The sequence below is a fragment of the Oryza sativa genome, chromosome 12 (assembly GCF_034140825.1).
Source record: "Oryza sativa Japonica Group chromosome 12, ASM3414082v1".
NCBI lineage: Eukaryota > Viridiplantae > Streptophyta > Magnoliopsida > Poales > Poaceae > Oryza > Oryza sativa.
This window is the reverse complement of record NC_089046.1, coordinates 11,840,263-11,976,731: the sequence shown is the minus strand read 5'-3', so window position 1 is coordinate 11,976,731 and position 136,469 is coordinate 11,840,263. Positions and strand designations below refer to the sequence as shown.

The window sequence follows — 136,469 nt, the reverse complement described above, 5'->3', positions numbered from 1 at the left end:
TATGGAGGAATGGAGGTCCTGATTGGTACCGTGAGTACACACTATGGGTTCTTGAAGAGGAAAATTCTTGGACTAAAGTTGGTAGAAAATCAAAACCCATCTCAAATGGTGTCATTCGACCTGGGGTCTCGTTTGCTAATGTGTTTTCCTCTGAACCTACTCGGTCTAGAGCAGCTGTACTGATTAAAAAAGTTTTTGACACCATCAAGGATTCCATTCTTGATCCTAATCGGCCTTCCGTTCTTCCTGTGAGGAAATTAGTTTTTGACTGTCTGGATTTTCCTAGACGAAATGTTGTTCAAGTTTCTGGCAGTAATTTGCTTCACGATGGATCTTCGTCCAAGGCGGGATCTTTGGGCTCTTTCAAATGTTCAAAGTGTCTTGCTACCGGTCATTCTAGGTCTGATTGTCACTTCCGTGTTTGTTTCAAAGCCTGCTTTGCTTATGGGCATAAGGCCCGTTACTGTTTGGCCCAGAGTAAGAAGAAGGCCTTGACGAAGTGGGTAGTTAAGGGGAGCACCGGGAATAAAACAAGTCACTTCCGTCGTTTCATCTCTTGCTCCATCTCTACCACAAGCAAAGCGACCTCTCCTTATCCAATCTGCAAAACCCACTTCGCCGAAGGGCCGCATTGATCAGAGTTCCGCTCCCATGGCAGATGTGCAGTTCAACCTGGCACGCTTTACTCCTCTAGGTCTGCATCTCCAGGAAGGTAGCCCTTTCCGTCTGCCTAGAGCGGACTTGTCGGTCAAACCCCCTACTAGGCGACATGAATGCTATAAGCTAGCAGAGGTTGAGCCAGCGATTCATGAGGATATTTTCGATGTCCATAGGATTCAGATTAGAAATCATCTTTAGAATGAGTTGGGCATTGTTGTTGGTCATTGTTCTCCCCATCTGTTGGCAGTGGGCTTGTTTGCAGTTCGTTCTCCTCTGGTTAGGGATACCTTGGTCGAGGCTTTTGGTTTCCAATACAGTAAGTTCCACACTGTTCACTTCCGCCATCATGGTAGGGGTTCTAACTGGCGGGCGGCTCATACAAACCGAAGAGGTTGGGTGATGTTTTTGGGTTATCCGCTTGATTTCCGTAATCAGCATTACATCAATAAAGAGGTGAGCCTTTTTGGTCGATTGGTGGATTGGCAGGAGAGGGATCCCATTCCAGGTAGTGTTATGCTCAGAGCTGTGTTTGATGACATTGACGCAGTACCGAGAGTATTTTTGCTCAAGGAGTTGCCCCTGAGAGGTGGCCTAGGACAGTCATGGACCTTTGGGGTCTTTGTTCTCAACACTGAATTTGCTGACATTCATCTTGGTGATGAAGACCTCCCTCCTTTGATGGTTCACCTTCAAGAACCTACGCAACAGCATAACGATCACATGGATATGCAGCCAGATGCTCCACCACAACATGATCAGCCCTGGGGGAATTGGGATCAGCAAGGGGAGAATAACCCTGAAAATACTGGAAACTCAGGAATAAGTGCTGGCCCCAACCAAAATTTGGCCATGTCTATTTTGGAGAATGAAGCTTCCCCTGTGTTCTTTGTGCTAGATTCTGTTCAGGGCAAAATCCAAGAAGTAGTCCTTAGGAATCAGGTTCTAAGGCAACTGTCAAATTGAATTCAGGGGCCTCCAACTGTTCTGTTGGTTCATGCCCCTTTCATTAGCTTGGTGCTCCCAAGAAGAAATGTTGCTTTTGATTCTTTGCCGCTAGTTTATCACTCTTCACAGTTGCCCCTGGTGGTCGTTCAACCTTTGGGCCATGATGAGGATATGGACCATGACATGGGCTCTCCCCTGGGCCATGATGAGATCTTTGATGTTCAACCCTTGGCAATTTCAGAGCCACTAGACCAGGCCCAGCCCAAGAGCCCACCAAGAATCGGACCAGTGCCTCTCCTGTTAGAACCCCCAAGAGCATCAGTTAAGAAGAGAGATGGCAAGACTGTCATGTTTGATCCTGACAGGAGGCAGAGTTCTCGGTTGAGATCTTCAAGTCAAGAGCTCACTCAACCTGACCCTAGAATGGGCATAGGGAAGCCGAGGGGAAAGTCTGCCAAAAAACTGAAAGAGCTGGTAGGTATCTCAAACATTTTAACTGGCAATAGTTCTTTATCGGCTTCTGATTTTCATTCTGATTTAGATGAAGAATGTTTCTCTACATCTGATTCCTCTCCTTCTGACTGTTCAATATCTTTACTCGTGTCATTAGTACCATTTCCCTGGATCAAGTAGTCTGGTACTCACGATTACATTGCTGAAATATCAAGTGCGCATACAAAGATTGTCTAGCACGAATTATTACATCATAGGCCCGCAGGCATAGTCTAGAACATAGGACCGAACGGTCCGGAATACATTCAAAAGCAGAAATAGATAAGGCAGCGGAATTTAGGCAGCGGCCACACCATTGCCACAAGCAATGACCGTAACTAAGACCTACGGAGCGTTGTCATCCTCCGCATCCTCCTGAAGATAAGCATAGGGATCCTCCTCGACTTCATTGCCATCCACTGATTAAATTTTGTAACAGCAAGAGTGAGTACCAACCGTACCCAGCAAGCCACCACAACAACAATGCATATGATAGAGGTATTCAAAGTATGGCTATTGGTTTATTTGCGTAAAGCTAATTTCTCAATCCTTTTCACAAGTCTAAGACCTAGCATTGACTAGTCAAGTTTTAATTCCAGTATTTATTACACAGCAACGGTTCTGTTCACCATCCATTGTCTTCCGAAAGATGGCTTCCCGCTACTGGCCGTCATGGTTTTCTGGGTTTTATCCCTTCTCGCCTCTCGAGAAGTTGCTCCACCAGTATAAAATCATCATGCATCATCTCACCCAATCAGTTTAAGAATTTAGAGTCTAGCCAAGTGTAGTACATGTCCCGGTGCTCAATAACCGCGAGCACGGCTATTCTAATAGATTTGGTTTACTCACACTAAGTGGATGTACACTTTATCCATACTTCGTGACTTGCCCAACACATGAGCCGAAGTCCCAACGAATGAGACGCGTCACGGCAAAGCATTTCAATAACCTCACTTTGGCAGTACCCACTCCATGAACTTTAGTCCTTATTCACTCTAGGCGTCCAAAGTTTCAAGCAGTGAGAGGAGTTCTGGCGCTCCCGAGGGGGAAGGACTCACACATTCATTAAGTTATAGTTAAGTTTAGATTTGCACATGGCAGTCCTACCGATGGCGACACCACTGTAGGCCCCCGCCCCTCGTGGTCCTACCAATGGCTGCCTCACCGTAGGCCCCTGCCTCCTATACACATCAAGAACTCCACTACAGCTTGGGTACCGCCTCCGCTCGGTTATTTACTCCGCTAGGTCTATACCCAAACGAGAAGTACAGTTGTACTTGGGTCGTTTCATGCTTAACTTCATGGCACTAGCCTTTATCGGACTCCACCCAAGTCATCCAGCCGCCCTAGTCGAAAACATTTATTCATTATAATTTTTCTTTCACAAATCATTTCATCCATGTCATGGTAATGTGGCGCGCATGTCTCCACATACCGAATCTCAACTACCTTCCCTAAGGTAGTTGCCCAAGCATATAACATTTGATAAATATGAGAATGCATGATTCTGATTTAGCATGACTAAGCATTTGTCAAATATTGACTAAAGACACACGATAGCATGGTTTACAATGGTCATACAATTATTCAATATCAAGGCATGGCATATAGCAAATAGGACATTCTTATTCATACATAGCATGCAAATTTTATTATTTAAATCAACATAATTTTCGCAATAGGTTCAACATGCTCAAAGATTAGTGATGACTTGCCTGGATCACAGTCTTGTTGTCCCTGCTCCTCAATCGACTCAACACAATTCCCTCGGAATCTAAATTTACGTGCGAAAGATCGGATTTGAATTCAATTAGAATTCAAATAAAATCAACAAAAATTCAAACAGTACAAAGTAAATTGAGAAAGTGGTCCCATCAGATAGATCTTGATTTTAGATGAATTTAGGTTCAAGTTTCATTCAAATCCGAGTTAAAATGAGTGAGTTATGAGGGTTTAAAGATTCAAATTTGAATTAATTCAAGAAATTATGAAAAGTTACTGTTCCTAATTCATTTATTTTTATTCTAACTCAAATCAATAAGCCACAGAGGCTGACACGTAGGCCATTCACCAATTTCTTTGCTCGGTTTTATTTTCCTAAAGAAAATGCGGTGTCACTGATAGGAGGGTCCGACCCCTTGTAAACAAAGGTGTAGCCCTGCCCTTTAATCACCGGTGTGACCCGCATGTCATTGAGACAATCACTAAAAACTCCATTTAATTAGATTTCTAAGCATCCGGGCCCACATGTCATTGATTCATAATAATACCATTAGTTAGGGATTACTGTGCACTAATGAAGTGGGTTCCACATGTCATAATCTCTCTGTCTCGTTCTTTCTCCCTCCCCCATCGTCTTCTTCCTCTCGCTCGCGACGGAGCAGAGGAGCGGCGCCCGTGCTGCGCGACGGCCCGAGCCGGGACGACTCGGCACGCGGTGGGCGAGCGGCGACGCACCACCGGATACCCGCTTGCGGCGGCGCACCACCGGATACCCGCTTGCGGCGGCGGCGAAGCGCGGCGATCGCCCGACACGCGACACGATGGCGCGCGGCGGCGCCAAGATCCCAAAAATGGCGGCGGCACAATGGGGACCGATTCGAGCGCTGGCGACCTCGATTTAACCATCTAGGGGTCACATGGAGTATATAAAAGCAAAATTCTAGCCTATGCTACATTGGAACGAGGTCCCTCCATGGCGAGCTCGATCATGGCGCGATGGCGGCCGGAGTCGGCACGGCTATGACGGCGAGGGCTTACCACGGAGTGGCGGGATGGCGAAGTTCGATGGCGCGCGGCGCGGTGTGGCCGAAACAGGGGCAGCCGGCGGTTGGTGACTGTCGCAGGTGTTCAACTCCCGGTCTTCCTTGTTCAGCGGCTCCCGGCTCCCACCAACAGCAGCAACGGCAATGCGAGCACCTCCTCTGCACACCCCGCCACCCACACCGGCCGAGAGGCCCCGCGGCGGCGGCGCAGCCCCGCCCACCAGGTGTTTGACACCCGGCAGCGACGCGATTTCGTTTCTCTGAGATGGAGCAAGAGTTTTAGGGGAGAGGGAAGCAAATGGGAGATTGGTTTTGGATGAGGATGAGCTAGGGGTGAGCTTATAACAGCGGGAGGGAGGGCGATTCCTTAATGGATAAGGATAATCGATCACGTAGCTTTGTTTCGATCTCTTCCAGGTTTCGGTTCAATGCACTGGCGCGGCCTGATTACCTATTCGGTAGGGTCGCAGGAGAGGGGGGAAGCTAACTGTGGGATATGGCGCCACATTACCCAGTAGTCTCATCCGGGGGTGACAGAATGGCAACGCAACAGTGATACGATGGCGACAAGAGCGACGGCGACGGCCAGTGGTAACGGCCGCGGTAGGGAGGCGCAGGGCTACGCCTTATGGTGACGCGGGGGTGTCGTGGCGGCCGTTAACCCTCAATTCCCGATGGCGACTCGCGAGGAGACGTTATGACGCGGGCGTTCGTGGCGGCGCAGCCTTGGCGCGAGTTTTCAGCGGCTCGGTCGGCGGCGGGCCCACGCGGCGTGGCGCGACGCGGTGCGGCACACGGGCACGACCAGTGCAGTGCACGAGTCGGAAAGGCAGGTGCGCGGCATGGCAGTGGTTGGAGAGGGCGACGTCGGGTGTTCGGTCGGGTTAGGCCCAGATCGAGCACCTGGCGCGCAATGAACAGTGTCGACCCAAGAAAAATCAAAATTAGGGCTTTCCTTAGACTTTTTGTGTGATTAATTTTTAGATGATTCAATCTGTATACTTCTTTTGGGTATTTACCTTATTTCAACACTTCCAATTTTGTGATTTATTGCATCCTATGTTAATAATTAATATTCTAATTTCAACATATGTTTCTTTTGTCCCGCATTTTCTAGGTTTTAGTATTTGTCTTTCCATATCAACATATTTTTTCTTCTCATATTCATCAATGGAAACAATATGTTTTGCAACAGAGAAACGAATAACACCAGCATGATGCAAAAGTTTTAAAATGTTCGAAATTTTAGTGATTTTTATTATCAGAGATTTTCAGGATGTTACACTGGTCTCTTTTGTTCAATCCAGGTTTAAATGGAGAATAGTTATATTTTATAGTAAAAAGTACGAATTACCCCGCTGATCTATTGTGTGAGTATGAATTACCCCCCTAAACCCGAAAACCAGTTATTTTGCACCCTCAACTATCGATACCGTATGAAAAACCCCCCCCGAACAGCTTTGCAAGCGGTTTTGGTGTACGTGGCAGTCCAGTCAGCAAGTTTTTATTAAAAAAATATAGGGCCCACCTGTCAGATATCGAAGTAGCCGATAAATGATATGTTCTTCAATCTTGTGGAAAGTTGAATCCTTGTATGGTTGTATGAAATGATCGATTTTTGATGCCCAGTGCACAATCAATTTGATGTAATTATTTTCCGTTAAAGAAAAGTTAGTAGTTTGCTGTAACAGAGTGTCACCGTCACCGCCTCTGCCGACTTCGCCGCCGCCACCGCTACCGCCATTGCCGACTTTGCCGCCGCTACTGCCGCCATCGCCGACTCCGCTAGCGCCGCCACTGCTGCGACCATAGCCACACGATATAAGCAATTATGTGGACATCGATGTCGAAACAAGATTTCGGCAATTCTAAAAAGGGGTGGCTATCAAGCTGGAAAAGTGGATGGGTTTGGAGACAAGAAATTTTTATACAGGTTCAGGCCTTCTTATTCAAGAAGTAATACCCTACTCCTGTCCGGGGATGATTCCGCCGAGTGTATTATTGATCGTATGATCTGGGAGAAAATCGTGTCCCAAGAAAGACCCGGACCCCTCCTTATATAGGGGAAGGGGTCCGTATTACAAAATACAGTCCATATCCCTAACAGAATACGGGATTACAGATAAAATACAATCGTAACCGACTAAGACCCCGGGTACTTTCTTGACGTACAAGTTAAGAAACAAACCCGAGTTCCCATAAAGATATTCTATCTATATTCGATACCTTGTATCCTACCTAACTATAACTGTCATGTAGATATGGGGTATCCATAATCTCCACAGTAGCCCCCGAGACCTTTGCAGTCGACGAAATTGTCTTCTTAAAGCAAAAAACAATAATCCGAGTGTTTTAATTCTTCCTGCTCCAGCCTGCCGAGTTTTAAAATCAAAGACTGTAAAGGGCGAAAATAAAACATGGTGCATCGAATAGATGCACCTAATTAGGTGTAGCCCCCGACTATGTGGTTAGTTAAAAAACTAAACATGTAGTCAAGAACCAAGTGGTTTCACAACCAAACATCATATAGCAAAGCATACGCGGCGTTCAATAAAATATCCAGCCGACTGCTTTTTAGCTTTAATATATCAAGAATGATAATATGAAAAAGCCCGAGTGATAAACACTCAAAAGGTTCATGAATAAACATATTTGACGAGAATCCGAGTAAAAACGCTTAAGATCATCCATCAAATATGATAAGAATCATGGCAGTTAACAAGTCTAATAGCCTAGGCTATGACCCTCACCATAAAAATGAGCATATAACATGCCAAGAGAATGACCATTAGAAAACTAGTCATCTCGAATCAACCCAAACAGCTTTTGCAGCTTAAAAAAGCTTACAAAAATAGTATAACACTTTTCTGTCGGGTGCCTTTTTATTTGCATCGTAGTAATTCCAAAGAATTAAAAGGATTTTAACAGCATCGGGTCACTCCATTGTGAGCACAAATTGCCAAAGCAATAATGCCCAAGTCCCTAGGGATCACAACGGGCCACGCTGATAATAATATTGGGCTGAAGTACTATGTAGGCCCAGGCCCATTAGCACTCCCGATACCCTAGCGAAATAAACGCCGAAGTCAAAGCGTCGTTTCGTCTTCCCCGCCGAGACCCTCGCCACTTTCCCCATTTCTTGCTACAGTGCAGAACTTCACCGGCGAAACTAGGGTTCACCAATCCGCTTCAATCCATCCTCAAAAACTCCACGAAATCCTTCTACGCAACCACCACACCGATTCCCCACCCCCTTCCAGCCATATCCCGAACTAAATTAAGCCATCCAGTTCATATCCATGGCGGAAGAGAGAGAAAGCTTCGAGAGCCAATGGGCGCCTTCCGATGTAACGGAGGAAAATCTGATGGAGATGGTGGCGCACGGCGTTCTTCCAGCAAAAGAGATCATTGGGTGGCGACCGGCATTTGGCGAAGCATTCCCGACCCCCAACACGCATGAAGTCGTGGTATTTTCTCATTTCTTCTATGGCGGATTTTCTCTTCCAACCTCAAGATTCTTTCGGGGAATTCTGAATTTCTATGGGATTAGCCTGCATCACTTGAACCCAAACTCCATAGTCGACATTGCCAACTTTATTCATGCATGTGAAGCTTTTTTGGGCATTAGACCACATTTTGCCTTGTTCCGCCGCATCTTCTTACTCAAGCCCCAACCGAACAAGAGTAAACCATGTGTTGTTGGGGGCGCCGGTTTCCAACTCAGGGGAACTTTGAGCCAAAAATACTTTTCCATGCCCTTCAAGACTTCAAACAAAGGCTGGCATGCAAATTGGTTCTATGTTCAAAATCCTGAGCCTGCACTCCCCGAGTACTCCTGTCTTCCTTCGGTCTACCAGGACACATGGAATTCATTGCCTATGGGAGATGAAGCTGCTCAGGCCGTGGAACTGATGGAACGTATGCTGAAGCTCAAGGAGCAAGGTTTGCAGGGTGAACAGATCACTCGACACTTCATCAAAAGTCGGTTAGCTCCAATCAAAGAGAGATCCCGCACGGCTTATGAGTTTGATGGCAAACATGATCCAAATCGCGAAGATCCGGACTCCCTGGACTTTAAGGTCATGAAAGAAAGGATGTACAAGATCTTCTCAAATGCCATCGTCGTCAGTTATTCACATCTACTGCCAGTTGTGCCATATAATGCATTCAACCCTCCTCCACCGGTATGTGTTAAAATTCTTCAACTTTCCTCAAAATATAATTTTGTCTTCTTGTTGAATCAGTTAACAGTTGAAGATATTACGTCTAGGAATTCGCTTTGATGAAGTCAGACCCGCCAATCGTCCAGCGCCGATCACCTCACCGTCAAACTGTTCAGGGGAGCGGGGGACCAAAGATCTGGTCCGAATCCCAGCCCAACACTTCTAATCTAGCTGGCCAGTCAGATTCCCGCAAGAGGAAGCTAGTGCTGAGTGACGACGAAGGCGACGACGGCAAAAAATCTGGAGATAAAGAAACACCCAGAAAACTGCCGAAGCAGGCTATTCCGAAGAAGAAAACATCCAGTCGCCCTATGCCAAAGATCAGAAAATCTTCCAGGTACAAATCATATAACAATCTCCCCTGTTTTGATGCGCTCCCAGTATGGAAATAATACTGATAACAAAAACTTGTAGGAAACCGTCTGATATAGATCCATCTGGAAAGGACTCTGATCCGGCTAACATGGAAATGAGTTCTTCCAAAGAAACCGGGCCGACTGCCAAAGGTCATCCGAGTGACAGCCAGCCGGCAACCGACAATGTAGACTCTGGTGATCAACCTCCGACTGGAAACCAGTCAGCTGAAGCTGAAACCGGAGCCAGTCAGGAGCCCCCGACTGGAAACCAGTCGGAAACAGGGCCAAGCCAAGAGATTCCAGAGGTTGATGCCAGCCCTCGCAGACAAGATGCCAGCAATGACTCGAAGCCTGGATCTCCGGCTAAAGCACAAGGATCGACTCGCCCTCGCCCGGGAATCATCACAGGTAAACACCTTGCCTGAGATCATGTTGATCCAAATGTCCTTAATTGATTGGCTGATCTTTATCCATGGATGCATCAGGACCAATGATTGGTGACAAAGAAGAAATTCTCTGGATACGAGCGGCTGAAAACTCACGCCCTCCCATTCTGGTCAAATGGTGGGACGATGACTTGCAACCTCAGGGCATTGTAATAAACCGACAAAAGGAGGACGAAGAGGTGTGCCAACTGAAAAAGGCACTCGGTCAAGCAACTCGTATCGTAAACGTAAGTTATTTGACTCAGGACCTCTGCTATCTTGTTCGCTTCTTAGTGTGAGCGCTAATAAAGCCATTATGTAGAGGATCCATCTTAGGAACGAGGCGAAGACCGCAACCCTGGAGAAGCTAGTTCCTCATCTTGGAACCCTTGAAGCTGTCAGGGATCAACTGTACGAGGCGAAAGAACACGCCAAGAAAACCGAGCACGATCTAAGAGATCGGATCGCCCAGCTCCAGGAATCTAACTTCGAACTGAGTGGCTCGTCAAAAGGTAAATACAAAGTCTGTCCAACTAACTGGTGCAGTCATCTCCGTAATCTTCAATTAACCGGAGTCAATATAGTGCAAGCCGCCAAGATGTCTCAATTGGAGAAACAAATTCAAACTCTGGAGAGCGATAAAGCAGAGCTGGCAAGACAGAGGGACTCGGCCTTGAAGGACGTTGAAGGTACCATCAATTGACTCATTTGAGCTATTTAAGCTATCCCCTTAAATGTTTGCGTGTTCCAATGGAGAAAGCAGATCCTGAACGTATAGAGCTTCAAGAAGTTTAACCTATGTCGAGAAGCCAGTCAGAATCTTGGAAGTGAGCGAGAGGAATACAGGAAATCACGTTATACGGTTCTGTAAGGTTCAGTGGAGCAATCATTCAGAAGAAGAAGCCACTTGGGAGCGAGAAGATGAATTGAAGTCAGCTCATCCTCATCTCTTCGCCAGTTCTTCTGAATCTCGAGGACGAGATTCCGTTTAAGGGGGGTAGGTTTGTCACGCCCTAAAAATCGCCTAAATTAAAAATGCATATTTTAAATCATTTTTAGAAATTATTTTAAAAGCCTACAAGTTAAACTCTAATAATCTAGGAAAATTTTCAACATAAAATCGAGCTAGATAAAATTTTATTAAATACTTTGCTTGTTCCTCTATTTTCTAGATTTTTCTGGGAATTATTTGAGCAAGGGAAATATTTTTAATAAATGAAACAACATTTCACAAATTATTTTAATTGAAAAAGTATAAAAAAACCCTCCCTTAGGTTGTTGGGCCGAATTCGGCCCAACATCTTCTCTCTCCGCGTGGGCGAGCCGGCCCAAGCCGGCCCAGCCGACGCCGCCCGCCCCGTCCTCCTCCAGTCGCTGACAGGTGGGGCCCACCTGTCGGGCCCTTCTTCAACCTCCGGCCGAGCCGGCCGAGCTCGTCCGAGCCGCCGCCTTCCTCCACCAATTCCGCCCCAATTCGGTCTCCCCGTGTCCGATTGATTGAGGGGTTTTGATCCCCTCATTCTCCTCTATCTTTACCCCCAAGATTCGGAGCAAATCGTTGTGTATTTTAACCGAATCGAATTCGTTTTCAAGTTTATCCCCAAAACCAACCCTAGTTTTTCCCGGCTCGATTCCTCGCGGTAGGAGTCCAATCTCTCCAATTCAAGGCTATAAATAGCATCCCCTAGTCGCCCTCTTTCGTTTGCCCCCTTTCCCGAGCTCTCTAGTGCTCCATAGAGTCGCCGCCGCGCCGCCCTAGCCGCCGCCGTCGCCGGCCGACCACCAGCCGCGCCGTGCCGTCGCCTTAGCCGTCGCCGCTGCCTCCTCGCGCCGCCGTCGGGTGCGCGAGACTGAGGGGAAGCCCAGCCGCCCCTTCGCCGTCGTCGCCGATCGCCGTAGCGCCATCGCCGCCGTCAACCGATCCACCGCCGCCGCACAAGCTCGCCGCCGGCTGTCATCCGTCGTCGTTTGTCGCTTCGGTGAGCACCGTTGAGATCGCATCGTTGCCCTCTACGCGTAGGTACCCTGCAAAGGCCTGGCCGAGCCTCCTAGCGCCGGCGAGGTCGTCGCCTTTGCCAAGGCCGGCATAGATGACGTCAGCATGACGTCATAACCTTTTCTTTTTAGTTTTTTTTAATAGATGAAATAGATTAAAACTTCGGAAAATCATAACTAATTCAGTAGCTCCGATTCGAGTGGTTCAAGTTGCTAAATTTTTCTAAAATTGAGATCTATATGTTAAAAATATCCACATGTACTGTTTATGCTTGTTTTTTATTGTTCTGTTGATTTTGTCTTTTTGCTCTAGTTTCCGATGTTCCGGAGGAGAGCGTTTCCATTGAGGAAGGTTCGGAAGTTTTTGTGGAAGCTCAAGGCAAGTCACACAAATCCTAAACAACCCTGAGCATGTTGAACCTGTTTAAAGCTATTGTCTTATTTCAACTTATGCATTATTTTTTAATGTCATCGGGTGGTGAACCTTTCCTAGTTAATTAATGGCCGAAGATGACTTTATAAACCTATGGGTTATAATTTGATTAGCTTGGGCCTTATATATTGGATTGGTTCAGCTAAATGCCATATGTATGTTTGCTTAGTCATGCCTAGAAACATTAGCTAATTAATGGTGACGGAGCGTGGGGCTCCTCACCGGGAGACCGCGCAGGCCCCCCTTTGCCGGTTCGGCCGGGGGCGCTAAGTGAGGTTCTTCACCCTCGATCTGTGGGATGTTCGCGAGAGAGCAAATGCACAAGACACGGGCGATGTAGACAGGTTCGGGCCGCTGAGAAGCGTAATACCCTACTCCTGTGTTCTGGTGGATCTGTGTATGAAGCAGTTACAAAGAAACGGAGAGCAAGAGAGTTTAAACTCTAGAACCCCTCTCCTCTCGTTTTGGATGCCCTACCAGTTCAGGTATCCTCTATTCTCTGAGTTCTCTCCTCATTTCTTTCGGTGGGCAAGGTCCTCCTTTTATATCTCAAGGGGATCCTACATGCACCACTTCTACCTAATCTTCTTTTGGGTGGGGACCCACCCTATCTTGACCAAAACTTGGCTCGCGCCTTCGCCTGGAAACTAAATCACAGCTTGTCCTTGAGTGAGGCCCAGCGCCGACACTCGCCTGACACAGGGGATCACTCTGTCATTCCTTCATTAATGGGCGGAGATTTGCAATGGCTGCTGTCCGAATGACCCTTCGATGGGATGGGTCATACCTACCTCCACTCCGCCGGATGCAGACGCAACGTGGGAGCACAGTTTGTCTGCCGATGACGTGACCGGCGTCAGACCAGTCATAGACCGGTCATTCTTGTCCACCACGTGTCAGTTTAGCATGCCGCACGTCTGCCCTTCTTCATACAGTTACTTCCTTGTAATGGTTGCGATGAAGCCTAGCATGAATCTAGCCGGGACTGACGTGCTAACTCCAGGAGTTACCACGCCGGCCCCGGCTAGGGACGAGTGCCAACAGGCTCTCATCATTCCGACGGGACGGGGCGAGGCGTGCGACAGGCCGCCTGTCGCCCCCTAACCCGCGATCTGACCGGCCTGTGACCAGTCACACACTGCGACCGGTCACGGACCGGATAAGCCTGCGCTGCGCTGCATTAAATGCGGCGCGGCGCACTCCTCCAACCCGCAATAAATGCGGTTAGGTGAGCCCCGCTGTGCTCACCTAACCCATACAAGTGGCACCAAATCACAAGGGGTCAGGGCACCCCAGCCCTCGGGGCCAAAACGGGAGCGGCCCGACCCCTCGGGGAGACAGAGGGAGGGGTGGCCACGTCACCCTCGGGCCCGACCCCCCCGAGGGGGTCAGGCCACGTGGGTGACCGCGGCTGCCCAAACCTCTAGTCACGATACCCCCGGTCCCATGTCACCGACAAATGGGATTATACATAAAACTATATTATATTATTATTAATTATGGTTATATTTAATGGTAGCTCACGATGGTTAATCGTGTTATGTTATGTTAATTAATTAATAATTAAAACCTGCATAAGGTGGGTTGTGAGCATATGGTTTTGATGGTTGTGCTCATGACAATTAAGGACCGGTTCGCGAGCTACTGTTGTGAAACATTTACCGTGCCAACCACAAGCCAGCGTGGGCAACGGCTTTATCTTTTGTATAGCATGACTCATTATAGTGTGCTAGACTGTGAAGCGGTGAGAAGTCCATTGGGGTCGCTGGGGAGTCCATTGCCTCTGGTTTTGAGGGGGAGATTATAATCCAGGAACGGTGCACTGTGGTGAGTTGTGTTGTGCGAGGGGTATTGTCACAGTTCCTTTCCAAGGTACCGTGGTGGTACTGAGGCGCATGGTGACATGTTGTGGGATTGTGTCTTGTGGGTACAGTGGTACACCTCTGATTAGAGTAAAACTATTCGAATAGCTGTGCCCGCGGTTATGGGTGAGTTGAGCAATGTTTTTTGTGATTAGTCCCACATTATTCATTAATGGTAATTGTGCTAATCAATTTGACTCCTGGTTTGGAATGGTATATTCCTGGTATGGAGGTTGGATTAGTACAACCGGGGTTGGTTGTTCAGATGAGGTTGGGCCTATGCAACACGGGTGTGTTGTATGGTGTTTATCTAATACTGATTAATTATTCAACTGTTGAACTATTCTCTTAAATATTTATTAAATGCTGTTTACACAAATGAGCTTTATTATGCCATCCTTTGTTATTCTGTGCACTTGCATATTTGCTGTGTGGCTTGTTAAATATGTCATATGCTCATTCTTGCAATATTCATTCATCAGAAGAGGAGTTCTTCAGTGAAGGTGATGATCTGGAGGACTAGGCTTGGTCCGGGTTAAGTTGCCTGTGGAGTGGAATCGCCATAGCTGTTCCGTAGTTTGCTTTAGTTTATTTTTCCGCTGCGTAGAATGTTATTGTTTGAGAGGAACTATCTACCTCTGTAATGATTTATTAATTGCGAATATTAAATAGTTGTTTATTTGTACTCTATTATCAATTTGTTATTGTGTGCCTCGGCTGATTCCTGGACGAGGGTTTAACACACATGTAAGCGTTTGGAATTTTGGATAGAAATTCCGGGCGTGACAATTCTGTTGATGTAGACCGCAAGATCAAATCACAAGCTCTGTTCGACGTCCTGGTCGGCAAAATCAAAATGCTTGAAGGGGCCAGGGACGAAGTTGCCAACGCCGCTACTCCACTCGTCCAAGCAATGTTCTTTAATAACAACGGTCCGAGTAGATTCGACGCTTCCGAGATCTTCGACAAGCTAAGAGTCGCTCCGGATACATACTTCAAGAACATCAAGGAAGCCGGGAGTATGTGAGCAAGTCTGGCGCTGGCGATGACCAAATCCCTGTACCCAAAGATCGATATTGACGCCATTGATGGCTTTGCAGACGGGACGAGCAAAGAAGCCACTCTCGATCTCATCAACGATGCGCAGAAAGCCGCTGACAAAATAGCAGTTGATGTAGTAGAGAGATTCCAGGACACCGATCTTCGACCGACTGGTCCTGACAGTTCTGATGATGAAAAGACTGACACTGATTGATGTATCAATGATTTTGATGATGAGTGATGGAGGCACAATTTGTACAATACTGATAAATTTATGCCGTGCTCAGTGTTTCATACTTAGCTTCTGATTTCTTAAAAGCCTTTGTCAAGCCTTATTGAGCCTAAAACCCACAAAAGCTATTAAAAACTTTCAGTCCTCATGGACTAAGTCAAAAAATCAAGCAAGGCAATAATAAACCAAATAAGCAAATTGAATTGATAAAAATCACACTCCATTATTATTATAGTAGCCCCCGACTGATAACTTCAAGGGGAAGCTTGATGTTGTCAGTAAACAAACTTAAGCATAAAAACAACGAAGATGTTCGATATTCCAAGAGTTGTCGATAGGTGTACCGTCTTCGCGCTTGAGCCGATAGGAACCTGGCCGAGTGACTTCAGATATTATAAATGGCCCTTCCCATAAAGGGGATAATTTGTGCCGATCCCGTGTAGTTCGAATTTTCCTCAAAACCAGGTCGCCGACTAAGAAAGCTCGCGATCGGACGTTACGATTATGACAACGACGCAACCCTTGCAAGTATCGGGCCGACTGAATTAAGGCTGCTTCGCGGGTCTCTTCCAGTCGGTGTAGGTCATCCACTCGGTCTTCTCCGTAGCGCTCTTCACGAAAATTGCGAAAACGCAAAGATTCAAACTCTACCTCACTAGGCAACATTGCTTCTGCTCCATAAACTAGGAAGAATGGCGATTGGCCCGTAGCCCGACTGGGGGTGGTGCGCAAGGACCAAAGTACGGATGGAAGCTGTTCCACCCATTTGCCGGCATAGGGATTTAGTCGGTCAAAAACTCGTGCCTTTATTCCTTGGAGTACCATGCCGTTGGCTTGTTCAACTTGCCCATTGCTCGTGGGATGCGCTACGGAGGCATAGCAGATTTTGATACCGAAGTCTTCACAAAAATCTTTAAATACTCCGTCGGTGAGTTGAGTGCCATTATCAGTGATGATCTGATTAGGTACCCCAAACCGATGCACAATATTGATGAAAAAGTCTCTGGCTTTATCTGCCGTGATTGTGATGACCGGTTTAGCTTCAATCCACTTGGAGAATTTGTCGATAGCCACAAAGAGGTGTGTGTAACCGCCGACTGCCTTTTTGAACGGGCCGACCATGTCAAGCCCCCAAACCGCGAACGGCCAGGACAACGGGATGGTTTGTAACTCTTGGGCTGGTAGATGAGTTTGTCTGGCGAAAAATTGACAACCTTCGCATGTCCGCACGATCTTGTCGGCATCGGACACAGCAGTGGGCCAGAAAAAACCTTGCCGGTAAGCCTTGCCACCAATGGTGCGTGTGGCAGCGTGGTTGCCACAGATACCAGAATGTATGTCTTTCAGTAATTGTCTCCCTTCCTCTAGGGATACTGTTGACAGAAAACACGAGGCCTGGGAGATCTGCTTAACTCCAGTGCAGGTCCAAAACTCACCTTCGGATGTGTGAGCGTGCCAGTTGATTTGATCCTGTAATCATCAAGAAATAAAGACAAAGGAACCGTGGTTAAATCTATAAATGATAGCCGATCGGCCAGATGCCGATGACATATCATTTATATTCGAGCCGATGTCATCTGTGTATCGATCGGCAATCGTAGATAAGTAAGGAAAAACTAAATTTACTTGATCGGCTGTAAATATTAACGGTATATAATCCTTATATTGATGTTTACTTAAATCAAGTGATTGGGATAGATCGGTTATCACACCGAGACAGTATAAATCACTTAGATCGAAATATACATCCATAACAGGACTATATATGTTTATAGCATAGCCGATCAGATAGATCTAGCATGTATCGGCTAATACTCCGATACTACTTTGTATTAAGACGTTGCAACAATAATGATATGTTGAACAATAGTTTAACACATTTGAATATAGCAATAAAGGGCATATTTAACATATCAGCGAAGCAAATAGAATAAGTATGGTTAAATCAGATACGATCGGCTGAAACTCCGATGCTATTCTAATTGACAACTAGATGGCAGGCTAGAGATCAATATTCTAAGCACGACTTAATAGATCAAACTCAATTGATGCAGCATTAAGTATGAAAAGAAGAACAATATCTAGACAATCAAGCCGCTAGAAGATTCATAGAATGGTACATATCTTATATAATCTAAATCAACGTCGAGATCTAACCTAATCAGCTGTCTTTTGCATACAAATATTAGCCGATAATAGATTAGATAAAGATATTGTTGAAGATTATGTAAGATATATGATAACTCAGCGAATTATATAAACGAGATTAGAGTGTCATGAAGATGTAAGCACTAATCCCTAAGAACATAATTCGTCATAACGAATTTTACCTCTTGTTGAAGATTGAAACCGATGCAGCTCAACCCGAAAGCAAGAACTCGTCGAAATAAAACAAAAGCAAAAGGTGGCGATGCGCCGGAATTGTATTGAATGTGTGTCTTAAAATTACATAGGGCTCGGGGTCTATTTATACTCGAGGATTACAAGATATGCCCATACCGGACATAACCATTATCTCTAACAAACTCTAAAATATCACAAGTCTCTGCGGCAGACTTTTGCCCATACTTATCTATAAGGAATTTACATAAATCATCCTAATTAATAGATACAATTGCCTTCCCAGGACTCTATCCATGCGTGGCAATCATCTTGAAGCACATCAACCTGAGCCCGACGTCGCGCACAAGTTGTATTGTCAGAATCAGCTATATCAGCTTATTTAGCTTAACTCAACCTTAGCCGATCCTAGCCGTAGCCGATCCTAGCCGTAGCCGATCCTAACTATAGCCGATCTAGACTCCAGCCGATTCTTGCTCTGTTCCAGAACTCGATCTCCGCCTCCAACTCTTCTTTGACCAAATCCCCTTTCCTGATACGAATACTTACCAAATTCGGTTGTTAACAGATACGCAGCGTTGCAGAATTCTTGATGGACTTTTCTTGTACAAATTGGCCTCATGAATGATGTAAAGCCTGCTGCGCCTGGAAATCCGCTCAGCTTCGTCTTTATCTTGAGGGAGTTCTTGGGAGGTCTGAAACCGTATGAGGGGCTCTCTCCAGTCAGCTTCGACCATAGCTATGTCTTGAGTGTCCGCGGCTTCAGCTGTTTCTCTCTTGGGTACGGTTGGCTCATAAAGATGTTCGACGAATACATCAGAAGGGGCCGCTTCGTGTTTGGATCCAAAATTCGCTAGTCTGTCGGTTGCTTCGTTATTGTGCCGAAAAACATGGGTGAGTTCGAGTCCATCGAATTTGTCCTCCAATTTGCGTACCTCTTGTCGATAAGCCATCATGTTGTCATCGAGGCAGGACCACTCTTTCATAACTTGGTTAACAAACTAACTGTGAATCTCCGCGAACTATCAGACGTCTGATGCCCAAAGAGATTGCGATCCGTAGCCCGTGGAGGAGCGCCTCGTACTCCGCGACATTGTGAGATGCAGAAAAATGTATCCATAGCACATAGCTCAATCTTTCTCCAGTTGGGGAAATTAAAACAACTCCGGCCCCAGTGCCCGAAAGTCTCTTTGACCCGTCAAAATGCATAGTCCAGTACTCCATCTTTTCCTCGGGGGTGTCCTCTTGGCACTCGGTCCACTTGGCAACAAAGTCGGCTAAAGCTTGGGACTTCATCGAAGTTCGTGGCTTGAACGATATGTCCAAGGACATCAGTTCTAAGGCCCATTTTGCAATCCGTCCGTTTGCTTCGCGGTTGATAAAATTCTTATTGATTATTATATATATATTGTACGCACTATATTTGAGATAATACATCAATTTATAATTTAACAAATTATATTTAGGACACGAGCGAAAATCCGTGTAAACAAATGCCCCTTCGAGCTGCGGTTGCCAAAATTTTGCTTTTGCATCCGGAGCTCGAAGCATAATTTTGGATCTGCAGGGACGTGGTGTGAGCTTTATGCTCACAACTATGTGCCCGCTATTTGAAAGATTGTTGAGAAAATTAAGGAGCATCTCCCCGATTATTTGGTCACGTTCCCTATCACCAGGAGCAGTGAGGCAGTTCGTTTGCTCTTTTAATCACTAACCCATCCACTACTCCAGTCTCCAGAGGCTAGACTCCTTCCTCTTCCTCTTCTTCTGTGTGAAGGCTTTGAGGAAAGACATCACCGGTGGCAGAATCAAGGGTAAGACCCTGCTTTGATCTTGTGAACTGAACTGGCGACCCCTTTTTCTTACTATTTTTTTTATTTTTCTTATTGGCTTTCGTCCCTCTGTTCTATTTAGGTTTGTGCTATGCACACACACCTGAAGATCCTCGAGTTGATTTCATTGGGTGCTTGGTGATTCAGGTGTGGCAAGTGAAAGGTACGCATGAATCTTCTTACCATCCTTCAATCCATTCATTTTTTTAATAGATATGTCGATCTCTCTGCACAACGTTCATATTTGATACGCCTCTGCCAATATAACTTCCTTTAACCACATTGTATTGAATTAGTTGTTCGTATGATCGGGGTTCCCGGACATTTTGTAATGTTACACAGCCAATCCACGTTGTTAGATTTGCATGTACTCCTTCCCATCACGATTATTTGATCCAAAGTACTGAAGTATCCCGCGCCAAATAATATGACTCGGGGGGCAACAAATGAAACATGCACAACAGTTCAGGACCTTGAGCATAGAAGAAATAAATGATACAACCTATGTCACTTATTATCTACAACACATTGACCTCTGTAATAACAGAATGACATTATCACCATAGATGGTGAAACTTCCTTGAAAACAAGAATTAATCGTTATATCTATTCAGGCAATTTTAAGCATTACGAATTCTCATCAGATCTACAACGGTGCATAACAAAAATAAATGCTACATTATTCCACTGTATGTAAACAAATTAGTGAAATGAGTGAAATAACAGGGGGCAGATCCAACTTGGGACATGGGGGTTCAGTTGAACCCCCCCAAACTTTTGGGGGAACAACAAACAAACTCAAACTGTTACTTTTATTAAGGTTAAAGGCTCTGGAACTAAGAGAAGAGCTTCCTCCAGATCTACAAGAGAAGCTAGGGTTTAGGCAAGCAAATTCCAAGACAGAAGCATCCCCGGTGAGAGAGAGAGAGAGAGAGATGAATCATCAGAAAGAGGATGCGGATGCTCACCAGGATCCCCTTGCTCGCCGGATGGAGATCGGCGACCCTCCCCCTCCCCTCCCCTGTTCAGCCGCGAATGGCGCAAGAAGCGGATGAGACGACGAGACGGGAGATTTTTTTTCTCTTTTACGCGAAGGGAAGGGGGAAGAGATACTCGAGTACTCCACCTTTAGCTCAGATTTACTATGTTACCCATTATGAGTAGCAGGCCAAATGGGCGGCCCGGCCCAGCATAGCTCGGACCCGCTGATGGCACGGCAACTGTAATGGGCCGGGCCGTGCCGTGCCAGGTCTTGGGCAGAACGGCCCAAGGAAGTGTTGGGCCGTGTCGGGCCGGCACGGCTACTGTTGCATGGACCGGTGGCCCACCCACCTGCAAGAGAACGTTATTCGTGTGAAACTACAGTCGCAAGTTTTCTATAGTAGGTAACACAATTAGGCAAAATTGTGTTTATATGGGTATTTTTCATTGTCAATATTGTGCTATTATAGCCGTGTTAAAAATTTCCATAATTTCCTTTGGCACAACTAAGAGAGGTTTAACCTTACGTCCCGACCCAAGCATTCGTTGTAGATATCCTGAAACACGAGGTTCGGACTTCGGACCTGTTTTAAACTTTTCGACCGTTAGACACATTTTAAACTTATCGGCCATTAGTTATAAATATATGGTCTTATATCACGTTACTCCCTCAAATATTGAAAATATGTTGATTTGGATACATTTTAAACTTCTCAACCTTTGGACACATTTTGAACTTCTCGACCGTTAGTTATAAATATCTGGTATGTACGAGAGCAATGGTTTTAATTTTTAAAACACACCGTTTTGCACAAGTTCCAAACTCCCAAACGGCCTATCAAAGTGCTCCATCTGGTCTTAAAAACAAAGGTCATGTTTCCTGCACAAAAATGTTACACCCTATCACATCGAACGTTTGAAGTATTAAATATAAGCTAAAAAAATAACTAATTACACAGATTGCGACTAATTTGCGAGACGAATCTTTTAAGCCTAATTGCTCCATGATTTTGACAATGTGGTGCTATAATAAACATCTGTTAATGACGGATTAATTAGGTTTAATAAATTAGTCTCGCGGTTTACTGACGGATACTACAATTAGTTTTTTTATTAGTGCCCGAACACCCCATGCGACACCCTATATAATACCCGATGTGAAACGCAAAAACTTTACACTCCTGGATCTAAACACCCCCAAAGTTATTTTGGATACTACATTCCAAGTTCAAATATAAAAATCTAATAGCATGTACAATAATAGACTATAAGTCGGCTACAAGCTTATGTGGTGAACATAAAGAGAGGAGATAGAAAAGAAGCAGGCTGCAGATTTGTAGCTAGCTGTAGCACGGACTCCTAAATGCTACGTGTGTATGACAAGTGGGAGCAGTAATTAATGATGTACTATATATTTGTAGTTAACTATTGTATAATTTGGCTATTAGATTATCTATAAATAATTTGGAGCTAGTAGTTGGCTATATACTATTAAAATTCCTCTAAGCGGCAAAGGCCGTGTTCGATTATTAGTGTTAGAAACTAACCCTTTGAGCACGTAAAACGAAACGGTTCATTAATGCATAATTAATTAAGTATTAGTTATTTCTTAAAAATGAGTTAACATGATTATTCAAATAACTTTCATACATACATACGTTTTAAAAAAAAACGCACCGTTTAACCGTTTGAAAAGCACACATGTGAAAAATGAGATAGATAAGTAGGAAAATACGATAAAGAATACTTCCTCCATATCAAAATATAAGCCTTTTTTTTTTGTTTTTGACTTCGACACGGTTTTAAAGATGCTACATTGATAAACGATATTCATAAAAGTAAAATATTTTAAATAAAAAGAGTTACATACTGTGATAGTTTGTTTAATGCTAAATCTAGTAATATCATTTTTTTTAGATTGATCTTTTTTAATTTATTTTTTCTTATTAATAATCAAAGGACTTGACACTATACTTAAAAAATACTTATATTTTTTATATTTTAGTACGGAGGGAATACAAAGTTAAAATCCGTCATCTTCTATGACAGAAGTAGTAACACGAAATTAATTTAGCTCTACATCCGTTCTGTTTATGAATAACGGTCGAAAACGTAATAACCCAACCACGACGACATGAAAAAAAGAAAGACAGATAAAACGGTCGAATAACTAAAACAAGTTGCTACTACTATTTGAAATTTGAACAACTGTAACGGCCCAAAAACTGGGGAGTGGATTCTAATCCCTCGAGGGATATCCCCTCGTATACCTTTTTCTTCCAAATTCGATACAAATAGTTATGAAAAATTCTGAAAAAAATTAACAATGTAGAGTATAATGATACCTACTAGTCCACCAAAATTCATGTTCAAATTCGATCTACACATCGAGAAACAAAAGAAGACAAATTTAGATATAAACAGTACGCTACTATTCATACGCTGAATTTGTCTTTTTATATCTCGACGTGTGAGTTGAGTTTGGAATTAAGATTTTGTAGAGTTGTATATATGTGTTGTATGAATGTTGTCAAATTTTTTCAGTATTTTTCATAACCGTTTAGATGGTTTTTGAGCAAACGAGGGAACATCCTCGAGGGATTAGAATAGTTTCCCCAAAAACTGGAAATAATCGAAAGAGTCGTCGCCATTTTCTCTCTTCTCCTCCTCCGCTCCTCTGAGTCCTCTCCTCTCCGGCTCTCCCCTCCTCTGTCGGGAAGGGAAGGATCCAAGCCCTCGCCCTGCTCCGCCTCTGATCCCCGCCGGCCGCCGCCGCCCTCGCAACCCTCGCAGCAGCAGCAGGAGGAGGAGGGTTCAGGTGGTGGTTGCCGTCGGCCGATGTCGAGCAGCCTAGCCTCCCGCCGCTCGTCGTCGTCGTCGGCGGCGAAGCGGCCCGCGGCGGGGGAGGGAGGAGGGAAGGCGGCCGCGGGCGCCGCGGCGGCCAAGAAGCGCGTCGCGCTCGGTAACATCACCAACGTTGCCGCCGCCGCCAACAATGCGGTACGTGAAGGATCGCTTGCTGCTGCTTCTTCTTCTTCTTTTTTCCTTTTTTTTTCTCTCCAAGATTTGTTCTTTGCTTTGCGCGGTTTGGGTGGAGATCTTTTGGTGTGTGAGGTGGTTGGAATGGTTTGGGGGTGGCTTTTTTTTTTTTTTTTTTTGCTTCTTGGTTCCTCTTGGGGCACAAGTGAGTCGCTGTTGATGCGGAAATGGCCGAAGCGATCTGTGTATGATTTTTTTCTTTTTTGGTTTTTTTCCATCTTGTTTGTGGAGGACATACGCCTCGATCTGTTGGTTTCAAGCAAATATAAATAGTGTTTCTTGAATTCGTCTTCTTGAGTTCTTTCTTTCAGCCAACAACAAGATTTTCATTTCTTCAATTTCTCCTTGGTTAGCCTACAAACGATTCTCCTCTTCCAATCCCCAATATATTCTTGCCTTTTGGTTTTTCAGTGCTCTTCACATTCAAATTTGGACCTCTGCCACATTCTTCCTTGCTGATTTTGAGGATTCTCCTATTCCAATCCACAAGATTTTTCTTGCTGATTTTCTGGTTTCTTTTCATGGTTAATTGATTGATTGATTTCTTGGGGAGCATCCAGGTCAACAGGCTAAATTCACTTGAGGGTTTATTGGCACCTTCAGAAGTTCAAAATAAAAGCTTTCTTGGTATTCGCTAAGTGTTTTGTATGTTTGCTTGCTTTGGAATCTTCTATTGGTAATATGATACTTGCGTGCTGCTAATGTTTCTAATAAATATTTGTTCCTTTTCATGCTTGTGGTCTGGAATCCCAAATGAACAGATTGAAATATAAGTTCTAAATTGATTTCTTGTCTTCAATCCTCCTGCAGAAATTTAATTCAGCTACCTGGGCTGCACCTGTGAAGAAGGGATCTTTGGCCAGTGGCCGCAATGTGGGCACGAATCGGGTCTCGGCGGTGAAATCAGCTTCCACCAAGCCAGCTTCGGCCATATCCCGCCATGAGAGCGCCCCACAGAAGGAGTCAGTTCTTCCTCCTAAAGTGCTTAGAATTGTTCCAACTGCTGCACCTGCACCTGTCACTGTACCCTGCAGCAGCTTCGTCTCCCCTATGCATTCAGGAGATTCAGGTGGTGTTTACTTCCAGGGACTTAACTTAAGTCCCTGTCTTTAGACACTAATTTAGAGTATTAAATATAGACTACTTACAAAACTAATTACATAAATAAAAGCTAATTCACGAGACAAATTTTTTAAGCCTAATTAATCTATAATTAGAGAATGTTTACTGTAGCATCACATAGGCTAATCATGGATTAATTAGGCTCATTAGATTCGTCTCGCAAATTAGTCCAAGATTATGGATGGGTTTTATTAATAGTCTACGTTTAATATTTATAATTAATTTTCAAACATCCGATGTGATAGGGACTTAAAAGTTTTAGTCCCATCTAAACAGGGCCTCAGTTTCGGTTGATGAGACGATGTCGACGTGCGACTCAATGAAAAGCCCAGACTTTGAGTATATTGATAATGGGGATTCCTCCTCAGTTCTAGGTTCCTTGCAGCGAAGAGCAAACGAGAACCTGCGTATCTCAGAGGATAGAGATGTTGAAGGTGTGTTTTGGTTGCTGAAATGCACAGTTATAGCTAGAAAAATTTGTGCTATATGGTGCATTCTATTGGAATGGTTGATTGATCTTTTCCCTTGTTTGTTTCGCAGAAACTAAGTGGAAGAAGGATGCTCCTTCCCCAATGGAAATCGACCAAATTTGTGATGTTGACAATAACTACGAGGATCCGCAGTTGTGTGCTACTCTTGCTTCTGATATCTACATGCACTTGCGCGAGGCCGAGGTAATACATTCTTGACTAAACCTTATTTCTCTGAAAACATTTCCCTTGAGCACCTTATTGTAGTATGTTTTCATAGGAAGGCTTTGTTTTGCTTCCTCATGATTTGAGACTTGATTGCATCCATATGAAACACAAGTAAAAAAAGTTTACTTTGATGAGACCATAAATTAAGAAGAGAATAAGTGCACATCACTGATATAAGGCATTATTCCAATGTAATTTATCAGGATATTTTTCACATTTCACCACAATCCGTTCTTTTCTGCTTTTCGCTTTGTTGGTGCACCTTATCATCTACCAGACATGCTTTGTGACCATCAATTTTCAGTAGTTTTGTTCTGCATATTATGTAAACACCTTACATAAAACATTCTTGAATACTTTTTTTTTTCTGAATAGTGGGTTCCATTTAATGGCCATCATATTGAAATTCCCTATAGAACCAGTAGAAGCACAGTATAATATGGAGAAATTGTAATGGAGTTATCTTCTTAAAGCATTGACTGAACCGATGAATTGATACATTTCAATTGTTGTAATCAATGCTCTTGAAGTATTTTTCAATTGCTCATTATTTTTGCTGTGACATGGACTGCACTACTGCAGTCAGTTTGATCAAATGACAATTAATCTGACCTGAGCACAGTGGTTTCAAATCTAGGTTGAATTTCATATTTACATTGTGATTTTCTATTTGACTTGAAGCAGACCAGGAAACATCCATCAACCGATTTTATGGAAACACTCCAAAAGGATGTAAACCCAAGCATGAGAGCGATCCTGATAGACTGGCTTGTGGAAGTAAGCTTTTATACCGAACAAATTTTTTTAGTTGATTGGAGCCTAAAGACCACAATCGTTACTTACCACTCTATTTGTGCTTTTCCTTTGTGCAGGTCGCTGAAGAATATCGTCTTGTTCCTGATACATTATACCTGACAGTTAACTACATTGACCGTTATCTTTCTGGCAATGAGATCAATCGTCAAAGACTGCAATTACTTGGAGTTGCTTGTATGCTTATTGCTGCGTAAGATCTGATTAGCAATTTTTTTAAATGTGTTTCTCAGTTTGCATCTGAGTTTTGTGTACTGATTTTGGCTTGTTCCTATATCAGAAAATACAAGGAGATATGTGCACCTCAAGTAGAAGAATTCTGCTATATAACTGACAACACATACTTCAGAGATGAGGTTTGTTTTGCATATCTGTGAACATTTCTATGTTTATCTCCATGACTAACACATAGATTGTCAGGTTTTGGAAATGGAAGCTTCTGTCCTGAATTACCTGAAGTTTGAAATGACTGCACCTACAGCAAAATGCTTTTTGAGGTTCTATTCTCTTTCATCTCATCGATGTCTATAATGCTGGAATGAATCGAACTCTAATAACTATCTTCTTGCCTACAACAGGAGATTTGTCCGTGTTGCACAAGTATCTGATGAGGTGCTGCTCTCTTAATCATCTCCTGCTTGCTGCAATTTCATACTATTTATATGCTGCATTGCATTAACAGCTTTTCATCGTGCAGGATCCAGCATTGCATCTTGAGTTCCTAGCCAATTATGTTGCTGAGCTATCACTGCTGGAGTACAATCTACTTTCTTACCCTCCTTCACTAGTAGCGGCATCAGCTATTTTCCTGGCCAAATTCATACTGCAGCCAGCAAAGCACCCTTGGGTACGTGGTGGCATCATCATATTGAACTTTCCATACATCTTTTATATCAACATTCAAATAAAAAAATTACAAGAGCTAACATATGCTTCTCATTGTAAATTGGAAGCAGAATTCCACCCTTGCTCACTACACACAATACAAGTCGTCAGAGTTAAGCGACTGCGTTAAGGCATTGCACCGCCTTTTCTGTGTTGGTCCTGGGAGTAACCTTCCTGCAATCAGGGAGAAGTATACCCAACATAAGGTATAAACTGCATATCCTCCCCATTTCTTCAGTTATCTGTACTGTTCCTAATGCTGCCTCCTGTACCTTTGTTTCTGCAGTACAAATTTGTGGCGAAGAAGCCCTGCCCACCCTCAATACCGACCGAATTCTTTCGCGACTCAACATGCTGAACTAGAAAAATAAACCAAGGATTAGTTACAGTTGCTGACTGAATTCTTCCTCCAGAGGCACCTATGCCAGGTTGTGCCGTAGACCGTTCAGATAAGCTTGATGCAAGGCATGCTGCTTGCCCCCCCTGTTCTTTCAGGTGGTTTGGCTGAGTGTAGATAGATCGATGCTTCTGCTGTGTGTGGTAACTTTTATGGTACTGATGTGCTTTCTTCTATCTTCTTTTCCCTGTACCTAGATGATCCATGGTTTTCAGTACTTTGTACATCGGAGTCCTGCAGCAAAGCTTTAAACATCTTGTTTGATATTAGCTGCCAACCTGGGCGTCTCCTAGGTTGATGTATGATAGAGTCTCTGTTCGTGTTGCTCTTGTGAAATTCTCAATAAGAGCACCACATTTTCAACAGTGCTCATTCTGAATAAGTGCTACTAGTGTTCTTGATGTTTCTAGTAAAAAATACTCTCTCCGATTCTAAATATTTGACGCTGTTGACTTTTTTAAATATGTTTGACCGTTCGTCTTATTCAAAAAATTTAAGTAATTATTAGTTTTTTTCATTCATTGTTAAATATACTTATATGTATATATATAGTTTTAAATATTTCATAAAAGTTTTTGAATAAGACGAACGGTCAAACATATGCTAAAACGTTAACGGTGTCAAATATTTAGAAACGGAGGTAGTATCAACTTCAGCTTTTTTTTTTTCAACCTGTTCTGTTCTTCTGTTGACAGATATATGCAGCTGATGTGATCGACTTAAACATGATGATTCAGCGAGATTCTTAGATAAAAGCTTCTGACATCTTTTCCACGAAAGATGTTTTCATGGACAAATGCATTTAAGATTCTGAAAATGAAAAATACTACGTCCATCCTAAAGTGTCCAATGTTTGACCGTCCGTTTTATTTGAAAAATTTATGAATTATTTTTTAAAAGTAGTCACACATAAAGTACTATTCATGTTTTATCATCTAATAACAATAAAAATAGTAATCATAATTTTTTTTAAATAAGACGAAAAATCAAACATAATCAAACATTGAAGATAAATAGTGCAAAACTGCACTTATTTTGGGACGGAGGGAGTATTTGTCAATGCAACCTGTTGAAGAAGTGATGCTCAAGCTATTTCCATACTTGAAGCTAAGCACAGCTGTTTAGACATGCATGCCTGCGTGTTGCATCATCATATTGTACTTAGAGCTAATTAATCACCTATACTAATATAAAAAGCATTACTTGTAGTCTTTGCTAGCTACACTAAAAAAAAGTGTACACAAATTAACCTCAGGCACCCTGCAATCTAATTGTTGAGATTACAAGTTCCAGCTTGTCTTGCAATGCAACAGGTGAACTCACAGATTCAACTCCACCTTGGCCCTGGCAAACGCGGCGGTGTGCTAGCAACTACACGTTCCAAAATATAAAAACCTATAATCGGATGAGACATTTTTTTCTGGTACTAAGAATCGGCCAATCCAGATTCTCGTCTCGCTGGAGTCTCATCCTCGTCTCACTGGAGTCTGGAATCTATAGCAACGTTGTTTACAGTAGAGTTAACAGAAATTATCACCGTCTAATTAACTTGCTACTGCTTTACAAAACGGGAGACAATCAGACAACGCCGGGGTGGGTTGAAAAGGAAGAAAATGCAAGCACAGGCAAATGCCGACGATAAGATGACTAGATGAGCAAGGCTACTCCCTGGGGAAAAGGCTTTGCTTGCCATGGATTGCAACACAAGATTAAAAAAAAATTACAATACAGAAAGAATGATTCGAAGCATGAGTCTAGCAAGGTTAAATCATCACTGAGCTAGGCCTACAACATGTCGAGTTAGAAGTCCTCTTCGTCGTCCAGATCTGGATCATTTGATGGCCGTATTCTCTTGCCGTCTCTCCCTCCAGGGCGACCTCCCTTCTTTGGTTTTCCTCTGTCCAAACACACGAGGGGTCAGAACTAGGCAATTCTACTAAGGGTGTGTTTAGTTCACGCTAAAATTGGAAGTTTGGTTGAAATTGGAACAATGTGACGGAAAAGTTGGAAGTTTGTGCGTGTAGGAAAGTTTTGATGTGATGGAAAAGTTGGAAGTTTGAAGAAAAAGTTTGGAACTAAACAAGGGCTAAAAGGGTTGTTCCTAGAAACACTGTTTTTTTTAATATAAAGAAGTGTTAGACAAACACTGCCCCTTGCAAGGATGTATGTAAAGCTGATAAGGATAGCACATTTTTTGCCACAAAGGTAATCTGAGCACTTACTGCCCGTTTGCAGGAGTGGTTGCACCTTTCGAACGACCTGATCCATATTCTCTTCCATCTGCCAGGATGCAGCTAGTATTGAGCCCAGAGTCTCAATTGTTCCTGGTTTCAGCTTAATGAAAACAAGAAAGAGAACTTACCATCTCGTCCAGCCATATGTTCATCGACCTGGAATGAATAGAAAATAATGGTATGTATTAGCAAACTCACAAATATCAGTATAGCACAGGGGGAATAACAATCATCAATCAAAGCAAACCAAAAGATTAAAAAAGGGGCACGGGCTTTTCAGTGCATTAGGATTTAGGATCATTAGTCATACCGCTGGAGATGTAACCGATGACAGGGAGAACAGCCTCTCATCAGCCTGGAACTTCCTGGAGCGCTTGAGACTGAAAATAATAAGATAGAAACTGTCATAACTAATTCTGTGTGATCTATTAGCAGAACAGAAATGATAAAACATTTGCTTGTGCAGAATAATGAACACGCAACATTATGCCAATGGTAATCATAAATCCAACCCTCCCTTGGTGATGCTAGATAGTGCATATAGAGCACCCCTGCAATTGGCCAATAAACTGACATAACACTATCATAGCATATTTTGGGTTATGAATCTGTTGTATAATACCTGCCACTGCCACTATAGTGATCAGAGGATCTTTTGTTCATCTGATCATTAGTAAATTATATGTGATCAGAGGATCTTTTGTTCAACATCATTCATCTGATCATTAGTAAATTATATGTGATCAGAGGATCTTTTGTTCAATATCTATAACTATAAATTATTCATCCGAATATTAGCTAAATTATATGTGATCAGAGGCTGGTAGAAAGTTCAAGGGAAGGACAGTAGGTCATTCAATCAACAGTTGAAAGTAAGCAAAGAATGTGGCATGAATTCTGAAGGTTTCGAACTGGTAAGTATACAGTGGGATGTCAAAAGAAAATGAATGAAGACCTCCAAATAGTAAAGGGCGTAGCAGTCTAAGAAAATAAAGATTTCTTACTTGGAAGTGTTCTTTGACGATGATAAGAATGATTCAAAACCCTTTAGCACACTTCCGAATTGATTAGACTCTTGTAGGTAGGTTGTCTCCATTTCATAAACCTGCAACATATGGACATAAACATCATTTGCAGGTTGTATAAGAACAATTCTGTTAAAAGCATGAATAGATATTTTGTTAAATTATGAGTGTTTAATATCATATACAAAACTTCCCCTTAAAGTCAAGCAAAGATGGTTGACATTATAGATCATGTGTTGTTCCTGGTATTAAAGAGCGACTGTTTTGTTCTTTCTAAAAAAAACACACATATCAGTGCCATTAAAATACTTGATATGAGAGCAATAGCACTTTCCTCCCTTTTTAGGATTATGGTTTCTACTAAACCAAACGCTCCTCTTATTTAATGATTTTGGATGACACACCAAGATTCACCATCACAAACATATATTGGAATTTGGACCACATAGTGTAACTTTGAAATACTATGAATAGAAGTAGCTCATTTGATACTTGCTGCGAATAATTTCTGACTAAGACACAGTAGAAACTCCACATTTTAACTCGAGGATAGAAGAACAGATGGAATTTTCAGGTTGTAGCTAACTGATTTTCTTTTTTACCTTAGAATAACAAAGTGTTCTCAGGCACAAAGAACAACATACAAGAAATAGAATGGTCATATTCGACAAGAATATCAAATTGATACTTTCTTCCCTTCCTCCTAATTCTATCCAAATTGTTCGTCACAACTGATCCTCTCTGTGAAATGACAATCAGTGGTCACTGGTCCAGCATATTGGTTCCAAATAGGTTCATATTTCTATCATTCCCAAGGCATTAAGAAAGATTGAACAATAAATTCAGGCTACTACAGGTATCCACAACTCCAATTTTACAACCATCCGCAGCAATGTAAATTCGCACCACTCATTCGCATGTTGAGCAATGGCAAGCCCTTGCCATCTGAACATATATGCAACAAATCCATGGTCTCCTATACAAAACCCTAATTCCAAGAGAGAGAGAGAGAGAGGCGCAAAAGAGACAGGGAACAGTGTGTAAGACCTAACCTGGCGCTCTATGGAGCGGAGCTCCTCCTGGAGCTTGGCGCGCTTGCTCATCAGGGCGGAGAGCATCGCCGTGGGGTTCGCGGCCGCCGCCCCCGAGGGTGCGGAGCCCGACGCTGCCTTGTGCGATGCCCCTCCTCCGCCTCCCGAGTCCATGGTCAGGGTTTCTAGGGTTCGAGTTCGTGGTTTGCCTGTTTGGGCGTTCGTTCTGTTTTGGCTCGGAGACAGTTCACTGTTGTGGAGACGACTTAGCCCCTCCTCTCCAATAGTCCGATCGGTCCTCTTAGCCAAGGTAACCAGTATCAAGATACTATGTAGGATCCTTTCTCTTCTTGGTTTGATCCTTCTCGATCGGTTTGATTCCTTCTAATGGAGAAAGCTTCCTGTTTGCTGCCACCTGAGCTGTCAAATGCACATGTGAAAATGTTTAGCAATCAATGCATACATACCCATGAGTATCACACAGAAAAGGTTAATAGAGTATTTAGCAGAAATTTGTGTTTCACAATTTTTTTCTGTTGAGGGATGAATTTCACTCCAAATAACATTATTGGAATACATTTCTGCCTATAATCTAAGATGCACATGTTTTATGAGCGATTTGATCATGACCACAAACATGAGATAATGTCCATACCCTAGTTAGGTGCCCGTGCATTACAATGGGAAAAGAGCATTTGGCTATGTACTCCTTCCCATCACGATTATTTGATCCAAAGTACTGAAGTATCCCGCGCCAAATAATATGACTCGGGGGGCAACAAATGAAACATGCACAACAGTTCAGGACCTTGAGCATAGAAGAAATAAATGATACAACCTATGTCACTTATTATCTACAACACATTGACCTCTGTAATAACAGAATGACATTATCACCATAGATGGTGAAACTTCCTTGAAAACAAGAATTAATCGTTATATCTATTCAGGCAATTTTAAGCATTACGAATTCTCATCAGATCTACAACGGTGCATAACAAAAATAAATGCTACATTATTCCACTGTATGTAAACAAATTAGTGAAATGAGTGAAATAACAGGGGGCAGATCCAACTTGGGACATGGGGGTTCAGTTGAACCCCCCAAACTTTTGGGGGAACAACAAACAAACTCAAACTGTTACTTGTATTAAGGTTAAAGGCTCTGGAACTAAGAGAAGAGCTTCTTCCAGATCTACAAGAGAAGCTAGGGTTTAGGCAAGCAAATTCCAAGACAGAAGCATCCACTCTAGTGTTGTAGTCATTCCAATCGGCAGAGTCTATAGGCATTTTAACACCCTTCGAAGACATATTTTGAGCCATGCCTGTCATCCACTCACTCACACCAATACTTTTTTCAATGCCAACATATATCATAGGTTGAAAATTTGAGATGCTTCATTTTGACTAGAGTTTACAAGCTTGACATTTATATGTACAGAAACTAACTACTTCCACCCAGCCATAGCGAACCATGCTTGTGCTACTAGTGATACACAGGGACTTATATAATAATGACTAGTTTTTACAAAGCAAATGCGAAACATACAGCCTGTTGGAAGGGAATGTGTCATGAGAACATTTACATCTGCAGTAAACTATATCTAAAGAACAATAATACAGTGAGAATATGGTTTGCTCAAGTACAGAGAGAACATACAAGTAGTTTGCTCAATTTCACTGACCAATTTTTTCTAGAAATCTAAGTACAGTGAGAATATGGTTGAAATATATACACTAAAAATCAAGCAATAATAGACACACAGATCGGGAGAAATTTTAACCAACATCTAGGCAATCAATCCCCAAAAAATGAACCAGATTTGAGGGAGAAAGTCTAGGGTTTGAGGGAGAGAGTCTAGGGTTTAGGGTTACCTTCCTCCTTGCACCAGATCTGCTATGCCGCCGCCGTTGTCTAGCTCCTGCCGTGCGCCTCCTCGCCGTGGGGAGCCGCTCCCGCCGCCAACTGCCGCCGTGAGCTCTCAGCGGCTAAGCTCAACCACCGTGCGCCGCCCAAACTTCTGCCCAGCGCCGCCCAAACCTCAGCCCGACGCCCTAGCCGCGAGAGAGGAGGCAGTCGCCGCCGCCGTGCGCCGTCACCGGCACCGCCTCCTCCTCCTCAGTCCTCCCTCCGACCCTCCCCTTCTATCTTCGCCCCCTCTCTCTTCGCGGAGGAGAGCGATGCGAGACCCGACTCGGGGATGCGCGATTCGCCTCGGTGCGGATGGGGGAACGAAGGGGTAGGGCGGTGGCATTCTGATTGTAATTTCTTCGAAAAGTAATGGGTAGCGCTGTAATTAAGATGGGAGTGGAGCTGTGGAGTGGCATTTTCCTCGCTCCACCGCGCTAGTACATTTTCGTGGAGCGATTCACCCCGCTCCGCTCCAAGTTTTGGTGAATCTGGACCGTTTGGCACAACTCTAGCTCTAGGTAAGTTGGAGTTGGGAGCTGGAGCTGTGCCAAACGGGACCTATGTAGGATCCTTTCTCTTCTTGGTTTGATCCTTCTCGATCGGTTTGATTCCTTCTAATGGAGAAAGCTTCCTGTTTGCTGCCACCTGAGCTGTCAAATGCACATGTGAAAATGTTTAGCAATCAATGCATACATACCCATGAGTATCACACAGAAAAGGTTAATAGAGTATTTAGCAGAAATTTGTGTTTCACAATTTTTTTATGTTGAGGGATGAATTTCACTCCAAATAACATTATTGGAATACATTTCTGCCTATAATCTAAGATGCACATGTTTTATGAGCGATTTGATCATGACCACAAACATGAGATAATGTCCATACCCTAGTTAGGTGCCCGTGCATTACAATGGGAAAAGAGCATTTGGCTATGTACTCCTTCCCATCACGATTATTTGATCCAAAGTACTAAAGTATCCCGCGCCAAATAATATGACTCGGGGGGCAACAAATGAAACATGCACAACAGTTCAGGACCTTGAGCATAGAAGAAATAAATGATACAACCTATGTCACTTATTATCTAAAACACATTGACCTCTGTAATAACATAATGACATTATCACCATAGATGGTGAAACTTCCTTGAAAACAAGAATTAATCGTTATATCTATTCAGGCAATTTTAAGCATTACGAATTCTCATCAGATCTACAACGGTGCATAACAAAAATAAATGCTACATTATTCCACTGTATGTAAACAAATTAGTGAAATGAGTGAAATAACAGGGGGCAGATCCAACTTGGGACATGGGGGTTCAGTTGAACCCCCCAAACTTTTGGGGGAACAACAAACAAACTCAAACTGTTACTTGTATTAAGGTTAAAGGCTCTGGAACTAAGAGAAGAGCTTCTTCCAGATCTACAAGAGAAGCTAGGGTTTAGGCAAGCAAATTCCAAGACAGAAGCATCCCCGGTGAGAGAGAGAGATGAATCATCAGAAAGAGGATGCGGATGCTCACCAGGATCCCCTTGCTCGCCGGATGGAGATCGGCGACCCTCCCCCTCCCCTCCCCAGTTCAGCCGCAAATGGCGCAAGAAGCGGATGAGACGACGAGACGGGAGATTTTTTTTTTCTCTTTTACGCGAAGGGAAGGGGGAAGAGATACTCGAGTACTCCACCTTTAGCTCAGATTTACTATGTTACCCATTATGAGTAGCAGGCCAAATGGGCGGCCCGGCCCAGCATAGCTCGGGCCCGCTGATGGCACGGCAACTGTAATGGGCCGGGCCGTGCCGGTCTTGGGCAGAACGGCCCAAGGAAGTGTTGGGCCGTGTCGGGCCGGCACGGCTACTGTTGCATGGACCGGTGGCCCACCCACCTGCACGAGAACGTTATTCGTGTGAAACTACAGTCGCAAGTTTTCTATAGTAGGTAACACAATTAGGCAAAATTGTGTTTATATGGGTATTTTTCATTGTCAATATTGTGCCATTATAGCCGTGTTAAAAATTTCCATAATTTCCTTTGGCACAACTAAGAGAGGTTTAACCTTACGTCCCGACCCAAGCATTCGTTGTAGATATCCTGAAACACGAGGTTCGGACTTCGGACCTGTTTTAAACTTTTCGACCGTTGGACACATTTTAAACTTATCGGCCATTAGTTATAAATATATGGTCTTATATCACGTTACTCCCTCAAATATTGAAAATATGTTGATTTGGATACATTTTAAACTTCTCAACCTTTGGACACATTTTGAACTTCTCGACCGTTAGTTATAAATATCTGGTATGTACGAGAGCAATGGTTTTAATTTTTAAAACACACCGTTTTGCACAAGTTCCAAACTCCCAAACGGCCTATCAAAGTGCTCCATCCGGTCTTAAAAACAAAGGTCATGTTTCCTGCACAAAAATGTTACACCCTATCACATCGAACGTTTGAAGTATTAAATATAAGCTAAAAAAATAACTAATTACACAGATTGCGACTAATTTGCGAGACGAATCTTTTAAGCCTAATTGCTCCATGATTTTGACAATGTGGTGATATAATAAACATCTGTTAATGACGGATTAATTAGGTTTAATAAATTAGTCTCGCGGTTTACTGACGGATACTACAATTAGTTTTTTTATTAGTGCCCGAACACCCCATGCGACACCCTATATAATACCCGATGTGAAACGCAAAAACTTTACACTCCTGGATCTAAACACCCCCAAAGTTATTTTGGATACTACATTCCAAGTTCAAATATAAAAATCTAATAGCATGTACAATAATAGACTATAAGTCGGCTACAAGCTTATGTGGTGAACATAAAGAGAGGAGATAGAAAAGAAGCAGGCTGCAGATTTGTAGCTAGCTGTAGCACGGACTCCTAAATGCTACGTGTGTATGACAAGTGGGAGCAGTAATTAATGATGTAGTATATATTTGTAGTTAACTATTGTATAATTTGGCTATTAGATTATCTATAAATAATTTGGAGCTAGTAGTTGGCTATATACTATTAAAATTCCTCTAAGCGGCAAAGGCCGTGTTCGATTATTAGTGTTAGAAACTAACCCTTTGAGCACGTAAAACGAAACGGTTCATTAATGCATAATTAATTAAGTATTAGTTATTTCTTAAAAATGAGTTAACATGATTATTCAAATAACTTTCATACATACATACGTTTTAAAAAAAACGCACCGTTTAACCGTTTGAAAAGCACACATGTGAAAAATGAGATAGATAAGTAGGAAAATACGATAAAGAATACTTCCTCCATATCAAAATATAAGCCTTTTTTTTTGTTTTTGACTTCGACACGGTTTTAAAGATGCTACATTGATAAACAATATTCATAAAAGTAAAATATTTTAAATAAAAAGAGTTACGTACTGTGATAGTTTGTTTAATGCTAAATCTAGTAATATCATTTTTTTTAGATTGATCTTTTTTAATTTATTTTTTCTTATTAATAATCAAAGGACTTGACACTATACTTAAAAAATACTTATATTTTTTATATTTTAGTACGGAGGGAATACAAAGTTAAAATCCGTCATCTTCTATGACAGAAGTAGTAACACGAAATTAATTTAGCTCTACATCCGTTCTGTTTATGAATAACGGTCGAAAACGTAATAACCCAACCACGACGACATGAAAAAAAGAAAGACAGATAAAACGGTCGAATAACTAAAACAACTTGTTACTACTATTTGAAATTTGAACAACTGTAACGGCCCAAAAACTGGGGAGTGGATTCTAATCCCTCGAGGGATATCCCCTCGTATACCTTTTTCTTCCAAATTCGATACAAATAGTTATGAAAAATTCTGAAAAAAATTAACAATGTAGAGTATAATGATACCTACTAGTCCACCAAAATTCATGTTCAAATTCGATCTACACATCGAGAAACAAAAGAAGACAAATTTAGATATAAACAGTACGCTACTATTCATACGCTGAATTTGTCTTTTTATATCTCGACGTGTGAGTTGAGTTTGGAATTAAGATTTTGTAGAGTTGTATATATGTGTTGTATGAATGTTGTCAAATTTTTTCAGTATTTTTCATAACCGTTTAGATGGTTTTTGAGCAAACGAGGGAACATCCTCGAGGGATTAGAATATTTTCCCCAAAAACTGGAAATAATCGAAAGAGTCGTCGCCATTTTCTCTCTTCTCCTCCTCCGCTCCTCTGAGTCCTCTCCTCTCCGGCTCTCCCCTCCTCTGTCGGGAAGGGAAGGATCCAAGCCCTCGCCCTGCTCCGCCTCTGATCCCCGCCGGCCGCCGCCGCCCTCGCAACCCTCGCAGCAGCAGCAGGAGGAGGAGGGTTCAGGTGGTGGTTGCCGTCGGCCGATGTCGAGCAGCCTAGCCTCCCGCCGCTCGTCGTCGTCGTCGGCGGCGAAGCGGCCCGCGGCGGGGGAGGGAGGAGGGAAGGCGGCCGCGGGCGCCGCGGCGGCCAAGAAGCGCGTCGCGCTCGGTAACATCACCAACGTTGCCGCCGCCGCCAACAATGCGGTACGTGAAGGATCGCTTGCTGCTGCTTCTTCTTCTTCTTTTTTCCTTTTTTTTTCTCTCCAAGATTTGTTCTTTGCTTTGCGCGGTTTGGGTGGAGATCTTTTGGTGTGTGAGGTGGTTGGAATGGTTTGGGGGTGGCTTTTTTTTTTTTTTTTTTTGCTTCTTGGTTCCTCTTGGGGCACAAGTGAGTCGCTGTTGATGCGGAAATGGCCGAAGCGATCTGTGTATGATTTTTTTCTTTTTTGGTTTTTTTCCATCTTGTTTGTGGAGGACATACGCCTCGATCTGTTGGTTTCAAGCAAATATAAATAGTGTTTCTTGAATTCGTCTTCTTGAGTTCTTTCTTTCAGCCAACAACAAGATTTTCATTTCTTCAATTTCTCCTTGGTTAGCCTACAAACGATTCTCCTCTTCCAATCCCCAATATATTCTTGCCTTTTGGTTTTTCAGTGCTCTTCACATTCAAATTTGGACCTCTGCCACATTCTTCCTTGCTGATTTTGAGGATTCTCCTATTCCAATCCACAAGATTTTTCTTGCTGATTTTCTGGTTTCTTTTCATGGTTAATTGATTGATTGATTTCTTGGGGAGCATCCAGGTCAACAGGCTAAATTCACTTGAGGGTTTATTGGCACCTTCAGAAGTTCAAAATAAAAGCTTTCTTGGTATTCGCTAAGTGTTTTGTATGTTTGCTTGCTTTGGAATCTTCTATTGGTAATATGATACTTGCGTGCTGCTAATGTTTCTAATAAATATTTGTTCCTTTTCATGCTTGTGGTCTGGAATCCCAAATGAACAGATTGAAATATAAGTTCTAAATTGATTTCTTGTCTTCAATCCTCCTGCAGAAATTTAATTCAGCTACCTGGGCTGCACCTGTGAAGAAGGGATCTTTGGCCAGTGGCCGCAATGTGGGCACGAATCGGGTCTCGGCGGTGAAATCAGCTTCCACCAAGCCAGCTTCGGCCATATCCCGCCATGAGAGCGCCCCACAGAAGGAGTCAGTTCTTCCTCCTAAAGTGCTTAGAATTGTTCCAACTGCTGCACCTGCACCTGTCACTGTACCCTGCAGCAGCTTCGTCTCCCCTATGCATTCAGGAGATTCAGGTGGTGTTTACTTCCAGGGACTTAACTTAAGTCCCTGTCTTTAGACACTAATTTAGAGTATTAAATATAGACTACTTACAAAACTAATTACATAAATAAAAGCTAATTCACGAGACAAATTTTTTAAGCCTAATTAATCTATAATTAGAGAATGTTTACTGTAGCATCACATAGGCTAATCATGGATTAATTAGGCTCATTAGATTCGTCTCGCAAATTAGTCCAAGATTATGGATGGGTTTTATTAATAGTCTACGTTTAATATTTATAATTAATTTTCAAACATCCGATGTGATAGGGACTTAAAAGTTTTAGTCCCATCTAAACAGGGCCTCAGTTTCGGTTGATGAGACGATGTCGACGTGCGACTCAATGAAAAGCCCAGACTTTGAGTATATTGATAATGGGGATTCCTCCTCAGTTCTAGGTTCCTTGCAGCGAAGAGCAAACGAGAACCTGCGTATCTCAGAGGATAGAGATGTTGAAGGTGTGTTTTGGTTGCTGAAATGCACAGTTATAGCTAGAAAAATTTGTGCTATATGGTGCATTCTATTGGAATGGTTGATTGATCTTTTCCCTTGTTTGTTTCGCAGAAACTAAGTGGAAGAAGGATGCTCCTTCCCCAATGGAAATCGACCAAATTTGTGATGTTGACAATAACTACGAGGATCCGCAGTTGTGTGCTACTCTTGCTTCTGATATCTACATGCACTTGCGCGAGGCCGAGGTAATACATTCTTGACTAAACCTTATTTCTCTGAAAACATTTCCCTTGAGCACCTTATTGTAGTATGTTTTCATAGGAAGGCTTTGTTTTGCTTCCTCATGATTTGAGACTTGATTGCATCCATATGAAACACAAGTAAAAAAAGTTTACTTTGATGAGACCATAAATTAAGAAGAGAATAAGTGCACATCACTGATATAAGGCATTATTCCAATGTAATTTATCAGGATATTTTTCACATTTCACCACAATCCGTTCTTTTCTGCTTTTCGCTTTGTTGGTGCACCTTATCATCTACCAGACATGCTTTGTGACCATCAATTTTCAGTAGTTTTGTTCTGCATATTATGTAAACACCTTACATAAAACATTCTTGAATACTTTTTTTTTTCTGAATAGTGGGTTCCATTTAATGGCCATCATATTGAAATTCCCTATAGAACCAGTAGAAGCACAGTATAATATGGAGAAATTGTAATGGAGTTATCTTCTTAAAGCATTGACTGAACCGATGAATTGATACATTTCAATTGTTGTAATCAATGCTCTTGAAGTATTTTTCAATTGCTCATTATTTTTGCTGTGACATGGACTGCACTACTGCAGTCAGTTTGATCAAATGACAATTAATCTGACCTGAGCACAGTGGTTTCAAATCTAGGTTGAATTTCATATTTACATTGTGATTTTCTATTTGACTTGAAGCAGACCAGGAAACATCCATCAACCGATTTTATGGAAACACTCCAAAAGGATGTAAACCCAAGCATGAGAGCGATCCTGATAGACTGGCTTGTGGAAGTAAGCTTTTATACCGAACAAATTTTTTTAGTTGATTGGAGCCTAAAGACCACAATCGTTACTTACCACTCTATTTGTGCTTTTCCTTTGTGCAGGTCGCTGAAGAATATCGTCTTGTTCCTGATACATTATACCTGACAGTTAACTACATTGACCGTTATCTTTCTGGCAATGAGATCAATCGTCAAAGACTGCAATTACTTGGAGTTGCTTGTATGCTTATTGCTGCGTAAGATCTGATTAGCAATTTTTTTAAATGTGTTTCTCAGTTTGCATCTGAGTTTTGTGTACTGATTTTGGCTTGTTCCTATATCAGAAAATACAAGGAGATATGTGCACCTCAAGTAGAAGAATTCTGCTATATAACTGACAACACATACTTCAGAGATGAGGTTTGTTTTGCATATCTGTGAACATTTCTATGTTTATCTCCATGACTAACACATAGATTGTCAGGTTTTGGAAATGGAAGCTTCTGTCCTGAATTACCTGAAGTTTGAAATGACTGCACCTACAGCAAAATGCTTTTTGAGGTTCTATTCTCTTTCATCTCATCGATGTCTATAATGCTGGAATGAATCGAACTCTAATAACTATCTTCTTGCCTACAACAGGAGATTTGTCCGTGTTGCACAAGTATCTGATGAGGTGCTGCTCTCTTAATCATCTCCTGCTTGCTGCAATTTCATACTATTTATATGCTGCATTGCATTAACAGCTTTTCATCGTGCAGGATCCAGCATTGCATCTTGAGTTCCTAGCCAATTATGTTGCTGAGCTATCACTGCTGGAGTACAATCTACTTTCTTACCCTCCTTCACTAGTAGCGGCATCAGCTATTTTCCTGGCCAAATTCATACTGCAGCCAGCAAAGCACCCTTGGGTACGTGGTGGCATCATCATATTGAACTTTCCATACATCTTTTATATCAACATTCAAATAAAAAAATTACAAGAGCTAACATATGCTTCTCATTGTAAATTGGAAGCAGAATTCCACCCTTGCTCACTACACACAATACAAGTCGTCAGAGTTAAGCGACTGCGTTAAGGCATTGCACCGCCTTTTCTGTGTTGGTCCTGGGAGTAACCTTCCTGCAATCAGGGAGAAGTATACCCAACATAAGGTATAAACTGCATATCCTCCCCATTTCTTCAGTTATCTGTACTGTTCCTAATGCTGCCTCCTGTACCTTTGTTTCTGCAGTACAAATTTGTGGCGAAGAAGCCCTGCCCACCCTCAATACCGACCGAATTCTTTCGCGACTCAACATGCTGAACTAGAAAAATAAACCAAGGATTAGTTACAGTTGCTGACTGAATTCTTCCTCCAGAGGCACCTATGCCAGGTTGTGCCGTAGACCGTTCAGATAAGCTTGATGCAAGGCATGCTGCTTGCCCCCCCTGTTCTTTCAGGTGGTTTGGCTGAGTGTAGATAGATCGATGCTTCTGCTGTGTGTGGTAACTTTTATGGTACTGATGTGCTTTCTTCTATCTTCTTTTCCCTGTACCTAGATGATCCATGGTTTTCAGTACTTTGTACATCGGAGTCCTGCAGCAAAGCTTTAAACATCTTGTTTGATATTAGCTGCCAACCTGGGCGTCTCCTAGGTTGATGTATGATAGAGTCTCTGTTCGTGTTGCTCTTGTGAAATTCTCAATAAGAGCACCACATTTTCAACAGTGCTCATTCTGAATAAGTGCTACTAGTGTTCTTGATGTTTCTAGTAAAAAATACTCTCTCCGATTCTAAATATTTGACGCTGTTGACTTTTTTAAATATGTTTGACCGTTCGTCTTATTCAAAAAATTTAAGTAATTATTAGTTTTTTTCATTCATTGTTAAATATACTTATATGTATATATATAGTTTTAAATATTTCATAAAAGTTTTTGAATAAGACGAACGGTCAAACATATGCTAAAACGTTAACGGTGTCAAATATTTAGAAACGGAGGTAGTATCAACTTCAGCTTTTTTTTTTTCAACCTGTTCTGTTCTTCTGTTGACAGATATATGCAGCTGATGTGATCGACTTAAACATGATGATTCAGCGAGATTCTTAGATAAAAGCTTCTGACATCTTTTCCACGAAAGATGTTTTCATGGACAAATGCATTTAAGATTCTGAAAATGAAAAATACTACGTCCATCCTAAAGTGTCCAATGTTTGACCGTCCGTTTTATTTGAAAAATTTATGAATTATTTTTTAAAAGTAGTCACACATAAAGTACTATTCATGTTTTATCATCTAATAACAATAAAAATAGTAATCATAATTTTTTTTAAATAAGACGAAAAATCAAACATAATCAAACATTGAAGATAAATAGTGCAAAACTGCACTTATTTTGGGACGGAGGGAGTATTTGTCAATGCAACCTGTTGAAGAAGTGATGCTCAAGCTATTTCCATACTTGAAGCTAAGCACAGCTGTTTAGACATGCATGCCTGCGTGTTGCATCATCATATTGTACTTAGAGCTAATTAATCACCTATACTAATATAAAAAGCATTACTTGTAGTCTTTGCTAGCTACACTAAAAAAAAGTGTACACAAATTAACCTCAGGCACCCTGCAATCTAATTGTTGAGATTACAAGTTCCAGCTTGTCTTGCAATGCAACAGGTGAACTCACAGATTCAACTCCACCTTGGCCCTGGCAAACGCGGCGGTGTGCTAGCAACTACACGTTCCAAAATATAAAAACCTATAATCGGATGAGACATTTTTTTCTGGTACTAAGAATCGGCCAATCCAGATTCTCGTCTCGCTGGAGTCTCATCCTCGTCTCACTGGAGTCTGGAATCTATAGCAACGTTGTTTACAGTAGAGTTAACAGAAATTATCACCGTCTAATTAACTTGCTACTGCTTTACAAAACGGGAGACAATCAGACAACGCCGGGGTGGGTTGAAAAGGAAGAAAATGCAAGCACAGGCAAATGCCGACGATAAGATGACTAGATGAGCAAGGCTACTCCCTGGGGAAAAGGCTTTGCTTGCCATGGATTGCAACACAAGATTAAAAAAAAATTACAATACAGAAAGAATGATTCGAAGCATGAGTCTAGCAAGGTTAAATCATCACTGAGCTAGGCCTACAACATGTCGAGTTAGAAGTCCTCTTCGTCGTCCAGATCTGGATCATTTGATGGCCGTATTCTCTTGCCGTCTCTCCCTCCAGGGCGACCTCCCTTCTTTGGTTTTCCTCTGTCCAAACACACGAGGGGTCAGAACTAGGCAATTCTACTAAGGGTGTGTTTAGTTCACGCTAAAATTGGAAGTTTGGTTGAAATTGGAACAATGTGACGGAAAAGTTGGAAGTTTGTGCGTGTAGGAAAGTTTTGATGTGATGGAAAAGTTGGAAGTTTGAAGAAAAAGTTTGGAACTAAACAAGGGCTAAAAGGGTTGTTCCTAGAAACACTGTTTTTTTTAATATAAAGAAGTGTTAGACAAACACTGCCCCTTGCAAGGATGTATGTAAAGCTGATAAGGATAGCACATTTTTTGCCACAAAGGTAATCTGAGCACTTACTGCCCGTTTGCAGGAGTGGTTGCACCTTTCGAACGACCTGATCCATATTCTCTTCCATCTGCCAGGATGCAGCTAGTATTGAGCCCAGAGTCTCAATTGTTCCTGGTTTCAGCTTAATGAAAACAAGAAAGAGAACTTACCATCTCGTCCAGCCATATGTTCATCGACCTGGAATGAATAGAAAATAATGGTATGTATTAGCAAACTCACAAATATCAGTATAGCACAGGGGGAATAACAATCATCAATCAAAGCAAACCAAAAGATTAAAAAAGGGGCACGGGCTTTTCAGTGCATTAGGATTTAGGATCATTAGTCATACCGCTGGAGATGTAACCGATGACAGGGAGAACAGCCTCTCATCAGCCTGGAACTTCCTGGAGCGCTTGAGACTGAAAATAATAAGATAGAAACTGTCATAACTAATTCTGTGTGATCTATTAGCAGAACAGAAATGATAAAACATTTGCTTGTGCAGAATAATGAACACGCAACATTATGCCAATGGTAATCATAAATCCAACCCTCCCTTGGTGATGCTAGATAGTGCATATAGAGCACCCCTGCAATTGGCCAATAAACTGACATAACACTATCATAGCATATTTTGGGTTATGAATCTGTTGTATAATACCTGCCACTGCCACTATAGTGATCAGAGGATCTTTTGTTCATCTGATCATTAGTAAATTATATGTGATCAGAGGATCTTTTGTTCAACATCATTCATCTGATCATTAGTAAATTATATGTGATCAGAGGATCTTTTGTTCAATATCTATAACTATAAATTATTCATCCGAATATTAGCTAAATTATATGTGATCAGAGGCTGGTAGAAAGTTCAAGGGAAGGACAGTAGGTCATTCAATCAACAGTTGAAAGTAAGCAAAGAATGTGGCATGAATTCTGAAGGTTTCGAACTGGTAAGTATACAGTGGGATGTCAAAAGAAAATGAATGAAGACCTCCAAATAGTAAAGGGCGTAGCAGTCTAAGAAAATAAAGATTTCTTACTTGGAAGTGTTCTTTGACGATGATAAGAATGATTCAAAACCCTTTAGCACACTTCCGAATTGATTAGACTCTTGTAGGTAGGTTGTCTCCATTTCATAAACCTGCAACATATGGACATAAACATCATTTGCAGGTTGTATAAGAACAATTCTGTTAAAAGCATGAATAGATATTTTGTTAAATTATGAGTGTTTAATATCATATACAAAACTTCCCCTTAAAGTCAAGCAAAGATGGTTGACATTATAGATCATGTGTTGTTCCTGGTATTAAAGAGCGACTGTTTTGTTCTTTCTAAAAAAAACACACATATCAGTGCCATTAAAATACTTGATATGAGAGCAATAGCACTTTCCTCCCTTTTTAGGATTATGGTTTCTACTAAACCAAACGCTCCTCTTATTTAATGATTTTGGATGACACACCAAGATTCACCATCACAAACATATATTGGAATTTGGACCACATAGTGTAACTTTGAAATACTATGAATAGAAGTAGCTCATTTGATACTTGCTGCGAATAATTTCTGACTAAGACACAGTAGAAACTCCACATTTTAACTCGAGGATAGAAGAACAGATGGAATTTTCAGGTTGTAGCTAACTGATTTTCTTTTTTACCTTAGAATAACAAAGTGTTCTCAGGCACAAAGAACAACATACAAGAAATAGAATGGTCATATTCGACAAGAATATCAAATTGATACTTTCTTCCCTTCCTCCTAATTCTATCCAAATTGTTCGTCACAACTGATCCTCTCTGTGAAATGACAATCAGTGGTCACTGGTCCAGCATATTGGTTCCAAATAGGTTCATATTTCTATCATTCCCAAGGCATTAAGAAAGATTGAACAATAAATTCAGGCTACTACAGGTATCCACAACTCCAATTTTACAACCATCCGCAGCAATGTAAATTCGCACCACTCATTCGCATGTTGAGCAATGGCAAGCCCTTGCCATCTGAACATATATGCAACAAATCCATGGTCTCCTATACAAAACCCTAATTCCAAGAGAGAGAGAGAGAGAGGCGCAAAAGAGACAGGGAACAGTGTGTAAGACCTAACCTGGCGCTCTATGGAGCGGAGCTCCTCCTGGAGCTTGGCGCGCTTGCTCATCAGGGCGGAGAGCATCGCCGTGGGGTTCGCGGCCGCCGCCCCCGAGGGTGCAGAGCCCGACGCTGCCTTGTGCGATGCCCCTCCTCCGCCTCCCGAGTCCATGGTCAGGGTTTCTAGGGTTCGAGTTCGTGGTTTGCCTGTTTGGGCGTTCGTTCTGTTTTGGCTCGGAGACAGTTCACTGTTGTGGAGACGACTTAGCCCCTCCTCTCCAATAGTACGATCGGTCCTCTTAGCCAAGGTAACCAGTATCAAGATACTATGTAGGATCCTTTCTCTTCTTGGTTTGATCCTTCTCGATCGGTTTGATTCCTTCTAATGGAGAAAGCTTCCTGTTTGCTGCCACCTGAGCTGTCAAATGCACATGTGAAAATGTTTAGCAATCAATGCATACATACCCATGAGTATCACACAGAAAAGGTTAATAGAGTATTTAGCAGAATTTTTTTCTGTTGAGGGATGAATTTCACTCCAAATAACATTATTGGAATACATTTCTGCCTATAATCTAAGATGCACATGTTTTATGAGCGATTTGATCATGACCACAAACATGAGATAATGTCCATACCCTAGTTAGTTGCCCGTGCATTACAATGGGAAAAGAGCATTTGGCTATGTACTCCTTCCCATCACGATTATTTGATCCAAAGTACTGAAGTATCCCGCGCCAAATAATATGACTCGGGGGGCAACAAATGAAACATGCACAACAGTTCAGGACCTTGAGCATAGAAGAAATAAATGATACAACCTATGTCACTTATTATCTACAACACATTGACCTCTGTAATAACAGAATGACATTATCACCATAGATGGTGAAACTTCCTTGAAAACAAGAATTAATCGTTATATCTATTCAGGCAATTTTAAGCATTAGGAATTCTCATCAGATCTACAACGGTGCATAACAAAAATAAATGCTACATTATTCCACTGTATGTAAACAAATTAGTGAAATGAGTGAAATAACAGGGGGCGGATCCAACTTGGGACATGGGGGTTCAGTTGAACCCCCCAAACTTTTGGGGGAACAACAAACAAACTCAAACTGTTACTTGTATTAAGGTTAAAGGCTCTGGAACTAAGAGAAGAGCTTCTTCCAGATCTACAAGAGAAGCTAGGGTTTACGCAAGCAAATTCCAAGACAGAAGCATCCCCGGTGAGAGAGAGAGAGATGAATCATCAGAAAGAGGATGCGGATGCTCACCAGGATCCCCTTGCTCGCCGGATGGAGATCGGCGACCCTCCCCCTCCCCTCCCCTGTTCAGCCGCGAATGGCGAAAGAAGCGGATGAGACGACGAGACGGGAGATTTTTTTTTCTCTTTTACGCGAAGGGAAGGGGGAAGAGATACTCGAGTACTCCACCTTTAGCTCAGATTTACTATGTTACCCATTATGTGTAGCAGGCCAAATGGGCGGCCCGGCCCAGCATAGCTCGGGCCCGCTGATGGCACGGCAACTGTAATGGGCCGGGCCGTGCCGTGCCAGGTCTTGGGCAGAACGGCCCAAGGAAGTGTTGGGCCGTGTCGGGCCGGCACGGCTACTGTTGCATGGACCGGTGGCCCACCCACCTGCACGAGAACGTTATTCGTGTGAAACTACAGTCGCAAGTTTTCTATAGTAGGTAACACAATTAGGCAAAATTGTGTTTATATGGGTATTTTTCATTGTCAATATTGTGCCATTATAGCCGTGTTAAAAATTTCCATAATTTCCTTTGGCACAACTAAGAGAGGTTTAGGGGCTGTTTGGTTGATGCCCTGAGAAGAACTTGCCTGAGTGAAGACAAGCCTGAGGTTAGTTTGAACCTTGTTTTGGTTGCTATCCTGAGATCAACTACCCCTTGCCTGGCCTGATTCCTTCTGACTTGCGGTTAGCCTGAGCCAGGTGACCCATTTTGGTCGCCAGAACTCCAGGCCGCAACAGCCACCGATAATTAGCGCTGCTAATCCATCCTGCTGGCCTGCGCAGCCGAGTAGCCGACACCCCAGATGCCGCACCAACCCCTTGCCCAATCCTCCGTTCAATTGTTGCTGCTCGAAGCTTCAATGTCAACTAGATGCAAGCGATACTTGTGATCATCGTGCAATTAGATGGACTGCTAGTGTATATAGATGAGAGATTACTTTTGTAAAATGAATACGTATTATATTTTTACGCTTTGTTCACATAATAAACGTCATTCAATGGTTGTGTTTTCAGCTCAGGCACGCTTGACCTCAGACCTGCAACCAAACAGAGTAATCTCAGGCTTGCCTGATCAGGCCGAACACATCAAGATCTCAGGGAGATTTCAAGCAGCACTTTTTCTTCAGGCATGCAGCTGAGGGCACCAACCAAACAAGCCCTTAACCTTACGTCCCGACCCAAGCATTCGTTGTAGATATCCTGAAACACGAGGTTCGGACTTCGGACCTGTTTTAAACTTTTCGACCGTTGGACACATTTTAAACTTATCGGCCATTAGTTATAAATATATGGTCTTATATCACGTTACTCCCTCAAATATTGAAAATATGTTGATTTGGATACATTTTAAACTTCTCAACCTTTGGACACATTTTGAACTTCTCGACCGTTAGTTATAAATATCTGGTATGTACGAGAGCAATGGTTTTAATTTTTAAAACACACCGTTTTGCACAAGTTCCAAACTCCCAAACCGCCTAACAAAGTGCTCCATCCGGTCTTAAAAACAAAGGTCATGTTTCCTGCACAAAAATGTTACACCCTATCACATCTGTCGGAGATATAGGCCCGGGGGTATGTGGAGTAAAGGAGAGCTACTTCCCTTTCCAGCCACACGGCTCCGCGAGCTGGTCCCACCCACATACCTCGTGAGTCACTAAGGCGAAGGGGAGAGCCTCGGGGGTCGACGACATCCCCTCGGGGGTGACGTCACCCCCTCGGGCTCTCCCGTCGTTTTACCCCGAGGCCCTCTCTCGGGGGGAAGTGTGAGAGGGGAGTCCAGGCTGGGCGGCCATAAATGTGCAGCGCCCCAACCGTCCCTCGCTGCATTCAATGCGGCGGGGGCAGACGTGCGGTGCGCCCGACCGACCCCTGTCAGTCGGATGCGACCGGTCTGTGACCAGTCTATTGCCGGTCACGGCCGATTGGACGGGCGGTCGTGCCCCCACGTCGCCTCTGTCTCCGCGGAGTGGCGGTAGGTACGCCCCATCACATCCGGACGGCGTTTGATGCAGGGCTGCCGCAAGTCTTCCCTCGTTTATGAGGGAATGACAGGGCTGCCCCCCGTGTCAGGCGGGAGACGGCGCTGGGCCCCACTCAAGGACCGACCGATGCTTAGCTTCCAACAAAAGGCACGGGTTGAAACCCGGTCGCAGTAGGGAGAAGGGCCCCCTCCCCTCCCTCCGATGGAGGGGGAGGGTAGAGACGGCGCATATGGTATCCCCTTAAGCTATAAAAGGAGGACCTTGCCCACCAAAAAGAGGGGGAGCGAGGGAAACCTTTTAAAATTCACTGATAATCCCAAACGTAGGAGTAGGGTATTACGCTCCAGAGCGGCCTGAACCTAGGTAATCCATTTGTGTGCTAGCTAATCGGGGATCGGAGGGACGAACACGCGACTTCGGAGAGACGAGTCTCTGCCCCCGGCCGAACTCACGAAAGGGGGGTCACGCGACTCCCCGCGATCGGGGGTCTTCCCTCGACAGCTGGCACGCCAAGTAGGGGGCAGTTGCGCGTTTGAGAAGAAGTCGCTTCCTTCCGTCCCAGGTCGGACCAGGCCCTAGACCGCCATGGTCGAGGTCCTGGAAGCAGAGGAAGCGGTGGCGCCTACCCCCACCCCGTCTGGGAGTGGGGATTCGGGCGAAAACCGTGACCCTCGTCACCATCGCCATGGCTCTCAAAGTCCTCCCCGCCGCGAGCCTTCGCGGAGGGAGGATCCAACCCGTTCAAGCGGTACGGCCCTCTCCCCGCCCCCAGGAGGAGGGAGGTCGCGACGCGTCGGAGCACGTCGCCGTCTCGACTACGGAGACGGTGGTTCGCCCCAAGGCGCGCTTCAGGTGGTGGGCGCCCTTCTGCGGCATCCCCAGGTGAACCCGGAGCCGGAGACCCCCGTGCGGCGCTGGCTGGACGACGTGGCCAACTTGGTCACCGCTGCCCAGCGGCAGTTGGCCACGGGTGGCCAATCCACCGCCACAGGTACATCGAGTACCCCGGCTACCCTTTCCTCGTCGGCGAGGAGAAGGGCCCGTCGATCGGCCACAACCTTGAGGCGATCCACGGCTCCAACGACATCGGAGGTCTCGGGAAGGCGGAGGCGTCATGATGACCTCTACGGGGCGCAGGATGCTCGGGTCAACATCGAGCGACGCCTGGACGAGCGCCGGGCTACCCGCATGGGGGAAGGTGCCTCCTCATCTGGAGTGCCGCGCTCTTCTTCGCGAGGCGGCCCTCCCCCCACGCTCACCCCTGGGAGGGGCAGGTTGTAGGGCTTTCGTTGCGAGTCTCCAGAATGTCTGGTGGCCCCCGAAGTTTCGCCCCAATCTCACGGAGAAGTATGATGGCAGCATCAACCCCTCCGAGTTCCTCCAAATCTACACCACGATCATCGTGGCGGCAGGGGGTGACGACCGGGTTATGGCGAACTACTTTCCCATGGCCCTTAAGGGTCAGGCGCGTGGCTGGTTGATGGCCCAGCTCCCCGACTCCATTCACTCCTGGGAGGATCTATGCCAGCAGTTCGTCACAAACCTCTAGGGGACATATCCCTGCCCGGGGGAAGAAGCGGACCTGCATGCTGTGCGGCGGAAGGACGACGAGTCCCTCCGTTCGTATATACAGCGCTTCTGCCAGGTCCGCCACACCATACCGTGCATTCCAGCCCACGCAGTAGTGTATGCATTCCGGAACGGCGTGCGGCATAACCGCATGCTGGAGAAGATCGCCTCCAAGGAGCCCAAGACCACCGCCGAGCTCTTCGAGCTGGCGGACAAGGTGGCCCGGAAGGAGGAGGCGTGGGCCTGGAACTCTCCTGGCACCGGTGCGGCGGCTGCGGCTGCCCCCGAGTCTGCCCCTCGCTCTAAGCGGCGAGATAGGAGAGGCAAGAGGAAACCGGCCCGTTCCGATGACGAGGGCCATGTCCTTGCGGCAGAGGGCCCACGTGGGCCCCGCGCAAAGGAAAGATTACCGGCGATAAGCCGAGCTCCACCACCCCCTCCGGCGGAGGCCGGTCGGCGGACAAGTGGTGTTCGGGGCACAACACTTACCGCCACAGTCTCACCGACTGCCGCTCGTCAAGAACTTGGCCGAGTGGTTCCGAAAGGCCGATGAGGAAAAGCGGCAGGGTCGACGGGAGGGCAAGGCTCCCATGACCTCAACCAGTGACCAGCGAGAGGAGGCCAAGAACAAGGCCCCCGCTGACGATGGCGGAGGTGGTGAGGATCTGGATTTCTAGATACCCCAAGGGACCGTCGCCACATTCGATGGGGGGGCTTGCGCTCGCACTTCTCGTCGAGGGTTCAAGGCTATGAGGCGGGAACTTCTGGCCGCTGTTCCCACCCATGAGGCGATCCGGAAGGCGTGCTGGTCGGAGGTAAAGCTCACCTTTGACCAGAGCGACCATCCGACGGTACTCGCTCGGGGAGGGAAGTTGGCCCTGGTGGTCTCCCCGACTATCCACAACGTCAAGATGAAGCGTGTGCTGGTGGACGGCGGGGCCAGTCTGAACATCATCTCCCCGGCTGCCTTTGACGCGCTCAAGGCCCCGGGGATGAAGCTCCAACCGTCGCTGCCAATCATTGGCGTTACTCCGGGACACACGTGGCCGCTTGGTCACGTCGAGCTCCTAGTAACCTTCGGCGACTCCACCAATTTCCGCACCGAGCGGATCGACTTCGATGTGGCGGATCTCAATCTGCCCTACAACGCGGTCCTGGGCAGACCCGCGTTGGTAAAGTTCATGGCCGCCACCCATTACGCCTACCTCCAGATGAAGATGCCGGGTCCTGCCGGTCCCATCACCATCTTTAGTGATGTCAAAGTCGCCCTCGCCTGTGCAGAACAGCGCGCGGACAACCTGGCGGCGGCCACGGGGCCGCAGGCCCCGGAGGCCCCCGCGTCCCGCGCCCCCAAGAAGCGCCTCACCTTGGCCGACGAGGTGCCCGTCAAGGAGATTCCCCTTGGCGACGATCCGTCCAAAACCGCTAAGATTGGCGAAACCTTGGACGCCAAATAGGAAGGCGCGCTCATCTCCTTCCTGCGGGCGAATTCTGACGTTTTCGCATGGAAGCCGTCGGATATGCCCGGGGTCCCTAGGGAGGTGATTGAGCACCGCCTTGCCGTGCGACCGGATGCGCGACCTGTCCGGCAAAAAGTGCGGCGTCAAGCCCCGGAGCGACAAACCTTCATCAGGGAGGAGGTGGCGCGGCTCCTGGAGGCTGATTTCATCCGCGAGGTGATTCATCCGGAGTGGCTGGCGAACCCGGTGGTCGTCCCGAAGGCCAACAGCAAGCTGCGGATGTGCATCGACTACACAGACCTCAATAAGGTATGCCCTAAAGATCCCTTCCCTCTACCACGTATAGATCAGATAGTCGACTCCACTGCGGGGTGCGACCTTTTGTGTTTCCTAGATGCATACTCTGGGTACCATCAGATTCGCATGGCTAGGGAAGATGAAGAAAAAACTGCCTTCATTACTCCTGTAGGCACCTTTTGTTATACAACTATGCCTTTTGGGTTAAAAAATGCCGGCCCTACCTTTCAGCGCATGACTCGAATTACTTTAAGTAATCAGATAGGGCGCAATGTAGAGGCGTATGTCGATGACCTAGTGGTAAAAACGCGCCGCCAGGACACGTTGCTGCAACACCTGGCCGAGACTTTCGATAGTCTTAGGTCCACACGTGTAAAGCTGAACCCCGATAAGTGTGTGTTCGGCGTGCCGGCGGGCAAGCTTCTCGGTTTTCTAGTCTCTTCCCGAGGCATAGAAGCAAATCCCGAGAAAATACGCGTGATAGAGAGGATGCGCCCCCCAGCAAGCTCAGGGATGTGCAATGTGTCGCTGGATGCATGGCCGCCCTGAGTCGATTTATATCAAGATTGGGCGAGAGAGCGCTGCCCCTATTCAAGCTCCTCAAGCGCCCCAGGCCGTTTGTATGGACGGAGGAAGCTGAGCAAGCCCTCAATCAGCTGAAAGCTTACCTCACTTCTCCCCCTATCCTGGTGGCCCCGGGGCCGGAGGAGCCATTGCTACTCTACTTGGCTGCGACCCCCCACGTGGTGAGTGCCACCCTAGTAGTTGAACGCGAGGAGACCGAGCAGGAGGTCCCTCCGGCTCGTGATGGCCCCTCGTCCCCCAAAGCCCCCAGCCCCCGGGAGGACCCCGAGGCCCCCGGAGGAGAAGGCGAGGCTTTGGCAGGAGGCCCCGAGCCCTGTGATCCCAAGATAATCCGGAATCCCCCGGGGGCCCCCGAGCAGGCGCGCTCCGGATCATCCGCCCCTGACAACACGAACCGGCCCGCCCGAACGGTGCAGCGGCCCATCTACTTTGTCAGCGAGGCGCTTCGGGATGTGAAAACCCGGTACCCGCAGGCCCAGAAAATGCTTTACGCCGTATTGATGGCCTCGAGGAAGTTGCGCCATTACTTCCAAGCACATCGGGTTTCCGTGGTAACATCGTACCCTCTCGGCCAAATCTTGCACAACCGAGAGGGCACCGGACGGGTGGTAAAATGGGCCATCGAGCTGGCTGAGTTCGACCTGCACTTCGAACCGCGGCACGCGATCAAAAGTCAAGTCCTGGCTGACTTCATCGCGGAATGGGCCCCAGTGGACGACCCTGTTCCGTCCGAACCCCCTCCCTCCCCCGAAGAGAAAGAGGACCCAAACGCCGACATTCGTGGCGGACACTGGATTATGCATCTCGACGGCTCCCTCACCCTTCAAGGCGCGGGTGCTGGAGTCACACTAACCTCGCCAAGCGGAGACGTCCTCAAATACGTCGTTCGGCTCGACTTCCGAGCCACGAACAACATGGCAGAATACGAAGGGCTCCTCGCAGGATTGAGGGCGGCAGCCGGAATGGGCATCCGCCGTCTCCTGGTCCTAGGTGACTCCCAGCTGGTCGTAAATCAAGTATCCAAAGAGTACCAATGCACCGACCCTCAAATGGATGCATATGTCCGCGAAGTACGGCGCATGGAACGCCACTTCGACGGAATCGAGCTCCGGCACGTGCCCCGGCGCGACAACACACTCGCTGATGAGCTGCCGCGTGTTGCGTCGGCGCGAGCCCCACTTCCCCCGGGGACCTTTGAAGAAAGGCTTGTCCAACCATCAGCACGACCGAACCCCTCGAGGGGCTCCAACGACATGCCCTCCGCCCCGATTCCTTCCAACTCGCGCCCCTTGGAGCCCGAGGGGGTCGACCCCGACCCCCCTCCGCGCCCCCGGGGCCCGAGGGGGTCGACCCCGACCCCCCTCGCCAAGTCGCATGGATGACTAATGTCCGGGCGTATCTCGACGACAATACTCTTCCTGAGGACCGCGCAGAAGCTGAAAAGCTTGCGCGCATCTCTAAGCGGTACGTCCTCGTAGAAGGGACCCTCTACCGGCGTGCCGCCAACGGGATACTCTTGAAGTGTGTTTCTCGAGAGCAGGGCATCGAGCTCATAGCCGACACCCATCAGGGCGAGTGCGGGGCCCATTCGGCCTCGCGAACTTTAGTCGGGAAAGCCTTTCGGCAAGGCTTTTATTGGCCGACTGCATTACAAGATGCCCAAGAATGGGTCCGGCGGTGTAAAGCGTGCCAGTTCCACGCCAAGCAGAACCACCAGCCGGCCCAAGCCTTGCAGGTCATCCCCCTCTCTTGGCCTTTTGCGGTCTGGGGGCTAGACATCCTTGGACCTTTCAAAGCGGCTCGAGGCGGGTATCAGCACCTGTACGTCGCCATCGACAAGTTCACCAAGTGGCCCGAGGCTTACCCTGTCGTCAAGATCGACAAGCATTCTGCCCTCAAATTCATCAGGGGCATCACCTCTCGGTTCGGAGTGCCCAACCGCATTATCACAGACAACGGCACCCAGTTCACCAGTGAGCTGTTCGGCGATTACTGTGACGACATGGGCATCAAGTTATGCTTTGCCTCGCCCGCCCACCCCAAGAGCAACGGCCAAGTCGAGCGAGCCAATGCCGAAATCCTCAAAGGCCTAAAAACCAAGACATACAACGTCTTGAAGAGGCACGGGGACTCATGGCTCGAGGAGTTGCCCGCCGTGTTGTGGGCAAATCGGACCACCCCAAGCCGCGCCACCGGGGAAACGCCGTTTTTTCTGGTGTACGGCGCCGAAGCGGTCCTACCCTCCGAGCTCTCCCTGGGGTCGCCTCGCGTCACACTGTACAGCGAGACCAACCAGGATGACCTTCGCCGCGATGATCTCGATTATCTCGAAGAACGGAGAAGGCGAGCGGCCTTGCGTGCCGCCCGCTACCAGCAGAGCCTGCGACGCTACCATCAGCGCCACGTCCGGGCCCGATCACTGCAAGTTGGCGACCTCGTCCTACGCCGCGTTCAGTCGCGCCTAGGGCTGAGCAAGCTCTCGCCAACGTGGGAAGGACCATACAAAGTGATCTGCGTGCCCCGGCCAGGCTCCGTTCGGTTAACCATGGAGGACGGCACAGAATTGCCTAACCCCTGGAATATCGAACACCTCCGTCGCTTCTATCCATAATATCGAGACTTTTTTGCTTTCTTGGAGCTCGGGCCAGCCCCCGCACAACCCCTCGGTTTGTGCGCGCCTGGCCGGGGGCTACCACTGTGTATCCTTTTTTCCTCTTACAAGCAATGAATTCTTGTGTACTTTTACCCAAAGACCGTTTTTTTCCCTTCCTCTGGCTTGTCCTGGTTTAAGGGGTAATCTGCGTTTGCTCTGAATCCTAAGTGCTGTGAGGCGGCCTGGAAACCCCGAAAGGGAGCACGAACGCGGGCCATGCCCCGGGTTGCGTCGAACCCCGGAGGATCGGAAGGGCCTACACACGGCCGTCCCCGACCCCCGGTCGACGCGGCCTCGGTCTGGCCAGTCCCGCTAGGCGGCTCCCTCGGAGCAGTGGGTTTGCCCATCACCACTTAGGTGCCCTGGACCAAACGCGGATTCACCATCTCGCTAGAACAAGCCCGAGGGGGGGATGGGGTCAAAGCGGCATCTCGATCACGGACTGATTATCCCGTTTTCCCCTGGTTTTTTGTTCTCTCTGTTTCAAAGACATTCAGTGGAAGGAGCAATGAATAGAAGAAGCGAAAGGGGAAAAGGAGCTAAGGAAGTTTCAATTGCAAAACAAGGCAGGATGGCGCGACGGCTTAAATACAAGAAGTGCCCGCTACGGGCGCACAACAAGAGGGAATTGAAGGCGCGGATAGTCACGGGGTGCCCGGCCCTCCGAGGCCGGCGCCGCTGACGATGTTGTCCCAGTCTTCATCGCTATCGTCACCCCCGCTCCCGCTTTCTTCGTCCAAGGCCTTGCGTTCAGCCTCGAGTGCCGCAGTCCGGGCCGGCAACGAGGCGTCGGCCTCCGCTGCTCGCCGCTCGTGGGCAGCGGCTGCGTCGAGGGTGCCACGTGCATTCCTGACCCTCTCCGCCAGGTCCTCGACATGGGCCTCGTACTGAAGGCGGATATCGCCCAGCGCTTCGTCCAGGGCGCTCGAGGCGATCAGCGCCGCATGCCGCTCCTCCTCCGTCTCCCGCATGACAGAGTCCAGCACCTCCTCGCGCGCCTGGATTTTGGCTAGGTGGGCTTGGTGCTTTTTGCGCCCCACCCTCACCATGTCCTCCACGGCACGGCACCCCTCATCGACTCGCGCGCGGTCCGCCACAAGCTGAGCCCATTCGGCATCCAGGGCCGTCCGTTCTTCCGCCAGGGCTTGAACTTGGGTATTGAGCCCCTCCCGGACAGTGGAGTCGGTGGCGGCGAGCACCTGCAGAAGTGGCTCCATGCTCACCAGGGATGGGGAAGAAAAGCCCGCGGTTCGCCCCCGGGACGACGGAGTGCTGCTGGACCCCCCGCGAGACGGGGGGCTGCTCTCGGCCCCCCTTCTGCGAGGCCAGCCCCGAGGGCGCCCCAAACGCAAGGGGGAGCGGCTGTTCTTTTCGTCCCCCGCTTCCAGTCCTCGGGTGGATTCGGCCTCGGCCTCGAGCTCAGGACCGCCCCCAGCCTCGACCTCAACCTCGGGCTCGCGACCGTCCGCACCAACCGATCCTGGGCGGCGCTCCGCACGGACCCCAGTCTCGGAGCTGCCCCCGGGAGGGGCGTCGACGCCACCGCCACCCACGGTAGGTCGAGTCCCGGCTAAGGGTCGCTCGGGATCAGGCCCGGTACGTGTCCTGTGGACCCCACCGCGAGGTTGCGAAGACCCCGCGGCCTTGGATTGGCCAGGCCCGGACTGCTCCGGTTGTGCGGATTTCGTCCTCCGCGAGGGGTCCGACCCCGAGGTCCCCTGAGAAGGAATATCGCTACAAGGGAACCCAGATCGCGTTAACAAAAGAAAAAGAAAGGGAGGGAACAAGAGGCCGAGCTAGGTAAGAGCACCGAAGTGGGCGCCAGCGTTTGTACCTGCGGGGAGGACGGTTGAAGGTCCACTTCGGGGGCTCGATGTAGCTCCCTCGGCACGGCTCCGTTTGCCCTATCTTCCGGAGCCGTTTCTTCTTCCGACCGGCCTCGGGCCCGGCAGGTCGCTTGTGACCCGCCGGTGGAAGGTCTGTCGCGCGCTCGGCGCCTCCTCCACGCGGGGGAGAGGGCGGCCAAGATTCGGCCGCCTTCCGCTTCCCCTTCGGGTCACTTGCCGGGTCGTCTCCGGGTTTGCGGCCCGAGCCGGGCGCCCGTGAGTCGCCACCACCGCTAGCGCCCCCTCGGCCAGGCCGGCCCCTGCCGGCGCCGACGACCGACATTACGGCCAAGATGCTCTCCCGGTCGCGGTCGCAGCAGAGGGGGAGGATCCCATCCGGGATCAGTGTTTGCTCGGCGGAGTCCAGGCCCAGCACCCGCCGAATCACCATCTTGGCGTCCTCCTCGCCCCAGTCCCAGCGCTCGCCCGCATGCGTGCGCATGGGGTCGTTGGGGCCGGTGTACTCCCACGCGCCACGGGATCGTTCCTGGAGAGGGGCGATACGGCGGCGAAAGTAGTCGCCGAAGACCATTGCCCCTGTGAGGCCCCAGCTTCGCAGGCCCCTGAGACGATCCCACACCGCGTCATATTCCTCGCCCAGCTCCGAAGCCGCCAGCCATGCGGCGGATCTCTCGGGAGGACCGGCGGGAACTCGAAGTCGTGGGTGATCCGGCAGCGCGGTGTAGAACCAGTCTTTCTTCCAGTCCTCCCATTTCTTGCGGAGGTGGCTCTCGATGTACTGCCCCGCCGTGCCTGGTCGGGGCTGGAAGTAACATCCCCCCACCACCGCACCCTGTAGCAGCTGCGGGACGAAGAAGGCCTGGAACAACCGCATTGTCGATCGCACCCCGATGAACATCTCGCACAGGTGCGCAAAGATGCTCAGTGTCATCACGGCGTTGGGCGCGAGATGCAAGGCATGGATTTCGTAGAAATCCAGAACCTCGTGGAAAAATCGGGAGAAAGGCGGAATCAATCCCGCCATGGCGAAGGACAAGAGGTGCACGGACCGCTCCGGATATCGCGGCCGCGGCCATGACTCCCCCGCCCTCACGACGGCGCCGTCCGGCATGATTTTGCGGGGGAGGCTAAGGTGTCTGTCTGCCGAGATGCGGGAAGAAGGCAGCACTGTGTCGCTTTTGTCTTGAGCCATGGTGGCCGGCGGGGCAGTGGCGGAAGGCGTGGCGCGCAAAGCTGCGTGGAGTGGCGAGAGTGTTAGGGTTCGAGAAGCGAGAGGACGAGTCGGCGGTTGGCGAAAGGAAGGAGGAGAGGTCCCTGCCTCCACTCCCTTTTAATCCTCGCCTCATCCGCGCTCGCCTCCTCGTTTCGTGCCCTCAAAATTGCCCCCACGTCCGCAGTTGTCTCTCCGTTTCCCGCGCCCGTTCACCATGTCGCCCGTCGTGTCCGCGTCCCACCTTTAGTGCGCCTATCAGCAGCGCACTCGAGGTGGAATGCGCAACGGTTATGAGCACAAGCTGAGTGAACCGTCACCACAACCGCCGTAGGAATAGCGGGCGAAGTAATCGAGGCGTGGTCTAACCAATTCCCCGATTATCGCGTCCCAAGCATCCTCGTCTTTAGCGCGATCAAAGGCGACCGAACCGCCGCTATGGCTAGCCCGCCAATCTGGCCGCTCGGCAATACTCCTTTAAACTCCCCGCCGGGTCCACAATCCCAGCTGGGGAGGTCGTGAGGCACCATGTCAGACCGGTCCCAGGAAGCCCGCGTCTGACATGGCGCCGGGGGCTACTGTCGGAGATATGGGCCTGGGGGTATGTGGAGTAAAGGAGAGCTACTTCCCTTTCCAGCCACGCGGCTCTGCGAGCTGGTCCCACCCACATACCTCGTGAGTCACTAGGGCGAAGGGGAGAGCCTCGGGGGTCGACGACATCCCCTCCGGGGTGACGTCACCCCCTCGGGCTCTCCCGTCGTTTTACCCCGAGGCCCTCCCTCGGGGGGAAGTGTGAGAGGGGAGTCCAGGCTGGGCGGCCATAAATGTGCAGCGCCCCAACCGTCCCTCGCTGCATTCAATGCGGCGGGGGCAGACGTGCGGCGCGCCCGACCGACCCCTATCAGTCGGATGCGACCGGTCTGTGACCAGTCTATTGCCGGTCACGGCCGATTGGACGGGCGGTCGTGCCCCCACGTCGCCTCTGTCTCCGCGGAGTGGCGGTAGGTACGCCCCATCACATCCGGACGGCGTTCGATGCAGGGCTGCCGCAAGTCCTCCCTCGTTTATGAGGGAATGACAGGGCTGCCCCCCGTGTCAGGCGGGAGACGGCGCTGGGCCCCACTCAAGGACCGACCGATGCTTAGCTTCCAGCAAAAGGCACGGGTTGAAACCCGGTCGCAGTAGGGAGAAGGGCCCCCTCCCCTCCCTCCGATGGAGGGGGAGGGTAGAGACGGCGTATGTGGTATCCCCTTAAGCTATAAAAGGAGGACCTTGCCCACCAAAAAGAGGGGGAGCGAGGGAAACCTTTTAAAATTCACTGATATAGGGTATTACGCTCCAGAGCAGCCTGAACCTGGGTAATCCATTTGTGTGCTAGCTAACCGGGGATCGGAGGGACGGACACGCGACTTCGGAGAGACGAGTCTCTGCCCCCGGCCGAACTCACGAAAGGGGGGTCACGCGACTCCGCGCGATCGAGGGTCTTCCCTCGACAACATCGAACGTTTGAAGTATTAAATATAAGCTAAAAAAATAACTAATTGCACAGATTGCGACTAATTTGCGAGACGAATCTTTTAAGCCTAATTGCTCCATGATTTTGATAATGTGGTGCTACAATAAACATCTGTTAATGACGGATTAATTAGGTTTAATAAATTAGTCTCGCGGTTTACTGACGGATACTACAATTAGTTTTTTTATTAGTGCCCGAACACCCCATGCGACACCCTATATAATACCCGATGTGGAACGCAAAAACTTTACACTCCTGGATCTACACACCCCCAAAGTTATTTTGGATACTACATTCCAAGTTCAAATATAAAAAGCTAATAGCATGTACAATAATAGACTATAAGTCGGCTACAACCTTTCTTCGGTGTGCGTGATGTCGATCCCACCTCATACACTCATTGACCATGGCTTGATGAGGACATAGGTACCCACTGTATCTTGCTGCACGTGGAGCTTGCTCGTGATGTGTCACATCCTGATTTTCGTTTCAGGATTTATAAATTATTTAATAAATTATTATTAGAATTTATATTAAATGTTCATTAATTTACAAGAGAAGTTAAATGTGGGAAATAAAATTTCCTTAATATAAAGCATGGAAGGATTTAATTTTTATTAAATTCTCCGTGGTTAATTATACTCTCGGGAATTAGGAGCTCAATTCTTAATTTTAATCATACAAAGAATATTTCAGTAATTATCCACATATTAAATTAATCATTAAATGGTCTTATTATAATCTTGTTAAATACTTATAGTGTCCAAGTATTTTCAGGATTTTTCTTGAAATTATTTGAGCATTGGAAGTATTTTTAACAAATCAAAGATCATTTCAGTGATTAATTTAATTGGAAAAGTAATTAAAATTCCCCTTTTGCTTTTCGGGCTGAAACTGGAAAAGTCTATCTGTCATCGTCAGCCCATCTCCCTCTCTTTCCCAAAGTCCATTTCATGACCCTCTTTCAATCGGGCTAGAGAAAAGAAGCGCAGTCAAAGTCTAATTCGCGTCCCTGCTACAGTGTCGTCTTCAAACTTGGACAGAGCCCGAGCTGCCGTCCTGTGCCCTTTAGCCGACGCCGCTTCCTCCACCAAATCCACCGCATCCCGTGCTCCGTTTGCAAAATTAGTTGAGGGGAAATCATCTCCACCTTATCCTCTCCCTTTCCCTTAAATTCTCGGAGATTAATTTTGCCCGGATAAACCGAATCAAATTCGTTTTCGAGTTTATCTCTCCAAACTAACCCTCGGATTTTCCGGCTCAAATCCTCTCGTATGGAGTCGGATCTCTCTAGTCCAAGCCTATATAAAGCATCCCCTTGACGTCCTCTTCCGTTTGCCCCAAGTCCCGAGCTCCCTCGTGGCCCGTCGCGCCGCCGCCGCGTCGCCCTAGCCGCCGCTGTCGCGTCGACGTTCCAGCCGCGTCGCGCCGCCGCGGTAGCCGTCGCCGTTGCCGTCCGTCGCCGCCGTCGGGTGCGCGCGGAGGAGGAGTACCTCGGCCGCCCCTTCGCAGCCGCCGAAGACCACTGGAGCACCGTCGCCGTCGTTGAGCAGAGCCGAGCCGCCGTCGAACCTCGTCGCCGGCCGTCGTTCGTCGTCGTCCGTCGTTGTTCTTTGCACCGGTGAGTTCGCGTTGTCGTCCTCTTCGCGTTGGTGTCCTCGGTTAGCCCAATCGAGCCCTCTTTTGCCGGTGGTCGCGTGGAAGCCGTGCCATGGCCGGCGATGATGTCAGCGATGACGTCATTAATCCTTTTTTCTTAGTTTTCTCTATTAGTTGAAAATCGATTAAACTTCGGAAATTCATAACTAAATCATCGTAACTCGGATTCGAGTGGTTCAAGTTGCTAAATTTTTCTAAAATCAAGATATACATGTTAAAAATATCCACATGTACTGTTTATGCTTGTTTTTGTACTGTTTTGTTGATTTTGTTCTTTTACTTTAGTTTTCGACGTTCCGGAGGAGAGCGTTTTCGTTGAGAAACGTTCGGAAGCCTTTGCGGAAGCTCAAGGCAAGTCACACAGATCCCAAACAACCCTTTGAGCATGTTGAACCCTTTTAAAGCTAATGTTTTATTTCAACTTATGCATTATTTTCGAATGTCATCGGGTGGTGAGCCTTTCCCAATTAATTAATGGCCGAAGATGACTTTATTTTCCTATGGGTTATAATTTGATTAGCGTGGACCTTATTATTGGATTGGTTCAGCTAGATGCTATATGTATAATTGCTTAGCCATGCTTAGAAACATTAGCTCATTAAGGGGATGAATCACACTACATTATTATTTATGATTATATTCAATGGTAGCTCACGATGGTTAATCGTGTTAAGATAATTAATTGATAATTAAAACCTGATTAAAGGTGGGTTGTGAGCATATGGTTTTGATGGTTGTGCTCATGACAATTAAGGACCGATTTGCGAGCTACTGTTGTGAGACATTAACCATGCCAACCACTAGCCAGCGTGGGCAACGGCTTTACCTTTTGTATAGCATGGTTCATTACGGGGTGCCAGACTGAGAAGCGGTGAGAAGTCCGTGGGGGTCGCTGGGGAGTCCATTGCCTCTGGTTTTGAGGGGGGAGATTATGATCCAGGAATGGTGCACTGTGGTGAGTTGTGTTGTGCGAAGGGTATTGTCACGATTTTCCCCTTAGCAGTGCCGTGGTGGTACTTCGGGGCATGGCAATATGTGTGGAATCGTGTCTTGTGGGTACAATGGTACACCTCTGGCCAGAGTAAAACTATTCGAATAGCCGTGCCCGCGGTTATGGGCGGGTTGAGCAATGTTTTTCGTGATTAGTCTCACACCTCTCACAATAATTATTGATGCTATAACTGGTAATAATTTGTTTAGCTCGTAGTTTGGAGTTAGATCTGTACAGCCGGGTATGGTTGTTCAGGATGGTTGGGCCTGAGCAGCATGGGTGTGCTATTCAGTGTTGATTAAAATTTCTGATTAATTACTCTACTGTTTTACTTCTCTTAAATGTTTGCTAAATGCTGCTTTTGCAAATGAGCCTATATTATGCCATCCTTTGGTATCCTTGTGCAATTGCACATTTGCTGTGTGGCTTGCGGAGTATGTCATATGCTCACCTTACAATAATCAATCAACCTCAGTTGAAGAAAAAAGATCCAGAAGGAGAAGACGTTTGGCTTATACCCCAGTTGAGCTGCCTATGGGAGTGGAGCTGAAGCCATCGCTAGACCGTTAATTCCGCTGCTGTTTTCTTTTCTTCTGTAAGTATGTTTATGATGGATTTATATATTAAATTGTCAGTTTGTGTACCTCGGCTGATTCCTGGATGAGGGTTTTATGCATAAATAAGTTCGGAAATTACTAGTGAATTTCCGGGCGTGACATGCTGCCAATTCTCCCTGCTTATGCGCTGCTCGCTTAGCACACACGCGCTTAGCATGGTTGACATAGGTTTGTCGCCACAGCTCTTGATCAACAAGCCTTTGATACTCTGGCCATCTGGCCAGTGCCTCGGCGCGCCTCATAATGGCGCCGCCCATGCCATTGTCGGACGTTGAAACGCCCGGCAACATTTCTTTCATGGTATGGCAGATGGTTGCTTCCATAAATGTAGCCCAATCTTCAAACCTTTCAGCTTGACCTCTGCGGCTTTCTCTGATCCTTTTGTTCATCATGTCATTGTACACTTTCTCACGCTGATGCCTTGTCTCCTTGGCTTCAGTTGCAACTGGGAAGTCAACCCAAGTGCGACAAGCATTGCGTCGCCGACGTCGGTTCTTGGATGGTGAAAAAGATCCTTGCATGGAAGGGCGTTGAGTGGGAGTAACAGTCGATACCGTGTCAGAAGGCACCACGGTTGGGTCGACATGACCCATCCTGACGTCACCAAGTGAAACGTACACTCCTTCCCATTGGAGCGTACGCTTCTTCTTCGCCCTGCGCCGGGATGCCCTTGATTTTTTGATTGATGATGGGATGAACTCTGGGGCATCAGCTCGGAGCTTGCTTGATGACGGCGACGAGCTTTGCTGTTGTGTAGGGACACTTTGCAGAACTACTACACCCTTCTTCTTGCTTGAGGGCAGCTCATGGTGCGTTTCATCCTCCATCACAGCCGTCCCTTTATCAAGTGGGTGCAGGCGGTGAGGGCGGTTCAGCGCGACACCTGTTGATGCAGATGATGGTGCCGCTGCTGTGGACATTGAAGGTGCAGCCCCTAATATGCTTAGGGAATTCTTGGGAGACACTACCCCTAGCATCTCAGGGGCAATGTTGAGTGGCACTGCCACGGGAGTCGATGAAGACCCCGCCACGCAGGCCGGGGATGCATTAGCCCCCAGTGCACTCTTCTTTGGCATAGAAGAAGCAATCCCTTTTGGCTCAGGGGACGCTCGGCGACGCGGCGCTGCCTTGGACGGACCCGTCCGTATCTCACGAACAGTCCACTCGCCCGAGTGTTGTGCGACGGAACCTTGGATATGCTTCGTAGCTCCTGGTCTTGACGGGTGCCACCCTGGTCATGGCTGGTGCAGCCCTGGTAAACCCAGGAGGCATCGAGTCGTTGGAAGCGGCCTCACGCACCTTGATGAAGTGCTCTTGTGAGGCAGCCTGTCTTGCCTTAACTGCTGCCCTCCTCCTCTTGGCAGCTTTGGATAGAACAGGAATGTACCCGCCCTGTGGCGCCGAGCTCACTTCCTGTTCATAGTCCGCCGGAGCTGGCGATGCAGCAGTGGTCTGAAGGGAGCTGCCACTGTTGGCGACCTGGAATGGACCTATGGGAACGTCCACCCACAGTGAGCCAAAGCGCAGCGTGACGAATGGTTGAACTTGTTTAGACATCCTTGCAAAATAAAGAAAACCATATGTTAGTTTTCTCGACCATATATATAAACAGACGTTTCATCTGGTCCTGTAAGACCATAGCATGCATATATTAATTTCATAGAGCGCTTTGGATGAAGCACTTGAATACGTGAATTTTTCCACTAAGGATATGTGCATTTATCTCCTTTTTTTTTCATATTCGCGGTCTACATGTTGGAACTCAGAGAGGAGGGGAGAAGTAGGTCCCACTGGGCGTGCCAGAATCTGACGCCGGGAAAACCGGGATGGTTGTAATAGTAGGTTCGTTATCCGCAAATCGTTAGAGACAATTTAATTTAAATGCAATAAATAAATAAAAATCAGAAATTGCGAGTCCATTACTTCCAGAATTCATACATTTATATAGAAATTCTGTTAATTACATCTCCGTAGAGAAAACCCCTGATTAGGGATTCCAACATGAAAGAAAATAAAATTACATGACTGCTAAAAGGCTAAAAAGAAAAATCTATCCTAAAGCTCCAGATGTCGCAGCCGTAGAATCTTCTGTAGATTTCCATTTATATGTTTATTTCATTTTGGGCGTATTATAGATGCCCACTAATTTGTTGGTTTTAATATCACTGCGTGTATGGTAGCAAATTTATACATAGCTTCTTTTTTTGGCATTGTGACTTTATTTTTTTATACGTAGCGCACATATAGAAATTGCAGAATTTTCTTGAGCATTCGCGAGGCATAGCCAGGCGAGTATTTGCTTTAGCGCCAATATTATCGACGCGGCATGGGATTTTGGTACGGCGAATTTGCATTGCCTATTTTAATTTCCACCCCACCTGTATTACTACTAGCGCGGCACTATACCATCAAGTGTAATCGAAGTGGGCATTTGTTTGATTTATGGTCGATTATCATGATGTTGTCGCTTGCTATGCATATATGGATTAATTTGCTATTGGGAAGAAACTATACGTGATAGCGAATGCACAGCCAGAGTATATGGATGCATGCATGTGCGTATATCAGATTTTTTTATACTGCACTTTATATATGGTGTAGCGAGTATACATTGTTTTAAGCAAATATATGTATGCGGATGATTTTGAGATTATAATTTTCACTCCACTTGTATTACTACTAGCATGGCTCGAAGCCGTGAAGCGTAACCGAAGTGAGTGTTGGTTAATTTTATGGCCGACCATCATAACTCGGCGCAGTTCATGATTTATCCATCATTTTGTAGATGAACAGATGGAAGGAGAAAATATATGCATGCGTACATCTATTTCCTAGCTCTGACCACGGAAAGAAAATGAACGCCATTTTATTTTAATTCTTGTTAGAGAAATATGGCTGAACATATGTCAAAACTAGCAAATAAGTGTGCTAATTAGTATGCTCAATTAATTTTATTTATCACTATGCCTTTATCACTACTAGCACGGCTTGAAGCCATGAAGCGTGACCAAAGCAAGTGCTTGTTTAATTTATGGTGAATTATGCAAAATTTGTGTTTGTATCCGTGATTTGTATCCGCTCGTAGAGGACTGAACCTGAGAGCGAGAATCTCGCCTGGGCTTGTATCCGCTAACGGGACCAAATCAGAGGGTATGGTAGGATGACATGAAAAGAGTTTGCATGGAAACCACTCCTAGGCCCGTACTCATCTGGCCGGACCATAGAAAAAAGTGTGAAATCATGTTAAAAGCCATCAAATGAAACGAACTTCCTTGTCTCATACGCGCTGGCTGAGACAAAGGACACAACAAAGAGGAAAAATTCCTTTGGCTTGTACTCATGATGGCCAAGCCTAGGAACATGGCAAGAACATGATTCCATGGTTCGTACTCATTGGCCGAACCGAAGGACACAGCAAAAGAATCCATTAACATGAGTAGAGGAAGATGAATTGAGAGATTTTTCGAATTGACAAAAGAATCCATTAATTGACAAAAGTTCGCCGCACGAATCACGAAGTGATTTTTTGCCACGAATGCACCCAAAACACTCAAATATGTCCAAAAATCATGTTTTGGTGCTTTTTGAACATTTTCATTCCAGTCTGAAACATCGCACCGACATGTGCCAATATATGCCAATACTAGCATTAATTGACAAAAGTTCGCCGCGCGAATCACGAAGTGATTTTTTGCCACGAAAGCACCCAAAACACTCAGATATGTCCAAAAATCATGTTTTGGTGCTTTTTGAACTTTTTCATTCCGGTGAAAAACATCGCACCCACCTGTGCCAATATTGACATTAATTGACAAAACTTCGCCGCGCGAATCACGAAGTGATTTTTTGCCACGAATGCACCCAACACACTACACTATGTCCAAAAATCATGTTTTGGTGCTTTTTGAACTTTTTCGTTCCGGTCTAAAACATCGCACCCACGTGTGCCAATATATGCAAATATTGGCATTAAATGACAAAAGTTCGCCGCGCAAATCATGAAGTGATTTTTAGCCACGAATGCACCCAACACACTCCAATATGTCCAAAAATCATGTTTTGGTGCTTTTTAAACTTTTTCAATCTGGTCTAAAACATCGCACCCACCTGTGCCAATATTGGCAGAAATTGACAAAAGTTCGCTGCGCGAATCACGAAGTGATTTTTTCCCACGAACACTCCCAACACACTCCAATACGTCCAAATATCATGTTTTGGTGATTTTTGAACTTTTTCATTCCGGTGAAAAACATCGCACACATCTGTGCAATTATATGCCAATAGTGGCATTAGTTGACAAAAGTTCGCCGCACGAATCACGAAAAGATTTTTTGCCACGAAAGCACCCAAAACACTCAAATATGTCCAAAAATCATGTTTTGGTGCTTTTTGAGCTTTTTCATTCCGGTGAAAAACATCGCACCCACCTGTGCCAATATTGGCATTAATTTACAATAGTTCGCCGCGCGAAACACGAAGTGATTTTTTGCCACGAATGCACCCAACACACTCCAATATGTCCAAAAATCATGTTTTGGTGCTTTTTGAACTTTTTCATTGCGGTGTAAAACATCGCATCCACGTGTGCCAATATATGCCAATATTGGCATCAATTGACAAAAGTTCGCCGCGCGAATCACGAAGTGATTTTTAGCCGCGAAAGCACCCAACACACTCCAATATGTTCAAAAATCATGTTTTGGTGATTTTTGAACTTTTTCATTCTTGTCAAAAACATCGCACCCATCTGTGCCATTATATGCCAATAGTGGCATTGGTTGACAAAAGTTCGCCGCACGAATCACGAAGTGATTTTTTGCCACGAAAGCACCCAAAACACTCAAATATGTCCAAAAATCATGTTTTGGTGCTTTTTGAACTTTTTCATTCTGGTGAAAAACCTCGCACCCACCTGTGCCAATATTGGCATTAATTTACAAAAGTTCGCCGCGCGAATCACGAAGTGATTTTTTGCCACAAATGCACCCAACACACTCCAATATGTCCAAAAATCATGTTTTGGTGCTTTTTGAGCTTTTTCATTGCGGTGTAAAACATCGCACCCACGTTTGCCAATATATGCCAATATTGGCATCAATTGACAACAGTTCGCCGCGCGAATCACGAAGTGATTTTTAGCCGCGAATGCACCCAACACACTCCAATATGTTCAAAAATCATGTTTTGGTGATTTTTGAACTTTTTCATTTTTGTCAAAAACATCGCACCCACCTGTGCAAATATACGCCAATACTGGCATTAATTGACAAAAGTGCCAAACGAATCACGAAGTGACTTTTTGCCACGAAAGCACCCAAAACACTCAAATATGTCCAAAAATCATGTTTTGGTGCTTTTTCAACTTTTTAATTTCGGTGAAAAACATCGCACCCACCTGTGCCAATATTGACATTAATTGACAAAAGTTCGCCGCGCAAATCACGAAGTGATTATTTGCCACGAATGCACCCAACACACTCCACTATGTCCAAAAATCATGTTTTGGTGCTTTTTGAACTTTTTCATTCCGGTGTAATACATCACACCCACGTGTGCCAATATATGCAAATATTGGCATTAAATGACAAAAGTTCGCCGCGGAAATCACGAAGTGATTTTTAGCCACGAATAAACCCAACACAGTCCAATATGTCCAAAAATCATTTTTTTCGTGCTTTTTGAACTTTTTCATTCTGGTCTAAAACATCGCACCCACCTGTGCCAATATTGGCAGAAATTGACAAAAGTTCGCCGCGTGAATCACGAAGTCATTTTTTCCCACGAACACTACCAACACACTCCAATACGTCCAAAAATCATGTTTTGGTGATTTTTGAACTTTTTCATTCTTGTCAAAAACATCGCACACATCTGTGCAATTATATGCCAATAGTGGCATTAGTTGACAAAAGTTTGCCGCACGAATCACGAAATGATTTTTTGCCACTAAAGCACCCAAAACACTCAAATATGTCCAAAAATCATGTTTTGGTGCTTTTTGAACTTTTTCATTCCGGTGAAAAACATCGCACCCACCTGTGCCAATATTGGCAGAAATTGACAAAAGTTCGCCGCGCGAATCACGAAGTGATTTTTTGCCACGAATGCACCCAACACACTCCAATATGTCCAAAAATCATGTTTTGGTGCGTTTTGAACTTTTTAATTCCGGTCTAAAACATTGCACCCACGTGTGCCAATATTGGCAGTAATTGATAAAAGTTCGCCGCGTGAATCACGAAGTGAAGTTTTGCCACGAATGCACCCAACACACTCCAATATGTCCAAAAATCATGTTTTGGTGCTTTTTGAACTTTTTAATTCCGGTCTAAAACATTGCACCCACGTGTGCCAATATTAGCAGTAATTGATAAAAGTTCGTAGCGCGAATCACGAAGTTATTTTTTGCCACGAAAACACCCAAAACACTCAAATATGTCCAAAAATCATGTTTTGGTGCTTTTTGAACTTTTTGATTACGGTGAAAAATATCGCACCCACCTGTGCCAATATTGGCATTAATTGACAAAAGTTCGCCACGCGAATCACGAAATGATTTTTAGCCGCGAATGCACCCAACACACTCCAATATGTTCAAAAATCATATTTTGGTGCTTTTTGAACTTTTTCATTCTGGTCTAAAACATCGGACCCACGTGAGCCAATATTGGCAGTAATTGATAAAAGTTCGCCGCGTGAATCACGAAGTGATGTTTAGCCACGAATGCACCCAACACACTCCAATATGTCCAAAAATCATGTTTTGGTGCTTTTTGAACTTTTTAATTCCGGTCTAAAACATTGCACCCACGTGTGCCAATATTGGCAGTAATTGATAAAAGTTCGCCGCGTGAATCACGAAGTGAAGTTTTGCCACGAATGCACCCAACACACTCCAATATGTCCAAAAATCATGTTTTGCTGCTTTTTGAACTTTTTAATTCCGGTCTAAAACATTGCACCCACGTGTGCCAATATTGGCATTCATTGCGGTGTAAAACATCGCACCCACGTGTGCCAATATATGCCAATGTTGGCATCAATTGACAAAAGTTCGCCGCGCGAATCACGAAGTGATTTTTAGCTGCGAATGCACCCAACACACTCCAATATGTTCAAAAATCATGTTTTGGTGATTTTTGAACTTTTTCATTCTTGTCAAAAACATCGCACCCATCTGTGCAATTATATGCCAATAGTGGCATTAGTTGACAAAAGTTCGCCGCACGAATCACGAAGTGATTTTTTGCCACGAAAACACCAAAAACACTCAAATATGTCCAAAAATCATGTTGTGGTGCTTTTAGAACTTTTTGATTACGGTGAAAAACATCGCACCCACCAGTGCCAATATTGGCATTAATTTACAAAGTATCGCCGCGCGAATCACGAAGTGATTTTTTGCCACGAATGCACCCAACACACTCCAATATATCCAAAAATCTTGTTTTGGTGCTTTTTGAACTTTATCATTCCGGTGTAAAACATAGCACCCACGTGTGCCAATAAATGCCAATATTGGCATTAATTGACAAAAGTTCGCCGCGCGAATCACGAAATGATTTTTAGCAGCGAATGCACCCAACACACTCCAATATGTTCAAAAATCATGTTTTGGTGCTTTTTGAACTTTTTCATTCCGGTCTAAAACATCGGACCCACGTGAGCCAATATTGGCAGTAATTGATAAAAGTTTGCCGCGTGAATCACGAAGTGATGTTTTGCCACGAATGCACCCAACACACTCCAATATGTCCAAAAATCATGTTTTGGTGCTTTTTGAACTTTTTAATTCCGGTCTAAAACATTGCACCCACGTGTGCCAATATTGGCAGTAATTGATAAAAGTTCGCCGCGTGAATCACGAAGTGAAGTTTTGCCACGAATGCACCCAACACACTCCAATATGTCCAAAAATCATGTTTTGGTGCTTTTTGAACTTTTTAATTCCGGTCTAAAACATTGCACCCACGTGTGCCAATATTAGCAGTAATTGATAAAAGTTCGTAGCGTGAATCACGAAGTTATTTTTTGCCACGAAAACACCCAAAACACTCAAATATGTCCAAAAATCATGTTTTGGTGCTTTTTGAACTTTTTGATTACGGTGAAAAATATCGCACCCACCTGTGCCAATATTGGCATTAATTGACAAAAGTTCGCCACGCGAATCACGAAATGATTTTTAGCCGCGAATGCACCCAACACACTCCAATATGTTCAAAAATCATGTTTTGGTGCTTTTTGAACTTTTTCATTCTGGTCTAAAACATCGGACCCACGTGAGCCAATATTGGCAGTAATTGATAAAAGTTCGCCGCGTGAATCACGAAGTGATGTTTAGCCACGAATGCACCCAACACACTCCAATATGTCCAAAAATCATGTTTTGGTGCTTTTTGAACTTTTTAATTCCGGTCTAAAACATTGCACCCACGTGTGCCAATATTGGCAGTAATTGATAAAAGTTCGCCGCGTGAATCACGAAGTGAAGTTTTGCCACGAATGCACCCAACACACTCCAATATGTCCAAAAATCATGTTTTGCTGCTTTTTGAACTTTTTAATTCCGGTCTAAAACATTGCACCCACGTGTGCCAATATTGGCATTCATTGCGGTGTAAAACATCGCACCCACGTGTGCCAATATATGCCAATGTTGGCATCAATTGACAAAAGTTCGCCGCGCGAATCACGAAGTGATTTTTAGCTGCGAATGCACCCAACACACTCCAATATGTTCAAAAATCATGTTTTGGTGATTTTTGAACTTTTTCATTCTTGTCAAAAACATCGCACCCATCTGTGCAATTATATGCCAATAGTGGCATTAGTTGACAAAAGTTCGCCGCACGAATCACGAAGTGATTTTTTGCCACGAAAACACCAAAAACACTCAAATATGTCCAACAATCATGTTGTGGTGCTTTTAGAACTTTTTGATTACGGTGAAAAACATCGCACCCACCAGTGCCAATATTGGCATTAATTTACAAAGTATCGCCGCGCGAATCACGAAGTGATTTTTTGCCACGAATGCACCCAACACACTCCAATATATCCAAAAATCTTGTTTTGGTGCTTTTTGAACTTTATCATTCCGGTGTAAAACATAGCACCCACGTGTGCCAATAAATGCCAATATTGGCATTAATTGACAAAAGTTCGCCGCGCGAATCACGAAATGATTTTTAGCAGCGAATGCACCCAACACACTCCAATATGTTCAAAAATCATGTTTTGGTGCTTTTTGAACTTTTTCATTCCGGTCTAAAACATCGGACCCACGTGAGCCAATATTGGCAGTAATTGATAAAAGTTTGCCGCGTGAATCACGAAGTGATGTTTTGCCACGAATGCACCCAACACACTCCAATATGTCCAAAAATCATGTTTTGGTGCTTTTTGAACTTTTTAATTCCGGTCTAAAACATTGCACCCACGTGTGCCAATATTGGCAGTAATTGATAAAAGTTCGCCGCGTGAATCACGAAGTGAAGTTTTGCCACGAATGCACCCAACACACTCCAATATGTCCAAAAATCATGTTTTGGTGCTTTTTGAACTTTTTAATTCCGGTCTAAAACATTGCACCCACGTGTGCCAATATTAGCAGTAATTGATAAAAGTTCGTAGCGTGAATCACGAAGTTATTTTTTGCCACGAAAACACCCAAAACACTCAAATATGTCCAAAAATCATGTTTTGGTGCTTTTTGAACTTTTTGATTACGGTGAAAAATATCGCACCCACCTGTGCCAATATTGGCATTAATTGACAAAAGTTCGCCACGCGAATCACGAAATGATTTTTAGCCGCGAATGCACCCAACACACTCCAATATGTTCAAAAATCATGTTTTGGTGCTTTTTGAACTTTTTCATTCTGGTCTAAAACATCGGACCCACGTGAGCCAATATTGGCAGTAATTGATAAAAGTTCGCCGCGTGAATCACGAAGTGATGTTTAGCCACGAATGCACCCAACACACTCCAATATGTCCAAAAATCATGTTTTGGTGCTTTTTGAACTTTTTAATTCCGGTCTAAAACATTGCACCCACGTGTGCCAATATTGGCAGTAATTGATAAAAGTTCGCCGCGTGAATCACGAAGTGAAGTTTTGCCACGAATGCACCCAACACACTCCAATATGTCCAAAAATCATGTTTTGCTGCTTTTTGAACTTTTTAATTCCGGTCTAAAACATTGCACCCACGTGTGCCAATATTGGCATTCATTGCGGTGTAAAACATCGCACCCACGTGTGCCAATATATGCCAATGTTGGCATCAATTGACAAAAGTTCGCCGCGCGAATCACGAAGTGATTTTTAGCTGCGAATGCACCCAACACACTCCAATATGTTCAAAAATCATGTTTTGGTGATTTTTGAACTTTTTCATTCTTGTCAAAAACATCGCACCCATCTGTGCAATTATATGCCAATAGTGGCATTAGTTGACAAAAGTTCGCCGCACGAATCACGAAGTGATTTTTTGCCACGAAAACACCAAAAACACTCAAATATGTCCAACAATCATGTTGTGGTGCTTTTAGAACTTTTTGATTACGGTGAAAAACGTCGCACCCACCAGTGCCAATATTGGCATTAATTTACAAAGTATCGCCGCGCGAATCACGAAGTGATTTTTTGCCACGAATGCACCCAACACACTCCAATATATCCAAAAATCTTGTTTTGGTGCTTTTTGAACTTTATCATTCCGGTGTAAAACATAGCACCCACGTGTGCCAATAAATGCCAATATTGGCATTAATTGACAAAAGTTCGCCGCGCGAATCACGAAATGATTTTTAGCAGCGAATGCACCCAACACACTCCAATATGTTCAAAAATCATGTTTTGGTGCTTTTTGAACTTTTTCATTCCGGTCTAAAACATCGGACCCACGTGAGCCAATATTGGCAGTAATTGATAAAAGTTTGCCGCGTGAATCACGAAGTGATGTTTTGCCACGAATGCACCCAACACACTCCAATATGTCCAAAAATCATGTTTTGGTGCTTTTTGAACTTTTTAATTCCGGTCTAAAACATTGCACCCACGTGTGCCAATATTGGCAGTAATTGATAAAAGTTCGCCGCGTGAATCACGAAGTGAAGTTTTGCCACGAATGCACCCAACACACTCCAATATGTCCAAAAATCATGTTTTGGTGCTTTTTCAACTTTTTAATTCCGGTCTAAAACATTGCACCCACGTGTGCCAATATTGGCAGTAATTGATAAAAGTTCGTAGCGCGAATCACGAAGTTATTTTTTGCCACGAAAACACCCAAAACACTCAAATATGTCCAAAAATCATGTTTTGGTGCTTTCTGAACTTTTTGATTACGGTGAAAAATATCGCACCCACCTGTGCCAATATTGGCATTAATTGACAAAAGTTCGCCGCGCGAATCACGAAATGATTTTTAGCAGCGAATGCACCCAACACACTCCAATATGTTCAAAAATCATGTTTTGGTGCTTTTTGAACTTTTTCATTCCGGTCTAAAACATCGGACCCACGTGAGCCAATATTGGCAGTAATTGATAAAAGTTTGCCGCGTGAATCACGAAGTGATGTTTTGCCACGAATGCACCCAACACACTCCAATATGTCCAAAAATCATGTTTTGGTTCTTTTTGAACTTTTTAATTCCGGTCTAAAACATTGCACCCACGTGTGCCAATATTGGCAGTAATTGATAAAAGTTCGCCGCGTGAATCACGAAGTGAAGTTTTGCCACGAATGCACCCAACGCACTCCAATATCTCCAAAAATCATGTTTTGGTGCTTTTTGAACTTTTTAATTCCGGTCTAAAACATTGCACCCACGTGTGCCAATATTAGCAGTAATTGATAAAAGTTCGTAGCGCGAATCACGAAGTTATTTTTTGCCACGAAAACACCCAAAACACTCAAATATGTCCAAAAATCATGTTTTGGTGCTTTTTGAACTTTTTGATTACGGTGAAAAATATCGCACCCACCTGTGCCAATATTGGCATTAATTGACAAAAGTTCGCCACGCGAATCACGAAATGATTTTTAGCCGCGAATGCACCCAACACACTCCAATATGTTCAAAAATCATGTTTTGGTGCTTTTTGAACTTTTTCATTCTGGTCTAAAACATCAGACCCACGTGAGCCAATATTGGCAGTAATTGATAAAAGTTCGCCGCGTGAATCACGAAGTGATGTTTAGCCACGAATGCACCCAACACACTCCAATATGTCCAAAAATCATGTTTTGGTGCTTTTTGAACTTTTTAATTCCGGTCTAAAACATTGCACCCACGTGTGCCAATATTGGCAGTAATTGATAAAAGTTCGCCGCGCGAATCACGAAGTGATTTTGTGCTACGAATGCACCCAACACACTCCAATATTTCCAAATATCATGTTTTGGTGCTTTTTGAACTTTTTCATTCCGGTGAAAAACATCGCACCCACCTGTGCCAATATTGGCAGTAATTGACAAAATTTCGCCGTGCGAATCACGAAGTGATTTTTTGCCACGAACGCACCCAAGACACTCTAATATGTCCAAAAATCATGTTTTGGTGCTTTTTGAAATTTTTAATTCCGGTCTAAAACATTGCACCCACGTGTGCCAATATTGGCAGTAATTGATAAAAGTTCGTCGCGCGAATCACCAAGTTATTTTTTCCCACGAATGCACCCAAAACACTCAAATATGTCCAAAATTCATGTTTTGGTGCTTTTTGAACATTTTCATTCCGGTCTAAAACATCGCACAAACCTGTGCCAATATAAGCCAATATTAGCATTAATTGACAAAAGTTCGCCGCGTGAATCACGAAGTTATTTTTGGCCACGAACGCACCCAATACACTCCAATATGTCCAAAAATCATGTTTTGGTGCATTTTGAGCTTTTTCATTCTTGTCTAAAACATCGCACCCACATGTGCCAATATTGGCAGTAATTGATAAAAGTTCGCCGCGCGAATCACGATGTGATTTTTTGCCACGAATGCACCCAACACACTCCAATATGTCCAAAAATCATGTTTTAGTACTTTTAGAACTTTTTAATTCCGGTGAAAAATATCGCACCCACCTGTGCCAATATTGGCAGTAATTGACAAAATTTCGCCGTGCGAATAACGAACTGATTTTTTGTCACGAACGCACCTAATACACTCCAATATGTCCAAAAATCATGTTTTGGTTCTTTTTGAACTTTTTCATTCCGGTCTAAAACATCGCACCCACGTGTGCCAATATTGGCAGAAATTGATGAAAGTTCGTCGCGCGAATCACGAAGTAATTTTTTCCCACGAATGCACCCAAAACACTCAAATATGTCCAAAAATCATGTTTTGGTGGTTTTTGAACTTTTTCATTCCGGTGAAAAACATCGCACCCACCTGTGCCAATATTGGCATTAATTGACAAAAGTTCGCCGCGCGAATCACGAAGTGATTTTTTACCACAAACGCACCCAGTAAACTCCAATATGTCCAAAAATCATGTTTTGGTGCTTTTTGAACTTTTTCATTGCGGTGTAGAAAATCGCACCCACGTGTGCCAATATATGCCAATATTGGCATTAATTGACAAAAGTTCGCCGCGCGAATCACGAAATGATTTTTAGCCACGAATGCACCAAACACACTCCAATATGTTCAAAAATCATGTTTTGGTGCTTTTTGAACTTTTTCATTGCGGTCTAAAACATCGGACCCACGTGAGCCAATATTGGCAGTAATTGATAAAAGTTCGCCGCGTGAATCACGAAGTGATGTTTTGCCACGAATGCACCCAACACACTCCAATATATCCAAAAATCATGTTTTGGTGCTTTTTGAACTTTTTAATTCCGGTCTAAAACATTGCACCCACGTGTGCCAATATTGGTAGTAATTGATAAAAGTTCGTCGCGTGAATCACGAAGTTATTTTTTCCCACGAATGCACCCAGAACACTCAAATATGTCCAAAATTCATGTTTTGGTGCTTTTTGAACATTTTCATTCCGGTCTAAAACATCGCACAAACCTGTGCCAATATATGCCAATATTAGCATTAGTTGACAAAAGTTCGCTGCGCGAATCACGAAGTTATTTTTTGCCACGAACGCACCCAATACACTCCAATATGTCCAAAAATCATGTTTTGGTGCATTTTGAACTTTTTCATTCTGGTCTAAAACATCGCACCCACGTGTGCCAATTGGCAGTAAATGATAAAAGTTCGCCGCGCGAATCACGATGTGATTTTTTGCCACGAATGCACCCAACACACTCCAATATGTCCAAAAATCATGTTTTAGTGCCTTTTGAACTTTTTAATTTCGGTGAAAAACATCGCACCCACCTGTGCCAATATTGGCAGTAATTGACAAAATTTCGCCGTGCGAATCACGAAGTGATTTTTTGCCATGAACGCACCCAATACACTCCAATATGTCCAAAAATCTTGTTTTGGTGCTTTTTAAACTTTTTCATTCCGGTCTAAAACATCGCACCCACGTGTGCCAATATATGCCAATGTTGGCATCAATTGACAAAAGTTCGCCGCGCGAATCACGAAGTGATTTTTAGCCGCGAAAGCACCCAACGCACTCCAATATGTTCAAAAATCATGTTTTGGTGATTTTTGAACTTTTTCATTCTTGTCAAAAACTTCGCACCCATCTGTGCAATTATATGCCAATAGTGGCATTAGTTGACAAAAGTTCGCCGCACGAATCACGAAGTGATTTTTTGCCACGAAAGCAACCAAAACACTGAAATATGTCCAAAAATCATGTTTTGGTACTTTTTGAACTTTTTCATTCTTGTCAAAAACATCGCACCCACCTGTGCAATTATATGCCAATAGTGGCATTAGTTGACAAAAGTTCGCCGCACGAATCACGAAGTGATTTTTTGCCACGAAAACACCCAAAACACTCAAATATGTCCAAAATTCATGTTTTGGTGCTTTTTGAACATTTTCATTCCGGTCTAAAACATCGCACCAACCTGTTCCAATATATGCCAATATTAGCATTAATTGACAAAAGTTCGCCGCGCGAATCACGAAGTTATTTTTTGCCACGAACGCACCCAATACACTCCAATATGTCCAAAAATCATGTTTTGGTGCATTTTGAACTTTTTCATTCTGGTCTAAAACATCGCACCCACGTGTGCCAATATTGGCAGTAATTGATAAAAGATCGCCGCGCGAATCACGATGTGATTTTTTGCCACGAATGCACCCAACACACTCGAATATGTCCAAAAATCATGTTTTAGTGCTTTTTGAACTTTTTAATTCCGGTGAAAAACATCGCACCCACCTGTGCCAATATTGGCAGTAATTGACAAAATTTCGCCGTGCGAATCACGAAGTGATTTTTTGCCATGAACGCACCCAATACACTCCAATATGTCCAAAAATCTTGTTTTGGTGCTTTTTGAACTTTTTCATTCCGGTCTAAAACATCGCACCCACGTGTGCCAATATTGGCAGTAATTGATGAAAGTTCGTCGCGCGAATCGCGAAGTGATCTTTTCCCACGAATGCACCCAAAACACTCAAATATGTCCAAAAATCATGTTTTGGTGCTTTTTGAACTTTTTCATTCCGGTGTAAAACATCGCACCCACGTGTGCCAATATATGCAAATATTAGCATTAATTGACAGAAGTTCGCCGCGCGAATCACGTAGTGATTTTTTGCCACGAACACAGCCAATACACTCCAATATGTCCGAAAATCATGTTTTGTTGCTTTTTGAACTTTTTCATTCCGGTCTAAAACATCGCATCCACCTGTGCCAAACACTTGGATAATATTTCTTCAAGTATATTCCATTAAGCGGTAATATTTCTTCAAGTATATTCCATTAAGCGGTCGTCCATAAACTTCTCCATCAAGTCCTTGGAACATATAAGCTCCTTTGGACACAACGTTATGTATTTGAAATGGTCCTTCCCTAGTTGGTGACCATTTGCCGAATTTATTATAACGAGTCCCAATCGGCAAGATCAACTTCCAAACAAGCTCTCCTTCATAAAAAGATTTAGGCACCACCTTGTTGTTATAATGCCGAGCAACCCTTTCCTTATCCTTAGTAACTTGTGCAAGAGCTCGCAGCCTTGACTGAACCAGATCTTCTCTTTCATCGGCCATGAGATTGTAATATTCATCGGCTGTCAATTCATTCTGCAAATTTGTTCTTCTCGAGCCGATTCTAACTTCCCATGGTAAAACTGCCTCATGCCCATAAACAAGCTTGTAGGGAGGAACTTGAATCGACCCATGACAAGCCATCCGATAAGACCACAATGCTTCGGCTAACCTAATGTGCCATTGCCGAGGATAATCAGAAATCTATCTCTTAATCAACTTGATCAAACTCTTGTTAGAAGCCTCGGCTTGTCCATTGGCTTGTGCATAGTAAGGAGAGGAATTCAACAACCTGATACCGATGCTATCGGCAAATTGAACAAATTCATCAGATACAAATATAGAGCCTTGATCGGTTGTAATGGTCTGCGGAATACCAAATCGATTGATTATGTGTTCCTTAACAAATTGGATAGCATCTCCTGAATCAACCTTTTTCAAAGGAATAGCCTCTACCCACTTGGTGAAATAATCAGTCGCAACCAATATAAACGTATGTCCCTTACTTGAAGATGGATTAATCTGGCCGATCATGTCCATACCCCATCCTCTAAACAGCCATGGCTTGATAATAGGATTCATAGCCGATGCTGGTGCTCTCTGAATTGCCCCAAACTTTTGACAATCTTGGCATCCTTTATAGTATTTGAAGCAATCTTCCAACATTGTCGGCCAAAAATATCCTGCACGCCGAAGCAACCACTTCATCTTGTGAGCCGATTGATGAGTACCATAAATCCCTTCATGTACTTCACCTATCGCAACTTTTGCTTGATCAACGCTCAAACACTTAAGCAACACCCCATCGATCGTCCAATAATATAGTTCATTATCCAACCAGGTGTATTGTAAGGCCTTATAACGTACTTTCCGCGAAGCCGACTGAGATGGATTGTGCAAATATTGAAACAAATCATATCTCCAATCATCGGCTGTGATCGTAGCAACTCCGATCTCAACATCCTTCCACATCGGCTTATATCCTGATGCCCCTTGAGCCAAATCATTAGCTTCTATATTCTTCTCGTGAGGAACATGCTTCAAAGTTATTAGCCGAAATCCTTCCATTAACCTTCGGCACTTCTCATTATAGACCATCAACGTAGCGTTCTTGCATTCATATTCTCCTGCCAATTGACTAATAACCAGTAAGGAATCACCCATAATTTCGATAGCATCGGCTTCAACTTCTCTCAACAATTGCAACCCCTTGAGAACTGCCTCATATTCAGCTTGATTATTAGTTGCATAGGGCTTAATAGTATAGGCAAACTCGAAACTTGGCCCCCGAGGTGAAATGATAACCAAGCGGATACCACAATCATGAGTGCACACTGATCCATCAAAAAATAAAGTCCACGGCACAATATCAACTGAACCGATTGAGTCATCACGATGATCCACAATAAAATCAGCTATAGCTTGTCCCTTAATCAGCTATAGAAAAAATCCACTTTCCAACCCTTCCTTTCAAAATTGGAGCCGACAACATGTATTTGACTATATCGGCTTTACATATCACAGTGCATTCATTGGACAATAGATAATGCCTTAACTTGGTGCAAGAAAAATACAAACATAAGCACAACTTTTCCACTGGAGAATACCTTGTCTCTGCATCCAATAGTCTGTGACTTAAGTAAAATATAGCCCTTTCTTTTCCTTCAAGCTCCTGAATCAACACTGAGCCGATCGACTTATCACCAGCCGATAGGTACAATCTGAAAGGTATTCCTTTTTGTGGAGAAATTAAAACTGGTGGGGAACTAAAATATTTCTTAATATTATCCAAAGCTTTCTGTTGTTCTGCCCCCCAAGTGAACTCCTGATCAGCTTTCAATCTCAACAAAGGTGTAAAAGGCTCTAATCTTCCAAACAAATTAGATATAAATCTCCTAACAAAATTTACCTTGCCGATCAGCTCCTGCAACTTTGTCTTGTCCTCTAGAGGTTGAATCTTCTGAATTGCATTAATGCCCCTTTGAGTCACTTCAATCCCCCTCTCATGAACAAGAAATCCCAAAAACTGGCCAGCCGATACGCCAAAAGCACATTTTGTCGGGTTCATCTTCAAGCCATACTTTCGAGTTCTCTTAAAACTTTTCTCAAATCGGCTATGTGGTCTTCTATTTCCTTTGACTTGACAACCACATCATCAATATAAACTTCAACCAACCAGCCGATTCATGGCTCTTTGATATGTGGCCCTAGCACTTTTCAAGCGGAAAGTCATCACAACCCACTCAAACAAGCCGATTGCACCAGGACATCTAAAAGCTGTCTTATGAATGTCTTCTTCGGCCATAAAAATTTGATTGTAACCTGCATTGCCATCCATAAAACTCAAAATCTTATATCCTGAAGCAGCATCAACCAACTGATCGACTATTGGCATTGGGTACTCGTCCTTTGGCGTAGCCTTGTTTAGATTTCGAAAATCAATGCACACCCTAACTTTGCTATTCTTCTTGATGACTGGAACTATATTTGAAACCCATTCAGCATATCGGCATGGACGAATAAAACCAGCATCATACAAATGCTTTACCTCAGCCTTAATAGCTTCAAGCATATCGGCTTTACACCTCCTTGGTGGCTGCTAGTATGGCCGAATCCCAGGCTTAATAGGAAGCTGATGTTCAACAATCGATCGACTGAGTCCTGGCATCTCATAATATTCCCAAGCAAAGCAATCCCTGTACTCTTTTAAAAGCTCTATCAACTTGGTTCTAAATTCTGAAGATAAGTTTTTACTGATAAATGTCGGCCATGGTCGATCTCCTGGACCTATGTCAATTTCTTCCAAATCATCGGCCGACATGAAACCTTGTCCTTGTTTGTCATCGAGATCATCTACCGTGTCCTTGTTGTAGACGTTTGAACCCTCCACAACGCCCTCAAAATAATAATTTGGGCTCTCGATCTTCAATCGACTGTTCCCAAACTTTTCCAGACAAGCAATCAATACCATCCATCTCCCAAATAGCTAAATCAGCACTAGCAACGTTAACTGACCTGTCAGCTGGCACGATCTCAATCTTGTCACCCTGCCATTGAATCAAGCACCGATGCATGGTTGAAGGAATACAACAAGTAGCATGAATCCAATCCCTTCCGAGCAACAAGCTATAGGAACCCTTCCCATCGATGACAAAAAACGTTGTAGGAACAGTTTTACTGCCGACTGTTAGCTCTACATTCAAAACTCCTTTGGTCTCTGATGGATTGCCACCAAAATCCTTGAGAACCATGTTGGTCTTGATTAGATCATGTGGATTTCTGCCCAACTTCCTGAATGTAGCATATGGCATCAAATTCACAGCAGCTCCTCCATCAACAATCATCTTAGACATCAGCTTCCCATTGACAAACCCATTGATATACAATGGCTTGAGATGCCGATTTTGTGTCCCTTCCGGTTTCTCAAAGATTGCTTGCTCTGGTGACAAAACTAACTTAGCCGAAGCCTCTTCAACGTCAATAACTTCGACTTGCTTGGCTTCAAATTCGGCTGGCAGCATGAAAACCATGTTCACCGATGCAGATGCAACAGCCTTACCCTTGAGCACCCTTTTTGCTTTGTCGGCCTCAACTTCATCGGCTGTTGTAATTATGCGCTTAACACGCCATTCTTGCCTGGTTTTTGTTTTCCCTAGCCGATGATTAATTTCTTGCTGCACCTCCTGAAAACGCTCCCTGTTCCTCAACCTTTGCACCCTTCTCTTCTGATTCTTGGTGAAAATGCCTGTAGGACACCATTGTGTCTTCCTATCTTCATCTTCATCATAATCACCATCTTGATTGACCGGGCCCAACCTCTGATGAACAGATACTCTCTTCTGGCTCAGCCGATTACCTCTATTATTGGATCGGCTTGAATTCCCTGCATCTTCATTGCATCCAGGGCAATCCTCAATCGATGGTAGCCTCATACCTTCATTCCAACAGAATCTTAAAAATTCACAATTCCAATGAGGATCAAAACCACCATCTCTTTCATGATATTTCTCCTACTGTTTATCATACTTTCTTTGGTACTTGTTGATAATCCTAGCCGAATTCATCTGAAAATTTCTGTTCTTCCCACCATCGGCTGTCCTTCCAGACGTATGCACCATATTAACAGGGAACGGATTACCATCAACCTTCATCAGCTTCTTTGAATCATCAAATTTGATCTTTCCCCCCTTGATGGCCGCCTGGATCTGCTGCCGAAACACTTTGCAATCGTTGGTAGAATGAGAACCAGAATTATGCCACTTGCAATACCTTCTTTTGCCTAACTCTTCGGCTGATGACCAGCAGGAAGTTGAATCTGTTTTTCCCGAAGTAATAAATCAAAAATCTTGTCAGCCTTAGTGATGTCGAAGTCAAATCTTTCCTCTTTTCCAGAGCTCCTCACCCATTGGCATGGTATGACTTTCTTGCTCTTGACCCATTCGGTTGCTGCTACTTCGGAATCATCATCCTCATCATCAGAATCATACATGTAAGGATATACATGATTGATTTTCTTGAAGTTCTTCTTGGCCTCAATAAACCTTTGCTCATGTAGAGTCACCTTTTGTGCAAGATGTGACAAACTCTCAAAATCTTGAGCCGAAAACTTTTCTTTGATTGGTGCTATCAACCCCTGAAAAGCCAAATCGGCTAGCTGAGAATCTGTCAAAGATAAACTGTAACACATGTTTCTCATCTCCCTAAATCTTTGAATGTAATCTTGCACAGACTCATCGTGCCTTTGTTTAATTGCTGTCAAATCGGACAGTTTCATCTCGTGAACTCCACTGTAAAAATAACTATGAAACTGCTTTTCCAAATCGGCCCAACTATTAACAGAATTATATGTCAAGGAAGAAAACCATGTAAATGCTGATCCTGACAGAGATAAAGGAAACAATCTAACTCTCAAGGCATTTGTAGCCGATGCCACACCACATTGAGCTATGAATCGGCTGACATGTTCATAAGTTGAAACATTATCCTGCCCTGAGAATTTGGAGAAGTCAGGTACTTTGTATTGGCTAGGCAATTGAACCCTCTCAAACCACTCAGGATAAGGATGCCGATACAAATTTCCATTGTCTTTTGGTTTGAGCCCAAACTGTTCACTCATTACATCTGCGATCATATCAGCCAATGACGCATGCTGAGGTACTCCTTGCATTTGTTGTTGCATCGGCTCAAACTGATTGAATTGAGGAGCGTACTGAGGCTGGGGCGACCCTGTCTGCTGATACTGAACATGAGGTGACGGAGGCTGATATTGATAACCTAGATTTCCTCCTTGATAGTTCTGAAGATTCGGCTAAATATTATGCACCAAATGTTCAGGTATAATTTGAGGCACAACTGATTGATCGGCCTATACGTGATGGACCAAGTGTTCAGGAATCACTTGGTTTACTGTATGCTGTACTGGCCGATTGTCAGGTGTTCTTAACCTTGCCGATGCATGCTGCAAATTCTGATGCTGAGTCGGCTGAACCGTCTGCTGTCTCGGTTGTGCTTGCTGGGTCGGCAACGGCTGTGTTGGATCGGCTATCGATGGATTTGGCAAAAACGTTGCAGCAACTTGCTCCTGAGTCAGCCGATTGGCATTTTTCCCAAGATGTTGTGGTTGTTCCCTGGTCAACAATCTGGTGTTAACCATCTGTCTTGGTGCTGACGATGTAGCTTGTGCAGTAGCTGGAGCCGTCGGCCGAGCCGGCAGTGTATTAGAGGTATTCTGCTGATTTGCCGTAACCACAGATCTATAATTTGGCAAAAACACCTCCTGGTAGATAGACTGGACCTGAGGCTTGGTGCTCGGCTATCGAACCATCAACAACAGTTTTCACCATGTTGGTTAAGGTATTAACTAATACTCCAGATTGATTCATCAAGGCATGTTGCACGGCATAGTCGATCCTATCTTGAAAATTATTGAACTGCAACGGCTCTTGGTTGCCATCTATACCAAGGTCTTCAACTGCACCATCTTGAGGAACGCCACTTTTATCACCTGAGCCAGTTGTAGTACCTTTGTCACCCTGAGATGAACTCAAGCCGACCTCATCGGCTGCAACCACCTTCAGCTTGTACTTCTGTACAATGGTTCCTCTGCGATCCTGAAAAGAATCCATGAACTTGCTCTTCACGTTGCTCATCATCTGTTCAAGTTCATCCCTCTACTCAGCCGTCAGCCTATCCAATATGATTGGAACAATGTTGGTTGGGTCCACTTCAGCTGATGGATTTTTGGCTCCTGTTTTATTTACAGGAGGTTTGACTCCTGTCCCCGGTGACGGTGGTGGTTTTTCAGCCATCGTGATGAAGTCGTTGAAAACTCGGGTCCCACCGGGCGTGCCAAGAGCGTGTTGACGAAAAAATCGAACACACCGGCCTGGGAGATCTGCTTAACTCCAGTGAAGGTCCAAAATCTCACCTTTTTAGGTTCGTGAGTGTGCCAGTTGATTTGATCCTGTAATCAACAAGAAATAAAGACAAAGAAACCGTAGTTAATCCATAAATGATAGCCGATCGGCCAATCGCCGATGACGTATCATTTATCTTTGGGCCCATGTCATCTTTGCATCGATCGACAGTCATGAATAAATAAGGAAGGTCTAAATCTATTCGATCGGCTGTAGTCATTAACAATATATAATCCTTATGTCAATATATACTTAAATCAAGTGATTGGGATAGATCGGTCGCCATGCCGAGATAGTATAAATCACTTAGATCTAAACTTATATTAATAATGAGATTATATATGTTCACAGCATAGCCGATAAGATAGATCTAGCATGTATCAGCTAATACTCCGATACCACTCTAAACTAAGATATTAAAGCGAGTAAAATATATCAAACAAGAAGCTTAACATATCTAAAAGCAATAAGATCTTAATATAAAGGGCAGATCTATCGTTTCACTTGAGCACATGAAATAAATATAGAGCTAAATCAGTTAAGATCGGCTGAAACCCCGATACTACTCTAATCGACAACCAAGAAGCAGGCTCGAGATTATAGTTCTAAGCATGACTCATCAGATCAAACTCAACTGATGCAGCCATAAGTACGAAAAGAAATACAATATCTAGACAATCAAGCTATTGGGAGCTTCATAGAGTGGTGAATATCTTATATAATCTAAGCCAACATCGATATTTAACCTAATCGGCTGCTCCCTAGCGATAGATATTAGCCAATTGGAGGTTAGAAAGCGATATTGTCAGAGATTATATAGGATATATGATAACTCGACAACTTACATAGACAAGATTAGAGTATCATAATGATGGAAGCACTAATCCCGAGAACGCAAGCTGCCATAGCAAGTCATACCTCTAGTTGAAGATCGAAACCGATGCAGCTCAACTCGAAAGCAAGAACTCGTCGAAATAAAACGAAAGCAAAAGGGTGGCGATGGGCGATGCGCCGAGATTGTATTTGAACGTCTGTCTTCCTTATTACATGGGGCTCGGGGTCTAGTTATACCCAAGATTACAAAATATGTCCTTGTCGGACACGACTCTTATCTCTAACAAATTCTAAGATACCATAAGTCTTTGCGGCAGACTTTTGCCCACACTTATCTCTAAGGAAATTACATAAAATATCCTAATTAATAGATACAATTGCCTTCTTAGGACTCTATCCATGTGTGGCAATCCACACGAAGCACATTAACTCAGCCTGATGATGTAAACCAAGTCATATTGCCGGAATCGGCTGTATCGGCTAACCCTATCTGATTCGGACTCAGCCGATCTGGTCATAGCCGATTTGGACTCCATCCGATTCTTGCTCTGTTTCCGAAATGATACTCGTATTTGATTCTGTTTCGATCCAATCTTCATTTCCGATACTGAGGTTACCAAATTTGGTTGTTAACAATTAGGGCCAAGTAGGCCAACAAATATCAGAGAACAACAACGGAAGACAAAATAATATAAGGGCCCGGTTAACATGCTACAGGTAGTCGACTGGGGAACGAGACCTAGAACAAGACCGCACTCCAATCATCTTGTTGGATACGCAAGCGTACCGACAAGGGCTTCTCTTTAACACTCTCCTAAAAGATATATAAATAGCAAGGGTGAGTACCAACCGTACTCAGCAAGCCACCACAGCAACAATGCATATGATAGAGGGTATTTCAAGGAACGGCTTCAGGTTCTTTTGCGTAAAGCAAGTTTTGCAAATCTTTTCACAAGCCTAAGATCTAGCATAGACTGATCAAATTTTAGTACCAATGTTCTCATTAAACAACGACGGTTCTGTCTACCATCCATTGTGATCCCAAGGATAGCTTCCCGCCATTGAGTCGTCATGGTTTTCTGAGGACGACCACCTTCACTCTTCTCAGGAAGTGGCTCCATCAGCATAAAAATCATTATGCAATATCCCATCCCACACAAGTTAAGAATTTAGAGTCTAGCCAAGTGTAATACACGTCCCGGTGCTCAATAACCGCGAGCACGGCTATTCGAATAGATTTGGTTTACTCACACTGCAGTGGATGTACACTTTACCCGCACTCAGCGACTGCCCAACACATGAGCCTCGTCCCAACACATGAGACGCGTCACGGCAAAGCCTTTCGATAACCTCGCATTGGCAGTACCCGCTCCACGAACTTACTTCCTCATGCACTCAGGCATCCATGTTTCTAGCAGTGAGAGGAGTTCTGGCGCTCCCGGGGAAGAAGTCTCACACACACATTAAGTTCTCTCTCACACTCTCATGGTAGTCCTACAAATGGCGACACTGATGTAGGGCACGCCTTGCGGCCCTACCTCAACGGCTGCCCCACCGTACCGCACCTGCCTCACTCAGGGGTGAACCATCTATGAAGGGATACTGCCTCCACTCGGCTATCTAATCCGCTAGGTCTATACCCATTCGAGAAGTACGGTTGTACGGGGGTCGTTTCAAGCTTAACTTCATGGCTCAGTCCTTAATTGACAGGGGACGGTACTAGCCTTTTCAAGATACCACCCAAATCCTCCGTCCGCCCCAGTCGAAAACTGTTGTTTAGTTTTATTTCTCCTTTCACAAATCATGTCATCAATATCATGGCAATGTGGTGCTCATGTCTCCACATGCCGCATCTCAATTACCTTCCCAAAGGTAATTGCCCAAGCATATAGCATTTGATAAATATGAGTATGCATGATTCTAGAATAGCATTTCTAAGCAATTGTCATAATTGACTAGGGACTCATACGTAATCGTGGTTACAAGGATTTTAAGGGTAAACAATAATCAAGGCATGGCGTAATCACAAGTAGGATGTTTATCATTGCTTGCAATTTTATTTGTAAACAAAACAATTTTGCAATTGGGATCAACATGTTCAAGGAATAGTGATGACTTGCCTGCTCAGGATAGTCCTTATTCTTGATACAATCTTGATCAACCTTCACCTCCTAGAAGTTGCATACATTGCCTCACGACTAACCGATATACAATGTCTACATTACACGAGAAAAACCAATATTCAAACAACAATCAAATATGCACAACAAAATGTACTTGTTGGTCGTACCTAGGGTTGCTCGTACTATTATTGTTTGCTAGGGGATTCCAATCATGCTAAGGGCTAAAGTTTCTTAATCTTTCTGTTGTCATGGTGGTTTATGGGGAGCTAGCCGACATAGTATAAATGAGATACACATTTGGCTAATATGTGGTTTAGTCTAGCTAATGGCTATGGAAGGATTATGGCTACACATGCATCTATCTAAATAAAATGGTCATATATATACTAGAGGTTCTGTTGTCGTCGGATGGATTTGGGATCAAGCAATTAATCACAGGGAACCATTTGTATTATTATTTTATTGATGGAGGCTTTTCTTTAATTATGAAAATATTTTACTTGTCACAATAAATTATAAAAGGTTAATAATTATCCATGCTTTGTATGTTAGAGTTGTTTAGGATAATCATATTATGGTTACAGATTATCCCATCACATAATTTTACAATGAATAATCCTAATTTACAATTGAACTATAATTATATGAGGTCAAGATTTATAACTAGTATTTATCTAATATTCATGTTTGTCATATAGTCCCTCTAATTTAATATATGCAACAAGCAAATTAATATTATACCGTATAGCTATAATGGGATGTACAGTATAGGTGTGTGCACAATATCTTAATATTGAATCATTTATTTGAATAGTTGCTATTTACTACAAGCTACACAGTACATGTGATTTTAAGTGGATTTATGAGTGAGTTACCGTCTATACAACTTAAGGGTCGATTTCCAACCTAAACATATACTACTGTATAGGAAATGCCGTTAATTAATTTCGTGCGGGTGATTTTAGTCACACTAGCTCTGTTATTATCTCTCATAAATAAGTTAAAGACTCATCTACGTGTGTTAAAATTTTAGTCACAAAGTATGAGGCTAAACATTATTTATACAATTTGGACGTCATGAGTATAATTATATATTGACATATATTAACAAATGGCACTAGTATTTCCTATGCTTTAATTAATTTGAAACAATGCTCCTCATTAGTTTACATAGGTTTTACAGTGAGAAAGCGTGTTAAAGACAATTATTTGACATCTACTTTACAGTACAATATCAATTTTATTTATTGGCACATTTTTAAGTTAACTATTATGCATCATCTTGATATTAATTATTTAATAATTATAAATATATTTTATCAAATAGTGAATTATATACCATTGGAAAGCTTATGAATTTAGATGAATTTAGATTCAAGTTTCACTCAAATCGGAGCTAAAATGAATAAGTTATGCTAGTGTAAAGATTCAAATTTGAATTAAATCTAATAATTGCGAAATTGTACTGTTCCTAATTCATTTATTTTTAATACAACCTTATCCACAAGCTATAGTGCCTGACAGGTGCGGTCTTCCTATTTTCTTTTCTTTTATTTTATTTTTCTTTCTAAAGGAATCCATATGGGCAAATGACAGGTGGGCCCGACTCCTTTGACTAGGGTCAAACCGGCCATTAAACCTGGTAGGGCCCGCTTGTCATAGACTCAAAATTATAAACCCTCCATAACTAGATTTTTAACCACTCGGACCCACATGTAATAGACTTAACTTATAAAGATTAAGAAGGGGATTACTATTTACTAATCACGTGGGGCCCACTCTAACCTCTCTCCTCTCCTTTCTCTTCTCTCTCTCTGCGCAACCTCTTTGCTTCCTCTCTCTCTCGCGGCTCGGCTGGAACCGGCGGGCGGCGCGGCGCGACGTCAAGCGGTGGGGGAGGGGAAGGCTCACCGGACTGACGGCGGGGTCAACGGAGACGCAGCGGAGGGGTCGACGTTGGAGCACGGCGTGGCGACGAGGCACAGCGCGGCGGCGGGGCATGTCGGCTCAGCGGCGGCGGTGGCTTCCAAAGAGGCGGCGATGCCGGGGACGGGAAAGAGAGGGGAAAGGGAGGGGAGGTGGTGAGGGTGGTGTGGGAAGCAATGGGCGCCCGGGGGGGTTTATATAGGCGGAGGGGTTGGGCGGTGCCTAATGATGACAGCGACAGTGCGCAGCGCGTGTGGGTCTCGAGGCGCTGATGGCGATGGCGCGCGGTGCGGCAGTGGAGCCGACGCAACGGCGACAGCGACGGCGCGTGGCGCGACGGGACGCGAGGGGGCGCGGCAACGGATGCACGGCGACGGGATGGGCGATGCGGTGGTGCGCAGTCGCGAGGGCGACAGGCGGCGATGCATCGGCGCGATGGCGATGGCAGCACGACAACCACGGTGACGCGACGTTCGTGCGGCGCACGCGCATGACTCGGTGGTATGGGGGCGCGGGGCTCAAGGGCGACGCGACGGGCGACGACGACGGCGCGGCAGCGGCGCGGGGCTCGGCGCGGCACGGGCGACGGCGACACGAGCGGCGCGGGGCTCGAGGTGATGGCGACACGCGACGATGATGATGACGCGACGGTGAAGGCACGCGCGGAGGAGTGGGGCTCGAGACGATGCGACCAACGACGGCGACGGCGCGCGGCACGACGGGACGCGAGGGGGCACGGCAGCGGCGCGCGCAGTGCGAACCGATGGCGCACAGCGCGTCGGGGCGACGGCGACATGACGGCGTGCGGCGGCGCGGGGCACAAGGCAGTGGCGCAGCAGGGCTAGGCGTGGCGCGGCAGAGTAGGGGCAGGGCTAGGCGCGGCGATGGGACAGGGTCAAGCACCTAGGGGGCAATGAACAGTGTTAACTGATTTATTGGATTTTATTAGATGTTTTTCTAATTTAGAAAATGGACTATTGCCACCTATTTTGTCACAATGTGTTTCACACAAAATCTAAGTTATTCAAATGTAAATTTGTATTCAAACTTAATATTGCCCACATTTTATTTTTATTATGTATTTTTCTAATTTTTCCTGTTTTCCTATATTTGGGATTTTGGTATTTATCCGTTTTCACACATATTGGTTTATCTTTTTGATTGGTTTTTACCACCACATGGATTTCTATAATTTAGCATTCGTGATTCAATTCAAATTATATAATATCAGATTAATTTTTCCCAGTAAATCTATTCTATAGATAGAGTTCCATTGATCTGAACGATTATAATTTCCTAAGTGTTTATATTTCATGGCACGCATCACATGGTTCGGTATTTAATATTTGATCCATAAGTTAAATTAGTAATTAACCTTCCTTTTGTCTGACTTTGCTTTCTTGTGCGTAAATATTTATAGGGTTCATGATAAATATCTTATTGTTATAATTATTACTCAGTTGTATAACTTTAGTTAAATTTTCCATTGTGACAATTTATAGCTCGGCAAGTAAAAGCAACCACAACATCCAACATGATGCAAAAGTTTTAAAAAGTTCAAAATTTTAGTGATTTTTCTTGTCTTGAATTTTCAGGGTGTTACAGCTAATGCAGGACAATATTGGCATTAGTTGACAAAAGATCGCCGTGTGAGTCCCGGAGTGGTTTTTCGACACGCACGCACCCAACACACTCCAATATGTCCAAAACTCATGTTTGGGTGCTTTTTTAACTTTTTCATTCCAGTGAAAAACATCACACCCACATGTGCCAATTTTGGCATTAATTGACAAAAGTTCGCCACGCGAATCACGAAGTTTTTTTTCGCCACCAACGCACCCAATACACTCCAATATGTCCAAAAATCTTGATTCGGTGATTTTCGAACTTTGTCTTTCGGTCGAAAACATCGCACCCACGTGTGCCAATATAGGCGAATATTGACATTAATTGACAAAAGTTCGTCGCGCGAGTCACAGAGTGATTTTATGCAACGAACGCACCCAATACGCTCCAATATTTCCTAAAATCATATTTTGGTGCTTTTTGAATTTTTCATTCCGGTCAAAAACATCGCACCCACGTGGGCCAATCTAGGACAATATTGGCATTAATTGACAAAAGTTCGCCGCACGAGTCACAGAGTGATTTTTCGAATATTTCCCAAAATCACGCAACCAATACACTCAAATATGTCCCAAAATCATGTTTTGATGATTTTTGAACTTTTTATTCTGGTCAAAAACATCGCACCCACGTGTGCCAATATTGGTGCGCGAATCACGAAGTGATGTTTTTGCCACGAACGCACCCGATATACTCCAATATGTCCAAAAATCATGTTTTGGTGCTTTATGAACTTTTTCATTCTGGTCAAAAACATCGCACCCAAGTTTGCCAATATTGGCGCGCGAATCACGAAGTGATTGTTTTGCCACGAACGCACCCAATACACTCCAATATATCCAAAAATCATGTTTTGGTGCTTTTTGAACATTTTCATTCCCGTCAAAAACATCACACCCACCTGCGCCAATACAGGACAATATTGGCATTAATTGACAAAAGTTCGCCGCGCGAATCACGGAGTGATTTATCGACACGGACGCACCCAATACACTCAAATATGTCCAAAAATCATGTTTTGGTGCTTTTGAACTTATTCATTCCGGTCAAAAACAACGCATCCACGTGTGTCAATATATGCCAATATTGGCATTAATTGACAAAAGTTCACCGCGCGAGTCACGTAGTGATTTTTTGACACGGACGAAGCCAATACACTCCAATATGTCAAAAAATCATGTTTTGCTGCTTTTTGAACTTTTTAATTCCGGTGAAAAACATCGCACCAACGTGTGCCAATATAGGACAGTATTGGCGTTAATTAACAAAAGTTCGCCACGCGAGTCACGGAGTGATTTTTCGACACGGACGCACCCAATACACTCCAATATGTCAAAAAATCAAGTTTTGGTGCTTTTTGAAGTTTTTCATTCCGGTGAAAAACATCGCACCCACGTGTGCCCATATAGGACAATATTGGCATTAACTGACAAAAGTTTGCCGCGCGAGTCATGGAGTGATTTTTCGATACGGATGCACCCAATACACTCCAATATGTCAAAAAAAATCATTTTTTGCTGCTTTTTGAACTTTTTAATTCCGGTGAAAAACATCACACCCACGTGTACAAATTATGGCATTAATTGGCAAAAGTTCGCCGCGCGAATCAGGAAGTTTTTTTTTTTTGCCACGAACGCATCCAATACACTCCAATATGTCGAAAAATCTTGTTTTGGTGATTTTTGAACGTTTTCATTCCGGTGAAAACATCGCACGCATGTGTGCCAATATAGGACAATATTGGCGTTTATTGACTAAAGTTCGTCGCGCGAGTCACGGAGCGATTTTTGTACACGGACTCACCCAATACAATCCAATATATCCAAAAATCATGTTTTGCTGCTTTTTGAACATTTTCATTACGGTGAAAAACATCGCACCAACGTGTGCCAATATACGCCAACTTTGGCAAGACAAAAGTTCGCCGCGCAAGTCACGCAGTGATTTTTCGATACGGACGCACCCAATACACTCCTTCTGTCCAAAGTCGTGTTTTGGTAATTTTTGAACTCTTTCATTCCGGTGAAAAACATCGCACCCACGTTGGCCAATATAGGCCAACTTTGGTATTAATTGACAAAATTTCGCAGCGCGAGTCACGGAGTGATTTTTTGACACGGGCGCACCCATACACTCCAATATATCTAAAAATCATGTCTTGGTGCTTTTTGAACTTTTTCATTCCGGTGAAAAACATCGCACCCACGTGTGCCAATATAGGCCAATTTGGCATTAATTGACAAAAGTTTTCGCCTCTCGAGTCACGAAGTGATTTTTCGACACGAACTCACCCAACATACGCCAATATGTCCAAAAATCATGTTTTGCTGCTTTGTGAAGATTTTCATTTCGGTGAAAACACCCACGTGTGCCAATATAGGCCAATATTTGGATTAATTGACAAAAGTTCGCCGTGCGAGTCACAGAGTGATTTTTGGATACGGACGCTCCCAATGCTCTACAGTACGTACAAAAACCATGTTTTGGTGCTTTTTCGTTCCGGTGAAATACATCGCACCCACGTGTGGCAATATATGCCAATATTGGCATTCATTTTTGACAGTTCGTCGCGCGAGTCACGGAGTGATTTTTTGACACGGACTGACCCAACATACTCCAATATGTCCAAAAATCACGTTTTGGTGCTTTTTGAAGTTTTTCATTCCGGTGAAAAACATCGCACCCACGTGTGCTAATATATGCCAATATTGGCATTAATTGACAAAACTTCGCCGCGTGAGTCACTGAGGAATTTTTCGACATAGACGCACCCAATTCTCTTCAGTATGTCCAAAAACATGTTTTGGTGCTTTCTAAACATTTTCATTCCGATGAAATACATCGCACCCACGTCTGCTAATATAGGCCAATATTGGCATTAAGTGACAAAACTTCGCCGCGTGAGTCACGGAGTGATTTTTCGACACGGACGCACCCAGTACACTCCAATATGTCCAAAAATCAATGCTTTATGAAATTTTTCATTCCGGTGAAAAACAACTCACCCACGTATGCCAATATAGGCCAATGTTGGCATTAATTGACAAAAGTTCGCCGTGCGAGTCACGGAGTGATTTTTCGACACGGACTCACCCAACATACTCCAATATGTCCAAAAACATGTTTTGCTGCTTTTTGAAGTTCTTCATTCCGGTGAAAAACATCGCACCCATGTGTAGCAATATATCCCAATACTGGCATTAATTTACAAAAGTTCGCCGCGTGAGTCACGGAGTAATTTTTCGACACGGACGCACCCAATTCTCTACAGTATGTCCAAAATTATGTTTCGGTGCTTTCTGAACTTTTTCATTCCGGTGAAATACATCGCAACCACGTGTGCTAATATAGGACAATTTGGCATTAAGTGACAAAAGTTCGCTGCGCGAGTTACGGAGTAATTTTTCGACATGGACTCACCTACCATACTCCAATATGTCCAAAACTAGTGTTTTGGTGCTTTTTGAACTTTTTCATTCCGGTGCAAAACATCGCACCCACGTGTCCCAACATAGGCCAATATTGGCATTAATTGACAAAAGTTCGCCGCGCGAGTCACGGAGTGATTTTTCGACACGGACTCACCCAACATACTCCAATATGTCCAAAAATCATGTTTTGCTGCTTTTTAAAGTTCTTCATTCCGGTGAAAAACATTGCACCCACGTGTGGTAATATATGCCAATACTGGCATTAATTGACAAAAGTTCGCCGCGCGAGTCACGGAGTGATTTTTCGACACGAACTCACCCAACATACTCCAATATGTCCAAAAATCATGTTTTGCAGCTTTTTGAAGTTTTTCTTTCCGGTGAAAAACATCGCACCCACGTGTGCCAACATAGGCCAATATTGACATTAATTGTCAAAACTTCGCCGCGTGAGTCAAGGAGTAATTTTTTGACACAGACGCACCCAATTCTCTTCAGTATGTCCAAAAACATGTTTTGGTGCTTTCTGAACTTTTTCATTCCGGTGAAATATATCGCAGCCGCGTGTGCTAATATAGGCCAATATTGGCAGTAAGTGATAAAAGTTCACTGCGCGAGTCACGGAGTGATTTTTCGACACGGACGCACCCAAGACACTCCAATATGTCCAAAAATCAGTTCTTTTTGAACTTTTTCATTCCGGTGAAAAACAACTCACCCACGTGTGTCAATATAAGCCAATGTTGGCATTAATTGACAAAAGTTCGTCGCGCGAGTCACGGAGTGATTTTTCGACACGGACTCTCCCACCATACTCCAATATGTCCAAAACTCGTGTTTTGGTGGCTTTTGAAGTTTTTCATTCCGGTGCAAAACATCGCACCCACGCGTCCCAATATAGGCCAATATTGGCATTAATTGACAAAAGTTCGCCGCGCGAGTCACGGAGTGATTTTTCGACACGGACTCACCCAACATACTCCAATATGTCCAAAAATCATGTTTTGGTGCTTTTTGAAGTTCTTCATTCCGGTGAAAAACATCGCACCCACGTGTGGCAATATATGCCAATACTGGCATTAATTGACAAAAGTTCGCCGCGCGAGTCACGGAGTGATTTTTCAACACGGACTCACCCAACATACTCCAATATGTCCAAAAATCATGTTTTGCTGCTTTTTGAAGTTTTTCTTTCCGGTGAAAAACATTGCACCCACGTGTGCCAACATAGGCCAATATTGACATTAATTGTCAAAACTTCGCCGCGTGAGTCACGGAGTAATTTTTTGACACGGACGCACCTAATTCTCTACAGTATGCCCAAAAATATGTTTTGGTGCTTTCTGAACCTTTTCATTCCGGTGAAATATATCGCAGCCGCGTGTGCTAATATAGGCCAATATTGGCATTAAGTGATAAAAGTTCACTGCGCGAGTCACAGAGTGATTTTTCGACACGGACGCACCCAAGACACTCCAATATGTCCAAAAATCAGTACTTTTTGAACTTTTTCATTCCGATGAAAAACAACTCACCCACGTGTGCCAATATAAGCCAATGTTGGCATTAATTGACAAAAGTTCGTCGCGCGAGTCACGGAGTGATTTTTCGACACGGACTCACCCACCATACTCCAATATGTCCAAAAATCATGTTTTGCTGCTTTTTGAAGTTCTTCATTCCGGTGAAAAACATCGCACCCACGTGTGCCAACATAGGCCAATATTGGCATTAATTAACAAAACTTCGCCGCTTGAGTCACGGAGTAATTTTTCGACACGGACGCACCCAATTCTCTACAGTATGTCCAAAAACATGTTTTGGTGCTTTCTAAACTTTTTCATTTCGGTGAAATATATCGCACCCACGTGTGCCAATATAGGCTAATATTGGCATTAATTGACAAAAGTTCACCGCGCGAGTCACGGAGTGATTTTTCGACACGGACTCATTGTCACGCCCAGAAATTCCCGAATAGAATTCCAAGCAGAATGTGCATTAAAATCCCCGTCCAGGACCGGCCGGGGTACACAAACGACAAAGTTGACATACAAATCTACGTCTTACAAACATTATAAAAGTTTTACATAAATGCAACGGAAAAATAAAAGATAACTAGAGCTAAACCTTGACTTGGACTGCAGCGGGAACACCACTCCACAGGCATCCTCGACGGCACGAACGAAGCCTATTCCTCGGAGAAACCACCATCTGACGCATACTCAAACTCTGGGGTTTGGGGAAAATAGAGCAAGACTGAGTACAACCACCGTACTCAGCAAGTCATACCGGAACAGGGGGTATGATGCAGGATATTACCAAAGGATAGCTTGAGAGGTTCTTTGGCGTAAAGCGAGCATTTATAAACAGTAGTTGAAAGCAGGAAATCAGGTGTAATAATTAATCAATATTAGCCATCCACTGTCCAACGCTACACCACGTTGCAACAGGCCCAACCAACCACCTGAACTAATCAGTTCCATCAGACTAAACTAGGGTGAGACTAAACACGGTGAATCTGGTTGACCGCCCATAACCGCGAGCACGGCTATTCAAATAGTTTTACTCTGATCAGAGGTGTACAACTGTACCCACAAGACACAGCCCCACGACACGCTTCCGTGCGCCGACATGCCACCACGACATACCGGAAAGAGGCCGTGACAGGACTCTTCGCATAACCCCCTCTAGCTAAGCACACTACACCTCAGGTTTCACCCCCGTCCCCAGTGGGCAACGGGCAGTCCCCTCTCGTGCCTAGGTGAATCTGGAAGCGACAAAGGCCGTCGCAGGGCCCGCCCTGCTCCATCACACCCACCCTTGCCTGGATGCGTCAACTAGAGGAAAGCTACACTACAAGCCCAGCCGTTGCCCACGCTGGCTTGTGGTAAGTACGATAAGTTCTTCCAGGGCATCCCGCGAACCGGTCCTTAAATGCCATGGGCGCGACCAACAAAACCATGCACCCACAGCCCACCATTTGGTATATTTTAATTAACCAACACCGGGGCGGTGGCATTAACCAACGTCATTACTAGAATCTGATATCTATGCATTAATGTGATTTTCCCCATTGTGTGCTAGTTGAACTAAGCATGGCTAAGCAATCCCTAGTCCAATCTCTAGTCATGTTTATATCCCAAGCTAACAAAGGAGCATGGTACAGAAATAGCATGGCTGTAATAGTAGGTAAACATCCCATAGTATCATTGTAAAATAATGCAATATTTGAAGGAAAACAATAGAACATTTGCAATATAGGATCAACATGTTCAAGTGACAAGCATGACTTGCCTTGCTCTGCTGCTGGAGGAACCTCGGCGACTATTTCAAAGTACACCGGAGCATCGGGAGAGCCGGAATCTAAGCGACATACAAAGCAAACAATACAAACAGGCTATAAGACTACCGAAACAGAGAACAAAACCATTTTGAATGGATTCTACACATTTTTCTTGATTTACTAAGACATGAATGGGCTTAAACGGAGCTCGGATGAATTAGATATGAATTTTAGAAGATTCACAGAAAAATCCTTAATTGATTTATTGCACAATAAATAAACCCTAGGAGAGAGGGGGCAGCGCCGACATGCGGGCCCCACATGGCAGTGACTCCGGTGGCGGTCCGCGGTGGACCGAGTCCACGGACCGGGGAAGGGGGCGGCGCACCACGTGGCACTGACGTGGCGCCGACGTGGCGCACACGTGGCGGCCACATGGCACGCCACGCGGGCGGCCGAACCGACGTCCCCGATCTACCCGAGAGTAGATCGGACGGCGGCGGGGACCACGCGGTCGGCACGCACGAGCGGCTCAAGACGGCCCGACGGCCATGGCGCACGGTGGCGCTACCGCGGGGCAGCGGCGGCAGACGGCGGCGACCGACGGCAAGCGGTGGCAGCGCGATGGCGCGGGTGTCGCTAGCGGCGGATAAGGGGCTAGGCGGCGGTGCGGCGACTAAGCGGCGCGGGAGAGAGAGGGAGGACGGAGAGGAGGTGTCTCATCGACGGCAATTGACGACGGCGAGCGACGGAGGGCGATGACGGCAACGGGACGATCTCCGGAACCACCTAATGAACACGATGAAAGGGGTTAGAGAGAGAGAGGAAGATGGAAGAGGGCGAGGACACCGGCCGAAGGCGATGGCCATGGCGGTGCTCACCGGCACACGGCGCGGAGTGGGTTCCGGTGGCGGAATCTGACGGTAGAAGGGTGGACGTGGTGACAAGCACGATGGCGAACGTGACGGCGCAGCGGCTAGCAGCGACCGGAGCGGTGGCGGCGGCGGCAGAAAAGAGGGCGACGGCGCTAGGGCGATACAGGGCACGGGAGAGCTCAGTGAAATGGAGAAAAAGAGAGAGGGGAGAGTGGGGATCCTTAAATAGGGGAGAGGGAGCTCGGACGTAGCCGGGAGAGGCGGGAATCGAATCCCTGCCGTCTCGAGTGCGGGCGTGGGCGGGAGAGAGAGGGAGTGAGCGCGGGAGACGCGGGCGCACGCGCGGGCGTGGCCGACGTGGCCCGGAAGACGCGGGAGCGAGGGCGCGGCGGCGGTTCCGGGGCACGGAGGTGGCGGCTGGAGGTTGGGGGAGGACCCGACAGGTGGGCCCCACCTGTCGGCGACCCCAGGAGAGAGGAGGGGCTCGGGCGGCCGGCTCAGCTGGGCCTCGGCCTTCGGCCGGCCCAGCGGGAAGGGGAGGGAGGAGAGAATGGGCCGGCGGCCCATTTCGAAAAGAAAAGAGGGAAAAAGAAAGAAAAAGAAGGAAAAGAATTTCCAGGGAATTAAATATTGCTTGTGCTCATTTTTAATTGATTAAAATTATTTCTAGAGCTCTGAAAATTCCACTAAAAATCTTGTTAGCGTATTTCGACATGTAGAACTCAAGAAAAATCGCACATGCCAGTTCCGATTATTATTTGCATTAATTATTTTAGGGTTTCTCTCTTGCTTTTGCACCGGTATTTTCTTGAGACCATTTATAAATTCAATTTAGGCTTGGGAGAAGAACTTCAGGGTGTGACAAACCTACCCCCCTTAAACGGAATCTCGACCCCGAGATTCGGAAGAGCCGGTGAAGAGGTGCGGATGGGCGGCCTTCAACTCATCTTCCCTTTCCCAGGTTGCTTCTTCTTCTGAGTGGTGGCTCCATTGAACCCGGCAGAACCTAGTGACCTTGTTTCTGGTTCTTCTTTCACTGGTCTCAAGAATACAAACTGGCTTTTCCACATAGGTTAGATCTTCTTGAATGTCGATGTGCTCCTCCGAATCGGCTTGTTCTTCGGGTACCCTCAAACACTTCTTTAACTGGGACACATGGAACACGTCATGGATACTGATCATTTTGGGTGGAAGTTCTAGCTGATAAGCAACTTCTCCTCTTCGTTCCAAGATTTTGTATGGTCCCACGAAGCGTGGTGCCAACTTGCCTTTCGTTTGGAAACGGTGTACTCCCCGGAGCGGAGTAACACGAAAGTACACGTAATCCCCTGCTTCAAAAGTGAGCTCCCTTCGGCGGTTGTCCGCATAGCTCTTCTGTCGAGACTGGGCAATTCTCAGCCTCTCTCTGACGGTTCTGACTTTCTCTTCTGCTTCCGTTAACACTTCTGTTCCGAACAGTTGACTTTCGCCTATTTGATCCCAGAAGAGAGGTGTGCGGCACTTCCGGCCATACAACGCTTCGAACGGTGCCATTTGTAGACTGGCCTGATAGCTGTTGTTGTAGGAGAACTCCGCATACGGCAAGCTTTTGTCCCATGCTCCACTAAAATCAAGCGCACAAGCCCTTAACATATCCTCCAATATTTGATTGACCCGCTCGGTCTGACCATCGGTCTGCGGATGGTAGGCTGTGCTGAAGTTCAGCCGGGTTCCCAATTCCTCTTGCAATTTCTGCCAGAACTTTGAAGTGAATTGGCTCCCTCGATCAGATACTATCTTTTTGGGTACTCCATGCAGACACATGATTCTCGAGAGATAGAGCTCTGCCAACCTTTTGCCTGTATATGTAGTATGCACAGGAATGAAATGAGCAACTTTGGTAAGTCGATCCACGACCACCCAGATTGAATCGTGGCCCGATGATGTCCTGGGCAGACCTGTTATGAAATCTATCCCAATTTCTTCCCATTTCCATTCCGGGATCTGAAGAGGTTGTAACAATCCTGCGGGCCTCTGATGTTCTGCTTTAACTCGCTGACAAACATCGCAGAGCGCGACGAATTCAGCTATTTCCCTCCTCATGCTGGCCCACCAAAAATTTTCTTTGAGATCTTGGTACATCTTGGTACTACCCCGATGAATGGAGTATTGAGTTTGATGAGCCTCAGTGAGTATCAGATCTTTTAGCTCTTTGTCATCAGGCACACACAATCTTTCTCCCATGCAGATTGTGCCATGTTCATCTTCAAGGAAATCCCGGGCTTTTCCAACCCACATATTCTTTTTCAGTTCAGCTATCTCAGGATCATTTACTTGAGCTGCTCTGACTTGATCCACGAGCGTAGGACGTGCCTCTAGAGCAGCTACGAACCCGTGTTCTACGATTCCCATGTTGAGACGTTCAAGCTCTTGCTGCAATTCCTTACACATGCCTTCGGTGCATAAAGCATTGTAGTAGCTCTTCCTGCTTAATGCATCTGCCACCACATTGGCTTTGCCTGGATGGTAGTGAATGCTCATGTCATAATCTTTGATTAACTCCAACCATCTTCGCTGTCGGAGATTTAGATCAGGTTGGGTGAAGATATATTTCAGACTCTTGTGATCTATATATACTTCGCAGTGGTTGCCAATCAGATATTGCCTCCAGATTTTCAAAGCATGAACCACCGCTGCCAATTCCAGGTCATGTGTTGGATAGTTCCCTTCATGTGGACGCAACTGCCGCGAGGCATAAGCGACCACTCTGCCGTCTTGCATTAGAACACATCCAAGCCCGTGGCGGGACGCGTCGCAATAGACTTGGAAGTCCTTTGTTTGGTCGGGCAGAATCAGAACTGGAGCAGACACTAATCTCTTCTTGAGCTCCTCAAAACTCTTGTCACACTCGGCCGTCCATTTAAATTTCTCATCTTTCTTAAGCAACTGAGTCATGGGTCTAGCGATCCTGGAGAAATTTTCAATGAACCGACGGTAATAACCTGCAAGTCGAAGAAAACTCCGAATCTATGACACGGTCTTAGGTGGGGTCCATTTGGTAACTGACTCCACATTCGGTGGATCGACTGCCACGCCCTGAGCTGTAATGACGTGACCCAGAAATTTGACTTCCGACAACCAGAAGTCACACTTACTGAACTTGGCATATAACTGGTGCTCCTTCAACTTCTCGAGTACTAGAAGGAGATGTTGCTCATGTTCTTCTTCAGACTTTGAATAGATAAGTATGTCGTCAATGAATACCACAACAAACTTATCGAGAAATTCCATGAACACTTTGTTCATCAGGTTCATGAAGAATGCAGGTGCATTGGTAAGTCCAAAAGATATAACCGTGCACTCATACAACCCATACCAAGTGGTAAAGGCTGACTTGGGAATATCCTCTTCCCAAATCCTCAACTGGTTGTAGCCTGATCGCAGGTCTATTATGGAAAACACCTTGGCTCCTTTCAGCTGATTGAACAGATCATCAATCCGCGGCAACGGGTATTTGTTCTTGAAAGTGACCTCATTGAGTGTGCGATAATCGACACACATTCTCTTCGTCTTGTCCTTCTTCTCCACAAAAATGACTGGAGCACCCCAAAGTGAAGTACTCGGTCGAATGTACCCTTTCTGCAGCTGCTCATCAACCTGCTTCTTGACCTCTGCTAGCTCGTTGGCTGCCATTCTGTACGGTCTTATGTAAATTGGAGCAGTTCCCGGTGCCAAATCAATCCGGAATTCAATCTCTCTCTTGGGTGGCATGGTAGTGAGGTCCTCGGGGAACACTTCTGGATACTTGCAGACTATGGGGATATCTTCCAACTTCCTCGAACTCTTCTCCTCGGTGACCACTGGAATTTCCACCTCAATCTGATTCAAGGAGACCCCCTGCTTTGGTGAGACTGGAGATTTGTACACTACTGTTTCTCCCTTCTCATTGGTCAAGGTGACTGTGCGATTCACACAATCAATGACACCCTTGAACTTGGTTAGCCAATCCATCCCAAGATTGATATCTAGGTCTTTGGATTCGAGAAGAATGAGGTTGGCTAGAAATGGTGATCTTTGGATTTCTATTGTTATAGAAGGGCTGAATTGAACCGAAGTGGAGCTATTCCCTAGGGTATGAACCCGCATTGGTGTACTAAGTTCTTCCCTTATTAACCCATGTATCCCAACAAACTTCTTTCCAATGAACGAATGCGTTGCACCAGAATCGAAAAGTACTGTTGTAGGGATTGAGTTAACAGGAAACGTACCCAGTACGACCTCTGGTGCTACTTGCGCCTCTTCTGCGGACGCGTGGTTGACACGAGCCTGGGCAAACCTTGGCCCGGCACGCCTTGGCTTCGGGCATTTGTCAGCAAAGTGGCCATGCTCGCCACAGTTGAAGCAGGATCCTGGCTTTGCTCCAGTCTCCTTCTTGGCTTGGGCTGATGGAGCTGACTGTGCTGGTGCCAATGGTGGGCGTGGAGCTGCACTGCGGTTGGGCTGACCTCCCTGGTGGTTCTGGCTGCCACTAGCGCCCTGGTGGAAGCTGCTCGAGTTGAAAGGGCGATGTTGGCGGACGATCATGGTGGTAGGTGTTTACACCCAAATTTGGCACCTAGGATTAAAATAGGAAAGATTGCCGAAAATTGGAAGTCTACCGGTTTCCTCCGAGTGGGCCGGTCTGACAGCCATGTCTTGGCCGGTCAGACCGCCGGTTGAGAGCCGGTCAGACCGGCGGTGTGTGGCCGGTCTGACCGGCAGGTCTGAGTTCGACTGTGTTTCGTCAGGTCTCGAGGTTTGCTTGCTCGGGAAGGCATGTTTTGGGTTTCCTTTGGTTTCTAACCCGAGTTGGATGTGGAGGAGGGCCTGTAGAGGGCAAGTGATGTGACCATGGCTACTATGGATACAACCATTGCTCACATCATGGATGAACAAGATAATATCCAGATCAAGTCCTCCAAGTGCTGGAATCAGATTCGGCCACCTGCTACACTGCTGACTTCAAATGGCCGCCGAATCTGCATACGACCTCCTTTTCGGCCCATGAGTACTTGATGGAAAGCTCTCGGAGTCCTCTTTCCAACGGATTTGGCATCATCGCCAAATTCCATCGAAGTCATCCACAGATGAAGAAACAAGGTGCTGCGTCACCTGTCATGAACCTGTGGGCTTGTAACTTCTTCATTTGGGACCCCGGTCCAGGTGGGGCCCATGTGGGGTGCGCCCCAAGCTGGTGGAGTACGACCCTAGGCACCCCTAGGTCGTCCTCCCACCCCTATATATAGCTAGTTACCCCTTCAGGGTTTTGATGCAAGCCATTGCTACTTGCTTGCAGCGCGCGTGTCGGCTAGACCGTCCGTCTGCTTGTTCTTCGGAACCCCAACTTATCATTTGTATTAAATTCCTATTTGCAATATCAGATTGCTTTTATCTTGTTCTTGCTTGTTTCTTCTATTTGCTTGCAGGTATAGGGTTGATCTGCACCGGCAAGATCAACAACCCACAGAGAGGTGTATCGATCGCTAAGGCGCAACACAACGTCTCGTACGGTTGTAGTCGGATTGTCAACGTTTCTCCCAAATCGTAGTTATCACAACTCACCAAAAGATCGGGCCAACAACAGCCTTGAGTGTCGAGAGGAACTCAGGGTTCATCAGCAAGACCAACCCCTATATAAGGGACATGGCCGGTTCATTGTAAAAAATCGATCTACAATCAATCAGTTGAATCGTTTTTCATATTGCTTTTAATTTTCTCTTAGTTTGTCCATCTTTGTCGGTTTGCGCCGTAAACCGTCTGCCGCCGCTGCGAGTGTGCGACACCTCTTTGTAGGTTTGTCCTGAAAACCTTCCGTTTTGCCCACGAGACGGGTAGTTATCTAGAAATCGGCTCCGCTAGCCGGTTTAGTTACCAAAACCCATCTAGGTTTAGCTCTTTGCTAGATCGAGGTGGTTAGCGACTCTAGGATCACCGCAAGGCTTTAGGTGCTGCGATCGTGCTTGTCAACTTGTCACAAAAAGTTGCCAACACGATTTTTGGCGACTCCACTGGGAAGGAGATCCGTTCATCGTCAACTCAACTTCGACTTCACCATGACGAAGCCGCCATCCAAGACGGAGGTGGAGCCATCTAATGTGATACCGGTCACATTGGAGGATTCCGAAGGAGAGGACCGCAAAGCTATGGAGGAGTACATCAACGAGCTCACACGGGAGGCGTTGATGAGGGCAAGCACTAGGACTCGTCAAGGCGTGATTATTAAGCCCGGGCCACGTCCTAAGCTCGCCCCCGACTTGGTAAGTAATGATGAGGTAACACAATCTATCCAACAACAAGTAGCATCTACAATAGATTCATCTATGATTGCTTTTAAAGATAAGTTAGATGCAACTTTTGAGGGTAAATTTGATGAGTTTTTAAGGGTTAAATTCGGCCCTCTTATGGCCGATTACATGTCAAAGGATAAAGCCTCTACCACTGCTAACCAACCTCCTATAGATCAAACGGGTAGTAAAACCGATGGAGCGGCGCACACGGCCGGTCTGACCGGGCCTGACGGCCGGTCAAACCACGACTTAGCCGTCGGTCTGACCGGCCAAACGGCCGATCAGAACGGCACAATTATACCGATACAGGGGATCGATCCGATGACTAATGCTAGTTATTTGTATCATCTTAGAACATTTGATCCTCCTATATCTACTGCTGCAAATAATCTCCAAGTTCCCCCACATGTTCCTAATGCTTATAATGATGTTGCTAGGGGGTATCCTCCCGATACTAGACAAGGCCAATATAATCATATTGCGGAACAAACACAACCTATTAGGCCACCAAATCCACCGCCAAATCAACATGGGCTTAATAATATGGAGGACATAATTAGTGAGATTATTAGGAATAGATTCGGGATTGAAACTGGGTATTGTGCTAGGGTTTACAAAAAGCCGTATCCTGATTATTATGATAATGTGCCGTTTCCCCGTAATTATAGAGTTCCCGAATTTACCAAGTTTAGTGGTGAGGATAGTAAGACCACATGGGAGCATGTAGGTCAATTTTTTGGTGCAATGTGGTGAGGCTAATAGTGATACTTTTAATCTGCGCTTGTTTTCTTTATCTTTGTCCGGTAATGCTTTTACATGGTTTACTTCTTTACCAGCAAATTCTATTCATACTTGGGCTCAATTAGAAGAAAAATTTCATGATTATTTCTATACTGGAGAAACTGAGCTTAGGTTATGTGATTTAACATCGGTTAAGCAAAAATATAATGAATCTGTCATTGATTATATTAAGAGATTTAGAGATGTTAGAAACCGATGTTATACCTTGAATATAACTAATAGAGATTTGGCTGATCTTGCTTTTAATGGTTTAATTGCTCCTCTTAGAGAAAGACTAGATGGCCAACAATTTCTTGATGTTAGTCAACTCATGCAAAGGGCTCTGGCTCAAGAAAGCCGAGTTAAGGATAATAAAAAACTTGTCAGATCTTATGACAAAAAGCCTAATGTTAATGTGATTGATTACCCTGAGGCTAGTGATAGTGAGGAGGAGGGTGATCATGATATATATGTTGCTGAATGGTCATGGACTAACAAAAACAAGCCTTTTGTTTGCTCCAACCTAATGCCGACTCCTCGCAAAGATCGGCAAAGTGAGGTTAAATATAGTTTTGATGTGGCCAAGTGTGATAAGATTTTTGATTATCTTTTACAAGAAAAACAAATTAGATTACCTAAAGGCCATGTCATACCATCTCAAGAAGAGTTTAAACGCCGAGCATATTGTAAATGGCATGATTCTCATTCTCATTCTACTAATGATTGCAATGTGTTTCGACGACAGGTTCAATCGGCCATAGATGAAGGACGATTGAAGTTCACTGATGGCTCCAAGATGAAGCTTGATCATGATCCTTTTTCGGTGAATACAATTAATTTCAATGATAAAAAGGTGTTAATTCGGCCGGAGCAAGCAGAATCTACTAAAGGAAAAGGAGTGGTCATTGGCGAGCCAAGGCCTAAGATGATAGTGACAAAGAAACCGGAAGTTAGTGTTTGGAAGGAGAATAAGAGTGGCGCTTCAACTTCTAAAGCCCCTAGGAAGACCAAAGTGACTTTTGGTATGCTTTTGGAGAAGTATGAGAAGCAAGGTGGTGAGAGGGTTCACAACAAGGGGAAAAGACCAAGATCACCTCCTAGGGAGCGATTTGGTCATTCACCAAGACGGTCGCATTCACCTCCATATCATCATCCACAAGACATGTCATGGGGTTCTTATCGAATGTCGCCGCCGGGTTATCCTTATCCTTACTTCATGCCATGGGGGGCAACGCCGCAAATTTTCAATCATATGCCTCCAATGCAATTTAACCAAGGATGGGGAGGACCGAGGAGGCCAATTCATGAGCGTTTCTCTTCACCAAACAATAGGCGGTTTTATGGTAAGAATCGGGCTAATAATGAAAAGAGGGAAGGAAAGCGCGTCAAGGTGGAGGCAAGGACTTCAGAAGTAATTACCATCAAAGTGGGGTCTCATGATGTGCCAATACCTTCTGGAGATGGAGTTGGAGTATCCTCAAACAAAAAATCCGAAGCCAAAACCAACTCCTCGCAGTCGGCCGGTCTGACCAGGCCTTCTGGCCGGTCTGACCGCAGCCATGCGGCCGGTCTGACCGGGTCATCAGGTCAGTCTGACCGCCGACCCGACAGTGGTCCGACCGATGCCTCGGGCCGGTCTGACCGTGCGTCAAGTGTCGGTCTGACCGGCATGTCTGGCCGGTCTGACCGGTGGTCTACGTCCGGTCTGATCAGGCTCCAGCGCCGGTTTGACAGGGGAATTGCAAAGGGCGATATGAAGGCTTCATCGTCTTCAAACAAGATTAATAGGGGACATTATTTACCTCCTAGAACAGAGCCGAATCCTAGGTGGATGCCTAAGGATTTGACGGCTACTCAAAAGAGAAGGTTGCAACGTCTTCGGGCTCAAGAGATAAGAGAGAAAAAAGCTGAAGAACAAAGAGATAAAAGGTTCAATGAGTTGCGACCGCCACTGGTATGGAGGCGTAAATCCATAGAGAAGGAAAAGCCAGTTGTTGTAGAGGAGAGGGAGGAGCAATCGGTTGATAAAGGTGAATCATCTCCAAAAGAAGACATGGATATCAACATGGTATGTATGTTGCCTATGGAGTTTTGTGCTATGGATGAAGCCGAGGTTGCTCAATTCTCATTAGGTCCTAAAGACGCGGTTTTTGAGAAGCCCGATGAGTCAAACCGTCACATGAAGCCTCTCTATCTCAAAGGCCATGTTGGTGGGAAGCCGGTCTCTACGATGCTAGTGGATAGAGGTGCCGCCGTGAACTTGATGCCGTATTCATTGTTCAAGAAGTTGGGGCGTGAGGATGATGAGTTGAAGAAGACCAACATGATTCTCAATGGCTTCAATGGTGAACCAACAGAGGCAAAGGGTATCTTTTCGGCGAAGTTCACCGTGGGAAACAAGACGCTACCAACCGCTTTCTTCATCGTCGATGTGCAAGGTAACTACAATGTTATTTTGGGTCGTTGTTTGATTCATGCCAATTGTTGTGTGCCTTCTACCTTGCATCAATGTTTAATTCAATGGGACGGCGATGATGTTGAAATTGTTCAAGCGGATACATCGGCCGAGGTTGCAATGGCCGATGCTACTTTTGAGTGGCGTCATGGGAATATCCAATGCTTATCAGGGAGGGAACTTTCTAGCTATGATTTTATTAGTATCTCCGATGGCAAATTTGTACCTATTTCTGTAAAGCCGGCTAGTGTAGCACGGCTAAGCCATATAAATTTGTATAATGAGTAAAGAGGCTAATTTAGAGTGGTTACAAAAGAGGGTGCAAGAATATCGGTCTACAAAGAACGATATTGGCGAAACCATTGAAGATTTTGATGAAGTAGAGAAGCTTGGACAAGGGTTTACATCGGCCGATCCATTGGAGGAAGTGGACATAGGTGATGGAACCAAACCAAGGCTGACTTTTGTAAACAAAAATATGAGCCGATTATAAGGTTAAGATAATCGAGCTACTTAAAGAGTATGTTGATTGCTTTGCATGGGAATATCATGAGATGCCAGGTCTTAGCCGTGAGCTCGTTGAGCATCGGCTTCCAATTAAACCAGGTTTTAGGCCTTATAAGCAACCACCTCGTCGTTTTAATCCTTTGCTATATGACCGAGTCAAAGAGGAGATTGATCGGTTGTTGAAGGCAGGGTTTATTAGGCCATGTCGTTATGTGGAGTGGGTCTCTAGCAGAGTCCTAGTGGAGAAGAAGGGGAGTGGTAAGATTGGAGTTTGCATATATTTTAGAGATCTAAATAAAGCTACTCCCAAAGATGAGTATCCTATGCCTATAGCCGACATGATGATTAATGATGCCTCGGGTCATAAGGTGATTAGCTTTCTAGATGGTAATGCCGGCTACAATCAAATCTTTATGGCGGAAGAGGATATGTACAAGATGGCTTTTAGGTGCCCAGGATTTGTTGGTTTATTTGAGTGGGTTGTCATGACTTTTGGGTTGAAGAATGCCGGTGCAACATATCAAAGGACAATGAATTTAATCTTTCATGATTTATTAGGTATTATCCTAGAGATCTATATTGATGATATTGTTGTCAAATCGGATGGTATGGAAGGACACATGGCCGATTTGAGGTTAGCTTTTGAGAGGATGCGCCGGTATGGTTTGAAGATGAACCCACTTAAATGTGCTTTTGGTGTGTCGGCGGGGAAGTTCTTAGGATTCATGGTGTATGAGAGAGGAGTTGAGATTGATCCTAAGAAGATAGAGAAGATTCGTGATTTCAAAGCGCCGACATGCAAGAAGGAGGCCCAAAAGTTGCTAGGTAAAGTGAATTATTTGAGAAGGTTTATTTCTAACCTAGCGGGTAAAATCGATGCTTTTGTTCCTATACTTCGCTTGAAAAAAGAAGCCGATGTTACTTGGGGGCAAAACAACAAGAGGCGTTTGAAGAGTTGAAGAGATATTTGTCTACTCCACCCGTTGTACGAGCGCCTAAAGCTGGAAAGCCTTTTCGGTTATATATTGCCTCCGAAGACAAAGTTATTGGTGCCGTTTTGACACAAGAGGAAGATGGCAAGGAATATATCATTACATATTTGAGCCGCCGTCTTTTAGATGCCAAAACGAGGTATGTTTTTATAGAGAGACTTTGTCTATGCTTATACTATGCTTGTACCAAATTGAGGCATTATTTGTTATATAGTACATGCATAGTTACTTGTCAAGCCGATGTTATTAAACACATGTTGCAAAGGCCAATTCTAAGTGGGAGAATTGGCAAGTGGGCATATGTTTTGATAGAATATGATTTGGCTTATGAACCATTGAAATCTATGAAAGGCCAAATTGTATGTGGTTTTATAGTAGACCATCATACAGATATTGCTTATGAGGGAGAGGTTTGCTTAGTTGAAGTTATACCTTGGAAGATTTATTTTGATGGTTCTTCTTGCAAAGAAGGTCAAGGCATAGGGGTAGTTTTCTTTTCACCTAATGGCATGTGTTATGAAGCATCTGTTCGTTTGGAGTATTATTGTACAAATAAGCAAGTCGAATACAATGCTTTATTGTTTGGCTTACAAGTTATGGTGATGGTTGGAGCTAAATACATGGAAGCTTTTGGTGATTCGGAATTGGTGGTGCAACAAGTCACCGGAGTCTACAAATGCTTGGACGGATCACTAAATAGGTACCTCAATTCATGTTTAGATATTATTGCCAATTTTGATAATTTTTCTATTAGATATATTGTTAGGCATGATAATTCTAGAGCAAATGACTTGGCACAACAAGCATCTGGCTATAATGTGAAGAAGGGATTATTTCTGATATTAGAAGAGCCGGTGCTTGATTTTAAATCTTTGTGCGAAATTGGCAAAACTGGAGACCAGGGATGGTCTGACCGGCATTGCACTGCCGGTCTGACCGGTAACCAGGGGCGGTCTGACCGGCCGCATGCTGCCGGTCTGACCGGCGACCCAGAGCGGTCTGACCGGCCCTGCGTGGTCGGTCTGACCGGTTCTGGGCAGAATGCTGGGGGGCACGTTTCAATCAATTTAGAGGCTGAATTAACTGTGAATTCAGACATTTGTGCCCAGGGAACAGAAGAATATTGGAGAATTCCTTTGATTCGATATTTGAAAGATCCTACGCAAAATTCGATATTTGAAGGTTGATCGCAAAATTCGGCGGCAAGCATTCAAATATACATTGCTTGATGGAGATTTGTATCGCCGAAATATAGATGGTGTCTTGTTGAAGTGCTTAGATGAAGATCAATCTAAAGTGGCTATGGGAGAGGTACATGAAGGAATTTGTGGAACTCATCAATCGGCCCACAAGATGAATTGGTTGCTTAGGAGAGCTGGGTTCTATTGGCCGAAGATGATTGATAATTGCTTCAAATATTATAGAGGACGCGAGGCTTGTCAACGGTTCGGCAATGTTCAATTGGCGCCCGCCGCCGTGTTGAATCCCATAATCAAACCATGGTCATTCCGAGGATGGGCTTTGGATTTCATTGGTCAAATTTATCCTTCGTCATCAAAGGGGCATAGGTTTCTGCTAGTTGCTACGGATTACTTCACCAAGTGGGCTTCGTGCCTTTGAAGAATATGACTCATACAGAGGTAATTGACTTTATTTTGAAGCATATTATCCATAGATTCGGTATTCCACAAACATTAACTACGGACCAAGGTGCTTCTTCTATGTCTAAGGAAGTGAAGAGTTTTACCGAATCTTATGGTATTAAATTGTTGAGTTCTTCTCCTTACTACGCTCAGGCTAATGGACAAGCCGAGTCGAGTAATAAGACATTGTTGAAGTTAGTGAAGAAGAAGATTGAGGAACACCCAAAGAGGTGGCATGAGATGCTTTCCGAAGCATTGTGGGCGCATAGGATTTCTAAACATGGTGCCACTAAAGTCACTCCTTTTGAGTTGGTTTATGGTCAAGAAGCCGTTTTACCGGTGGAGGTAAATCTTGGTTCTCTTCGTTATATCAAGCAAGATGATTTGTCAAATGAAGATTACAAGACGTTGATGGGAGACAATCTTGATGAAGTCATCGACAACCGCTTGAAAGCATTGGAATAAATAGAGAAAGAGAAGAAGAGAGTGGCCAAGGCGTAAAACAAAAGGGTGAAAGCAAAGTTGTTTCAAGTTGGAGACTTGGTTTGGAAGACAATTTTGCCATTGGGTACTCGATCCAAGGAGTTCAGTTAGTGGTCTCCTAGTTGGGAGGGTCCTTATCAAGTATGCGGCATTGTTCGAGGGAACGCATATTTTTTGGAGACACTTCAAGGGGAGCGTTTTCAGCGAGCAATCAACGGGAAATACTTGAAGAAATACTTCCCGAGCGTTTGGCAAGACGCTTAGGAGGTACTATGGCTGGTAATTGATTTATCGTCCTAAGACCAAAACATGTTCTATGCTTTTAGATTCACGTTGTTCATCAAAAAGGCAGGGGGGCATATGTTTACACCCAAATTTGGCACCTAGGATTAAAATAGGAAAGATTGCCAAAATTTGGAAGTCTACCGGTTTCCTCCGAGTGGGCCGGTCTGACCGCCGTGTCTTGGCCGGTCAGACCGCCGGTTGAGAGCCGGTCAGACCGGCGGTGTGTGGCCGGTCTGACCGGCAGGTTCGAGTCCGACTGTGTTTCGTCGGGTCTCAAGGTTTCCTTGCTCGGGAAGGCATGTTTTGGGTTTCCTTTGGTTTCTACCCCGAGTTGGACGTGGAGGAGGGCCTGTAGAGGGCAAGACCAACACCTATATAAGGGACATGGCCGGTTCATTGTAAAAAATCAATCTACAATCAATCAATCGAATCGTTTTTCATATTGCTTTTAATTTTCTCTTAGTTTGTCCATCTTTGTCGGTTTGCGCCGTAAACCGTCCACCGCCGCTGCGAGAGTGCGACACCTCTTTGTAGGTTTGTCCTGAAAACCTTCCGTTTTGCCCACAAGATGGGTAGTTATCTAGAAATCGGCTCCGCTAGCCGGTTTAGTTATCAAAACCCATCTAGGTTTAGCTCTTTGCTAGATCGAGGTGGTTGGCGACTCTAGGATCACCGCAAGGCTTTAGGTGCTGCGATCGTGCTTGTCAACTTGTCACAAAAAGTTGCCAACAGTAGGTCCACCCTGCTGTCCTGGAGTGAAGCGCGATCGCTGGTGGTTTCCTTGGTTGGACCGGAACTACGCTGCCTTTCTGTTCCTGTCCATTTTGTTGCGCTGATCCTCCTGACGGATTGCCTTGTCAACCTAGTTCTCAAAGTTGGCGTAGTCTCTAGAGATCAACTGGTTGGTCAGCTCGTCATCCAGGCCTGCTAGGAACTTCTCCTGCTTCTCTACGTCAGTGCGGACATCCTCCGGTGCATATCGCGCTAGATGATTGAACTCATGGAGATACTCAGACACTGTCCTGTTGCCCTGGTGGAGGGCTCGGAATTCTCTCTTCTTTTGTGCCACGATCTACCATGAGTTCAGCCCAATGTTCAATTCACAAAGACTAGGGTGACAAGGAATCATGGGCAATCAATAATTATCAAAGGTAGGATAATAATAACAATTAGGTCACGCTACCCATCGATGGTTTATAAACAAAACAATGCATGTATTCAAAACAAAACATTTCACAAATGGGTTCAATATGTTCAAAGAGTGCACTTGCCTTGATCCTAGTACTGTCCTTGCACAGCGTCTTCTGAAGCAAACTGCTCTTCCGCTCCAACGTCTACACGATTGCAAACGAAAAACAAATAAACACAAAGAAAAAATAACTAAATAACATCAAATGAAATAACCAATTAAATCAGGAGGTAAAGCTCGATTTTAGAAGAATTTAGGAGGAAGAATGGATCGAATCGGAGTTCAAACGGAAAAGTTATGGCCTCCTGAAGTTTGAATTCGGGGAAAATCCGAGGATAAAAGAAAAAGGAATATTCCAAGAATATTCTCTGGATATTTAATTTCGGAAATTGAATTAATTTTGGATAGGAAAAAATATATGTGGGCCCACTGTCATTGGCATAGTGTATGGGTGGACTCGGTGTATGTGGACTCGATGACGTGGAACGACACGTGGCGACACAAGGCGATGAGGTGGCACTGACATGGATGGATATAGGGCTGACGTGGCGAAAGAAGGGATTATGTAGATCCAACTGCTGGGATTTGATCTAGGGATTTGGACGGCTTAGATTTATTTGAGGATTTTGGATGGCAGGTCCCACACGTCGGTGTCACAGGGGAGAAGGCAAGCAGCAGCTGCTCCATCACACGGCCTGGGCGTGCTCTGGCCATGGCAGGACCGGCGGCTCCAGCGCGGCGGCATCGGCGGCTTTCGTCGGCGATGGCGCATGGCGGCTGCAGCAAATAGTGGTGGAGGCAGAGGAGGTGGAGGCCAACGCGGTGGCGTAGCACCGAGCTCCGGGACGGCGTGGAGATGGCGCACGGCGATGAGAGGCGGACGCCGGAGTTGAGGTGGAGAGAGAAACGGCGGCTCGAAAGGGAGAGAGGGCTCAGCCTCGGGGCTTTACCAGCGGCGGCGGCACGGGAAGGAGATGGTGACGACGACGGCGCGGCTCCCGACGGCGGCACGAAGCAACGGTGGCGGCGGCTGCTCACGGTGGAGATGGCGGCGGCTTTGGAAAAAGGGGGAAAAAGGGGCGGTGGCCGATGGTATTTATAGGGGAGGGAGTAGCTAGGGTTAGGGCGCACGGTGCAAGCTTTGGAAAAGCGGCGGCTCCGAATTTGGTGGCGCGGCTTGCGGGATTTGGCGTCGGCCGTGTGGGCTTGCGGCGCGGCCGGCGCGGGCTCGGTCGGCGGCGGCTTGGGCCGGCGACATAGAGAGGAGGAGGAGGCCGGGCCGCGGCGGCACGTGGGCTCGGGGCTTGGCCTCCCCGGGCCTGCAGCTCAAGAAGGAGAGAGAGAGCTGGAGGTAGAAGAAGGTGGGGGAAAAAGAAAAAGAAAGAAGAATAAGGGCAGAATAGAGAAACAGAGAGGAAGGAAAAAGGGAAAAAGACAGGGACTTCTCTGGAAAATTCCAAATATAAAGTATTTGAAATTTTTGGGAAGGATTTAGGATTTGAAAAGGAATATTGGATTTGGATGGAATTTGAATTAGGGATTGAGCTCCACTTCCGAAATACAAATTAAATCCAACTAACTCCAATTAAGAATCACAAAGCGAACAACATAATTAATTAATTAATCACTTTAAAACCGTTTGATTTAACGAAATTTTCATTAAGCTATTTTAGACGAATAAACCAAATGTGAAATTTCGCAAATAGGCGAGAAGAACAGAAAGCGAAAAATCAGGACGTGACAGAATTTAAACTGCAATTGTTTTGATCTGAATTAAAACACTTAAAACAGCAAGCAAATCCTTATTAAGACAGCCATATCATAGGCACATGATATCGACTGTCGACTGACCCACAAGCGAACAATCCTAAACACACAAACTAACAGGCAATTACTAAACAGTCGATAAACTAAGGGAAAATGAGCCTAATGCTCGGAACGGCTCCTGCAGTCGGTGGAGTCGAAGGCGTCCTCCTGCTCGTCGCCAGGCCCCTCTGAGCGGCTCCTGGAGTCTGGCAGATACGTCTCACCGCTGCCCAGCTCTGAGCCACTGGAACTGCTGCTGCTATGGTCGCGGCTGCCACTAGGAGTAGTAGGCAACCAACCTCCGTTGCCACTGGCTGGACCCCTGGCGGCTGACGCTGGAGCGAAGGAGAGAGCGGACGCGGGAGCTGACACTGGCACAGGAGCTGGGGCTGGAGCTGGAGCTACGGGTGCTGCGGGAGGAGCTGCGGGAAGAGGTGGGTTCTTGGGTGCAAGCTGAATGCGCACGGGAGCAGTCGTAGACTTGCGGGGCGTGGTGCGGATCCGAACTCCTCCTGGCGCTGGAAGACCCTTCAATTGAGCGTTCTCCTTCTTCAGGCGTGCTATCTCATCCTTTAGAGCTATGATCCTCACAAGCTTCCCATCATTCAAGGCCTTGGATGCCTTGTGCAGGTCAGAGTGCATCCTGTCCATTCCCCTCATCACGGCGCACATGTGGCCGAAGGTGGTGTTGTTCTCGCCGGCTGTCGGGCGGAAGGTGCTGGCGTCGTCGCCACTTGCTCGGCGAGGGTGGAAGCGGTACGCCGTGTTGTAGAAGATGTAGTTGTGGCGATCACGAAGTCTAGCCATCATCAGATATGCTGCCTCCTGACAAGCGTGATCTGCGGAGCCTCCAGATGCCTCAACCACCGTATTAGCGAGGCAGGTGCCCACATAGCCATGAACCTCCAGACGAAAATGGTGGGGAAGCTCGCCACTGAGTGGAGGAACGGTCGAGTACTCCGGCACGTTGGGGTAGTGTTGAGAGAAAACACGAGGCCTGGGAGATCTGCTTAACTCCAGTGCAGGTCCAAAGCTCGCCTTCGGGTGTACTAGCATGCCAGTTGATTTGATCCTGTAATTAACAAGAAATAAAGGCAAAGAAACCGCGGTTAAATCTATAAATGATAGCCGATCGGCTAGGTGCCGATGACATATCATTTATCTTTGAGCCGATGTCATATGTGAATTGATCGGCAGTTGTAAATAGACAATAAAGAACCAAATCTATTCGATCGGCTGTAGATATTTCCAATATATAGTTCTTATATCGATATATACTTAAATCAAGTGATTGGGATAGATCGGCCGCCATGCCAAGACATTATAAATCACTTAGATCGAAGTATATATTAATAACAGGGCTATATATGTTTATAGCATAGCCGATCAGATAGATCTAGCATGTATCGGCTAATACTCTGATACTACTCTATATCAGGATATTAAAACAGGTATAATATATCAAACAAAGGCCTAAGATACTTAGATACAGCAATATCTTGACATAATGGGCAGATTTAACATGTCAATGAAGCATATAGAGCAAATATAGTTAAATCAGATAAGGTCGGCTGAAACTCCGATGCTACCCTAATCGGCAACCAGAAGGCAGGCTAGAGATTGATATTCTAAGCACGACTTAATAGATCAAACTCAACTGATGCAGCATTAAGTATGAAAAGAAGAACAATATCTAGACAATCAAGCCGCTAGAAGTTTCATAGAGTGGTAGATACCTTATACAATCTAAGTCAACATCGATATCTAACCTAATCGGCTGCCTTCTACAGACAGATGTTAGCCGATTGTAGATTAGATAGCAGTATTGCCGGAGATTATGTAAGATATATGATAACTCGACGAATTACATAAACGAGATCAGAGTATCATAAAGATGGAAGCACTAATCCCGAGAACACAAGTCGTCATAACAAGTTTTACCTCTTGTTGAAGATCGAAACCGATGCAGCTTTATGATACTCTGAATTACAAGATATGTACATAACGGACACGACTACTATCTCTAGCAAACTCTAAGATAGCATAAGTCTTTGTGGCAGACTTTTGCCCAATCGTATCTCTAAGGAGATTACATAAAACACCCTAATTAATAGATACAATTGCCTTCTCAGGACTCTATCCATGTGCGGCAATCACCTTGAAGCACCTCAATCCAACCCGATATCATACATCAAGCTGCATTGTCGGAATCAGCTGTATCGGCTTACCTAGTCTGACTCAGACCCAGCCGATCCTAATCGTAGCCGATTTGGACTCCAGCGATTCCTGCCCTGTTTCCGAACTCGATCTCCGCCTCCAATTTTGCTTCGATCTAATCTTCTTTCATGATGCTGATGTTACCAAATTCGGTTGTTAACAGGTAGCCCACCACCAGGGTCATGCGAGCCAACTCTGCCACAAAATCATCCATGCCTTCTCCGTGGTGGTTGGGTGGGTGGTCGGCCATCTAGAGAAGACAAAGGGGTAGGATCAATGCATGCTCAAATCCAATTTAAATAAAGTAGTAAAAGACTCAATTAAAATGAACAATTGAGAGCAGAGTTTTGTGCATAGACCATTTTTGCATGAGGGCGAATAAATAAGACGGACTTACATAGCGATAAAATAATGAGAAATTAGATACATACTAATAATAATAATAAGAGCATTAATACCTTGCAACCCATATTCCTGAGTTAGGACCTAATGCATTCCTCCCATCAAACCCTAGACTGACCTAATTTGACAAATCTCACTTAAACGAGCGACCAAGATTTTTCCCTTGAACCACAAGAACAGATCCCAATTTTCCCGGAACAAATCCAATTGCAAAGAACATATGCAATGAAAAGGATTCAGAGGGCTCTTAGGTTTTTTCCCATTTGGCTTGTCCTACGGTCAAGGTTGGCTCTGATACCAAGTTGTCACGCCCAGAAATTCCCGAATAGAATTCCAAGCAGAATGTGCATTAAAATCCCCATCCAGGACCGGCCGGGGGGTACACAAACGACAAAGTTGACATACAGATCCACGTCTTACAAAAATTATAAAAGTCTTACATAAATGTAGCGGAAAAATAAAAGATAACTGGAGCTAAGCCTTGACTTGGACTGCAGCGGGAACACCAGTCCACAGGCATCCTCGACGGCACGAACGAAGCCTATTCCTCGGAGAAACCACCATCTAACGCATACTCAAACTCTGGGGTTTGGGGAAAATAGAGCAAGACTGAGTATAACCACCACACTCAGCAAGTCATACCGGAACAGGGGGTATGATGCAGGATATTACCAAAGGATAGCTAGAGAGGTTCTTTTGCGTAAAACGAGCATTTATAAACAGTAGTTGAAAGCAGGAAATCAGGTGTAATAATTAATCAATATTAGCCATCCACTGTCCAACGCTACACCACGTTGCAACAGGCCCAACCAACCACCTGAACTAATCAGTTCCATCATATTAAACTAGGGTGAGACTAATCACGGTGAATCTGGTTGACCGCCCATAACCGCGGGCAAGGCTATTCAAATAGTTTTACTCTGATCAGAGGTGTACAACTGTACCCACAAAACACAGCCCCACGACACGTTTCCGTGCGCCGACATGCCACCACGACATACCGGAAAGAGGCCGTGACAGGACTCTTCGCATAACCCCCTCTAGCCAAGCACACCACACCTCAGGTTTCACCCCGTCCCCAGCGGGCAACGGGCAGTCCCCTCTCGTGCCTAGGTGAATCCGGAAGCGACAGAGGCCGTCACAGGGCCCGCCCTGCTCCATCACGCCCACCCTTTCCTGGATGCGTCAACTAGAGGAAAACTACACTACAAGCCCAGCCGTTGCACACGCTGGCTTGTGGTAAGTATGATAAGTTCTTCCAGGGCATCCCGCGAACCGGTCCTTAAATGCCATGGGCGCGACCAACAAAACCATGCACCCACAGCCCACCATTTGATATATTTTAATTAACCAACACCGGAGCGGTGGCATTAACCAACGTCATTACTAGAATCTGATATCTATGCATTAATGTGATTTCCCCCATTGTGTGCTAGTTGAACTAAGCATGGCTAAGCAATCCCTAGTCCAATCTCTAGTCATGTTTATATCCCAAGCTAACAAAGGAGCATGGTACAGAAATAGCATGGCTGTAACAGTAGGTAAACATCCCATAGTATCATTATGAAACAATGCAATATTTGAAGGAAAACAATAGAACATTTGCAATATAGGATCAACATCTTCAAGTGACAAGCATGACTTGCCTTGCTCTGCTGCTGGAGGAACCTCGGCGACTATTTCAAAGTACACCGGAGCGTCGGGAGAGCCGGAATCTAAGCGACATACAAAGCAAACAATACAAACAGGCAATAAGACTACTGAAACAGAGAACAAAACCATTTTTAATGGATTCTACTCATTTTTCTTGATTTACTGAGACTTGAATGGGCTTAAACGGAGCTCGGATGAATTAGATATGAATTTTAGAAGATTCACTGTGCTTTTACTATAAACAGAAAAATCCTTAATTGATTTATTGCGCAATAAATAGACCCTAGGAGAGAGGGGCGGCGCCAACATGTGGGCCCCACATGGCAGTGACTCGGGTGGCGGTCCACAGTGGACCGAGTCCACGGACCGGAGAAGGGGGAGGCACACGACGTGGCGCTGACGTGGCGCCGACGTGGCGCACACGTGGCGGCCACATGGCACGCCACGCGGGTGGCCGAACCGACGGCCCCGATCTACCCGAGAGTAGATCGGACGGCGGCGGGGAGCACGCGGCCGGCACACACGGGCGGCCCAAGCCGGCCCGATGGCCACGGTGCACAGCGGCGCTACCGCAGGGCGGCGGCGGCAGACAGCGGTGACCGACGGCAAGCGGCGGCGGCGCGACGGCGCGGGTGATGCTAGCGGCGGCTAAGCAGCTAGGCGGCAGCGCGGCGACTAAGCGGCGTGGGAGAGAGAGGGAGGAAGGGGAGGAGGTGTCTCACCGACGGCGATTGATGACGGCGAGCGACGGAGGGCGATGACGGCAACGGGACGAGCTCTGGAACCACCTAGCGAACACGATGAAAGGGGTTAGAGAGAGAGGAAGATGGAAGAGGGCGAGGACGCCGGCCGAAGGCGGTGGCCATGGCGGTGCTCACCGGCGCAAGGCGCGGAGTGGGTTCCGGAGGCGGAATCCGACGGGAGAGGGGCGGACGGGGTGACCTGCACGACGGCGAACGTGACGGCGTCGACGACGCGGCTCGGCGCAGCGGCTAGCGGCGGCTAGCAGCGACCGGAGCGGTGGCGGCGGCGGCGGAAAGGAGGGCGACAGCGCTAGGGCGATAGAGGGCACGGGAGAGCTCGCGAAATGGAGAAAAAGAGAGAGGGGAGAGTGGGGATGCTTAAATAGGGGAGAGGGAGCTCGAACGTGGCTAGGAGAGGCGGGAATCGCCAGCCGACGTGGGGTAGTGGGAGAGGAGAGAGAGGCGGGATTTGAAAATCGAATCCTGGCCGTCTCGAGCGCGGGCGCGGGCGGGAGAGAGAGGGAGTGGGCGCGGGAGACGTGGGCGCACGCGCGGGCAAGGCCGACGTGGCCCGGAAGACGCGGGAGTGAGGGTGCGGCGGCGGCTGGAGGTTGGGGGAGGACTCGACAGGTGGGCCCCACCTATCGGCGACCCCGGGAGAGAGGAGGGGCTCGGGCGGCCAGCCCAGCGGGAAGGGGAGGGAGGAGAGAATGGGCCGGCGGACCATTCCGAAAAGAAAAGAGGGAAAAAGAAAGAAAAATAAGGAAAAGAATTTCTAGGGAATTAAATATTGCTTGTGGTCATTTTTAATTGATTAAAATTATTTCTAGAGCTCTTAAAATTCCACTAAAATCTTGTTAGCGTATTTCGACATGTAGAACTCAGGAAAAAATCCCACATGCCAGTTCCGATTATTATTTGCATCAATTATTTTAGGGTTTCTCTCTTGCTTTTGCAGCGGTATTTTGTTGAGACCATTTATAAATTCAATTTAGGCTTGGGAGAAAAATCTCAGGGTGTGACACTCACCCAAGATACTCCAATATGTCCAAAAATCTTGTTTTGGTGCTTTTTGAACTTTTTCATTCCGGTGAAAAACATCGCACCCACGTGTGCCAACATAGGCCAATATTGGCATTAATTTACAAAAGTTCGCCGCGCGATTCACGGAGTGATTTTTCGACACGGACACACCCAATTCTCTACAAGTATGTCCAAAAACATGTTTTGGTGCTTTCTGAACGTTTTCATTCCGGTAAAATACATCGCACCCACGTATGCTAATATAGGCCAATATTGGCATTAAGTGACAAAAGTTCGTTGCGCGAATCACGGAGTGAATTTTCGACACTGATGCACCTAGTAAACTCCAATAAGTCCTAAAATCATGTTTTGGTGCTTTTTGAACTTTTTCATTCCGGGAAAAAACAGCGCACCCACGTGTGCGAATATAGGCCAATATTGGCATTAATTGACAAAACTTCACCGCGCGAGTCACAGAGTGATTTTTCGAGACGGACGCACCCTGTACACTCCAATATGTCCAAAAATCATGTTTTTGGTGCTTTTTGAACTTTTTCATTCCGGTGAAAAACAACTCACCCACGTCTGGCAATATAGGCCAATACTGGCATTAATTGACAAAAGTTCGCCGCGCGAGTTACGGAGTTATTTTTCGACACGGACTCACCCAACATACTCCAATATGTCCAAAAATCACGTTTTGGTGCTTTTTCAAGTTTTTCATTCCGGTGAAAAACATCACACCCACGTGTGCCAACATAGGCCAATTTTGGTATTAATTGACAAAACTTCGCCGCGTGAGTCACGGAGTAATTTTTCGTCACGGACTAACCCAACATACTCCAATTTGCCCAAAAATCATATTTTGGTGCTTTTTGAAGTCTTTCATTTCGGTGAAAAACATCGCACCCACGTGTGCCAATATGGGCCAGTATTGGCATTAATTGACAAAAGTTCACCGCGCGAGTCACGGAGTGATTTTTCGATACAGACTCACCCAACAGACTCCAATATGTCCAAGAATCATTTTTTGGTGCTTTTTCAAGTTTTTCATTCCGGTGAAAAACATTGCACCCACGTGTGCCAGTATATATCTATATTGGCATTAATTGACAAAAGTTCGCCGCGCGAGTCACGGAGTGATTTTTCGAAGCGGACGCACCCAATACACTCCAATATGTCGAAAAATCATGTTTTGGTGCTTTTTGATCTTTTTCATTACGGTGAAACCCACGTGTGGCAATATTGGCATCAATTGATAAAAGTTCGCCGCGCGAGTGACAAATTGATTTTTCTACACGGACGCACCCAATATACTCCAATATGTCCAAAAATCATGTTTTGGTGCTTTTTGAAATTTTTCATTCCGGTGAAAAACATTGCACCCACGTGTGCCAATAGATGTCTATATTGGCAATAATTGACAAAAGTTCGCCGCGCGAGTTACGGAGTGATTTTTCGACACGGACTCACCCAACATACTCCAATATGTCCAAAAATCATGTTTTGGTGCTTTTGGAAGTTTTTCTTTCCGGTGAAAAACATTGCACCCACGTGTGCCAATATAGGCCAATATCGGTATTAATTGACAAAAGTTCGCCGCGCGAGTCACAGAGTGATTTTTCGACACGGACGCACCCTGTACACTCCAATATGTCCAAAAATCATGTTTTGGTTTTTTTTTTAACTTTTTCATTCCGGTGAAAAAGAACTCACCCACGTGTGCCAATATAGGCCAATAGTGGCACTAATTGACAAAAGTTCGCCACGCGAGTCACGGAGTGATTTTTCGACACGGACTAACCCAACATACTCCAATATGTCCAAAAAATCACGTTTTCGTGCTTTTTCAAGTTTTTCATTCCGGTGAAAAACATCGCACCCACGTGTCCAACATAGGCCAATATTGGTATTAGTTGACAAAACTTCGCCGCGTGAGTCATGGAGTAATTTTTCGACACGGACACACCCAATTATCTACAGTATGTCCAAAAACATGTTTGTGTGCTTTCTGAACTTTTTCATTCCGGTGAAAAACATCGCACCCACGTGTGCCAATATAGGCCAATATTGGCGTTATTTGACAAAAGTTCGTCGCGCGAGTCACGGAGCGATTTTTCGACACCAACTCACCCAACATACTCAAATATGTCCAAAGATATTGGCATTAGTTGATAAAAGTTCGCCGCGCGAGTCACAAATTAATTTTTCTACACGGACGCACCCAATATACTCCAATAAGTCCAAAAATCATGTTTTGGTGCTTTTTGAAGTTTTTCATTCCGGTGAAAAACATTGCACCTACGTGTGCCAATATATATCTATATTGGCATTAATTGACAAAAGTTCGCCGCGCGAGTCACGGAGTGATTTTTCGACACGGACTCACCCAGCATATTCCAATATGTCCAAAAATCATGTTTTGGTGCTTTTTGAAGTTATTCTTTCCGGTGTAAAACTCCGCACCCACGTGTGCCAACATAGGCCAATATTGGCATTAATTGACAAAACTTTGCCGCGCGAGTCACGGAGTGATTTTTCGACACGGACGCACCCAATTCTCTACAGTATGTCCAAAAACATGTTTTGGTGCTTTCTGAACTTTTTTATTCCGCTAAAATTCATCGCACCCATGTATGCTAATATAGGCCAATATTGGCATTAAGTGACAAAAGTTCGCTGCGCGAATCACAGAGTGAATTTTCGACACGGACGCACCCAGTACACTCCATGTGGAGAATATGGATATCCCATATCTACATGACAGTTATAATTTAGTCGGATATACGGTACCAAATATAGATAGAATATCTTTATGAAGACTCGGGTTTGTTTTTTACTTGTATGTCAAGGAAATACCCGAGATCTTAGTCGGTTAGGATTGTATTTTATCTATAATCCCATATTCCGTTAGGATATGGACTGTATTTTGTAAAGCGGACTCCTTCCCCTATATAAGGAGGGTCCGTGTGCCTCTCGGGGCGCAATTCTTTTTTCCAATATATACAATCAATAACATACTCGGCGGAATCATCCCCGGACAGGAGTAGGGTATTACTTCTTGAATAAGAAGGCCTGAACCTGTATAAAATTCCTTGTCTCCAAACCCATCCACTTTCCTAGCTTGATAGCCACCCCCTTTTATTATTGCCGAAATCTTGTTTCGACAGTTGGCGCGCCAGGTAGGGGCAGCGTCAAGTTTTTGCCGACTAAGTGCGATGGGTTCCATTTCTGGCATCGACGACTTCGCCTTCCCTCCCGGGCAGGCGTTCCGGTTCGGCAGCCTCAACTTCATCACCAACGACTTCAGCAAGATCTCTCTCCTTGACTCGGATTCGAACCAGTCAGGGAGAGACCAGGTCCCCGTGCCGTTCGGTATTCCGAACTCGGCCGAGGCCTACTCCAAGATCATATCTTCCGAGTCGGCTTCAAACCACTCGGACGAGATCCAATCTACTCCTCCGCGACCAGATCAAGACGACGGGTCCTATCCTTCAATCTTGATGAAACTTCCTGATGACTTGGACGCCGTCTTCACAGTCAAAACATCTCCCACTCAGAGATCTAGGCGAGCTCCGGCATCGGCCCTGATCCAGTCTAGATCCAGGGAGGTTGGCGTTATACTCCAACTTCTTGGGACAGTCTCGACGGAAGATTTGGATGGCTACCTCAGCTCCCCCGGCGTCAGTTCTCGACCAACCGAGATCCTCGACTACGACGACCACGACGACCTCGACAACTTCGACGACAGCTATGAGGATAACTACACGCCCCTCTTCTTCGGTGTATTCATGGCTGACAACGAAACGGAGGAACAGCGCCGAGCCCGAGAAGCGGACCAAGATCGCGCACGGCAAGAAGCTGAACGTCGCCGACTGGAGGAAGAGCGACAGCGACAGGAGCGAGAACGACTATAGCGTGAGCAACAAGATCGCGAACGGATTGCAAAGGAGGCTGAAGATCGACGGCAACGCACCTTGGAATCCGGGAGGCGAGCGAGAGAGCTCATTGGGCAACAAGACGTCGACGGAACAGCGGTCTTTCGCACCCCCCAGCAGAACGCGGTTGCAGCAATCACTCTCCTCGACACCCTCCTCAAGGAAGACGCACTCAACCAAGCTGATCATGTTGTCAACATCTTGAACCAGACGAAGACCATGATCGCTTCCTCGGGTCCAGCCAACTCCGCAAGCACCCGCACCTTGACTGGTAGCCGAGTCCCTCATCTTCGATCTCAAGACTATCACCAGCCATGCCTCAGCATTGCCAGTGCCGGATCTAGTCACAGGAGCAGAGGACATGATGAACGGTCTGTTCGTTCACCTCCCGAACGGTATAGGGAGCGTCGAGTTGAACGACCACACTCCCCACATCGAAGGCGCCCCATCGATCTTCGCGACACCATCAACTAGCGCCGTCCAGCAAGAGGCCACCATTCACCAGATCGTTACGACAACGATGTGGACGGAGTTGCTGCCTTCACAAGCGATCTGCGTCGAGTGGATTGGCCAGCCGGCTTTAAGCCGACTGGAATTGAGAAATATGATGGCACCACCAACCCTGAGTCTTGGCTCACCGTCTATGGTCTCGCAATCCGCGCAGCAGGAGGAGACAGCAAGGCCATGGCAAACTATCTGCCTGTGGCTCTAGCGGATTCCGCCCGATCCTGGCTCCACGGACTACCCCGTGGCACAATCGGATCATGGGCAGAACTTCGTGATCACTTCATCGCCAACTTCCAGGGCACCTTTGAACGCCCCGGCACACAGTTTGATCTCTACAACGTCGTTCAGAAGTCTAGAGGATCCCTTCAAGATTACATCCGGCGCTTCTCCGAGCAACGCAACAAGATCTCCGACATCACCGACGACGTCATCATTGCTGCCTTTACTAAAGGCATTCGCCACGAGGACCTAGTCGGCAAGTTCGGATGCAAACCTCCCAAGACGGTCAAGCAAATGTTTGAAAAAGCCAACGAGTATGCCAAAGCCGAAGATGCTATTACAGCGTCCAAGCAGTCGGGCACCACTTGGAAGCCAAAGAAGGACACGCCGACCGCAGGAGGGAGTGGAAGTAACAACCGCAAGGATCGCAAGCGTAAGCCCGAAGAACTTGTGGCAACAACCTCTCCATCTTCCCGACAACGTCCCCGCGTCAACACATTCGACAAGATAATGAACTCCCAATGTCCGCATCATCCTAACTCCAACCACGTGGCCAAAGACTGCTTCGTCTACAAACAATTTGCGGAGCAATACGTCAAGAATGCACGTAAGCCTTCAGACGGAGAGCAAGGCACATCAAAGAAGAAAGACGATGAAGACGATGCCTCGACTGGTTTTCAAGATCATCGCAAAGAACTCAATCACATCTTCGGCGGACCTCTGGCTTATGAATCTAAGAGAAAGCAGAAGCTAACAGAACGGGAGATCAATGCGGTTCAGCCCAACACGCCCCAATACCTTCGGTGGTCAGAAATAGCAATCAAGTTTGACCGCTCGGATCATCCCGACCGAGTGGTCCACCCGGGGCGGTACCCCCTAGTACTATACCTAGTGGTTCGCAATGTCAAGCTCCGAAGAACTCTCATTGATGGTGGCAGTGCACTCAACATCCTTTTCGCTAAGACCCTGGACGATATGCAGATTCCTCGCACGGAATTAAAGCCGAGCAATGCACCCTTCCACGGTGTTATCCCTGGATTATCAGCTACACCACTCGGCTAGATCACTCTTCCGGTCACTTTCGGCACTCGGGAGAATTTTCGCACAGAAAATGTTTGTTTCGAAGTCGCTGATTTCGAGACAGCATACCATGCTATACTTGGACGACCGGCCCTAGCCAAATTCATGGCCGTCCCACACTACACCTACATGATGATGAAGATGCTTGGTCCTCGAGGAGTCATATCACTACGAAGCAACATCAAGAAAGCCGTCACATGTGACAAAGAAAGTTGCGAGATGGCCCAGACCCGCGAGATTACACTCGACCGAGAAGAGATCCGACTGGCTGCGACCATGGCAAGCGAAGGAGAAGTGCCCGCAACCAAGATGCTCAAAAGCGGAGAAAGCAATGGTAAGACGAAAAAGATTCCCTTAGATCCCTCTGATCCTGATAAGATTGCTGTAATAGGCGCTGAGTTAGATTGTAAATAGGAAAGCGCGCTCATCACCTTTCTTCAAAATAATAAAGATATCTTTGCATGGAAACCATCCGATATGCCTGGTATTCCTAGAGAGGTGATTGAGCACTCTTTACATGTTAAGGAAGACGCCAAACCCATCAAGCAACGACTCCACCGTTTTGCACAGGACAGGAAGGATGCAATCAAGGAGGAATTAACCAAGCTGTTAGCAGCGGGCTTCATCAAGGAAGTCCTTCATCCAGACTGGCTGGCTAACCCAGTCCTAGTTCGGAAAAAGACGGGGCAATGGCACATGTGTGTTGATTACACCGACCTCAACAAGTCTTGCCCCAAAGACCCTTTTGGGTTACCTCGCATTGACCAGGTGGTTGACTCAACGGCCGGCTGCGAGTTACTCAGTTTCTTGGACTGCTACTCGGGATATCATCAGATCCGACTGAAAGAATCCGACTGCTTGAAGATCTCGTTTATTACACCCTTCGGGGCCTACTGCTACATCACCATGCCCTTTGGATGGAAGAACGCAGGAGTAACCTATCAACGCATGATTCAGAGATGTTTCTCGACTCAGATCGGCCGCAATGTTGAAGCTTACGTTGATGATGTAGTTGTCAAGACCAAGCAGAAGGATGACCTGATCACAGATTTAGAGGAAACTTTTACAAGCATTCGTGCTTTCAGGATGAAACTAAACCCTGAAAAGTGCATCTTCGGAGTACCGTCAGGGAAGTTGCTCGGATTTATGGTATCTCAAAGAGGCATACAGGCCAACCCGGAGAAAATCAACGCCATCCTCAACATGAAACCGCCAAGCTCCCAAAAAGACGTCCAAAAGCTGACTGGTTGTATGGCGGCGCTCAGCCGGTTCGTCTCATGACTCGGCGAGCGGGGGATGCCCTTTTTCAAGCTGCTGAAGAAGACTGACAATTTTCAGTGGGGACCCGAAGCACAAAAAGCCTTTGAAGACTTCAAGAGACTTCTCACCACTCCACCAGTTTTGGCCTCGCCGCATCTACAAGAGCCGCTACTGTTATATATGACGGCGACCTCCCAGGTTGTGAGCACGGTCCTGGTTGTTGAGCGTGAAGAGGAAGGCCATATTCAAAAAGTCCAACGACCAATTTATTTTGTCAGTGAGGTTTTAGCCGACTCCAAGACAAGGTATCCTCAGGTTCAAAAGTTATTATATGGTGTCTTAATTACCGTCATGAAATTATCTCACTACTTTCAAAGTCACTCGGTCACGGTGGTCACATCGTTTCCACTCGGGGATATACATCATAATCGCGAAGCAAACGGACGGATTGCGAAGTGGGCCTTAGAATTGATGTCTTTGGACATATCGTTCAAACCACGAACTTCGATCAAGTCACAAGCTTTAGCTGATTTCCTTGCCGAGTGGACCGAGTGCCAAGAAGACATGCCAGAGGAAAAGAGGGAATATTGGACTATGCATTTTGATGGGTCGAAGAGGCTTACAGGCACTGGAGCTGGGGTTGTTTTAATCTCCCGACTTGAGAAAGATTGAGCTACGTATTGTGGATACATTTTTCTGCGTCCCATAACGTGGCGGAATACGAGGCGCTACTCCATGGATTAAGGATTGCCATCTCTCTAGGCATTCGCCGATTAATTGTCCGAGGGGACTCTCAGTTGGTTGTTAATCAAGTCATGAAAGAGTGGTCCTATCTAGATGATACTATGACTGCTTATCGACAAGAGGTACGCATGTTGGAAGACAAATTCGATGGACTCGAGCTCACCCATGTTCTCCGACATAACAATGAGGCAGCCGACAGGCTGGCCAATTTTGGTTCAAAACAGGAAGCTGCTCCTTCAGATGTGTTCGTTGAACATCTTTACGAACCAACCGTGCCCAGAAAAGAGACAATTGAAGCCATGGATACTCAAGGCGTAAGCATGATCGAAGCCGACTGGAGAGAACCGTTCATAAAATTTTTGAGCAAACAAGAACTTCCTCAAGACAAAAATGAAGCCGAGCAGATTTCCCGGCGCAGCAGACTTTACATTATTCATGAAACTGATATGTACAAGAAAAATCCATCAGGAATACTGCAACGCTGTGTGTCTTTGGAAGAAGGAAGACAATTGTTGAAGGATATACATTCTGGTATTTGTGGTAACCATGCCGCTGCATGGACTATTGTCGGCAAAGCTTACCGGCAAGGTTTTTTCTGGCCTACAGCTGTATCTGATGCTGACAAGATTGTGCGGACGTGCGAGGGTTGTCAATTTTTTGCCAGACAAATTCACCTACCAGCCCAAGAGTTGCAAACCATCCCGTTGTCCTGGCCGTTTGCGGTCTGGGGGCTTGACATGGTCGGCCTGTTTAAAAGGGCAGTCGGGGGTTACACGCATCTCTTTATGGCTATTGACAAATTCTCCAAATGGATTGAGGCTAAACCGGTCATCACGATTACGGCAGATAAAGCTAGAGATTTTTTCATTAACATTGTGCATCGGTTTGGGGTACCTAATCGGATCATCACTGATAATGGCACTCAATTCACTGGCGGAGCATTTAAAGACTTTTGTGAAGACTTCGGTATAAAAATTTGCTATGCCTCCGTGGCACACCCCATGAGTAACGGACAAGTCGAGCGTGCTAATGGCATGATACTTCAAGGGATAAAAGCACGAGTTTTCGACCGACTACATCCCTATGCTGGCAAGTGGGTCAATCAGCTGCCGTCCGTACTTTAGTCTTTACACACTACTCCCAGTCGGGCTACCGGCCAGTCGCCGTTCTTTTTGGTTTATGGTGCAGAAGCAATGTTGCCAGTGAAGTGGAATTTGAATCACTACGATTTCGGAACTTCAACGAGGAGCGTTATGAAGAGGGCCAAGTAGACGACATCAATCGATTAGAAGAAGCCCGTGAAGCAGCTTTAATTCAGTCGACTCGGTATTTGCAAGGGTTGCGCCGTTATCATAATCGGAATGTTCGATCGTGAGCCTTTTTAGTCGGCGACCTGGTTCTGAGGAAAATTCAAACCACACAGGATCGGCATAAATTATCTCCCTTATGGGCAGGACCGTTCATAATTGCTGAAGTCACTTGGCCAGGTTCTTATCGACTCAAGCGCGAAGATGGTACTCTCATCAACAATTCTTGGAATATTGAACACCTTCGTCGATTTTATGCTTAGGCGTTTCGTTTGTATCTTTCCTCTTTGACTGCTAATCTCAAGTTTTTCCTTGAAGTTTTCAGTCGGGGGCTACTATGATAATAATGGAGTGTGATTTTTATCAATTCAATTTGCTTACTTGATTTATCATTGCCCTATTTGGTCTTTCGACTTAGTCGATGAGGACTGAAGGTTTTTAATAGCTTTTGCGGGTTTTAGGCTCAATAAGGCTAGATAAAGGCTTTTAAGAAATCAAAAGCTAAGTATGGAACACCAAGCATAGCATAAATTCATCAGTATTGTACAAATTGAGCCTTCATCATCATTAATTATCAAAATCATTGTTATATCAATCAGTATCAGTTTTTTCATCATCAGACTTATCAGACCCAGTCGGCCGAAGGTCGACTTCTTGGAATCTTTCAACCACATCAGCAGCAATCTTGTCAGCGGCTTTCTGCGCATCGTTAATGAGGTCAAGAGCAGCTTCTTCGCTCGTCCCATCTGCAAAGCCATCAATGGCATCCATATCAACCCTTGGATAAAGGGATTTGGTCATCGCCAACGCCAGACTTGCTCCCATACTTCCAGCTTCTTTGATGTTCTTGAAATAAGTATCTGGAGCGACTCTCAGCTTGTCGAAGATTTTGGCAGCATCAAGTGTACTCGAACCGGCGTTATTGAAGAACATGGCCCGGATGAGTGGAGTAGCATCATTAGCGACTTTATCCCTGGCTCCTTCAAGCTTGTTGATCTTGTCAACTAAGACATCAAACTGTGCTTGAGACTTGATCTTGCGGTCTGCATCAACAGATTCACATTAATGAATCAGCATATAGAAGATAATGGCTTTTGAGGTATTGATTATTGGTACCTTCAACCTCCTTTAAAGCTGAATCCCTCTATCTTGCCAGCTCTGCCTTGTCATTTTCCATAGTTTGGATCTTCTTCTCTAGTTCAGATATCTTGGCAGCTTGCAGTACATTAACTTCGGTTAATCAAGATTACAGAGATAACAGCCCAAATCAGTTGGGCAGAGTTTGCGCGAACCTTTGGATGAGCCACTCAGTTTATAATTGGATTCCTGGAGCTCAGCAATCCAATCCCTCAAATCGTGTTCATTCTTTCTGGCAAGTTCTCTGGCCTCGTGCAGTTGACTCCTGGTGGTTTCGAGGGTTCCAAGATGAGGAACTAGTTTCTCAAGGGTTGCGGTTTTCGCCTCGTTCCTAAGATGAATCCTCTGCAGAGCAGTTTAATCAGCGCTCGAGCCAGACGGCAAACAAGATGGCTGAGGTCAGGCATCAAGGAACTTACATTTACAATGCGAGTCGCTTGGTTGAGTGCCTTCTTCATTAGGCAGACCTCTTCGTCTTCTTTTTGCCGGTTTATTATAATTCCTTGAGGTTGCAAGTTGTCATCCCACCACTTGACCAGAATGGGAGGGCACGAATCTTCGGCTGCTTGTATACGGGGAATTTCTTCTTCATCACCAATCATTGGTCCTAATGTATCTACTGACAAAGGTTAGACGATTGATCAGAGTTATTTGGGTCGACATGGTTTCAGACAAAGTGTTTACCCGTAATGATTTCTGGACGAGGACGAGTGGATTCAGATGCCTTTAAAGTAGATCCAGATCTCCGGTCATTGCTGGCGTCTTGTCCGCGAGGGTTGTCTGCTTGGGTTTCAACTTCTGGAATCTCTTGGCTTGGCCCTGCGTCCGACAGGTTTCCAGTCGGGGGCTCCTGATTAACTCCAGCTTCGGCTTCGGCCGACTGGTTTCCAGTCAGGGGTTCGTCGCTGGGTTCTACATTGTCGCTGGCCTGCAGATTATCACTCGGGAGATCTTTTGCAGTCGGCCCGGTTTCTTTTGAGGAACCCGCCTCCATGTTGGTCGGGTCAGAGTCTTTTCTAGATAGATCTATATCAGATGGTTTCCTGCAAGTTTGATTGTCAGTACTATTATCGCAATGGGTGCGCATCAATGCAACGGAGATCGTAATATGAGTTGCACCTAGAGTTCTTCCTGATTTTTGGCACAGGACGACTGGATGTTTTCTTCCTTGGAGTAGCCTGCTTCGGCAGTTTATTGGTTGCCTCTCGGTCTCCAAGCTTTCTAGGAGTGTCGCCTTTGTCGTCACTTAGAACCAGCTTCACATAAAGCTAGAGATTATCTTCCGTCACATCGGAGGGCGCCTACTGGCTCTCGAAGCTTTCTCTCTCTTCCGCCATGAATGTGGACTGGATGGTTTGATTTGGTCTGAGATACGGCTGGAAAGGAATGGGGAATTGGAGTGGTGGATGCCGGCAGAAATTTTGTGGAGTGTTTGAGGATGGATTGGAGCGGATTGCTGAACCCTAGCTTGGCCGGCGCAGTTTGTACTGTAGCAGGAAATGGGGAAAATGGCGAGAGTCTCGGCGGGGATGACGAAGAGACGTTTTTCACTTCGGTGATATTAGGGTATCGGGAGTGCTAGCAGGCCTGGGCCGGCACAGTACTTCAGCCCAATTTTATTTCCAGCGTGGCCCATTGTGATCCTTAGGGACTTAGGCACTTTTTGCTTTGGCAATTTGTGCTCACAATGATGTGGTCCAATGCTGTTAAAACCCTTTTTAATGCGGTTTGATAATTCTTTGGAATTAAAACGATGCAAACAAAAGGTGCCCGACAGAAAGGTGTTATACCGTTTTTGTAAGCCTTATTAGGCTGCAAAAGCTGTTTGGGTTGATTTGAGATGACTGGTTTACTAATAGTCATTCTTTTAGCATGTTATATGCTTATTTTGGTTATGGTAAGGGTCACAGCCTAGGCTATTAGACTCATTAATTACCGTGATTTTTTATCATGTTTGGTGAATCATTTTAAGAGTTTCTTACTCGGATTCCTATCAAATATGTCTATTTTTGGATCTTTTGAGTGTTTATCACTTGGCCCTTTCATGTTTTTTATCCTTGATATGTTCAAGGAGTGTTGATAAAACCACTCGGTTCTTGACTACGTGTTTAGTTTTTCAACTAATCACATAGTCGGGCGCTACACCTAATTAGGTGCATCTACTCGATGCACCATGTTTTATTTTCGCCCTTCGCAGTCTTTGATTTTAGCACTCGGCAAACTGGAGCAAGTTGAATTGAAGCACTCGGATTGCTGTTTTTTGTTTCGAGAAGGCTATTTTGTCAACTGCGAAGGTCTCGGGACTACTGTGGAGAATATGGATATCCCATATCTACATGACAGTTATAATTTAGTCGGATATATGGTACCAAATATAGATAGAATATCTTTATGAAGACTCGAGTTAGTTTTTTACTTGTATGTCAAGGAAATACCCGAGATCTTAGTCGGTTAGGATTGTATTTTATCTATAATCCCATATTCCGTTAGGATATGGACTGTATTTTGTAAAGCGGACTCCTTCCCCTATATAAGGAGGGTCCGTGTGCCTCTCGGGGCGCAATTCTTTTCTCCAATATATATAATCAATAACATACTCGGTGGAATCATCCCCGGACAGGAGTAGGGTATTACTTCTTGAATAAGAAGACCTGAACCTGTATAAAATTCCTTGTCTCCAAACCCATCCACTTTGCTAGCTTGATAGCCACCCCCTTTTATTATTGCCGAAATCTTGTTTCGACACTCCAATATGTCTAAAAATCATGTTTTGGTGCTTTTTGAACTTTTTCATTCCGGTGAAAAACAACACACCCACGTGTGCCAATATAGGCCAATATTGGCATTAATTGACAAAACTTCACCGCGCGAGTCACGAGTGATTTTTCGACACGGACGAACCCAATTCTCTATAGTATGTCCAAAAACATGTTTGTGTGCTTTCTGAACTTTTTCATT

At 45.3% G+C, this 136,469-nt stretch overlaps 5 protein-coding genes and 2 long non-coding RNA genes across 11 annotated transcripts; 4 read left to right on the top strand and 3 right to left on the bottom strand.

The window, feature by feature from the left end:
• Positions 1 to 23,261: 23,261 nt before the first annotated feature.
• Positions 23,262 to 27,937, top strand: LOC9268829 (cyclin-A1-3-like). 2 transcript variants are annotated; one of them, XM_026022284.2, is made up of 12 exons: positions 23,262 to 23,582; positions 24,432 to 24,690; positions 25,028 to 25,177; positions 25,284 to 25,417; positions 26,126 to 26,218; positions 26,314 to 26,447; positions 26,535 to 26,610; positions 26,675 to 26,751; positions 26,833 to 26,866; positions 26,952 to 27,101; positions 27,211 to 27,345; positions 27,426 to 27,937. In XM_026022284.2, exons 1-12 carry the CDS (start codon positions 23,421 to 23,423, stop codon positions 27,495 to 27,497), a joined length of 1,476 nt encoding a protein of 491 aa, XP_025878069.1. In that variant the 5' UTR covers positions 23,262 to 23,420; the 3' UTR covers positions 27,498 to 27,937. The 2 variants fall into 2 exon arrangements, with proteins under 2 accessions (XP_025878069.1, XP_066162370.1); XM_066306273.1 differs by having other exon boundaries at positions 25,020 to 25,177.
• Positions 27,938 to 29,056: 1,119 nt separating this feature from the next.
• On the bottom strand, positions 29,057 to 34,033 carry LOC136354721 (uncharacterized). Of its 2 annotated transcripts, none has more exons than XM_066306271.1 (7): positions 33,702 to 34,033; positions 31,848 to 32,246; positions 30,775 to 30,875; positions 30,081 to 30,150; positions 29,899 to 29,926; positions 29,759 to 29,816; positions 29,057 to 29,433 (listed from the first exon to the last, which is right to left on the bottom strand). In XM_066306271.1, exons 2-7 carry the CDS (start codon positions 31,998 to 32,000, stop codon positions 29,337 to 29,339), a joined length of 507 nt encoding a protein of 168 aa, XP_066162368.1. In that variant the 5' UTR covers positions 32,001 to 32,246; positions 33,702 to 34,033; the 3' UTR covers positions 29,057 to 29,336. The 2 variants fall into 2 exon arrangements, with proteins under 2 accessions (XP_066162368.1, XP_066162369.1); XM_066306272.1 differs by having other exon boundaries at positions 31,848 to 32,241.
• A 3,916-nt stretch (positions 34,034 to 37,949) lies between these two features.
• On the top strand, positions 37,950 to 42,625 carry LOC136354741 (cyclin-A1-3). 2 transcript variants are annotated; one of them, XM_066306375.1, is made up of 12 exons: positions 37,950 to 38,270; positions 39,120 to 39,378; positions 39,716 to 39,865; positions 39,972 to 40,105; positions 40,814 to 40,906; positions 41,002 to 41,135; positions 41,223 to 41,298; positions 41,363 to 41,439; positions 41,521 to 41,554; positions 41,640 to 41,789; positions 41,899 to 42,033; positions 42,114 to 42,625. In XM_066306375.1, the coding sequence occupies exons 1-12, from the start codon at positions 38,109 to 38,111 to the stop codon at positions 42,183 to 42,185; spliced, it is 1,476 nt and encodes a 491-aa protein (XP_066162472.1). In that variant the 5' UTR covers positions 37,950 to 38,108; the 3' UTR covers positions 42,186 to 42,625. The 2 variants fall into 2 exon arrangements, with proteins under 2 accessions (XP_066162472.1, XP_066162471.1); XM_066306374.1 differs by having other exon boundaries at positions 39,708 to 39,865.
• A 1,021-nt stretch (positions 42,626 to 43,646) lies between these two features.
• On the bottom strand, positions 43,647 to 46,935 carry LOC4352029 (chromatin modification-related protein MEAF6). Its single transcript, NM_001424272.1, has 6 exons — positions 46,536 to 46,935; positions 45,463 to 45,563; positions 44,769 to 44,838; positions 44,587 to 44,614; positions 44,447 to 44,504; positions 43,647 to 44,121 (listed from the first exon to the last, which is right to left on the bottom strand). The coding sequence occupies exons 1-6, from the start codon at positions 46,686 to 46,688 to the stop codon at positions 44,025 to 44,027; spliced, it is 507 nt and encodes a 168-aa protein (NP_001411201.1). The 5' UTR covers positions 46,689 to 46,935; the 3' UTR covers positions 43,647 to 44,024.
• A 14,971-nt stretch (positions 46,936 to 61,906) lies between these two features.
• LOC136354632 (uncharacterized) lies at positions 61,907 to 66,377 on the top strand. 2 transcript variants are annotated; one of them, XR_010738190.1, is made up of 3 exons: positions 61,907 to 62,521; positions 62,845 to 62,910; positions 64,026 to 66,377. It is a non-coding gene; the product is annotated as an uncharacterized lncRNA (long non-coding RNA). The 2 variants fall into 2 exon arrangements; XR_010738189.1 differs by having other exon boundaries at positions 62,845 to 66,377.
• Positions 66,378 to 115,443: 49,066 nt separating this feature from the next.
• On the bottom strand, positions 115,444 to 116,565 carry LOC136354842 (uncharacterized). Its single transcript, XR_010738689.1, has 2 exons — positions 116,426 to 116,565; positions 115,444 to 115,620 (listed from the first exon to the last, which is right to left on the bottom strand). It is a non-coding gene; the product is annotated as an uncharacterized lncRNA (long non-coding RNA).
• An 11,376-nt stretch (positions 116,566 to 127,941) lies between these two features.
• LOC136354536 (uncharacterized) lies at positions 127,942 to 129,045 on the top strand. The gene is made up of 2 exons (XM_066306041.1): positions 127,942 to 128,239; positions 128,327 to 129,045. The coding sequence occupies exons 1-2, from the start codon at positions 127,942 to 127,944 to the stop codon at positions 129,043 to 129,045; spliced, it is 1,017 nt and encodes a 338-aa protein (XP_066162138.1).
• The last annotated feature ends 7,424 nt before the right edge of the window (positions 129,046 to 136,469 follow it).

Coding starts and splice junctions, on each gene's coding strand:
- LOC9268829 (XM_026022284.2), top strand. CDS start 23,421: ATGTCGAGCAGCCTAGCCTCCCGCCGCTCGTCGTCGTCGTCGGCGGCG. Junction 25,418..26,125: donor TGCACTTGCGCGAGGCCGAG/GTAATACATTCT, acceptor GACTTGAAGCAG/ACCAGGAAACATCCATCAAC. Junction 27,346..27,425: donor AGAAGTATACCCAACATAAG/GTATAAACTGCA, acceptor TTGTTTCTGCAG/TACAAATTTGTGGCGAAGAA.
- LOC136354721 (XM_066306271.1), bottom strand. CDS start 32,000: ATGGACTCGGGAGGCGGAGGAGGGGCATCGCACAAGGCAGCGTCGGGC. Junction 30,876..31,847: donor TCCGCTCCATAGAGCGCCAG/GTTAGGTCTTAC, acceptor CATATGTTGCAG/GTTTATGAAATGGAGACAAC. Junction 29,434..29,758: donor ACCACTCCTGCAAACGGGCA/GTAAGTGCTCAG, acceptor GTGTTTGGACAG/AGGAAAACCAAAGAAGGGAG.
- LOC136354741 (XM_066306375.1), top strand. CDS start 38,109: ATGTCGAGCAGCCTAGCCTCCCGCCGCTCGTCGTCGTCGTCGGCGGCG. Junction 39,379..39,715: donor TATGCATTCAGGAGATTCAG/GTGGTGTTTACT, acceptor ACAGGGCCTCAG/TTTCGGTTGATGAGACGATG. Junction 40,106..40,813: donor TGCACTTGCGCGAGGCCGAG/GTAATACATTCT, acceptor GACTTGAAGCAG/ACCAGGAAACATCCATCAAC.
- LOC4352029 (NM_001424272.1), bottom strand. CDS start 46,688: ATGGACTCGGGAGGCGGAGGAGGGGCATCGCACAAGGCAGCGTCGGGC. Junction 45,564..46,535: donor TCCGCTCCATAGAGCGCCAG/GTTAGGTCTTAC, acceptor CATATGTTGCAG/GTTTATGAAATGGAGACAAC. Junction 44,615..44,768: donor CATCGGTTACATCTCCAGCG/GTATGACTAATG, acceptor TATTCATTCCAG/GTCGATGAACATATGGCTGG.
- LOC136354536 (XM_066306041.1), top strand. CDS start 127,942: ATGGCAAACTATCTGCCTGTGGCTCTAGCGGATTCCGCCCGATCCTGG. Junction 128,240..128,326: donor TCGCCACGAGGACCTAGTCG/GCAAGTTCGGAT, acceptor ATGCTATTACAG/CGTCCAAGCAGTCGGGCACC.